Consider the following 143,836-nt stretch of genomic DNA (forward strand, 5'->3'; position numbering starts at 1 on the left):
TCTGTTTTGCTGTGATCCTTCCAGAGTGCAAGAGCAAACCTTTGTTTAGTTGTTCAATCCCAAAGGATAGGACAAAAGTCAGCTTTAAGTCTTTGTGTAGAAGGAAAACTCAATGCTTGTTTCTTCTTGCAGATGCTGAAGTCAATACCAGGAAGAAGACATTCACTGAGGTTCAGACAGAACGATTGGAGCAGGCGGATCGGAGTGTTTTAATTAAGTGCCCATCAAAACTTAATGAAAAAAAATTACTGCAGTATTTATCCAGCCATGGAAAAATTGACAATTACTTCTTCTTTGAAAATCGCGTAAGTAGCTGACAAGACAAACAGAAATCTAGGCTTAGATGAAAAGAAACGCCGTCATTTGGTCAAGGCTTCATACATCCAAGTTATGCGTATTATACCCAATATGTTCAACTAATTTTTGTCTTTATTATTGTTTACAAGATGTTGCACAACAAATCTGTGTATTTAAGTTACCTGAGCGATGCCTGTTTTTAAGTGACTCTCACAACCTGTTTCATGCCAAATCTTTGAAATTTTAATGTCACACTGTTAACTGTCTGAAAAATAGAGCTAACCCTTTGCTATGCTTCTTTTTGAAAGTAGATGTTTAGTGCTTACTGCCAAGAATAACATAGACAAAATATTTTTGACCTTTTGAATAAAGCTGTCTTAAAAGTATTAATGTACAGAAGCTGTCATTTAGCTTTGGGACACTTACTAAGGTGCCATAGTATTCTCAGGCATCTGAATAACGTGAGTGCAATCAGTTCAGTGCTTGTATGCATTTATCTAACACTGTTTCCATTTGTAATATTTCAGGGTATTCATGCTTTAATAGAATTTTCTGAGAAGAGCAGTGTAGCCTCACTACAGGCTGTTACTGGAATTCCAAAGGCTGCTGAGCATCATGTCGTCCCATATAAATCCAGACTCTTTACTTTCACACTGAAAAACCCCGGGAGTCAAGCTGCTGAAGAAAGGCCAGTAAACATCTCTCCTCAGTCTCACATTCCAGTGAACGAGCTTATTCCAAAGCTCTGTTGCGCAGACAGTGTAAGTATAAGTTCTCTCTAATGAAACGAACCTTGTCCATGTAACATTTGCAATTATTAATTAATTATGTCTATTTGTTTTGGTGCAAGTATCAGTCATTTTTTCTTCTACAGAAAGTAAACCTGTTTGAGACTAAATTAAAATTTTCTAGTTGCGGTGGTAGTAAGTGGATGAAAATGTATATTGATGGGCAGAAGATGGTCGTTATGTTTTTGCAATGTTTATTTTCTTAAATAGATAAGCAGTCAAATGTACATTCTGCTGAATGAGTATCAACTTACAGAAGAAAACATCAAGCTCCGATACTTGGCCTGTTCTCTGGTTCGGGATTTTGCACGCGCGTATTTTCCAGACAGCACTGTAAAGCCATTTGGCTCTTCAGTGAACACCTTTGGCAAACTGGGATGTGATGTGGACATGTTTCTGGACTTCCGTGATATACAGAAGCATGCTACAAAAATGGTAAGGTGATGCTGTGTGGCTCCGGTCTTCATTCTCTGTAATAGAAAGAAAACAATTTGCTGGTTGTGCAGACTGTGTGTGTACTGTCAGGCTGAAGAAAACCCTCATCCTCCAAGGCTGATTCAGCAATACCAGACCTTCCAGTCCTGCTGTATTTTTCTTTTCTGGAGCTGCTGGGTTCACCCATGCTTATCTGTGATTTTTAGGGTCCTCTCTATCCTGATACATAATAATCATATGCATCTGTGTGCATGTGCATTTTGAGAGTGCTGTCAGATTGTTTTTCCTCAGATTAAAAAATTACTGTAATAATGCTACAAAACATTTCTGTACGTGTGTATGGAAGTATTGAGACCTGCTGGGATAATATTGGTGGATAATTCTAGTTAGCACTATTCATGTTTGCAGTGTCTGTCCAGAGACAATTTATCGTGTTAACATTGTGTGGTTTCATTGAGAAGGGAATTGGTTTGGCTTACTATTGGAAGGAACCTGAGATGTGCTTGGGACTAGGAGCTAGGAGTGAAACAGGAACTGAGCCAATTAATAATGCAGATATTTTTAGTTGTTTAGTTGTTGTCACACTTTCCATAATGTACTTTGTAATTATTTGATTATCTCACTGATAACGCTGCAGTAAAGCACCAAGACAAGTGATGCTTACTAAGCAAGTGTGAAGGCTTGAAACTGAAATATGTTCACTTGAATTTGCTGACCAAAGTGCAGAATTTCCATGTGTGTCTTGAGAAGTTGGGTGGTTACACAGGACTGCCAATAAGCAATACTCTGGGAACAGTGTTGCCTTTATCAGCACACATATTAAATTTTATCTTAGCTGTGTCTTCACCCATACAAGGATGTAGAAATTTGTACTGTGTTTCCAAGTGTCAAATACTTCATGTTGGGATTTGGGCAGCTTTAAATTATAAGGGTTATTTATAGTAGGTTGTACGCGGGCATAAAGAGTGGGAAATGATCAGGCAAGGCATTTTTGAAAGGGTCTTGTCTCTTCTGCTGTTTTTTGACTATGGATAGTGTAATTGTCCTTTTAAATTGGAGAAGGAAGTATGAAAGAAGGAGGTGAGAATTGGGACAGGAGGAAGGGGGATTTGGATCGAAAGTATCTTGTGAAGAATCTGGGATTCTTAATGGATTCTGAATTGGTAATAAAGTGATTCTGGCATTTTGAAATCTGTTCTCTTTGTTTATATAGTAATAGCTTGGGGAAAACTAGTTTTGTTTTCCTCTTAGAAAATGACAGTGGCCTAAAGCTTTTGAAGATTGAGATTTGCTCAGCTTTTCTGTGCTACTTCTGTTTTGCCCTGTATTTCACTTTTAAAGAAATATGCCTTCAAACATTCTTAGCTTTCATTTTGATTGTGGTGATCAAATGCAATGCAAGATATGTCAGCTGATGGACAGGATCACTGAGAGTTTGTTGGGAGGGTTATAATCCAATAACCCTTTACATTTAGTTGCCTCTTGAGTTTTGGGGAAAAAAACTTTGAAGTATGAAATGCCTCTTTTCAAAGCACGTATTGTAACTAGCTGTTGTTTGGTACTGATGCTCTGCAGCAATAGAATCCTTCTTCCATGTCATACTTTCTAAGGAAAACACATACTCTGAAGGCAGTCCTGCAGTAGAAGACGATTTCAGAATCACACACCAGACCTAAGGAAAAAAGGCAGTGGGTCATGGTTAATGTTAGGTGTGAAAACATCTTTCCCATTAAAACACTTGTTTTAATCCTTTTTATATGCATATGTCAGTTGTTCAGTCAGACTGGTATTAGCAACTGCCTTGGATTGGCAAGCATATGATTTCTCTGAGCATGTGCACTTCAGCAAGGCATTAATCCCAGTTCTGAGAAAAATGTCTGTACCTAAAATGTGTTACTTAATGCGTGAAAGCTGGAAAAGAGGACATGAAATCAGTCACCATTCTGCAGAAGTCCTGTATGAATGCCATGGAAAAGAGCGTTTGCCTGTTAATGTCTTTTATCCAGAGAGATCAACTTTTTATTTGTAGTTTTGAGAAACTTCTGCAAATCAAGTGTGGAGGTGAATGTAATCACAGCCGCCCATTTCTTAATAACGAAGAGGTGACATGCCTGGATATCAAGGGATGTTAAAGAATGATTAATAAATTCAGCCTAAGTTGAATGATTCATGTCACTGCAGTCCTATTTTGTAAGATCAGCGGAACGGAAATTCTCACTTTAACATCCCTGTGCTTGAGATCGACTTGTAAAGTAGTTTTGAAATCAAGGTGTAGGAGAAGGAGATTTTCTTTTAATTGACGTAATGAATGAGGTCATTCTAATGAGAGATTTTGTAGACCATAGAACTTCCCTCTTTTTTTTATTTTTTATTAGCATTTCTTTACATGTTCTAAGATGATGCAAAGCCTCAGATGATGAGGAAGACTAATTCAATGTTGTTCTCCTAGTGTTTGGCCTTTCTGGAGATATTTCAGTCCACATCATCAGTAGTTTGGTAAATAGTTCCTTTGCCAAGAGCAGATTAGCAGTGCAGTGTTTGTTTTCAACTTGCTGGCGGTTTGGGAGATCAGTGAATGGCTTAAAGCAGAGTTCTGTGGTAATTTTAGAGTAGCAGGAGGTGTGGAGCGTAACATTTAAGCTCCTGAGGGTAATGAATTTACCCCCAAACTAGTAGTTAGTCCAGACCTGTTTTGAGCTACGTGGTAAGAAGTAATGGAGAATCACAGGGATGGAGTAGGTGGTGTCAGTACTTCATTCTCCCACAAGAGGAACCAAAACTCCATCTGTAAGTTCAACTGACTGAGAGCGTCTGTTTCATCATGAAAAAAGTCCATCCACCTTTTAAGATATTGAGCTGCCCAGGAAGGCACATGGTGATATTTTTCTGCCATGTAGAGGTACAAACACCAGCATGCCTATGTATCAGCCAAGTCCCTGCCTTTTTTTTCCTGTTACCTCCTTCAGAGTTCCTAGTTGTGGGCTCCTTTTGCTTTGAGCCAGTGCTGCCATAGCGTGCAGCTGCACAGCCCAATGGGGTTGGAGAGCACTCTCCTGGTATGCCCACACATACTCTAGCATGAGAACTGTTGGCAGCAAGGAAAACTTACCATTGTTATTATCATGGAGACGCAGATTTCAGTTCCTGAAATGAATGTGTGGGAAGGGTTGTGAGGTCTGTGACTTTTGAAGTGTTCTGCTTCTCTGCAAGGTGTTCTTTGCAATGGCGTGGTGACAACAGAAGTGATCGCCTTTATTTGTCACCTGGAGGACTAATTAGGTCACTGTAATTCTCTTTGTATTGTGTGCATTCATGTTACATTCATCATACGTTTCAGAGGGGAGGATAAGTCACTGTCAAGTATCAGATCAGCAAGCAAAATTAGCTGAGGCTTAAAAACTGGGAGAGTATAAAGGGAACAAATTTTCTAGGTTGTTTTACTGGGATGTAAACTGTACATGTGACAATCCAAAGGTCTACAGGGAAATTTGTGTCTGATGGCAGAAGGCAGCTGCTCTGGTGCGATTAGTTGAAATCTTAAGGAAACTTACCTTCATTTTGAAGCAATAAGCAACCTGCATGCTGATTATTTTTAATTTTTTAAATAAAAAGTATTTTCCTTTATACCTGTACTAACAGTACGTTGTGCTTTGAGGTTATGAAATGGAATTATTGATGGTTTGAAATTGACAATGGTTTGACTGTTTTGTCCTTCTTACTTTCTAATGCCTTCTTCAGTAATACCTTCCATTCTCAGTCTATGTATGTGCTGTGTTGTGAATTCCAGAACGAGCTGTTCTAGGTAATGTAGTAGCATTATACCCTCATCAGAACAACTAACTTCACAGTAAGTAACTCACTATTAATGTGGGAAAAATTGAATAACTGAGAAAAGAATAGTACAAGAAAAAGCAGTATGGTTTAGCTTTCTACAAGTTCTGCTGGCTGCTCTGGAAAATTCACTGTACAAACCACTTTGCAATTTCTCGTAGTCTTGCAGAAGTATTCTTAAATTATTCTTAAATTTCTCCTCAGTTCCAGAACTAACAGTTTGCTTCTTAAAATCTTTTCTTAGAAAAAAGGTCCCTTTGAAATGGAGTATCAGATGAAAAGATTACCATCAGAAAGATTAGCAACTCAGAAGATTCTTTCTATAATTGGTGATTGTCTTGACAATTTTGGTCCTGGGTATTCAAGCGTACAGAAGATACTCAACGCTCGCTGCCCCCTGGTGAAGTTTTCCCACCAACCGACAGGATTCCAGTGTGATCTGTCAGTGAGCAACAGGTAAGGCCTGGTTTTAATTACTTTAGGATGAATACTAAGTTCTGGAAACTAGTCATGAGAACTGTTCAATCTATTCAGTTCTGTGTTTATATTAAATACAAATGTTGGGTCTGAAAGGGATATTTTTGCCTATTAGAACTTAGTTTCCCAGTGTACTTAATATCTGTTTCTCCAATATAGTAAATAATTGCTTGCAGAAACTGAAGACCTGAAAAACACCCTACCCAATAAGGTTGGCTTGTCAGGAACTGAAAGCAGACACCAAGTCGTCTCTTTGTGTATGTGTATATGCAAAGCCTTGTTTGGATTGCTTTCCAAACTAAGCAGCTGCATCATGATAATTGTAATTATCATGATAATTACAATTACAATTATTGTAATTGCTGATCTGCAGTCATTGGATTTCTAGTTATTTTGGCATCTGCATCCTTTTTACTGGCAAAATATCTGGAATGCTGTGTTAACTTTCTGCATTAGAAAGCAGCCTGAAGTTTCACTGTCATTTGTACCATTCATAACAGCACCCAATAGAGGGAGCAGGCTTCTCACAAATTATTCTCTGCGTATTTTCCCTTTCTCAGCTTGCTCCCATGTTTTTAGGTGACCAGTGGTTGACAGTCGCGCATTTGATTTGTTTTGCTGTCACTTACTTTATTAAGAAATAACCACCTGGATCCAGTATCCATCTGTAGCACTAACATATGTGCATATAATTAAAAGCAACTATATAATTATTTTTATTTGTTGGGGAATGGTGATTCAGTGGTTCCCTTCCAAAGTTCTTTTTGACTCACCTATTACACATTTTGTGATTCGCACACATCAGATGCAGTCAGATCATAGACTGTATTTTCTGAATTACCCTGTGTTCTGTTTCAGAACATACAGGAGTTCTGTGATATTTGCTCAGTACTGTCATAACATTTAAACCTATTTTTATATGCTTAGCCATGGTGAGAGTCAGCACAGGTTTCCATGCAGATTTTATTTGTAATTCTCTGCAAAGGTTGCTTTGTTGCGACAGTGAGAGTATTGTTACCTGGAGAAATAACACATCCTTATGGACACAAGAACTTTGCAGTTGAGACTTCAGAAGTGCAGCTATTAGAAGGTTTTGTTGCAGCAGCTGACCCCAAATGCCTTGGTGAATTTTTAGAGGAATTTGGTGCAAGACTGGAAATAAAAGGTTATCAGATATGTTATCCTGGACAATTTCAGACACTTTCATCTGTTTTATTTCATGAATAAAAGTTGTGTGGATTTTTGTTTGCTTGTTTCTTTGTTTTTATATGAATACCCTTGTAACTGATAATCTAGTGCTGAGCAGCCAACCCTGGCATAACAATAATAACTGCGTTATTATTTACATCTTATGCTTTTTCTTCCCCAGCATTGCTATAAAATGCTCAGAACTCCTGTATATCTACGGCTGTCTTGATCCCCGTGTAAGAGCTCTGGTGTTCAGTTTACGATGCTGGGCCCGTGTTCATGGGCTTACAAACAGCGTGCCTGGTACCTGGATTACAAACTTTTCTTTAACCATGATGATCATGTTTTTCCTGCAAAAGAGATCGCCACCTATCATTCCAACACTAGACCAACTTAAAGAGCTGGCAGGTAAGAGCAGCTGTTTGAAAAATGCCTCAGTGTCTTTCATACAATTATTTTAACTTTGCAAGGTTAGGAATAAACCCAAGGCATTTCCCTGTGCTCTCCAGTAGCAATATGCATTGTCTGCCGTATGTTTTAGGGAATGCATAAGTTTCACATGCACTTTTTGTAAAAATACTTTATCCTAAAATGCAAACAAATCAGCTTTCAGTACAGTGTTTAATTCTGCTCAGAGGCTTGTTCAGAGTTCTGTTCTGTGCCTTGGGCAACTTCAAATCATTTATTTGCCCAGTGCTCCTGCGCTGTTTCTTTTTGTTGTTTACTTTATTTTGCTGCAGACTTGTAAGATTTTAAATGTCTCTGCAGTTTTTAAGGATTTTGTGCTGATCGATGTATGTATTGTTTTATACACTCCAAATGTGCCTATATTTTCTTCCCATTTATTTGTTAATGTCCTTGAGACTATTCAGGGCAATTGCAAATAATTTGTTACCTTAACAAGCAAGTTGTTCTGACTGTTTCAGTATCTCCGTTTCAGGGCGTGTTATCTTCAGCTAATTGAACAAAGCATGGCGAATGAAGTCCCAAATTCTTGATTCCTCACTTTTTTCCACAGCTTTGGGAAGATGATCTGCTTTCTGTTGCTTTAAAATCATTTGAAATGTTTCCATTAGCAGTTACTAACAGGCTCTCCAAATAAATCAAGCACTTGTATGCACAGAATAATAGAACAGCCATTTATGAGATTTTTACAAGACATTCCTAATAGCTTTTCTGAAAAGGAGGCTGGATGCTTGAGTGTAATTGTTCATGCCTTTGTGTAGTTATTAACCTCAGAACATTGTACTGTATTATAAAGCTCTGCATGCAGAGATACTGTGTTTGTTGCTACGACTTCAGAGATACAGATGTCACACACCTTATTCCTGTAGTTTTTTGAAAACACACCATTTCCTCATGCTTCTTTCCCTTAGTTTGCCCAAAGATTCATTTCTCCTTGTAAATCTTTAACCATTTAAGTTGAATCTTAACCTTGAAGTTTGCTTATGAATTTGTAACTTGCTTTACTTAATACGACATCACTCATTGAATTCTATCATGTCTTATATCTGGATTCTATTATGTACAATGCCATTTTATTTTTTATCTCTTCAAAATATGCTTTTAACTTCTGTTTCAGGTGAAAAAGACAAACACGTAATTGGAGGCTATGATTGCTCATTTGTTAGTGATTTAAGCAAGATTAAGCCTACAAAAAATACGGAAACTCTCGGTAGGTAAATCTTCATTAACTTTGCTTTCTCTGAGCATGTTGAAAATAAGCATTTCCTTATTGCTGGTTGGTTTTCTCCCCCTTAGACGAGTTGCTGTGTGACTTCTTTCAGTACTTTGGAAACTTTGACTTCAGAAAGAATTCCTTAAATCTTCGAAAGGTAAATGAATTTTACTCTCAGCATTATCCATTAAATTTCTATTGTCTACAGTTTGAGAAGCTGCCTGTGTTAAACAACTACTTTCATTTTCAAGTATCTTGCAAAGTGCATTCAAATTGGTTGTTTCCAGAAACTGAGTCCTCTGTTTGAAGGAAGAGTTTTCTTCTCAAGCCCTGATCATCAACTGTAGCATTCTTAACGGTGCTGTGTCAGTAGTTGTATATGTTGGAAAGCAGAAACTATAATGCAAAGTCTTTATGATTCTTTTGTGACCACCCTGTATAAAAAGTGACTGTTTTCAAAGGCAGGAACTTTTGCAGTGTCACAATGTCTGTCATAGCAAAAGTCGGTGACAAACCCAGCATGCTGAAAAACTTTGCATTTAAGGTTGCAAGTACGAATCCAAACAGTGTCCACATAAAAATTTAAACTGAGTTTTGAAACTTGCTTTTCACACTTCTGTTTCTTACTGTGGTTACCGTCAGTCTTCAGTAAGCATAGTTACAGCTCAGTGAGCATGACAGATAATGTGATTGTGTGCTTACCAAGAGATCTGCGCTGTAATATTGTTTTCTTTACATTAATTAAGTCATGCTCCTTGGAGATTTGTGTGTATATGTTTATGAAAGTATAATAGTCAAGTATACGTAAATGCAATAACTACTAGTACCTGTTTCTGCTGGGCTTCTTGCAGAGTAAGGGGTTTCAGTGCAGTGTTGCTGTGTAGTCAGTCTTGTTTGTGTTTCATTTCCTACTTGAGTGCTCCAAATTTCCGGCATAAAAGTTTTTTGTTTGTTTTTCTGATTGATCTAGAAACAAATTAATGAAGCTGGGTAACTATTGTTTGCCACTACGCCTTAAAAGATGAGTTAAAGACAAAACAAAACAAAAGAGCCTCCTTGTGCAGATCCTGAATTGGATAGGGGAAATGCCTGTGTTGCAGATGTTCTTCTGTTTAACTGGCTGTCCTACCCCTGGAGCAAGGGTGCGCAGCATGCATGTGAACACTTCTGGACTAGCATTAGCTGCTAGGTTCCTGCTAGGGTATGCAGTGGAAGGCTTGTAAAGGTGGTACAGAGCAATGTAGTAATGCAGAGAAAGTCACGTGAGGAGTGCTGATAAGTAATGTGATGGAAGCATGTATAAATAGCAACTACATAGTTGACAACAACTTGTATTCTACTATACTAAGTGCACAAAAGTGGACCATGGTCTAAATAGCTCTGTATTAAATGACAAACTGAACTGGGGACAATTTCAGTCAAGGCAGTAATCTTGCTTTGCTATACCAGCTCTTAGTGAGTGCTGTGGGAGAAATGATTTCAACAGGTTAAGCTCATGAAGTCGTTTGTCAGACTAGGCTGTGCACATTAATTTGATACTCATGCTGCCCATACACAGATGGGGGTAGGAGTAGACTGCAGTGAGTGAAGTTTGAGGTTTGTGGAAAAGCAAGTGGGAGAGTGGCCAAAAAGACAGGGTGAGTTGTTGTTGTAGTATGTTATTACCTTGAAGGAAATCTAAGTTCACTGTGGCAAGGAAAGCAACTACTAAGGATTTAGAGAACAGGAGTCATACGCTCAGATTGACAGGAAAATTAACTTGATTAATAGTTCCTTTTTTTTCCTCAGAAAGTGGTCTTCTGGGTCAGAAAAACTCTTAATGTAATCACTCAAGTGATTTGTTACTTGCTCAGCATATAATGCATATGTGCAACTTAGTATTTTTCTTTACGCTATCTGCAGGGAAAGGAAGTAAATAAACCTGAGTCGTCTCCTCTTTATATCTGGAATCCCTTTGAACAAGACCTTAATATCAGCAAGAATGTTAATCAGCCACAGCTGGAGAAATTTGTAGCTGTGGCCAGAGAAAGTGCCTGGATTTTACAGAAGGAAGATAAAACTCAGCAAATGGACAATAAGGAGCCCTGGGGACTGGCAGCCGTACTGATACCATTTGGAAAAAGTAATCCAAACACGGTGAAGAATAGGACAAAGGGAATAGGAAGTGAAACAATCAAAAGCCTCTTGGACTCTTTAAAGTTAAGTGATACAAACAGCCTCCAGAAAGCAGTGGGGAAGTGACTTTCAGCACAGAAACACAGTAGCTGCTATTCTGTTTTAGGAATTGAATGTGACACGGTCTGGAGAATATTGCTTTTAATATTTCTATTGTGGTGAATTGGAGAGTCGGGTGACCTCTGGTTGTCATTGTGATGCTTTTGTAGAGGTCTGCATTCTTTCTGTACATTATCTCCTCCTTTACTCTTCGTTTTTCCATCTGTTTTGCGAATGAAGAGCATTAAAATGCAAATTTTACAGATACATTTTGGAAGTAGACTTTGATTGGGCACTCTTCAAAAAAGAAAACAAAGCGGATGAAAAGAGAACAGGAAAAAGCCACTGGGAATTGTTTCAGTTCATTCTTTTTGGTTAAGTAAAAGCTCAAGAAGCAGCCACCTTCCAGTGAAAGCGCATCTTAAAAGAAGACAAATGTTTGTACCATTGCTTCCACTGCAGTCACATGCAGGAATCCAGTAAAACTGAAGAGCATGTATCTATTTTTGTAATTGTTCGTGGGGATAGAGCTAAGACAAAAATAAAGAGGATGGAATTAGATAACAGGGTTTATGTTTTCATAGGTTATTGCTCTCCAAGGATAGAGCGCCTGTTTTGTGTTGGAAGTGTGGGTGTGCTCTCGTGTTTACCACCTATTCTCAAACTTCTTCAACCAAATCTTTATTTGTTGTTATACGCACAGGGCTTGCTCCCACTCATACTTTGTTAAAGTTTCTCATTTTGTCTTCAGCTTGTATTTCAGGTTGCAGCAGGGAACTTTTGGTGCCCTTCTGGCCTTACCAATAATCCTGAAAGTTGCAGCCCACTGGACAGCACCAAAACCTTCCTCTCTGTTTCTCTCTTTGTCCTTTGTGAGATTCCACAAGGAATCCAATACCAATGCTTGAGTTCACAGTCTTGTCTTTCTTTTCAGATATTCAGGGGGTTGCTGACTGTCCATGTTTCAGATCAGGTAGGCCAGCAAGAGTCAACTTTTCTCATTGTCTTGAAGAAAGCATTGAGTTGGCTGTGCTTATTACCACAAGAGTGTTTTTGGAGGAGTATTGAGAGGGCTGGAAGGAATGAAGACAGAAAGAGAAGTGGAAAGAGGGCAGACAAATTACAGATTTTAAGGTAGATTTGTGATTATTCTGCCTTCCCAGTTTGTGCCACTGATGCATTAAAACTAAATGGCAAGCATGGTAAGAACGATTACACAGACTGTTGTTTTGACTCTTAAAGAAGTGCTGTACAAGAATTACCGCAAATCAGAGATTGTCATACAGATGCAATATTCGTGTCTATGATAACTGTTTCATTTTCAGTATTTTTGGATTCTTTAATGCTGTGCTGCTATATGCTTTGTTGTGGGCTTGCTTTTTGTTTGCCAGAACTGCTGTTATCATTTGAAAAGTGTGTCTCTTTACCCTGAGGTATGTTTATTAGAGATCATATGGGCAGTAGTGTGTAATTTGAGAGTATTTGTGAAAACACTGCTGGGCAGGGAGAAGTATTGTTCAGCAGTTAACAGTCTAAGCAGAAATTGAGGGACAGATCAGTGCTATATTAATTTATTTGAATTTTAAAATAATATTCGTATGTGTCCATTTCACACTTATAAATGTTTTATCAAAGAATGACTTAAGGATTTATTATCTCAGTCACGGGAATTAATTCTTGTATCAACTTCCTTGAGCCTTGAAGTTCAGACTTAGCTTAAATCTCTGTGCTAGTGTATGAACTTGTTTGGAGACTGGATGAAATTTACTGTAACTTATTATTGGTGCTAATACAAACCTTTTCATAGCATATAAACTTTATGGAACCTAGATATGTTTTCTTCTGTTTCCTATGCAGTAGACTTGGAAGCCTTTTGAAGATTAGGGTGACACTTGAGTACTTGAGTTGTGTAGAAGGGGTAACAGGGATCCCCACATAGAGATGATGTGGTAGACAGTCTCTAGCAAGAATTAAGGGGAAGGGTAGCAAACAGATTTTGTTGTGGGTTTCTGCTATCAGTCACCCATCCATGGTGACAGAGATGAGGTATTTCACAAGCAATTAAGAGATGTCTGGATCAGTAACTCTCATCCTTTGGGGAGATTTAAACTTCACAGATACAAACTGGGAATATTTCAGTACTGCAACAAGCAAGTCTGCAAAATTCCTAATGCACGCTGAAGGTAACTTCTTGTCACAAGTGCTTAGCCAGATAGGAAAGGTGCCCTCCTAGAACTGCCTTTTGAGCTTAAGGCAAGTCTTGTGGGAGGTGCGATGGTAGGTGGCTGTCTTGGCCACAGTGATCATTAAATAGCGGAGTTCAAAAGAGGTCAGCAGCGTTACCACCCTGGATCTTAAGAAAGCCAACTTTAAGCTTCTCAGAGAGCTAGTTAGCAGCGACCCCTGGCTTTAAATCTGCTTTAGACAGTTCGGGAGCTCTGTGAGAGCTGCTCTCTTCTTCAGAACCACCTTTTAAAAACACAGGAGCAAACAAATCTCATTGTGTCAAGCAAGTAGAAGAAAATATCAACTTTGCTGAGCAGGGAGATCCTATTGGAACATGGGCAAAAAAATAACCTGTGATCTCTGGATGCAAGGTCAGGCTTCACAGGGAGATTAAAGAGCTACAGCTCACAGCTGTAGGGAGAAAATAGGAGAAGAACCCAAGGCTCAGCTCAAGTTGTCAGTGGCCACTGTGGTGTCAGACAGCCAAAAACCATTTTTTAATCAGCATCGAGAGAAGGTCTAAGGGAAACACATATCTGATACTTGATGAAGATAGTTACCTGACACATTGGAATGAGGAAAAAGGAGAGACCTCTGATCCACTTTTTGCCCTGGCTTTTAATATTAATGATAGTTCTTGGGTTGCTGGTCCTGTGAGTTGGAGGGACGTGACTCATGATGAAGGGAGCATGACTTGTGTTCACCAAAAGTGTAAGAGAACAGTTGCATCAGCACAGTTTGCAGGACCAGAGTGAAGGAGCCCTCAAGCATTTACTGAAGGTCTTTACATATCTGGGGAGTAGGTGTGTATCAACAGCAAACTTTGTGAGGGTGCTAAACGGGAAGGTGCTGCTGGCTCTCTGAAGGGATGAGAAGCCTGAAGCAGACACGCTGGAACCGAGCACTGGGCAGCCAACCATCAGCAGCATGATGTTGTACGAAGGAAAATGCTGAATTCTGCAGCTGGTACAGAGCAATGCTGGACTCCGGTACGCGTGGAGATGAGTGGCTGGGAGCTGCTCAGCGGATGAGGGCAGGCTCAGCGTGAGCCGGCAGCGCCCCCTGGCAGTTAAGGGAGTAAATGTGTTGTTGGGATTCATTGTGCTCAGCGTAGCCAGCCAGGCAAGAGAAAGAATCCTCTCACTATATTTAGGGTTGGTGAAGCCTCACCTGAAATACTGTGTGCAGTTCTGGGCTCTGTGATATTCAAACCACGTTAAGGTGCTTTGAGAGGAAGGCAGCAGAGGTGGTGACAGGGCTGGAAGGGGCCTCCTGTGAGGAGGGGCTGAGGCCATGTTTCTCAGTTTGGCAGAGGAGGCCAAGAGGTGACCTCAGTGTTCTCTGCAGCTCTCTAAGGAGGGGAAGAAGAGGGAGGTGCTGGGCTCTGCTGCTGGGAACTGATGGCACTGTGGGGAAATTCCATTACCCTGAGCATGGTCAAACTCTGGAACAGCCTTCCTTTCCTAGCAAGGTGGTTGATGCCCTGTCTTGTCTCTGTTGAAGAGACATGTGGGTAATACCCTTAACATGCTTTAACATTTGGTTAGTCCTGATGTGGTCAGATGGCTGAGCGCTATGGTCTTTGTAGGGCTCTTCCAACTGAATTCCATTGCAGTGCAATACTAAGAGAATGGCATAACAGAGACAGGAGCATACAGCCCATCTGTGATAGTGGATACCTACTTGCATTATATTCACGCTGGTTTGTGTCACCATAGAAAGGCAATAACAATTTTGACACTTAAACATAAGACGCTTGTAGTCAAATACCAATAAACTTTGTATTCTGTTTATACAGTTGAATGACTCTGAAATAAGACTTTGGGTCAAAATGGTTTGTTAGTAAATGTACACAGGCATTCAAGCTGCTTATAATTCCTTAAAAGGCAGAGCAAAATGTGGTTGCTATATATGCAGAGCCCTTCAGCATCACGTTTCTGTTTAGACTGTCTGTCCCTTCTGGGAATAGTTCTGAACAATTGTCCTGGCTACAGGCCGACTTCTGAATAGAAAAGCTAGAAGTCAGAAGCGTTGCTGCAGCAATGGAAGTGCACAGGTGCTTGTTTCGGGTACCTGCAGGTTCAGGGCGCTGGAGGCCAGCTGCTGAACAAAGCCTGCAGGAGCAGTTCTCACTGGCAATGCGAATCAGCCTGCCAGCTTCCTTGGAAGAAGCTGAGAGCAGCAGCTCAGCTCCTGCCAGACACAGCTTGTGGTCAAGGGAAGAGCCGTGAAACCACCTGCGGGAGGAGGATGATGGTTTGAGGGGTGTATGTGGCAAATCAAGAGGGACGATGTGATTACAGTTTCCTGAGGGCAGCAGCCTTATTGCACTGATGATGGTTAGCAGCCATCAATATGGTTCTGTCAGTAAAAACAAGGCTTGGATGTCTGTCAAAAAAAAAAGAGAGCGGAGACGGTCTGTACTTGAAAGCTCACAGGCTCTGAATGATGTCTCAGCAAGAGTGAGGCAGTAAGTTTGAGTTCTCAGACTTGTTGCTGATACATGTGTCCTCCCCAGCAACACAGTAAGGAACATCAGTAAATTAAACACATTTTTGACCCCCTGCCCCTTCCCCTCACTGAGAATACTCTTTAGTGCAGTCTTACATTCCCTGACTCCTAATTGTTGAGAGAAACTGGAAACATTTCAAAGTTCCTTGCCCCGACTAAATGCTCTCTGGGACATTAACTTCAAGTTCACACTTGTTGCCAGGTTTGCTTTTTTTGTTGTTGTTTTTTTTCCTTTTCCATAGATTTTGACACAAGTTTCAGGAGTGGGTTCTGCTGCAATTGCTACTATTCCACTATTTCTCTGGGGTGTTGTGGGACTCTGAAGATGTGATCTTCAGCCATTGGCTGTGTGAGGACCTGCGCATAATGCTCTTGGCTAATATACAGCCACAGTGTTGGGTCTTCTTAGGTGGTGCTCTTTGCCTCATTTTGAAACAGCAGTACCTGCTTGTGGTTCTGTCCTTTGGACTTCAGATCCCAGGATAACTCAGGTTGGAAAGAACCTTTGGACCTACTCAGCTTCCTGCTCTGGTAGGATTAGCTGTGAGCTGCAACCGAGTTGCTCAGGCCCATTTCTAGCCAGGTCTTGAAAATTTCTATGGGTGAGGATTGTACAGCCTTCCCAGACAACCTGCTCCAGTGCTGGACTCCCTTTAGCACGTTGCTCAGCAGAACCACCATCCTGTCGCTCCTACCATCATCTTTTCTCGTCCTGAGCCGTGCTGGCAGGCAGACTGCTGTGCAACCCAAATGTCCAAGCTGCTTCTTCACAAAGAGGACAATCGTCTTCGTCTTCAGATCTTCCCCTCTTTCCTCCTTGTTTTTCCTGAGGAGTGTGTCCATCCATCACCATCGTCTTGCTGTTCCAATGTTGATGTACCAACAGCATGAATTCCTCCCACTTGTTCCCCAGGCTGCACACATTTGCATGCATACATTTGAGGCAGCTTTCATCTTTTTGGTATTCTTGAAATCTCTCTTGTTCCCATCGCTCTGCATCCTTACTTTCAATCACTGCCTCACTTAACTGGGGGTTGTAGTAGCCCTCTCTTCACTGTTCACAGCTGAAAGCTGCTCTCACCAGCTTGGCCGACTTACAGCCACTCATGAGCCCAATTACGATGTTCAAATGCAGCCTAAAAATTAATTTCTGAAAGGATCTGGAGGAAAACCAAAGGCTGTAAATACAAGGTTGCCATGACAGAAAAGCGGCACATTGCACATTTCTGAGCTGGCTTCGACTGTGTGGTAGCATCTGCAGGGCTGCACAGCACTGTGTGTAGACACTGGTTCAGGTATGTGCCTTTAGAGCAGGAAAGGTAGACAGAAAGTCTTGAATATTTCAATAATTTGGCCAACAAACTAATCTCAGGTCTGTGCCGAGTTCAGCTGAAGCAAGTTCAGGATTTCTAGCCAGGGCTGCTTTTGAGATCTGATGAATCAACCAAGTTTTTAAAGTGAAATCAGCCTGTTCACTGGAAAGCTCTGTTCAAAAGACTATCTTGCTTATCACTGAATTGCCTCCAAGGCCTCACTTCTAGTACAAAAGTCTTCCAGACACCATGGATAACTTGAGGCTGCTTGAGAACAAGGATTCAGGTTCAAACAAGGATTCAGATTCACACAAGGCTAACCTGGGCATGGACATAAACTCCTGAAGTTGCCTTCTTTGCCCCCATGAATTTGGGGCTGGGCGAGATGATCTCCAGAGCTCCCTTCCAACCCCTACAATTCAGTGGTTCTGTGTGATTCTGTGGTCAGGTGGTGCCTACTTCTCCACACCTAACAGGCAGCTTGTTTGAAATGAAATGAAATCCTCTATGAAATCCTCAATGACAAGTGGGTGTCTAACCATTTCAAATCTGAAATCATTCATCACTGTGGGAGCACAGTACTCTGCCAAGTTTGCCCTGCAGGAGGAGGTTGCAGCAGGTACATGATTGCCTTTCTTCTCACTAGTTCCTTGTAGAATCTCTCCAGTACTATTGATCATGAATATTTCCCTTCCTTCCTACTTCTTTTTCTCCCGACCCTTTTCACTGTTCCAGTGCTCCGTCATCCTGAAAATTCTTCTGTATGTTTGTATGGAACTTCCTATGTTCAAGTTTTAGGTCATTACTCCTTGTCCTATTCCTTCACACCATCATGGAGAACCTGGCCTCATCTATTTGCTTCCCGCCTCCCTTTAGATCTTTATAAACATTTATCAGATCCCCTCTCAGTCTTTTCCCTAAGCTGAACAGACCTGGTTTACTCAGCTTTTCCTCATATGAGAAATGCTCCAGGCCATTTATCATCCTTGTGGCCTTCTGCTGGACTCCTAGGAGATCCCTGTCTTTTTTAAACTGGGGAGCCTAGAACTGGACAAAGTCGTCCAAATGTGGCCTCACCAGAGCAGAGCAGGGAGGGAGGATCAGCTCCCTTGACCTACTGGCCATGCTCTTTTTAATGCACCCCAGGATCCCACAAGGGCAAACTGCTGGCTCATGGCTCACCTGTTGTCCACAAGAACATCCAGATTCTTCTCCACAGAACTCCTCTCCAGCAGGTCGTCCCATTTCATTGTGTATGATCTGATCTGATCAATAAATAGTAGTTTTTCATTTGGCCCATAATGTTTTGGGGACCAGCAGTGAATACAGCTGTGTTCAAGGGAAGTGGGGTAGCATTTAGAGCGCTGCACTCCCATTGCACTACAGCTTCCTGAAGCGTGGCCTCCTGCATGGACTGACTTTCCATACTGCCTTTTCCATGGCCTGCAGTGCCTTTTCTGTGGCCTGCAGAGAGAGCAGTCAGCCAGGTGTGGTGGGCCTCACCACTACTTACACATATTTTCAAGGATTTTGTTCATCTAAGACATTTGTCTAACACCATCTGTAGCATTAGAAAACAGGAATTCGGTGCAAACTCTGAGGCACTCTACCCTTTGAAAAAGATTTGTTTTCCACTGTTACTATAGGGAACATCATGTTCAATTTGTTTTACAGGAAGCCTTCCGAGATGGGTTTTTGTTCCCATGCTGAGCTCTCTTGTGCATACAAATCTGTAGTAAATGTAAACAGTGCAGCCCTGTATTGGAATCTCGCATGGATCAACTCCCAGAATGCGTCCTGTAGGTATTATCAGCACAGCCCAAATGGGGGGAGGTCAGTGCACAACCAATTACAAAGACATTGGCTCCCATTTATGTTGCTCACCCTGTAGGGTGGGATAATTCCTGCAATTCTGTATCTCTTTTTCTTATGTTGGACAGAAGTAAAACCACGGGAACTGCTGTTCCTGCAGAGAGGACTTCACGTTAGACACTGGATTGTTAGAAAAGCCGTATTAGTTCAATACTTTCCATATACTTACATCTAAACTTTGATTGTCTAAAGTCCTTTTCTAGGAGCTATCGCTGGTGATTTTCAGGATGAGAGGAAGAACTGGAAGAATTCATACAGGTCTCATAGATAAATGGTAATTACCATCAGATTATTCATCAAAAACAATCATGTGGTGGAAAGAAACACATATAACAGTCAGTAAAAAGTAAAATGCTTTGTCTCGTTTAAAAAATTCCTCCATTCATTTTCTGTCGTTCTCCCAGTGATGCTTTTATAGAAGGATGGGATTTGAGAGAGCATGCTGAAAGGGAAGTCACCAATTCAGTATATGCAACTATCAGTATTTAGCCACTGCAGTGAGCAAAAAAGAAGCATCAGTGACTCCAAGCTGAAATGGCACTCGGGGATGTAGTGACTCCAGAAATACAGTATAGAGAGTGGCTTTGTACATCTTTAGGTGATCTGTGCCTCTTTATTATGAAAATTATCTTTAGACACCCAACAGAAGCGTGTTTGCTTTAATTGCTTGATACAGGAGCTTGGAAAGGAAGATCTCATTTGAAACGACCATAATCTCTTTTGTGGAGACTCTAAAGACCTTAGCTACTCTAGCTCTGCAATGAAATCCATCTTTAAGAGGCTTTGCCTTGCAGTTGGCTTAGGAACGTGGAATATTGCCATTCTGAGTTACCCTAAAAATCCCAGTGTGTACCGATAGGACCAGGCTCTCACTCCTCTCCCACACAAAGTATATGCTTTTAGGTCCCCTCTTTAGCGTAGGCAATATTCTCAGTCTCTAAAGTGTTTTGCAGCAATTATTATTTTTTTTTTTTAATTTCCTTTAGGAGATAAATAACAAAGTAAAAAGATCTGAAATATCTGTTTGTTCAGTAAGTTGCTGTTCTCTTGTGCTGTTGGAGTCTTTGGTGCGACAAATTAAACTATCTGGTGCTTTCCTTCCTCAGATGCGGGCAGTTTTTGTTGCATACTGAAATGAGAATGCATTTCCCTAAGCAATGGCTTTAAGTATTGATCTCAGAACCCCTCAGAGTCTAGAGAAATACATCTAAAGAGCTTGCAAAAACAAAAAGCAAGTAAACAATGCTAAGAAAGCTGAGCTACGTGTTGGCTAGCTTATATTCCCACAACAAAGGTGTTTATCTTTCAGGATCTTCCAAACAAACAAAGGTCAAAGTGAGCGCTATTGAGTTGCAAATAGAGATGGAGCATTTCTTGCATTCCAGCATGGCTTTATGATTAATATTTTGTCCAAGTAAATGGTGGTAAACGGAGAAAGCAGAAATATTTTTGGGGATGTCTGACAAACTGAATGAAATCTTTTAATGGTGAGAGAATTATTATTTTCAAATAGACTACCTAAAGTTCCTGACCTTCGCCCTGGCAAAAAAAACTTGCCTTTATCATTATGAATTATAAAGGGAGAATACAGACATCTCTGTCTTGATTTAGTTCTATCCCACATGGATAGGGTTACAAGTATGTGGCAGTTAGGCATAAGTGATATGATTTTATGCTCCAAATGCTGATAAGAGAGAAGCTTCAAATCGCATAGGTTAATGCAGACTTCATTCAGAGACACCTAGTCTGAATCTCCTAGACTTTTCCAGACCCACCCACCATTGCTGCAGGAGTCTATAAATACTCAGGGCTGCCAGCTGCTTGTTCCCAGTAGGAATGGATGGATGCCTTCCTCTGAAGTTAATCTTTCTGATTCAGTGGGGACCTCTCATTGCCAAGCTGACCCAGGGGCTTCTGAAGTCATCTGTTTGTTTTACCTGATCCTTAAGCCTGAGAAGGCGAACTGTTTGTCATCCCTGTTCTCCATTCCCAGCCAGTTTTTGCCTCCCGACTCCAATAAGAGCAGGACACAACCCTGACATTTTTCTCAGATGCAGAGACAGCAGATGATGATGTTACAGTGTGGCCGCTGCCACTCCTCATATTTGCACAAATGATGTGAATGTCTGGGGTGCAGCGAATGTTCTTCTCTGAATCTTCATTCTGTTTTTCTAAAGAGATTGATGAACTTTTTTTCCCCCTTTCTTCTGCAGCTTGGTAAGCTGGAGCTTTCAAAGTTGTGCTTCGCTTGCTCCCATGTTTGTACTGGCAAAAAGCAGAATTTAAAGCTGAGCCTTTTCCTGCTGGGTGTTTTTCTTCTCTGTGATAAACAGAAAATATGCAGTTGGTGTCATGATAGCAGTAGGTGCGGAATTCATCTGACACTTCCCAGCAGAAAATTCCCTGTCTTGCCAGGACATTGAGGAGACGCGACAATGATTCATTTCTCTGATAACACAGCAGGAACACAGGTCCAATTGTTTGCTATGTAGGTCAGAATGGGGTATGCTGGCATCTCTGTTTGCAGACTTTACAAAGAAGTCTGGGAATGGGAAGCATTGCAGAAAAAAACTGTGCTGTTAGTACTTAAATTGTTCCCCTGGCAGAGGTAGGCTATAAACAATTTGCTGTGAAATGCTTGCTGTCTAGCTGATATAGCTGGACACTGTCCGTACACGAGCAGGTTTAGTTCTTCAGGTTAAACAGCTCATTTACTCTTTACTCAAGCTCTCTGCTTAAAATCTGGGTCTGTGTCAAGGAGAAGGCCCCTAGAAATACTCAATTACACTCTTCCACTGTGATTACTTGACAGCAGTTTATGTTCGTGGAGATACTTCATGTACTTAAGAGTCAGGGGAAATTAGCAGGTAACTTGGCTCTGGTTTTTATTGCATCTCTGTGCCTTTTAGAGTCTACAGTAGTGCATCAGAAACCTGTTCACCTGTCAGTTTTGTTTTAACCTATCCAATCAGCACTAGCTTTACATATTGGCAGGAAGCGATGTTGGGGATAATCGTGTTGTCTAATGCATTGTAATGCTTTATTGGACGCCTCACTGCACATTGTCACAACCTGCCTTCTTGTGGGAGTCTGCTGGCTCTCCCCTGCTGGCTCTTCCTTCCAGGAAAGCCTTGAGCATTTGAAGAACAAGAGGTAAGCTTTTATCTTTGTCCCTGTGTAAGGGCACCATGGGAGGGAGCTGGGACTGCTTCCATTTGGTGTCTTTGGATGACACCATCCACTCCTAAAAGCATGGCGAGCTTCTGCATGTTTCCCTTCAATCACCTCCAGCACCAGTTTCCAGGCTTGTTCATCATGGTTCTTTGTGACCATCAGCTACATAAACAGAAGCACCATAAATAAAACTGCTCTACACCCAGGAGAAACAGAAGCGTGCATTATGCCTTCCTGGTTTGGGCACGGAACTCTTTCCTAAACGATGTGTCTCCTTGATGCTGACAGTCAGATTCTTTTTGTAACACTGAGAGAAATGCACAGTACCTTACCGCGTTGGGTGAGTGTGTTATGGCAAGGATTGCAGCCAGAGCCATGTTTGATCAGGCCCTGCATTGTACGCAATTAAGGAAACGTTTACTTTGCCCCCATACCTTGAGATCTGAATAGATTTTGAAGCAGTTGGAGGCAGCGTTCCAAGATCAGATCATGCACTCGTTTATTTTTCTCTGGAAAGGAGGAAATAAATCCTGATAGCTGGACACCATGTTGTCTGATGATCCTACTTTTTCTTGGCATGTTTATTAGCACAATCTGGACTTTTTGGAGACTGTTCTCCCTCCATTTAGATCTAACCATTTATAGCAATTCTTTTCTCAGAGGCACAGTTAATTATTGTATGAAAATCTGTCTCGTAGAGGAAAAATAGCAAGCAAGGCAATAATAAATTTAAATTTAAAGATGTTAAGTTGCAACACAATTCAGAAGGAAAGTGGGTGGTAACTCTGACATTTTTATTTCAGCCTCAACACGAGAATTTGATTTAATCTACTTTTTTCTTACTGGTGGGGCTTAATTTAAACAAAGCCAAGGAAATTCTGTCTACCTGCCTACAGGCCAGTGTTCTCTTCCAGAGAAAAGCAGACTGAAGCCCTGGGCAGTGTGGTTGTGGAAGCACCTGTAGCTTGAGAGCTTTCGGCAGAAGTCACCAGCTGAAGATCTTGATCATTACTCGTTATGAATAAGGGCATAAATATGTATAACATATAATATATATTCTATATTACATATATATATATATATATTCTAATATTGGAAGAGTTTTTGGTTTCTGCTACAGTGCTCTTGCACAAAATGCACACAAATACAGTCCAAACAGAACACCAAGATCAGGCACAGAGAAGCATCTGTATGTAAATGCAAACCTGAATTTTCAATGGGCTTCAATGTTCAATCCCAACCCTTTTAGGCATCCTTGAGAAACTACTGTCAGTATCAATGACACAGCGGTTTACGCTGGGAAGAAGAAACAGGGCATGTCTTCTGTGGAAGCATCACGCTGTGATGAATGGCCGGTAGGTCTGGTGAGTCAGTCATCATCCATCCGGGCTGCTCTTTGTTTCTGTAAATGAGCTAGTGTGTATCTGGGAGAATGGGAACTCATCTGGAACCTGAAAACTGATCCAAGAAATAGCTCAGCTGGTGCTGTGACGAACATGTAATCATTTCAGATGTTCAGATAATGGTGATGCTTTTCATAAAACAAGATCCTATAACCTTGTTTAACACTGCCACTACTGTTGGTTGTTGAAGTGGAGAAAAAAAGAAAAGCGAGAAAAGAATGTAGATCATGAGAAACACTTCAACCTTCCTGACTTGATATCTGTAACATCAGAATAAGGAGTAGGAGATGAGAGGATGGAAAAAGACCTTTTGGTAACACTTTACCACTCGAACTTTAATTGTCAGGCTTAAAGATTGTGTTTAAATATGAATGGTGTAATAATTAAGCTCTATTGAGCTATTTTGTATGCATCTATTTAAAACAGAAATTGAAATAAAGCTATATTTTAAAGTAGCTTATTAGATTAACTCTGTTTTATTAAGATAAATGCAGTCCACCTTATTTTTCTCCATTGACACTCAAGAGTGTTGCTGACGAGATGGTAAAAATCCCATAAAGCTCAAGACTGGGTTTCTGGCCTGCTCATAAAGATCTTATTCCTCCCTCACTGATCCGGGGCAGTGTATGTGTGTATGTGTGTATGCAAAAGCTTGTTGCCGTGACATAACAGCATATCGCAGAATCAGGGAATCGTTAAGGTAGGAAAACTCCTCTAAGATCATCTCGTCCAACTCCAACCTATCACCCACACTGCTAAGGCTGATCAGTGCCACTGATATCCCACCTGTACAGTCTTCAGAAACAAGCTCCTCTATATAAAGGGCAAAAGGTATTGAAATTTGCAAAACACTGTTCACATGGGGAATGCAGAGCTCTGGGGTTAGTATGATTTTTGCACCCCGTTGAGCTTGGGTGTTGAATCAGGGGCAAGCTGTCATGGATTTATGATTTTTGATCTGTTTTCCAGCACTTCCAGCTCTTCTACAAAAGGCCTGACTTTGCACAGCAGCAAGCAAAGCAGCAGCTTCCTTTTGATGGAAAATGTGGGAGAAAAGCTGTGAACTGAAAGAAACTCTGCAGATGGTCTATTATAATCCCTCTGTCATTAAATATTTGGAGAATTGGAATTGGTGGCCTGGTTCGGCCTAAAACTGTGGCATCTGTGGTGTGTTTGTCACAGAACTAGGCTGAACTAGGCCAAACCCTGACCCAAGCTCAAGGCTGTTCTGCTGCTAATGCGGACTCCCTGCACATCAGCTGAAAGCCTTTTTTCAGTGCCTGGCAAGTACAACATCTCCACTCTTTTTTGTAGATAATCAGTGAAGATGGAGCAGGGGAACTTAACTGAGAGGGGACTGGGGAAGCCCGCAGCTCCCCTGCTCCTGCTCAGGCCCTGGTCAATTGCTGGGTTCACTTCCAGTTCTGAGATGCCTGGCTGGAGTGCTCTGTTTGTACCAGGAAACAGAAATGCTGGCTCAGAGAAGTGAATAAATCCATTAACATGAAAAGAGACTAATTCACACGTTTACATCTCCCCCACAAACACTGTAGGAGTGTTTCTGTGCTGCTGGAGCCCTGCTGGGGATATAACACACAGCACGTTTTCTCCTGGTATGGTACTGGAGGGAAAAAGTTCATCTGCAAACCAACAGTGCAAAAACTGCTAATTCTGTTTTCTTCCTTTTAAGGCACTTACACAGCTTGAAGTGATTTCTTTGTTGTTTTTTTTCCAACACCAGAGAGCATGGGCAGACAATGTGAGAGTGACTGTATCACACATCACATCACAGAGCCCTATGCCTGAAAGCAGGGATGTCCGATGGACACGGGCTATGATCTGCCTGCTACAAGCACCTGGATTTTAGAACTACCCTCTATCTACTTTCTCCTGTATCTCCCAGTTTATTCAGTACTGGATCGCTGCATCACTGACACCTTTGAGGCATTAAGTCCATGCCCTGGACAGATCTTGTCCTTCTGAACGTTCATCAGCTGGGAGAAGGACAGATCATGAAAGCCAGATGATGGCAAAGAGCCACCTCCTGTTGTGCATGTACTGCTTGCTGCCTTCCTCATGCTTAGCATCTTGCCAGCACAATTCTGCTTCAGAAATGTTGAGTTTACCTCCAGCAATAATAAAAGAAGGCTATTTGCATGGGCATTAACTATAACCAGTCTCTGACAATGGCAAAGGTGGCAGGCTGGAAAGTTCTCTGCTCTGTAGCACTTTGGGACAGCACATCACAGGCGTCTGTGTTACACTGAGAAAGAAGCATTGGGTGGTCTGCTCCCAGGAGTAGCAAGTTGGTGGGTGGGGAGATGCTGTAGATCATAATTTTGGATGACTTCAGCGCAGCACAGAAGACTGAACTTCACTCTGCTGTTCCCTGTCAAAAAACATTTACTGCTTAGCTGCACCCTGGCTGAGAATCGTTGCTGTTGGGTGAAGGTGCCCGTGGTGCCACAAGGCTCAGGCTGCCACGAATGAGCCTATGGCCCATGAAGCTGAGCACGTCCACCCTCCTGTGTGCTCCCAGCCAAGCAAAGTGTGTTGGTGGGCTTTGCTGGAGTGTGTTTAGAAATGTTCCATCACAGAGCTTGGAAAACCTCGAAGAGCAAAGAGTATATTTGGCCCTTCCAGTAAAAACATCTCCTAAAAGAAGATGATAAATCACTTTCTTTATGCAGTGGGCTCACTTTCCAGAAAGGCAGTCTGCCACCAATATTTGGTGGGAGGGATATCAGAGGCTGCTCATACAGGGAGGTGATCTCTCAGAATGAAATTATGCATCTGTTCTGCCTGCTACTGACCTCCGGACATCGGCCCTCACTCCCTCAGCTCAGCTTCTTTCTCTCAGTGCGAGTCTGTGTTACTGTGCAAAAAAAATGACATAATTTCTGACACAGAATAGATGCTTCTGTGGAAGCACATATCAAAGGTACCAAAGTGATCCCTGCAAAGCTCTGCATGACCTTTCCTCCTGAACCGGGAGCGTGAGGCTGCTGGTTAGAGGGCACTGCTGAAGTCCCAAACAAGCTGTGAAACCCTACTCATCACTTCACAGCCTTCTCTAAGGTGGAATTTGAAAAAGATTTTTTGTGGGAGGCTTGTTCATTTTCTTGCAAACATCCACCAGAAAATGGTACAGTTCGTTTTGCTGAATTCCCTTTATTTCTGGCTAATTCTTCAAGCCCTCTTAAGTACACCTGGTAGCAGAACTGTTTAGTCCTTGTGAAGATCTATAGACTTTTTCCTTTGGTCTGAGAGTTGATGAAGTCCAAGATATGAGATTAGCCCTCCTTGCCAGCAAAAAGCTGTTCCATCATCCATTAAAAAGTCTTTGTATCAAAAATTGAATGGAGAAATAAAAATCATGTCACTTTTAAGCTGGGTGGTACAGAATTGCAGAAAGGTTGAGGTTGGCAGTCATCTCATTGTCCAGGCCACTAATGAAGCCGATAAATAATATTGTCCCCAGTATTAACCCCTGGGGTACACCTCTGGCATAATGCTGCACTCTTGCCACAGATCACATCACTTTGAACCCAGCAGTTCAGCCAGTTTTCAGTCCATCTGACTGTCTATCTAGCCCATACTTGTTCAGCTTATCCATGAGGTTGGTAAGAGAGAGGGTGTCAGAAACCATACTAAAGTCTGCATAAATAACATCTGCCTCATCTGCCAAGCCAGCCATCTCATTGTGGAAGACTATCAGGTTGATCAGGTGTAATTTTCCTTTCATAAATCCATGCTGACTACTCGCAGTACCTTCTTGTTCTTCATGTATTTTCAGGATCAGTTGCTCCAGTACCTCCCCAGGACTGAAATCAAGCTAATTGGTCTGTAGCTGCCCAAATCTTTGATCTCGTACTTTTTGGAGGAGTGTTTTCTTTCTTCCAGTCTTCAGCAGCCTCTTCCTGGTTACCCTGACCTTTCAAAAACCATCAAGACTGGCCTTGCACTGACATAGGCCACTTTCCTCAGCATTTGTGGTTGCATCCCATGACATCCCAAGGACCTGTGTATGTCCAGCTTGTTCAATTCAATGGTCTCCAGAGGACCATTCCAACCCCTATGATTCTATGCTTCTGTGATTCAATGAAATGTTCCCTAACCTGACCTCCCTCCATTGACTGCAAGTCTTCTTTCCTCATATAACCCTCTGATGTAGCTTTGAAAACTTCAGCTGTATTTTCCAAAGAAGGGGAGCTCTGCTGAAGGTTTTCCATTAACCTCACCCCAGTACCAGCACTCAAACTGCTGCTGATGTTATCAGAGTCCCAGGAAGGACCGCCACGTCATTGCAGTGAGAAGGTGAAATGGTGCTGCTTAAACACACAGATTTCACCTGCTGCCCGGCGTGTGCCTTGCAGCATGGCAGGATTTCCCTGAAAGATTAATGATGTTAAAACGTGCTAATGGAAGATGCGAGCTGATTTTAGCTGCATGACCTGCCACCGGCGCTGTAAAAATCAAAGTGGTGCTTGGGGGGAGATGCCAGGTGGGTTTTGGGACTGTTTTTTTCCAGTGGGTTTTGGGACTGTTTTTTTCCAAACTGCTCATCTGCCTTTCATGTTTGCCCCCTCAAGCAGAAGGTGGCTCTCCACATTAGAAACAACAGCAGGTTTTTCAGACATGCAGTTTTGGCCTCCGCCTGCCCATCTGCAATAGCCCCCAGCTGATGATGAGAAGCACAAGCTCACTCCCTGTGCCTCTCTGCCTGTACCCACATCCTCCTGGCAACCAGACTGCTCCCCAGCTTCCAGCGGGGTGCCAAAATCTGTCCATACTCCTTGCTGGCACTTCTCTCCTCCCCAGCCTTTTCAGGGAGACTTTGTTCTTGTAGTTTCAGCCACTATGGGATGATTGGATTTGGAGCGCTGTTAGCTGGGAATATTTTCTCCCTGAGGAGACATTATTCACTGCTCTGGGACATGAATAGGGAACAAAAAGTTGGCAACCTACACCCCACTGCTAGTGACAATGAGCGTGGGCCACAGGGCTGCTCCAGGGGGCACAAAGCAAACGCCTAAGGCACAGGACACAGAAAACAGGATGGGCACATGAGATTCTCCAGCAGGTAGAAGAGAAGATCTCTGGCTTCAAGTCCATGCCCTGACCAATTTGCAACTCTTGTTGAAAGAATCAAGTTAAATGCCATGCTCTGGAGCACACCATCTTAACTTGGAGAGGAAGAGGGTCCTACCTGTAGACCTGAACAGAAGATGGGAGGAATCCCATACATAATGCTTTTTCTCCTTTAACAGAAAATGAATTAGATGGTGTCAATCTCTGTTAATCTGCAAGTGACCAAAGAGTGACTTCAACAGAACCCAGCTGTCAGGGTTACATTATATAGAGTAATATCAATAAGGTTAATCCCTATTAATTCTGCAAGCTTTTCCAGGTGGAAGAGAGGAAAGTGAAATAGTAAATATGGGCTATTAAAATACATGATTCAGGCTGAATTCTTTCTTGGGGGGTGCCACATTTCATAGAGTCTGGATAGGGAGCTAGGAGATCTGGTTTAGTGGTTTCCTGTAGGTATGGTAAGGGGAGGACAGTTGGACTAGATGATCTTGTAGGTCCTTTCCAACCTTGTGATTCTATGATTCTATAAGCTGCTAGTCCCCCAAACCATCTAACACCATAAATAAAGAAAGAAGGTGCAGCAAAGACCAGTGCAGAGGGAACTGGTGGGGTGGGAAACAGACAGGAGATGTGAGTGGCCATGTTCCTCAGCAGGAATGCTGCTCTGCAGCACCGCATCTCAGATATGAAAGGCCCAGATTCACACAGGCCATCGCCCTGCCCTGCCTGCAGAGCAGCACAGCAGCAGCTACCTGGGCTCTGAGGTTGATCATGTCTGACTTTCTGTGGCCACATGCAGTGGAGAGAGATGATTAAAGCAAACTCCAGTGCTTTCTGGCTCTCCGTGGTACAGGGATGCTGATAAGCGCTGACAGGAGCACTGCTGCTCTCCTTTTCCATGGTGGCTATGGAGATGGGAGTACAGAGCACGGCAGTGTGTGCGGCTTCTTGCAGCGTGATCGCAGAATCATAGAACCTCCTGAGTTGAGGGGACACACATGGATCACTGGGTCCCACTCCTGGCTCCGCACAGGACCACCCAACCTTCAAACCATGAATGTCACACCTGCCATATAACATAAACAACTGTGGTGATGGGGGGACATTTGTGACACAGACACCACTGGTTTCACCTGCTTTTCTCTGAGATGCAACACATGAGGTGCTTTGCTCTGGGCAGGTGAAAGAATGGACCATGTGGGGCTGCATCAGGAGGTGCTGGGTTTGCACCTCACTCTTCAGACCCATGTCACCTTACAAGTGTACGTGGTGATTCATATTGCCCTCTTGGTTTTTCTGTCCATGCAGTCCCTTCACTTACCTAATGCATCAGCCATGGGAACCACACGCTGCTCCTGGAGGGATTTTCCTGGTGGGAAATCCCCCCACGGCACACAGAAATGCAGTAAGAACCCAGAATCTTGTAGGCAGTTTTGAAATCAAAGGGCCTGTGGGGCTCCTGAACTGTTTCTTCAGGGATCACAGAAATGGGGAGGTTGGAAGGGACCTCTGAGAATCATGGAGTCCAACCTCCTGCTAAAGCAGGCTCCCTGCTGTAGGTTGTCATGGGCACATCTGTGTGTCAGCTGTGGGTGAGCTGGAGGGCATTGGGCATGTGCTCAATATGCCTTCTGGCAGGGCGAGGTGGGCCCAGGGATGCTGGCAGCACTGTGTTGGGATGGAGTAGAGGCATGGGTGCCTTCAGGGCTGGCAGCAGAAAACTGGTTCAGTATTTGGCTCACAAAACCACCGTCTCAGCTGGTGGCTGCAGTGCTGACACGGCCAGCGGGAAGGTGGTTGTACTCCAGGTTTAAAAAATACATGTGACATTTTCCTGCCTTCAAAGACATTGATCTGCAAAGGCGCTGTGTTTGCAGGAGGACACTCTCTCCCTTTAGCAGGGGAGGGCTTTTAGCAAAGCTTCTCATCTAACATCAGTGCCACATGGAACACCGAGCAGCAGAAGGACACGGGAAAACCGCAGCGAAGGGCGGCACGTTTTGCTTTGAAACTTCAGTAGCTGGTAACGGAGAGAAAACTGTGTTAATATGAGGTCCAGCACATCCAGATTTGGCAGCAGGAACTGCCCAGTGGAGTTTTAAATGTTTTATATGTTTAAGAACAGATGTGAAACTGAAGTTTTGTTATTGCTGGGCATTTCTCAGCTATTCTTTGCCATGAGATGTTTCATATGTTTTATACTCCAACGCACTTCCCCTCCCATTGCTACAGTCCTGAAACATTTACATTATAACTTAGCTTTGTAGAAGTGGAAAAAGAGGTGTATTACTTCTCTCCCGTCATCCTCTATGCTCTCTTCTTTCTGTCTCACGCACATATGCAATGATGTGATCCAAAAGGCCATTCTGGGCTCTCCCTCAGTCTTTGTCACTTATTTCTACAGTACATTTCTACAATGTTATTACAGAATGTGATCATAGTCTGATTGGTACTGATGCCTTTCTTCAATTAGGACAAAAAAAAAAGTGGCTGTTTCGAAGCTGATTTATATTATTAGCTGAAGCCCAGAATCTTAATCTCTCTTACTGTTTCTTCATCTGAGCTATGCTTGGCTGCGTGCAGAGCAAGGAATTAGGGTCAGAGGTGGCAGTCAGAAGGAAGAAGGATCAGTTGTTCCCATTGCAAAAGTAAACAGCAGTGAGTGCTTAATTAGTACTGTAGCTTGCTATCAAATGGATGCTCAGACTGCTCCAAAGAAACCTCCTGATGGGACTGTGTTCTGTGCTTGCCGTGAGCTCCTGAGCTAAGCATTCCAAAGAAGATGGACTTTGCCAAAAGGACAGGAGACCGCGCATCACCTGGCAGACCTGCTGTATCCACAGGAGCCAGCCCTTTCCCTCAGTCCTTCCCAGGGATGCAGAAAGGCTCAGGTCCCCTCAGAGATGAGGATGTACTGCTCTGCAGCCAAACAGGGCTGCTGTGGTGATGAATGACGTTCCCGTGCTTGCAATGGCTCCATGGGTGGGGAGACTAGGACGATTGCCCTGTGATGTATGGCTGTCTCATATATCCCACAGATGGTGGGTTTTTTCCTTTCATGTTTTTTTTTCCAAGTTTTCTTAGTTTTGATGACCAAATGTAACTGGGCCACCGAGTGATTAACCAGAACTGGGAGAACTTCTGTGGCCACTGGTGAACTTGGCTGTGACATTCCTTATGCACTTCCCAGAGGCTGCAGTGTCCCTGTAGGGGTGGTAAGGACATTGTGTAAACCCAGGCTGCTAAGCTGCAGGTTAGCTGTGAGTGGAGCCGAGAAGAAAAGAGCTGAACTCGGGCAAGAGGCACACCCTCTGTTTTGGCAAGAATCAGTTCAAATTCTTACTCTGATTTATGCTAGTTTATAGAAAAGGCTGTATCCAGCTCTGGAAGCATGTGGTAGTATTTAACTGTATAAAACTTGGAATCAGCTTCAAGTGCTGCATGTGGGCAGATCAAAGCGAATAAACTATATATTTTATATAGGGAATATCTGCGATGAAGAAACAAATCCACTTCAGCAATAGCCAAAGGGGAGACTCTTGTTCTCAAACAAAGGCTGACAAGGAAACTTTGCTCCGTCTGCTTGTTCTTAAAGGAGATTGTTTACTGGAGCCACTGCATTCGTACAGACTGCAAAATCCCATGCAGGTTGCAGGGGTGGCCGATACAAGGCGGGCGGATGGGTGCTGTCCCTGGCTGTGCTGGATAGCAGCTCCCCACTGGGGACACTTGCTGCCAAGTCCTTTCCTTCTCAGGCAAGCACTGTAGAAAACACCTCCCCCCTGGTGCCGTCAGGCTGACAGAACAAGCTGTGGTCATGCTTTTCCAAAAGGAAAAGAGTGTGGGCCTCTGCTCACCCCATAGCTGTGCCAGTTGTTTGTTCCCCAGCTCCACATGAAGGGCAAGACCCCACATCCCATGCTGGCCACAGCGAACTCCCAACCAGGGCAGGCTGAGGCTCACCACGAGCCAGCAGCTGTGCCCTCTGCTGTCCCCTTCTGTCCCCCTGCCCTGCTCGCTCCCCCTCACCTGGCACAGATCAGCTGTCCCTTGGTCCTTTATTCGAGTCCAGCTCTGCGGGCTGCCCCGCAAAGCTATTCTGGTCTCTTCCTCTCCAAGTTCCTCTGATTGTTGGGCTGGCATTGTGTGAGACACCCGCCACGCTTCCTCCCTTGCTCTCTCACAGCTGGGAACAGCCTCCTCTGGCTCATTTTCCTTTGTTCACAGAAGCATCCTGAAGTCATCCAACCTTTAACACCACCGTGGCCGAGCTTGGTGATGGCAGTCCTGTGCTTTGCAGGTGAGCCGGGCAGAGGAAGGCAGTGAACCACTGGGGAACAGCTTAGTGAGGGGCCTGGTGTCAGCAGGGGGAGGGAGGGGATCCTTCCCTCTGCTCAGCGCTGCAGAGACCACACCAGGAGAACTGTGCCCAGTTCTGGGCTCCTCGGTGCAAGAGACACAGAGCTAACAGAGACAGTCCAACAGAGGGCCACAGCAATGACAAAGGGACAGGAACGTCTTATATGAGGGAAGGCTGAGAGAGCTGGCACTATTCAGCCTGAAGAACCCAGAGAGGCTGTGGGGTCTCCATTTTGGACACCTTCAGAACCTGCTTGGGTGTGGACCACCTGCTCAGGGCATCCCTGCTGCAGCTGGAGCTGGGCCGGTTGGGCCCAGAGGTCCCTTCTAACCTCATCTGCCCTGAGGCTTTATGAGTGAAGGCGTCCTGGAGCAGGGCCCTGTTGGTAAGGGGGTGCAGGTGCTGCAGGTCACTGCTCTGTGACACAGCACAGGGCTGAGCTGCAGCAGAACCACAGCAGCCTGCTGGGCACAGAGGGCTGTGCACACAGCTGGGCACCACACGGCCACACACACCTGGCCTGGCGTGCTGGCTTGGCTCTGTATGAGAGAGCTGCTGGCAGACAAGCATTAGAAGTATCTATAATATACACAGGGAAGGTATTTCAATATTTTTGATGGACAAGTTTTAAAAACCTTGAAGAAAGAATGCAGCTTGTATTCCTTTCCATCACATTTCACTTATTTATCTTACATTAAGCTCTTTTGTAACAAAAAATAAAAATGCATTTTACCGTCCTGAGCACCAGACTTGAATGGGACTGACATCTTTGACCCTATAGGAGTGGGAAACATCAGCAAACTCCAGTCCTTCTGTTGTGCGGAGACCTCAGGACTGCGGCCAGCAGAAGCACCTGCTCTCGTGTGGTCGGGTGATCAGCCCGGGCATCGCTGCTCCGAGGTCCTCCAGCAGATGGAGACATGGGAAGAAAGGAGGGAGAAAGGAGGGAGCTCAGGAGGAAAAGCTCTAAAACAGCCTGCCAGCAAGGGTCTGCTGTGTGTGCCCCATCTCACGGCCCGGCTCCGGGTGTGCTGATCCAGTAGTGCTGCAGGGAGAGGTCTGCAGTGATGTCAGCTGGAGGGACACAGGTCAGGCTCAGCTTCAGCATCTCCCAGGCCAGGGCCATGGCTAAGAATGATCTTAGGGCTGCGGGGCGGAGGACCACATGGTAAATAGGAAAAGGCAAAGAATAGATTCGTTATTCCCCATAGACATCCATTCCTCCTCTAGCAGACGGTTGCAAGGAAGCTGGAAAGCAGAGTAGCAGCACTGTGATGCTGTACACAGGCCTTTCCTTTCCTTGTCATTTCTCAGAGCAGCTGAGACCTCATTTCCTACAAACCAAGACAAAGTCTGGAAATGGGGTCTCATCCTGGCTGCAGCCCAGCAGGCAGGAGGTTGGGGGCTGGCAGCTCCCGCTTGCAGCTGCTTGGGTTGTGCTGCACCTGGGGCTGTTGGTGCCTTTGGGATGCCTTTGCTGGAGGGGCCACTCAGGCACCTTACAACCTCTGTGCTCTTTGAAATGTGCATGCCTGCTTTACAAGCAGCCCTTTAAGGTTTTCTGGCAGTGGTACAGGGATGCTCCAACTGACCTAATTTCACTGATCTTTCTTATCTCTGACCTCTGTGGTTCATTGACTACGGGGATTGCTGGGTTTCTCATTAGTGGTTAGAAAGTATTTTTATGCTCCTGTTCACTTGACACACAGCAAAATCTTCCAGAAAGTAATTCTGCTGTGCAGCTCAGGGCTGTGTTCTACAGAAGAGCAGGCTCCTGCCTCCATCAACCCTTCTCCATCACAAGAGAACAGCCTAGGATGAGCTTCAGGTGCTGAGTGCTGTGCCTCAGGGTGCCTCTCCCAGAGGGTCCCTCTGCAGAGAAGACTGTCTCAAAAGGTTAAAGTCAGAAGGGTCCACGTTTCCTTTCAGGCTGGTTTACTCCCAATTTTCTGAAAACATTCATAGAATGACTTGAGATGAAAGGGACCTCAAAGACTGTCTCGTTCCAACCCCTTGCTGTGAGCAGGGTTGCCAACTGCTAGATCAGGCACCCAGCTCAGGCTGCCCGGGGCCCCATCCAGCCTGGACTCGAGTGCCCCCAGAGATTGGGCACCCACAGCTTCTCTGGGCAGCAGTGCCAGTGCCTCACTGCCTTCTCAGTGAAAAACCTCCACCTGATATCATCCCTATGCTGATATTTTTTATATATATATTATTCTATTTAAACTTCTCAAGCTCAATATCTCTTTAGCTGGGCCACTTTTCTAACCATGTGGATGCTGACTGCTCTTTCTTCTCCGGTTGCAGGCTGTTGGAGCTGCCTCCCACAGGATGGTGATGGGGCTCATCACAGTGCATGGGATAGCTCAGGGATGTCTTTCTGCCACCCCGCCCTCCCCATCTGCCCTGTGAGGCTTTCCAGCCTCCTTCATGTCAGTGCAAATGAGGCTGTGCAGCTCTGCGTGGTCCCTACAGACTTGGAAGGGAGAGGGAGGAGCAGCACCAGGACTGCTATCGCTGCGAGGGAGTGAACGCCCAGCATCAGCCAGATAAGGACCCGGGCTGAGGTTAGCGTTAAGTTCATTTTCTCAGCAGATAGAAGACAGGGGAGGTCGTATCCCATCACTGAGAAGTGCCATTCCCAGCAGGTCTAAATCTGTCCTCTCCTTTCCAGGCTGAGTCCTGATGCTAAGTTTCTAAGTTTTGAGTTTGCTCTGATGTCCAATGACCATGACAGCTGTGGCCCAGCTGAGGACCTCACCCTGCCAATTGCTGCTGTAGTGCCAGGTGCTGCTGTTATACCAGGTGCTGGTGTTGTTCCAGGTGCTGGTGTAGTATCAGGTGTTGGTGTTTTGCCAGGTGCTGGTATTGTGCCAGGTGTTGTTTTTGTTCCAGGTGTTGGTATTGTACCAGATGCTGGTGTTGTACCAGATGGTCTCGTGCCAGGTGATCATGTTCTACCAGACGTTGGTGCATTGCCAGGTGATGGTGTTGTGCCAGATATTGGTGTTGTGCCAGATATTGGTGTTGTGCCAGATACTGGTGTTGTGCCAGATACTGGTGTTGTGCCAGGTGCTGGTGTTGTGCCAGGCACTGTGACACAGAGCCCGCAGGGAGATGGCCAACAGCAACACTTCACATGTGCTGGAGATGCCCTGCAAGTTATTTTCCAGTCATACACCGCAGTGCTTCCCTTGACGCATTTTCCCCTCATACTGACTTGCTGTTTCTTAAGGAGGAAAAAAATAAAAAAGACAGCTATTATCTAATCCTACGATTTTCCAAATACCTTCTTTGAGACTTCTGGTGAAGATCAAGTGTAGCATAGCATTAAATATTTAGTATGTCCTCTCAAAAAGGATTCGTTCTTTACACATGAAAAAGGGAAGAGACTTAAAGATTAAGTAGTTCCTATTAACATCCAGCTTTGGTGTCTCAAAATGACAAAGCCAGCAGCAGTGAGTAAAAAACTGGTGTGAGGAGGTTGGTCCATGGCAAGGGCTGTGTGGTGAGTATCAGATGGACCACTGAGAGGGGCAGGAGTAATGAGACAGTGCATGGGAAGAAGGTGTGTGTAGCACTCAGACTTGAGGCTTGGGGTGTTCTTAGCTGGCCCCTTTGTGAACAACCTGTTGTATCACACTCCTGGAAGAGCTGTGTGTCTGTGAGGGAGCCCCAGAGTCTTCCCAAAGGGCTCTGAGCAGCCCCTCCTGTTGGACACTGGAAGAAAACCAACCCTCCTGCCCCAGAGCTTGTTCACGTAGGAGACTTTATGCCAGAGGAAGGTGTGCTCATACATACACGAGGTGAAAAAGGATCTGTGAAATGTCTCCCAGTTAAACAACAACAAAAATCAAAAGGGAAGAACCCAATCTATAGTGTTTGGCCTGGAAAAAAATCCTGGATGACCTTCTGCATAGCTGATTCCAGCCTTTCTTCCAGTCCAGTTCTGTGCCATTCCCACATACCTACATGAGAAGGAAAAGGTGCTGAGTCAAACTGGAAGATATCCATTCCCCAGGATTGCCACAACATCCCAGGTTCAACTGTATCCTGCTTTGTTCTGTGGAGCAAAACCCTGACTGATCTGTCGCACCCCTTTTAAAATGATTGCTTTCCTGGTGCAGCCTGGAGCACCCAATCAAAGTGACATTTCTCTCTTGCTGCCAGCCCTGGCGAAGGAGTGTTGGGGAATACAGAGCCCTGCTATGCTCAGCATGACTAATGCCTATCACATCCATTTCCCATCGCTGCCGTGTAGCAACTGGCAGACCTGACAAAAGACAGTGAAGCTGGTGAAACCTGTCTTCAGTTTGCCATTCAGATTCACGGAATACTGAAGTTGGAAGAGGATGTTATAAACATTTACTCTCACTCCACATGCATCCCCAGCCAGACGTTCCCTGAATTAGTTTGCTTTTGAACTGGAGTATTTCTGTTTAAAGATGAAATATAGGTAAATTTCTGGGGTTTGGAAATCTACCCCAGCCTACGCTAAACAGTTCTAGTGTTTAGTTCACATTGCTCCTAAAATATCCTCCTTTTCATCTAAAATCCCTCTGCTTCAGTGTCCAGCTCCAGATTTTGCTGTTCTCCAGGACGATGAACTACTTGGTCATTGTTAATGGTGGGCTCCACTCTGCTTTCCCTCCACTACCTGCAGTGGACATCTCAGCAGGGCAGCTCATTGCAGGCTCTGATTATGCTCAGCTGAGGGATCAGGTGCTTTGAGGGCACAAACTTTGTGACCTGGTTTAGATCTCTGTTTCAGCAGAAGGAGAATTGCATCCCAAAGCATTTATTGCTCCGCATTGACTTTGGAGGGAGTCTAAGGAAACCTAAATGTGTCTACATTTGGTCAGATGAGACTCACCCCAGCACTCAGCAGTTCCAGCCATCTTCACTCATCTCTGACAAACTACAAAAACAACAGAATAACCAAAATCTGTTGCACCGAGCGGAGTCTTCTTCTCACCATCCTCAGACCTTAATAGCTTCCCAAACCCTTCCCTTGTTTTTCTTCCAACCTTACAGAAAGTCCCAACAAAAATATCTTGCCCTTTCCAGCTGCAGATTAGACTTACCTAAATGTTAAAACAATGGTCAGGACACGGTCCATTCTTTCAGGGGTTATTTTTGCTGCCTTGCCTTTGTCCATGGGAAACTCCACGCTCTGCACTTAAATGTGGGTGCAGCTGCAGGGACGCCAGCATGAGCCCCAGCCACATTGCTCCCTGACACCAGGGACAGCTACACAAACATCTGGTTCTGCTGGTGCCTCCTTCCCTCCCTGCTTCCCCAGGCCCCCAGCCACTTCCCTTTTCTGTTCTATTCCAGGTTTTCCTTTTGGAGAGACTTTTTCCTGGATGCCTTTTGTGCATGCTTACAGCTCACCAGAAAGCATCTGTTCTCTCCCAGGCTTTTCCCTGGGGCCCAGTGGACAAGGAGCCACCAAGCACACCAAAGAATGGAAGTGTTGCTGTTCTCTCTATTGGTTCATATCATAGTATCATAGTATCATAGTATCATAGTATCGTGCGAGTTGGAAGGGACCTTAGAGATCATCGAGTCCAACTCCCGGGTTTCGAGCCCTCTGTGTAGCGAAGTGGCACTTCTACCCCTGCGCCACAGGGGGGATTCAAGCCCGGGCCCTCCAGTGCCGCAGGCAGCAGCTTAAACCACTGCGCCACTGGTTTTTCAAGAACAGGGTAGATGCGGCATAGATTAGTGGGCATGATGGTGATGGGTTGATGGTTGGACTGATGATCTGAGAGGTCTTTTCTAACCTTAATTAAACTTTTTTTTATGATTCCCTTATCAACTCTTGGGACATTTTGCTGCTTCTGCACATTTGGAGCCATCCTTGCTAGCTGTAGAGCCACGAAAGTGCCTCTGCTCAGTCTCAGGAGTGCCCTTCTTTCCCTGGCAGCCTCTGTGCATACAGGAGAGTCTGTCCTCGCCGGCTGCTGACCTTTGAACCTGGGGAAGGGGGTTTAGTTGAGCTTGCTCCCCACCCAGGTGATGCTCTGCAGCCAGCAGAAGAATGCCTCAGAGACTGACACAGGCTTCTCCTGTTGCAGGGATGACAGGAGCCAGCCCCAGCACTGAGCTGTGAACAGCCGTGTTCCAGTCACTGTGTCTGTCCCAAAAAAAACAGAGTAGGAAGTTCAGCCAAGCACGTTTATACAGCCTGGAAATTCCACGTGTCTAGAAAAATAAAGGTGTTAAGGAAAAAAAAAGGAAGAAACTTGGATTTGCCTGCAAATGTGTATTGCTTCAAAAGTAGTAGCGGATTATATTCACCAGTATTACAGAAAGTTACTCCCACACAACTTCTGATTATTATATTTTTTATCCTTCTTTGTCTGGTTTTGACAGACATCTGTGCTTCTGTTCAGCTTTTCCCCATTAGTTTTACTACCTGTACCATCCCAGACTGACTTTTCCTCAGTTGTATCTCAGCTCTTGCTGTTATATAGATCATCAGCAGTGGTGAATTCCTCAGAGAGGAAAACAAAACATAATTGTCTGCAAATATTTGTTGCTAAATTTTTCTACATATTATTCATCACTGATCCCTGTGGAGGTGAGTTGTTCTGTTTTAAAAATATCTCTATTGAGCTAAAGCTAGAAGGAAACTGAAGAAACTAATGAGCAAAACTCTTGAAGGCAATGAATACTTCCAAGCCTTCAGTGCTCCTTCCCTTGCTATAAAATGCCCCACCGGCACAACAGAGGTCTGGGGGAATAGTCATTTGGTTGTCTTCTTATAGTGAAAGTTGCAGTGCTGCGTCAATTATGCATGTCTTTCTGAAAGTTCGCTGTTAAAGCTTCACATACATCTATATAAAGGCTTCATTCCTTGAATAACTGGGGCTAATACCAACAGTGAAGCTGTTAGTACCAGACCATCTATTTAAAATACTCACCTTTGCCCTGCTAGATGGAGCAGAGCATGCTCGTGGTTAGTGCAGGCACTGAGGCAGCCCTACAAGGCAGAAGGCTTTGGTGGGGGCTGTGTGGAGTGGTACGGACACCAACCAGTGGGGCAGTGAGCCAGGAGCAAACCTGACATACCAGTGGGGTAACGTTCCTTTGCAAAAAGTATAAAGCTGAGTACACAGAGGTGAAGGGAAGTTTCATTTTTTGCAGCGAACTGAATGGAATGAATGACTGTTCAAGTGCACTCCAGTTTTTCTGTCACCCGACCCAAGCTAAGAGCTGCCGGGTCAGTGACATTACTGTTTGTGAACATTCTCAAGAGTCCAGCAAGCATTAAAATGACTATAATTAAGGTAGCCCACGTGTGGCAGTCACACTGCCTGGTGAGAAGTTTTCATGTCCTGCTAAGTGGATTGTCTACAAATACCAACAGCAGTGAGACTATGAGAATACACTGCTGCTTTGTCCCTGCAACCAGTGCTACGGGTAGAGCTCCTTATTGCTGCTTTTTGGTTAGGGCTCATGGCTGTTCCCTGCATGGTGGTCCCAGCTCACAGGCAGTGGGCAAAGCAAGTCAGTATCTTGGAGTTAAGACTCTTAAGAATTGAGCTGTTTTCATAGAATTATAGAGTCATAGAATGGTTTGGGTTGGAAGGGACCTTTAAGATCATCTAGTTCCAACCCCCTGCTATAGGCAGGGACACCTCCCTCTAGACCAGGTTTCTCAAAGCCCCATCCAGCCTGGCCTTGAACCCCTCCAAGGTGGGGCATCCACAACCTCACTGGGCAGCCAATTCCAGTGTCTCACTGCCTTAACAGTAAAGAATTTCTTCTTAATATCTAGTCTAAGTCTACCCTCTTTCTGTTTAAAGCCATTTCCCCTTGTCCTGTAGCTACATGCCCTTTTAAGAAGTCCCTCCCCAGCTTTCCTCTAGGCCTTTTTCAGGTATAGAAAGGCTGCTGTATGGTCTCCATGGAGCCTTATCTTCTCCAGGCTGAAGAGTTCTCTCACCCTGTCCCCACAGGGAAGATGCTCCAGCCTTCTGATCATCTTTGTATCCCTCCTCTGGACCCACTCTAACAGCTCTATGTCCTTCTTTTGTTGAGTGCCCCAGAACTGGACGCAGTACTCCAGGTGGGGTCCTCGTGAGAACAGAGTAGATTAGCAGAACCACCTCCATTGACATGTCGGTCACATTTCTCTTGATGCAGCCCAGGATACAGTTGTTCTTCTGGGCTGAATGCACCCATTGCTGGCTCATATCGAATCTTTCATCAGTCAACACTCCCAAAGCCTTCTCCTCGGGGCTGTTCTTGAGCCATTCTTCACCCAACCTGTATCTGTGCTTGGGATTGCCCTGATCTGAATGCAGGGCCTTGCACTTGGCCTCATTGAACCAATTAGTTGCCAATTAGTTGACTATTTCATAATTATAATAATAATTAATAGTGAACTTATACCTGTTCTTTTAATTAGTACAGTTGAAAGCACAATACAGAGATTATTCCCATTTCACATAAGGTAAAGCATGGGCGGGTTGCATCGCCTTCCTCAAGATCATGCATCAGTTTAATGGGAATAAAACCTCACATTTCCAAGCCTTGGTCCAAGATTGGAGCTGCCAGGTCCCCTGGTGGGGTTTCCTGAGTGTGACAGCTTCACAGCCTTTCCCATTGCAGCACTTCCAGTATAGGAAGAAACCTCTTGCAGGCCAAGGTTCACAGACTTCAGTTCAAGGTCACATTGAAAACCACCTCCCAGACTAAGAATTCCTCCAGGGGAGCTGCTGAACTCTCGAGTCCTCAGGTGTGTCTTGCAGCACCTCTCTGGTTTGTGCTTCTGTTCATCTTGAGCCAACAGCTGAGCATGAGAGCCGCTCTGCTCCATCCAGTCATGCAGGGCATGACATTTGGTGAAGGCCTGTCACCTGGCCCTGCTCTGAAAGCATTCTATCACCCTCTCTATTGTGGGCATGATAGCTTTTGTTGAGTTTGTGTGATAGCCTCAAAACCACTAGGAAACTTGCTACCCTGGAGGGATTCAATTAAATCTGAGGGTTTATTTGGATTTCTTCCCAACCGAGATTTCCTGTATTTCTCAGATCTGATTAGCTGAATTCTTATTTTATAGAGGGGGGGGAAAAAAAGTGCACCAACTTTAAACTCACTCTCCAGTGAAGGAACATTTGCATCCTCTCGATCAATGAGGATTCTCTCATATTCTGTCTTTGCCAGAACCTAAATTTTTGCACATTCTCCTTCAGGCAAGGGTGTAGCGTATTGAAATACAACAGGTTTAAGCAATTATTCTGTAGCAGGATATTCCTCATTTTCCCCTGCATATCTGACTAAAAAGGAGAGATGGAGGATAGCTTTTAAAAGCTGGGAGAAAGTGGAGTGTTTCTGTATTAGCCATTAGGAGGTCAAAGGCTTCTCTTAAGGAAACCTGCCCATTTAAACAGCAAACTGAGAGCACACAGAGTATTTTCTCCATCCTCCCTGCAGAGAGCAAAGTGAGATCTAGGAATTAGGGCTAAAGTGTCTTCAATTTCTGTAATGGCTTTACACAAATAGCTTTCTCTCCTCTGTGACAGCACACTTGACAGCTTTTGTCAAAACAGGCCCTGTGCCTTCAGTCCTCACCCCAGTGGAATCCCCAGTTCCAGCTGGCACTGCAGCCCTGTGCTGTGGGCAAACCACTGCTCTGGTCCCTTCAGACCCCAACCCATAGCACCCCAAGTGCCTCCCACATGTCCCTGTCTTGCTCTTGTGTCCCTGAAAGAGGCTGTTACAAAGAAAAGGTATTTCAGGCTCTTCCAGTGCCTGAAGAAAATTACCAGAACGACTCTTCCAGCATTCACTGCTCCAACAAAGCAGAGCTCTGAAGAAAGCACCTCTGAATCGATAGATCTGGGAAGACACATTGGAAGTAGTAAATGTAAATAAAGAGGATTTTTCTGGTGTCTTCTGAGTGCTTTACAAATGATCCCTTCATTCACCTCTTGAACACATGAGGACTTTGCACATCAGGGCACGAATGGTCCCAAGTACACGCTAGGGGAGCCCTCACTGCCACTCTCCAGCAGTCCATGAGTTGACCCCCAAACCTTAGGGTTAAATCCAGGTTCATCTATCCCAAGAACATGGGCACTGCCTTCATTTAATGTAAAGAAAGAGACAGGACTGTGTGCTTGCTTGCCTCCCATGGGGACATAAACCCCATGGGGACACAGACCCCATGGGAGCTGGAGCATCTCCAGATGGAAGAGCACAATGGGCACCTGCAGGCCTCAGCTGTCCTTCAGCTGGTGGGGAGGAGCAGGAGCACCGTGGACATATCCTTTGGTCCTCCTTCCACAGACACCTCTCCAGGGAGCCAGGGGACTTGTCCATCTGACAGAGATTTCTATTCCCAAAAGCCCTACCAACACCATATATGTGTCATTTGGCCATTACAACACTAACATAAAGAAAATACTGTTTTCTCCTCAGCTTGCCTCCTGCACCATTTTCTTCCAGGATTCTTTCTCTGTTATTTTGTTCTTTTCCCTCACTGCAGTCATTTAAACAATTTCCAGACTCACACTGAAGTGAAAGTCATTTTAAGATGGTTTCCTCCTCTTTGAATTAGGAGGAGAAAGAAATAGGAAGGAAAACCTTTCTTATTTTGCTGTCAGCCCTCCTGCATGAGCACATAAAGTCTATGTTCAGCAGTTATACATCTCTTCACCCTCCCAGCGTGGGTACCTTGCCGATGAAGGCAGTGTCATGCTGTGAATCATAGGTGCAGATTTGCAGGGCAATTCAGTGACTCTTAACAGCCAGGCCCAAAGCATTTGCACATCTCTTCTACAGCAAAACTACCATGGAGGTTACAAGCTTTCAAACACAGTATTTTCATTATATGGATGCTTTACAATATTGCTGAAGTACGTGGGTAGTTTAAAAAGCTGACCCTGGTAAGAGGAACCTTATGGAAAAAAGTTTTAGTGCATGAAGTGATTTAGGGTTTTCCTCTCATTGCTGGCTGATGACACCCTGCCATGCCCACCCGCTGCCTCCACTAGTGAGGGCAGGCTGAGGGTGTGAGCTAAAAGAAGTTACCAGGTAGCTTTTTAATTTGTTGGTTTTTTTTCCCTTCAGCATCATGTTTTCAAGCTTTCCTCCCCAAACTGAAGAGCTACTAATGCTTTTCTTAAATGATCATGGGTGTTTTCACATAGTTACGTTATTCCAGGAACTGGAGCCTTACGGAGAAGCCAGAACCCTATGAGGAGAGGTGTGAACACAGAGTTCCCTGAGCATCACAGTGCTGCCACTTGGCACATTTTTGCAGGGGGTGGGAGTTATCCTTCATTTATAGAATTTTCACTTTGATCCAGTTCACTTCTTGAAAATGTAACAGCCTTATAGCAGTTTTCTCAGAGCCTTTGGGGGATGGCTGGATGGAACTGGGCAGCACTGAGCTGTGGGAGGTGGAGGAGAAAGCTTGTGAAAGGAGTGAGGTCACTGCAAGCACAGTGCTGAGCCCACCAGCACCAGGAAATGGCCTCAATTATCTTGCTGCACCAGGATAAACTCAGGCCTTTCTTTGGTACATGGGGTTAGATGAATAGAGCTGCGCTCTGAGTCATCAGTCCAACAGTCACCCACAGCATGTATGAAGGTGAGAGATTCACCCTGCTGAGTGTCTGGTTCTTCATCTGTAAAACAGAGAAAATGAAGTATTCCACTCAAAAAGCCCGAAAGCCAAGTTTGTGTAACACAATGGGAAAGCGGCGTCTGCAGGTACGCAGAAAACGAAGATGATAAACAAAATGCTGTCTGCTCCTTGGTTTCAGAAATCCAGCATTCATTTCTGCCTTAAGGCTTATGTGGACAACTCTGCGCTGCCTTTCCAAAAGGGCACTGAAGTAGATAAAAATGGGCCATAATTGCGGCCTCCAGTGGCCTTCTGCCCTTCTGTGGACTGAAGAACAGGGCGGACCATGAGATAGGGCTTCCTGGTGGCCCAGCCCTAAGGAGCCCCTGGTTTCAGAGAAGTCTGCTGGCACCTGCCATGTCCCATAAGATGCTCAGCATTCCCCAGATATTGCCCCTTCAGCTGGTTGTGTCCAGGAAGGATAAAGCTCAGATCTCACCTGCGCTGTTTTTCTTACTTTTATCATCATTTTTTGTGATTTTTGGTGGGGAAGATTTCTGTGAGCAATTTGGTCTGAGCATAGATCTGAGTTTGCTTATCAGATCTTGCCATAAAGAGCCCCATTTTTCTCTACCAGAAGAGAAACCTGTTTTTCAAGCCAGGTGTGGGCTTTGGTTTTCCTGGTACAGCAGCAGATGGCTTTGAATGAATTTGGATCTCCTAGGGACAATGTATAATCTGAATGCATCTCCCTTTACAGCTTTGCTTGTGAGTGAGTTTCCATAGCTCTAAGGAGCAGTTCCAGCCTCTGAGATATCGTGTGGTAAATGCAGTTTCAGAACAAAAATTCAGCAGAATTAATGTGGCCATAAAAATGAGGAAAGTTCAGATTACTTTGACCTTAAGGTCTTTCTCATTATACTTCCTGGTGTTTTGCTCCTACTGATGTTCACTCCAGACAGAGCATTCTCATCCTTATTCATCTTCATCATTAAAAACCTGAAGAGGATTTACGGGGCCTTTCCCAGAAAAGTGCCCTCTAATCCTCCAAGTGTACAAAGCAGAAATAGGCCTCAAACACCCACCACCTTACAAAAGAAAACAGACTGAAATGGGCCAAAGAGGAATTTAACAGGATGTTTTGTTTCCATTTTCAGTGTCCTTTCTCTGTGCTGTGCTGGTTCCTTTTAGTGGTGGTGTATGTTTGTGAACAGAGGTGCTGAGGGAGTGTGCCTTACCATGCCAGAGGGGCTGGGACACCTACATGGGAGAGAGGTCTCACCAAAGGGAATTAACAGTTGGAACTGAAAAGCCAAGGACATCTTGGGAAGATGGTTTCCTTCAACACACGAAGAGGGATGAAGGCAGAGGTGTAGGGATAGTGTCTCTCCAGAAACTGGTCTTGCCAAGTGAAGGCAGGCACTCAGAAGAGCTGAGCTCCCCTTTCACAAGCAAAATAATGAGAAGATTCTTCCAAAAAACAAGGGGGGAATGAGGTCTTCCGGAGATTTTGCATCATAAAGTTATTGTAGCAACTTGGCTTTGGTGCCAAGGGTATGAAAATCCATCACAAAGCAGAATCCAGTTGGGTTAACCTGCAGCTGCTGTGAGTTGGTTCAACTTGACACGTTACTTGGGGTTTTGTGTTCACCAATGGTTGTGATTGGCATCGTTTTAGAATTAAACAAAACAGAAAAAAAAAGCACCATAATCCCAAAAGAAAATAATTCAAGAGGTACCGGCTTAAATTCACTTCTCTTGTTATTATTTATTTCTTTTTTTGACAACGATCGCAATTGTGCGCCTTATGGCACTTGATACCAGGAAGGGCTGGTTCAGGGCCTCAGCTCCTTGGTTCTTTGATTAAAGAAAACTTTTGCTTTATTTTTCAACAGAAGCAAGTACCAGCTGTCAAAACTACAGAGCAGAAGTGTGAAAATATGGCCCGCTACCATTCCCAGTGGGCTTTTTTCCCAAAAGCTTGTGTTTCCTAGATCAGCCTTACACAGGTTTGTTTGGATCCTATCTGAAGGCATTTTAACAGCATGGATTGGCAATATCACTTCTAGGAATGGCTTCCTAATTCAAAAGGAGCAGAAACTGTTTATCCCTAAACCTCAGTTCACTTTATAAAGCAGGAAGAAAATGTGCAAAATAGACAGGCAATGAGGGGGGATGGCTTTAAACTAGAGAAGGGGAAATGTAGCTTAGTTGTTATGAAAAAAAGTCTTTACTCAGAAGGCAGTGAGGTCCTGGCAGTGCTGCCCAGAGAAGCTGAGGGTGCCCCATCCCTTGAGGTTCTCCAGGCCAGGCTGGATGGGGCCCTGGGCAGCTTCATCTTCTGGGTGAGAACCAGCACATGTCAGGGGGTTGATCTACATGGTCTCTAAGGTCCCTTCCAACCCAAACCACTCTGTGATTCTATAATTCTAGGATTCTACGTTTCTATAACTCTATTCAGGCTTTGTTAACATGCTGTTTTCTACCAAGAATGCCTGTTATGAATTCCTCACCCCATTATCTCAGAAGGGGAGGCTACTGCAGGCACTGTTACAAAATTGGACTTATTTGTAGTGTTCACTTTCATTTCCTTTCATTTGTGGCTTGATTCATCCTAACAATGCTTGAGATGCAAAATGGAATCTCTACATAAATCTGGCACAGGATGTGCATTTTTTACAGGCTTTGGCAGAAGGTGGGTGAGCACCACCACCCATAGACCTCAGCCTGGTGAGGTCATGGTGAAGAAATACCAACATGGTGCAGAGGGTGCTGAAAGGGAAGGCTCCTCTCACTGGTTGGCAATCGTTTGTTGCCATTTACACTTGTGAAACAGCCATTCCAACTAAGTTCCACGCTGTTGGGCAAGCTTCATCCCTGGGCAGATGTTTGGCCTCCAGACGCTGGCTGCTGTGTCAGGGTATAAAGCTGGCAAAGGTTTCAGACAGAACTATTTTACTTATTTGTTTTTCAAAAACACACAGACTTTAACAAAACAGTTTGTGAATTTGGGTCCAACCGATTCACTGACTTGTTTGGGAGAAGGGAAACAGACGCCGAACCCACCCCACCACCAGGACACAGCAGCAGTGCGGAAGGTGGAACGCCTTGCCTTGCCATTTGAGAAACGAAAATCTTCATTTCCTTTTTGTTTGTTTTTAAAGTGCTGTTTGTTTTTAAAGTGCAGATTCAAAAGTGAAACCATACGTTAGGATCAAATGTTTTCCCTTGATTCAAAATGACTTTTGCTTTCTCTAACCCCCCCCACTGCTTTTGAGTGTTCTTTGAGTTTCTGTGGAAAAAATGGGCTCTTTTCAGGTCAAACTGCAGAGGAACTTCTGTTGTCCTCTCTTCCTCCCCCTGTTTCCTACCTAGCCAGCTAAGCAAAAACTGAAAACTCTGCAGCACAGAAACCTTTGTGCAAGCAAAACGCCTCGTTCCAAGTGGAGCACAAAAGCACAGGAAAAGAAGTGTCATTTTCTTCTGGCAGGACTGTCCAGCAGCTTGCAGTGTTGGTGCACAGGTCTGGTGCCTGACACACAGTTATCTCTGCCAACTGGGACGTTCCAGCTTGGTGCCCAGCCCTGCCCATTGCTAGCACAGGTGCTGGGATCCCAGTCCAGTCCCTGCTCCAAAGGCCAAAACCAAGCTCAGCTGAGTCAGACTGGGCATGTGGAGAGCTCAGAGTCTCCAGAGCCCGTTCCATGGCAGGAGAACCAGCCTGACAAGGCAAAATGGTTACAGACAAGAGGGAATGATTTCAAACTAAAAGAGAGAGATTTTGATTGCACATAGGAAGATGTTTTTTACAGTGAGGGTGGTGAGGCACTGGCACAGGGTGCCCAGAGAGGTAGTGGATGCACCATCCCTGGAGACACTCAAGATCAGGCTTGACAGGGCTCTGATCCAGTGTGGGTGTCCCTGTTCACTGCAGGGGGGTTGGTCCAAATGGCCTTTGGGGGTCCCTTACAAAGCAAACATTTCTATCATTCCATGAACCAGAGGCCTCTATCCTTTCTGAGGACCCACTGGGTGATGGATCAGAACTCTCCTGCCTGCACTGGTGGCTCAAGGCACTGGACCAGACCTCAAGCTGAGCTCTCCCAGAGCCCACAGGGATGGCAGGACACAGCAGCCAGGAGCAGGACTCTGTGGCGGCAGCCGGAGTGCTTCCAGCTCCACAGACGGAGATGCCTGCTGGCGGTTTTCTGATGGGCTGATTACATCTGCAAAGCACTTGGGAATGCTTTGGGATGAAAAGCGTTATGTAAGGGCAAGATAATGTTATTTATAGAGCCAGGTTTTATTCAAAATGGAATTAAAATTGTGCTTGTGAAGCCTCTGTTGTCAGAGACAAATGGGAACTCATCCTTATTTCCTCCAGTGTTTTGCATTCATTCTTCCCTTCGGCTCGGCTCAGACATTAAGGAGTGCTTTGTTTACACAACACTCCTCCCCAGCACTCACCAGATCTGTGCTCCTGAGCCAGCAGCTGGAGGTGGACCTGGGAGCCAGGGCTGTGTGGTGACAGCTGAGGCACAGAGGTGTCACAGAGCAGGAAACGATGAGAATTTGGAGTTGGACTGAACAAAAAGCACAGCTGCCACAGCAGCTCCCTGGGCACACCGTGCCGCCCGCATCTGGAGATCTCCATAGCAATCTGTGAGCCACAGGAGGTGGTCAGGCCAGCAGCCCTGCTGGAGGTGGCACTTACTCAGGGTGCTAATACCTGTGCTCCCTTATTCTACAGCCCCGATAGCCTTCTCAGTTGTTGTTTTTTTTTCCCTTGAGGAGCTTTATTTGTGATGTTTTTTGAAATGCTATATACAAATCCCTCATAGCCGTACTTTTTACAAGCCATGAAAAAGCAATTTGCACTGATGTCTGATGAAATCCATGCCAACAGGTGCTGCGAATATCACTTTCAGAGGCACGGCACCTTGCAGGGCCTGCTTTGCACAGCTCATCTGCTATCTCTCACTTGTCTCAGTATCTAGCACGGAATTCCACACATGCCTTTTATTTAGGAAAGAACACAAAAGTATGTTATCTTATTCCTCTGGAATTTTCCGCAGTTATTTAGCGTGTTAGTTTAGGCATAATTGGTGAGCGGGCTCTTGAAATTTATATCTTCACAGTGCTTATTTACATCGGGCTTAGAGTAGTTCATTGCAACCGAGGTAGATGTGAAGCATTAGGCTGCAACGTACCTAATCCATCTCTCCTCCCCCAGCACCAGAAATCCTGTGGTTAAAATAACACAGCCTCTATTCAGAGCGCAAACTTAGAGCTGCGAGCGGGAGTCACACAACTCCACTGATGGATGTGCCCAGCGGGCTCTCATGGTGCTGCTTCCCATCCCACCGCTGATCCAGGAGAGCGTGGTGGGGGCTCTCCTGCCTGCACACAAGGTAAAGATTTGCTGCATTCTGTGTGTGTTTGCATGGATACTAGAGAAGCCTACCAATGTGACTGTGAAAATACATTGCAAATGTGACTGTGAAAACGTTGCTGCTTATGTAGCGAGAAGCGTTTGGCAAATGGCTTCACAATCTTTAACTGTTAATCTGCTCCCGAGGCTGTTCCCATACAGCTGAGAAATGGTGAAATGGTAATCTGGCAGCGACAGCAGCTCCTGCCACGCGTGTAGGAGATGGAGCTCTGACAGCACCAGGCACTGCTGTGATCCAGGTGGGCTGCAGCCCTGCAGGCATCGGGGGGTCTGGGTTGGGGGCTGTGTGCAGGCTGTGTGCTATATGTGAGGGCTGGGGGCTGTGTGAAGGCTGTGTGCTATATGTGAGGGCTGGGGGCTGTGTGAAGGCTGTGTGCTATATGTGAGGCTATGTGCAGGCTGTGTGCTGTGTGAGGGCTGTGTGCGGGACGTGGCGGTGCGACCCTCACACTAACACAGCGCAGTGTGTTCAGGAATGTTGGGATGTGGCGTGCCAGATAATTATCTGCCTTTATTTGCTCTTAGGACTTTCCAAGTCCCAGAGGATGCAGGAAAACATCATCTTTATCTTGAAATCTGTTTTTAGCTGAAATCCAGGCAGGCAGAAGGATGTCTGTGCAGTGCTGTGGTGCTGTGCTCCCCGTGCTGACTCTGTTAACTCTCCGTGTCCCACCAGGAGTCATGGGGCATCCTGAGCACAGCACACCTCAGGCACTGAGGGATAATATGGGAATTATTCCTACACATTCCTTCCCTCCAGCAAGGCAGCAGTGCTCCAGGGGATGCTTTCCAGATTTGAGGAGCCTTATCTCCCACCCTCTCTTCTTTCTTCTCCCCTCCTTTCCTTCCTTGAGTGAGCTGGGATGGTTTCTCACAGTGTCCATGCCTGCAACAGCTGTTTCCCCCAGCATCACTGTCCCATTTCTGTGGGACCCTCCAGAGGAAGGAGGAGGAAGATGCTGTGCCAGGTCCCTTGTAGCACTGAGCTGCTGTGCTGCAGGGAGCTCTTGGCTGGCACAAGTAACCTCTTCCCCTAAGCCAGTACCACTACTTAAGTCCCAGAGGAAATGATGTGGCTTCATCATCTGTGTGACTGGCATGGGGCTTTTTCACGGTAGTTGTGTACCACAAGCCATGGCAGGGAGGCAGCTCGGAGGAGAGAGAATATGCGCAGAACAAAGAAATGTGGTCAGGCAGCAACTATAAAATTTCAATATAGAAAGTTGAGCTGATGTCATTTCAACTTCCCAGAGCGGTGCCAAGAATTCTAAGCTCCATATCAAGATTCAGTGAAAATCCCCCACATACTCACAATTTGTTCATGTGGAAAAATGAACTTTCATGGAAAATATGCATGGGAAACTGCCAGAGGAGTGTGTTGCTTTACTTCTTCTATTAATTTTGAATACGTTAGTTCAGAGAGCAATCCCATTTTAGCATCAGCTGCCTCATCCAAGAAGCAGAAGCTGAAATGCAAATACTGGAGGCGAGGGAAGTGTGTTTTCTGTATGACCAGTTGTTCGATGGAAAGAGCTGTTCAAGTGGGAAGGGTGTGGGAAGGCTCAGTGGGATGACTGCATTAACGCTTTTTTCCTGGTGACAAATCAGAATCATGATATGACACACCTGAATGGAACTGCATCATCCGCCTTTATAGCCTTGATAGCTTTGACAAAGTTGGGACCATGTGTTTAACTCCCACAGTTAAGATTACCCGAACATGCACTGCTATAAGACTACATTCACAGTTGCTTATAACTTTGCCAGACTAGAATCATTCAGGCTGAATTTTTCCTACTTGATTGTCTGCCTCAGGCTAAGTTCTTTTCTGGAAGATTTCAGCCAAAACTGTCCAGCTATTTCCAAGAATGAACATAGGGGAAAAAGGCATTGTTGTCCAACTGGGGGAAAAAAAAGAAAGGGAAAAACAGGAGGAGAACCTGGTGCTCCTTTTGGATAGCTCTTATTTCTCTGCACTTTGGAGTAGAGATCTGAAATTTGGCAGGGTCTGAGCTTTGCTTCAGGACTGTGGCTTGTTTTATGATTGTTTTTTTCTTACTTTGTAAATCTCCTCCAATTTGGCCTCGTGATAGACTTTGAAGGGAAAAAATAGCAAGTTATTAAGGACACGCTAGGGCTCAGTAGTCAAAATCTGCTGAGATTTCTTCCAATGAGTGAGCCTAGCCCACTGCCTCGGCAGATCCCAGAGCTGACCCCAAAGTTCCTGTGCACCCAGGGGTGCTGCCAAGCTTCTGCTACTCACACAGGGACTGGGCAGCCCTGTTCCCCTGCCAGACTCTGGCAAAATGGGGCTTAACGTGATCGAGCAGCCTGCCTGCATGCCTTTCCATTGCCTCTGGTTCAGGCAGCTGAAGCACAATTACATCCTGGATGGTTGTGTAGCTTGGGAAACTGCAGGCCTGCCAGCCTGATCTCAGTGCCAGGGAAGGTTATGGAACAGATAGTCTTGAGGGCAGTCACACAGCACATGCAGGATAAATGGGGGATTGGGCACAGTCAGTATGTGTTCATGAAAGACAGGTCCTGTTTGACCAACCTCATCTCCTATGTCTGGGTGGCCCGTCAGCACAGTCTACCTGGACTTCAGCAAAGCCTTTGACAATTTCCCATAGTATTCTCCTAGAGAGGCTGGCAGCCGATGGCTTGGACAGGCCCAGAGAGTGGCAGTGAATGGAGTTAAAACCAGCTGGCAACCTGTCACGACTGGTAATATTTTTACTGGTGACCTGCATGAAGGAACTGAGTGTACCCTCAGTAAATCTGTGGGTGAAATCAAGTTGCGGGGAAGTGCTCAAGAGCCTGGGGATAGGAACGTCCTACAGAAGGACCTGGACCAGGCTGGAATACTGGGCTGAGGCCAATGGTATGGAGTTCAACAAGACCAAATGCTGAGTCCTGCACTTTGGCCACAGCAACCCCAGGCAATGCTACAAGCTTGGTGGAGAGAGACTGGTAGGCTGTGTGGAAGAAATAGACCCGGAGGTGATGGTCAACACTCAGCTAAACATGAGCCAGCAGTTTGCTCCATTGGCCAGGAAAGCCAATGGCATCCTGGCTTGTAACAGAAATAGTGTTGCCAGCAGGAGCAGGGAGGTGATCATCTCTCTGTGCTCAGCCCTGGTGAGGCCACATGTCAAGTACTGAGTTCAGTTTTGGGCCCTTCTCTACAAGAAAGACATTGAGGCCCTGGTATGTGTCCAGAGAAGGGCAATGAAGCTGTGAGGGGTCTGAAGCTCAAGGCTTATGGAGAGCAGCTGAGGGAACTGGGATTGTTCTGTCTGGAGGAGACTCATGAGAGACTTTATCACTCTATAACTCCCTGAAAGGAGGTTGTGATGAGACGGGGATTGGCCTCTTCTCCCATGTAGGAGTGATAGGAGAAGAGGGAATGACCCTAAGTTGTTCCAGGAGAGGTTTAGATTGGATATTAGGAAGAATTTCTTCTCAGAAATGGTAAGGAGGCATTGGCACAGGCTGCCCAGGGAAGTGTTGGAGTCACCATCCCTGGAAGTGGTCAAGAAACATGTAGATGTAGTACTTAAGGACATGATTTAGTGGGCAGTATTGGTGGGAGGTGGATGGTTGGATGATCTTGGAGGTCTTTTCCAACCTTAATGATTCTATGATTCAATTCTACAATAAATACTGTGAAGCACTCAGGGACTATATGGAGATTGTCACTGATGTGAAAAATAGGTCTTCTTTATACAGAGGGAGACTGGAGGTAAAGCCTAGGACCACCCTGAGCACTAAGGCGAACACACAATCCTGTATAACATCTTACTCAGTGAAGACTTTCCATTCCTTACAGTAGATTAAAGCTTAGATCTCTGGTTAAATCATGGGTGGTCTTCTAAAATGTATCATAACACATAGCACAAGGGAGTCCTAGTTCTAGCATCTCTTATCTCATGGGTTTTTCAGTCTTAACAGTACTCTCACAGCCTATTTCTGTATGCAGTACTTATGCAGTATATGCAGGCAGATGGTGAAATGTCAGGGTTTCCATTTTGCCACTTGATGTGAGTCCCACATTGGAAGGTAGGGAGCTGCAGTCTGCTCGCTTCCCTTCCCACCGGAGTTGCAGGAAGCAGTGGTTCCTTTCACTTCTTGCAGAGCTACCAGCCGTGGAGCATCTTACATAGCCTGTCCTTTCACAGAAGCAGGTGGCACCTTGAGTACCATGTTCAGTTTTGGGCACCTCAGTACAGAAATGACATTGAGGCGATGGAGCAGGTCCAAAGAAGGGCAACAAGGTCCTTGCAGAGGCCCTGTAGAATATGCCCTGTGAGGAGCTACTGAAGGAACTGGTCTGTTTAGTCTGAGGAAAAGGAGGCTGAGGGGAGACCTTATTGCACTGTACAAATACCTGAAAGGTGATTGCAGTGGGAGTGGGGTTGGTCTCTTCTAACTGGTGACAGGTGACAGGACGAGGGGAAATGGCCTCAAGTTACACCAGGGTAAGTTTAGGTTTGATATCAGGAAAAACCTCTTTACAGAAAGGGTTGTTAAGCACTGGAATAGGCTCCCCAGGGTGGTGGTTGAGTCACCATCCCTGGATGTGTTTAAAAACCATTTGGATGTGGTACTCAGGGACATGATTTAGCAGAGGGTTGTTAGGGTAGTATGATTATGTTGTAGTTGGACTTGATGATCTTTGTCTTTTGCAATCTGACCAATTCTATGATTCTATGATTCTATGAGCTATGCCTGACCATCCACAGCCACCTTTGTCCCGTTGCACAAAGCCCCACCATGCTAAAACTCTGCTCTTACCCATACCCCCAGCCAATCCATCAGGCAAAGCACCAGAAGGGCTCACACAGCATGCCCACTGCTGTGACCGCTTTGTACTCCTGCTGCCTTTTGGCACAAAGCAGAAATGGGGTTGCTGATAACCTGCCATGGGGAAACAGAACCAAAAGAAATTGCTTTCTCCACCACTGCCTTTGTTCACAGTGGCTTGCTTTTGGACTCTTGCATGTCTGCAATCGAATGTTGCTGCATTCCACATGCTACAGCTCTCTGTTTAATTTGGGAGGAATCTCCCTTAAATATTTATTTAAACAATAACATCCCTTGAGCTCTTCACAACTTGTTGTAGAGAACTGTCTTTTATAAAACACCACAGATTTTATTTATTTTCTTGATCTGCTTCCCCATCCCATGGCCACACTGGGAACCAGCACCTCCTTTTGCTGAGGCTGCTGCACATGAAGATCAGGCACTGGTGCCTGCTCCATGGAGATCTCAGGCCCCATCTCCAGCACCTACCTAGGACTGCCAGAGCTGCAGGGCAGAGCTTTGGCACACTCGTTGTTTCTGTCCCAGGAACTCAACAATCCTATAACTTCCAGGAACAGGCTCCTTTCAGAAGCAGGAAAGCTGCTCTGATAGCCCTCTCTTCCTACTGTCACACACACACGACAACCGAGCCTGGAAGAACAAGCACATGCAGTCACTCGTTTGTTTCACACACAGTGTGGATTCAAATTTCAGGCAGTCAATAGCAGCTGTGGATTAAATGCCTGATGTCCCCAGGTGGGTTCAGAGAATGGCGCTGGTGGATGGTGTCCTCAGGAGTGCCACCCCACCTGCATTTGGCGACACCAGGCAGTGTGTCTCTGGTCCAAAGCTGGGAGCTGAGGTGAGTGGGGCTCTGTGTTTCAGGTGGAATTCTGCAGAAGAGTGTTGTGTAATTTTATTTCTTTAAATTTCTGATTCCCTACTCATGGAAAATGAACTTTTCAACAACACGTAAATTATAACTTCCAAACCTGCAGTTCTGTGCATTTTCTGAGCAACAGGCTTTTGAGACGTGTGAAATGTTCTGTACTACTCAGATGAAGTCCTCAAATCAGATAAGGGCTCACCATAAAAAATAATACAAAATTGATAGTATACATTAAAGAGGAGGATTCACCAACCAGAGCATTTGCTCATATTTAATTTTAGCTGAAGGTGCACTTTCAGCAAAGTACTTGGTAACTTCCATGTTATCTGTCAAGAAGTTTGCCTGACATAATCAGTATTTAAGACTAAGTGGTGGAGACCTACAGTCCTTCTGTGTTTCTAATTCCATGTTATGCCAGCATCCTGATGAATCAGATATTGGCAAAATCTCCATAGCCAGTGTAGGCTTGAGTAAGAATTGGATTACTCACCCACATAAGCAAGTGTAAAGGAGGTAATTCATTATGCTGTTTCTAAGGTGTAATTGAAGCCCACCTTCCCATTATAGGCTCTATGTGGGTTTAATTGGGGGAGCTAAACAGGGGAGAAGTACCACAGCTTCTATGAATCATTTTTATTCTTGTCCTGGTTCTTTATCACTAATTACATCACGACATATTTCCATGGAGACTGAGAGCAGTGCCATCAGCCTGCAGTCCCTCCAGTCCCCCTTGGTACCTTCACTTGTTTTTTTAAGTGCAGTGTTGCTCTGGAAGGTCCCTTGGGAGGAAGAAACAAGTTCTGTTTTGATCAAGGTCCTATTTGTTCTGAGTGGAAATTTCAACAGGTTAAATAAAAAGATATATCCTTTAGAGAGTGAATGTTATTGGTGAAGCTGGGGGATCAATTAGTCTTTTTCTGTGGCTGTGGATGATTGCAGAAACAGATTTGAACATGACCATGGCGCTGAGCATTACTTTTCTCCCATGGTGAGTGCAATATGCCTAAAGGCTGTCTCAGGGATCCTTTTTTTCAGTCTGAACTGGCAAGTCCTCCTTGTACTTTCCATCACACAAGGCATCTTCAGCAACATGGATGTAGTATCACAGTTTAATACATTTAAGTCAATACCACTATCAAGAGCAAATTTCCCGAGGTGGGTATGTGGAGACTTTATGCAGCCATTGTCCACATCCACCAAGTCATCTTGTGTCAGTGCCAGGGTCAGTTATCTCCTTTAATTCAGAAACACCCAAGTTATTTAAGTTCCAGAAACAAAGAATATTGATGGTTCAGAAAGGGAGCAACTTGTTTCCAGCCAGAACTGAAACAAACTCTCTTATTTCCTCTTGGAATGACATTAGACCATGCCCTGTTTTGTGCTCTGATGTCTCATGGAGCTGTATCTGTCTCACTAGCTGGGCTGTGTGCACCTGTGAGCCAAAGCAATTGTGCTCCTGTGTTGCCCTGGTGGAGATGGAAACACCTCTGACATAGAGAATACAAGTGTTGGATGGTTGAACTAGATGATTTGGTGGTTGGACTAGATCTTAGTGGTCTTTTCCAACTTTAATGGCTCTATTATTCTATGATTTTCAATCCTCTTTAATCCCACACATCTGTAATGTACCCAGAAAGAGGTCTTTGCTGAGGTGACCCAAAGCATTGGAGTAGAAGTCCCATCCCCTTAGGATGTCTCAGAGATCTGAAGTAGGGCACAGAAAAATACAGCGCTGGAAGAAGATTGGTCAAAGCGCTGATGGTGGAGATGCAGGCACCCAGGCCAGGACCAACCCAAGATCAGGACCAACTCAAGACCAGGTTGTCCATACCAAGAGTGGAGGCAACCATGAGACCTGCAGCCCTGCTGGTGGAGCCAGCAGTGTGGGACCACCATGCTGGACACCTCAGAGGGGTCCCTGACTCTCATATGGCTGAGGTCTGCACAATAAGCACTGGGTTAGTTCAGTCATGTTTGTATGGCTTTATGAGCATCGAAAGCAGAGTGAGTCCAAATGATTAACTTGCTATTTATTAGACTTAATGCTTCCCAGTCCTGGTGCTGAACTTCCCAAACCAAAGCCTAGTATATACAGTTGGGTTTGCTGCTCTCTAGCCAGCACCCAGCATCGATCACGGCACTGTAAATTGTTTACACAAAACTGCAGACATCATAACTTACAAAATAACTCTCTTGTCAGTCAGATAAGTAAATATTTCAAAAGACTGTGAACACCATTGCAAGCTCCAACTGCTCAGACCAGCTCCAAGTGGATATGAGTTAGCAGGGGACTAGATTTGCTTTGCCTTTGATATCCCTGCTCCAAATTGTGTTGAGAAGAGATGTGAAAACAAGCCTCCCTCGGGCAGGCTAATGCAGTTTTAAAGATGCTGAACTTTCCCTGGAGCTAAAAAGAGGAGGAAAACCACGGTGAGTTCTTACCAGCTATCTTCCTGAAGCTGCAAATCGGTATTTTTGAGACTCAGAGGGTACTCCTTCTCCACATCCTCCTTGCTTATCCCAGACAAATGGTGTTGCCTGCCTGCAGGTAAATCACCATGCTTTCGAGCACATACCATTGCACAGCCAAACACTTCTGAAGCACGCAGCCTTTTGTTTGGTTTAGGATGTTGTTTCACTGAGTATTTCTTTCCAGTTGCTTCCAACAATTACTGGAGATCTTTTTCCTTTAGAGTTCACCGAATTGTACCAGCTCACCTCCATACACAAATAGGCATCGTGTTACAAGGAGGAATGCAAAGTTAAGCAGGCCTGAGCCTTTGTAGCAGGAATTTGTTTTGGAAGCAAACGAGTTGGAAGGAGAGGAAATGGGCAGCCCACCAAAGGCTTTGGCAGGATTATCCCACACTTAACAGCAAGCCACAGCAGGGGCAAGCCATGTACTGGGGATTCCAGGGAGGCAGGAACAGAGCCTATATCTGAGAACGGTTCTGGCACAGAACAGGGTCTGGTTCCAACCCTGGAGCCCCATCCCTGGTGGTGTTCAAGGCCAGGTTACATGAGACCCTGGACAGCCTGATCTGGTGGGTGGGAACTGAATGATCTTTAAGGTCCCTTCCAACTGAAGCCATTCTATGACTGTTGTCTGAAGCCTCATGAAGCTTCCCTCCAGCACAGATCTCACTGTTAGGTCTACTAATCTAAGCAACTGTGAGCTTTGGTGGAAACCAAAGCATGCAGCTCCCTGTGTTGTGCAGTGGCTGAGGAGAACAGTCCTCCATGCAGAACCCCATGGAGGTCATGCACAAAGATCCTTTTGAGCTGAAAACTTGCGGACTCAACACGAACCTGATATTGAGCTATTGGCTGAGCTGCCTGTTTGGTGCTTGCTCCTCTAGGACTTGACTGGATGTTACTTCCATCCAACCCCTTTAAAAAATATTCTGATCCTATCTCTTGAGTTACTTCCATACCTCTTGACTATGCTGGTGCAGCAGCTGGGAAGTTTTCCTTCAAGTATAAGTTTCCATGTTTGGTGTGTATTATTTATTTAGTGTCAGAGGTGTGTAGGAGGCCGCCCAAGATTCCAAGAAGGCAGGTTTTAGTCCCAGGACTAGACCAAATGCTGCCAAGACAGCACAATATGGACATAAATAAAAGATGGTTTGCAGAGATAAACTGTCAGCAGTTTTCATCCCCTTAAATGCCTTCTCGTGGTTGTGCACAATCACATGTACTGGCATTCCAAGCTCAGTATCCTCAGAATAGACTGATCAGTATAGGAAAGCAAGTAAAGTAAGAGTAATTTCTTACTGTGTTAGCACAAGTGGGTAGATGCAGAGGGCAAATGGGAAAAGGATGCAGAAGCAACACTGACCAATGTGTGCAACATTTGTGCTTTCTTCAGTGTGAAGCACACTCAATACAGGGGGCCTACAGGGAAGCTGGAGAGGGGCTTTTTAGAAGAGCAGGTAGCGAGAGGATAAGGGGAAATGTTTTTAAACTGGAAGAGGGTGGATTTAGACTAGATATCAGGAAGAAACTTTTACTGTGAGGGTGGTGAGACACTGGGACAGGCTTCCCAGTGAGGTTCTGAATGCTCCCTCCCTGAAAGCATTCAAGGCCGTGCTGGATGAGGCTGTGAGCAACCTGGTCTAGAGGGAGGTCCCTGCCTATGGCAGGGGGTTGGAACCAGATGGTCTTAAATGTCCTTTCCAACCCAAACCATTCTATGATGCTATGAATATGTTCATGTCCAGCATGACAGGTGCAGAGTGCTTTCACTTCCTGCAGTAAATGTTTCCTAATTCCTAGATACACCTGACAGTAAAGGACAATACAGACTGAAATGCATTCAGAACCTGCCGGTAATAAAGGTGCTACTTTTAAATAGACACCTGGAAACGCTTCAGTTATGCATCCAGCTCCCATACTGTGTGGGATCCCTGTCTGCCATAGCCCACTGCAGTTATGTCCCCTCTGCACTGTGGGTTGGGAAGGCAAGGCAAGGGAAAAGCAATGATCTATACCTCCTTTCCATCAACCACTGCCCGCCCCTGGATGCACACCATACTGGCTTATGAGTAGTTTGTATGTAAATAACTACATTACCTGGGACTGTTTTTTAAGCTAAAAGTGCTCCGTAGCTTTCTCCCTGTTCCTCTTGAGTAGCCTCTAAAATAGGAACGTAAAGAATGCAAATGGGGGTAGATTTGCCCTTAACTAAGTGCATTTCTCCTCTTATCTTCAGTGCAACATGTCACTGGTTCTTCATCCATTAGTGATTTTTTTCCCTGAACAACGTCTCTGATTTCTGTGTCATGAGGGGGAGTATTGTCAGATCTCATTCGCGTGACGGGAGAGGCATAAAATCCCTTCTGTATATCATGCACCCTTGGCTCCCAACACCACAAAGGATTTCTTCAAGCCCCGCTCATTATCTCCTTTTATACTTTAAAAGAAAAGCTAAAATGCTGGTGACAAACGGTCTCGTTTATCACATTTAATTGACTGACTGTTCTTTTAAGCCTCTGAAATACACACTTCGGGCCAAAGCGCTGGAAAAAGAACATGCCATTTATCCTGGTCTGCTGCCAGGTCACATTAAAGAATGTTCAGGAGGTGTTTGCTAGACCAGTACACTGAGTGAGCCTGCTCCAGCAGCGTGTCTCCAGCTGCATGATGTGTTGCTCCCTGGAAAGGAGGTTCAGCAACTACACCAGAAGTAATTTTTATCCTTTGCTAACAGCACCAACAATGTTACTGGAAATCTGTGGGAGTGCAACACAAGGTCTGGATTAAAAAGAAGGAAAATGCAGGTCAGGGCCCACCTCTGCCCAGGGAAACAGTACACGGGTGGGCTTAGGGACCTGACCATGCAGTGGGGTCACAATGTGTTCCCATAACGTCATCCTGGTGTAAAAAAAGCCCAAATCCTCCATGGGCATAGCGGTGAAGGGTTGATGGTCGGATTAGATGACCTTGGTGGTCTTTTGTAACCTTAATGACTGTATGATTCAATGATACTATGTAAACAGAAATGCAGAGTGCAAGGCATCTCCCTTCCCTCTGTTCAGCAGCTTCACACAGATGTAGGCAGGCAAGCAGGTAGGCTGAATAAACCAGAGTGGATTAGAGGAGAGATGGATGGAGAGTGAAATAACATCTTTCACATTAGAGGCTGAGCCAAAGGAAAGCAAATAACTGTTCTCTGTCTCTGCTGTAGATAAGAGCCACGTGCTGGAATTTCAGTGAGGGGTGTGTACTGGGTCTGGCTGGGAGTTAAGACAGATTTAAGATGGATTTGAGAGTTGTTCCTAATAGTAAGAGCAGTACCACTGAAATGCTTTGCCTCAGGAGGCTGTGGAGGTTCTGCCATCAGAGGTTCTGCAGTACAGGTTATCCAGGTGTCTGCAAACACATACTCAGGCAGCCAGTAGGGTCCTTCTTCATGGTGCTTTCAGTGTATTAATCCAAACACACAAGGCTCCTCTTACAAAGAACATGACTCTGGTCTACAAACTTGCACAAAAGGCATCAGATTTGTCCGAGCCTTTCCAGCTGGAAGATAGAAACCTGCTGTCCCCTTTCCCCTACCTCACCCCCTCCCTACTGCAAAGGGGAACTTTGGGTCTCCCCTGAGTTTCTGACACTGGGGGACTCAGCATCGTATCCCAAGTCATCAGCTGACACAAATCCCGCTGCCCTGATTAGCAGCTCTCCTAATCCCTGTGATGTCAGTGGGGCTTTGCACAGCAGGATTTGGCCCACTGCCCTCCTGTGGAAAGCACAAGAGCTTTGATTTTGTTCCCCCTCCTTCTGGACATGGGCAGGGAGCAGGCTGCAGGCAGGAGCCTATGGTAGGAGACATCAGCATTCACTGCCAAGGTGTGGTTGTTCTGTGGAAAACGCAGCAGAAAGGCTTTGCTGGAGGAATGCAGAGAGATCCCACTGGGCGGCTCGTCTTTAACTCTACAGCGTATATATATGGGTTTGATTACATGTGAGTGCATAAACATGGATCTACTGCTGTTGCACTGCTTGCACGCTCCCCACCTGCTCAAGCTCTGGGCTGGCAGAAGGCAGACATGCAGCAGAAGGAGGAAGAGGAGGAGGCCGAAGGAGGGGAGGCTGCTGTCAGACACGGTGGCTCTCTGCTAACCCCCATTTCTTACACTGCTGGAATGCAACCGGCAACTGTTTCTACTATTTAAGGAAAAAGGTTCCTATACAAAATCCTGTGGTTTTCAAGTGATCCTTTTATAGGCATAAAGAGATTTTTCCACATCCCTCTATTTGATTTCTTTTTTCACTCAGACCTGGCTGCTCCAAGAGATGTTTGCAGAATGTCATGCACTGGAATCGTTCCTATTCTTGGTGCTGGAGATCAAATGCCCCATCAGCTTACCACATAAAGCCACAGGATGCAAACTGCCAGTGAACTGAAGTCACTTCAGCAGCAGGAGCAAGATCTGGTCCCATACCCATCCCAAGGGGTTTTGAGCTGGAACTGCCTCATCACAGAGCTGAACATGCTGAGTGTTCTGCAGCGGGCTCGCCCTAATCACAGCACTCTCTAATGAATTGTTTACGCTTGTGTTTCTCAACAGCAGCGCACGTTAATGGCATTTGTAATTTCCTTGATTTGGAATAAGATTAGCTGTGTGCTAGCCTTGAGATAATAACAGGGGCGTTTGGGTGTTTATCCTAAACAGTAATTGGATGCAGCGTGCAGTGTGCGCCTGCAGCAGGGAACTCAACACCCATCTCTCCTTGCCTGGGGGCGTTCCATGCTCCTAAAGTGGGAAATATGGCACCCATGTCTGTTCCAGCCTAGACCAGGAGGACACCACGTCCTGCACCCTAGGCACTGGTAGGGCTGGGATTGCAGGGCCTCCTGAGTGAGAAGTCACTCAGGTGTGGGCTCTCAGGTGGGATGCATCCAGCCCCAGGACTGCTGCTGAGCTGCTTGACCCAGACAAAATGATGGGATGCAGGAAATGAAGCAAACATCAGTGCCTTATACACAAAGCCCAGGGACACCTGATTGCTCCCTGAGCCTCTCTGCAGTCACCAGAATCCTTGGGGCTGTCCAGGCACACATGCTCAGCTGGGATCTAAAAAGAACATCACATGGCTCAGTGCTGTGGAAGAACCAACATGATCTTTAATTCATTTCTCCAGACTGTACAATCATATACTGTGCTGGAGGTAGATCTTCTGAAAAAAAAAAAACCACTACAAAACAAGGGGTGTACAGAATCCCAGTAGCCGCTCAGTGCCAGATGTCTATTATCTCATCACATACATATGCTATGCAAAAATGCCATTGCTAACGCTTCCCTCCTTTACCACCGAGACATGCCTGGTACCGCCAGTTTGTGCTGACGTAAATGACAACCTGTCCTAGCATCCCCCCGACCAGTGCTGGGGAAGGGGAAAGGACACACGTTCCAGATGGAAACACAGCCAGGGTTTGTTCCCACAGTGGCTTCAATTTATCTAATTTTACCTCAGATAAGATCTGAGTGGGAGGGATTCTTTCACAAACTGCATCCCATTTGACTGCTTACACATTTGCTTTCTTAATGAAATTATGGGAGTAATAACAGGAGCAATGACAAAACTACTGCAAGGCAGGAGAGACTCTCACAATATGGTAGAAAAGTCATAGAATCATTGGAGTTGGAAGGGACCTTTAAAGGTCATCCAGTCCAACTCCACATGCAACCAGACCCTGGTTCCCCATTGACAGATGAGGCACATTCACTCGTTCCTGATTTAAAGTGATGTAAATCTCTGAGCTCAGGAGGATAAGTCCTGATTTGTTCCCATGAATGGATGGAAAGTGCTGAAGCTGGATTTGGGGCCTTACAGGCCTTACCCTTCCGGGCTTTGGGATCCATCACCTTGAAACCATCATTTAACTGTGTACAGAGCTCCCGTGGAAAACTATGATCCAGATTCACTTGGAGCTTATCTAGCATGAATGGCTAAGGCCAGGCTGAAGATGCACTGACAGAATGGGGATGAACAACCAAGTGATGCCCGCACACAGAGGGACAAATTCATAGTGCTCTTCCAAATTGTGGGTGGTCTATTGTGCATCGCTGTAGTCAATGAGAACATTAAACTCCATACACGCAGATCTAATTTGAAAAACCATTATTTAGGCTTAACAATGCAAGTATTGTAACCTCATCATTTCCACATATTGAGCCCCAGCTCTGCTCCTCTCAAGCACAGAGAACTCTCTTCAAAATCCTGCACTTTTATTTGAAAAAAAATGCTGTGGGCGTAAAGTTAGCGTGGATGTACACAGAGCCCTGATGACTGTTTTCATCCACACGGAACACGAGGCCAGTAGATGATTTATTTTTATTGGCACAGCAGTCAGATAAGCTTCCCTTGTGATGAATGAGAGAGGCAGGGGTTGGCCCGTGCTGTCAGTCAGGGAGCGCCGGCAGAAGGACTACAAGAGCAGCTTAGTGATGACATGTTGCTCCAGCATGTATGTTCCCAGAGCAGCGCCAGGATCCCACGCTGCTGCTCCTCTCGCTACTTGGAAATCATAGCAGTGCTCCCAGCCAGTGAAGTCACAGTTTGCCCGCTGTTGATTCTGTGGCATGTCATGGGACAGCCACGCCACAGCTGGGTAAGAACAAAGCATTGGGGTGAGTGTTGGGTGTGCTCCACCTCCTGCCCTCCCTGTGAGCATGTCTCGTTTGTCATCTGCAGGCACTTCAGAAGGGCTTCCAGAATACGAACCTCACCATAACAAATCGTTTTCCTTTTGTTGTTGTTCCCCTAGTTTCTACAGAAACAAATTTTTTAGGATCACCTGGACTTTGGAACTAAGCAAACAAACTTTTGATGGACATTCTCATTCTTTCTGGGTCATGGCTGGTTTATCCAGACCACCTGTTTTCCTTGAAGGAAACCTTGATCTGAGATCTCCAGTGGGAAATGAGTTTTGGAGGGGATTGAAGGTTGCCAGAATCACAGAATCATAGAATCACAGAATCATTAAGGTTGGAAAGACCAAGATCTTGTCCAACCATCAGTTCATGCTTGTGACATGCTTGTGACCAGGTTACTCAGTGTGACATCTCCCTTTTCTTGAACACCTCCAGGAACGGCAACTCCACCGCCTCCCTGGGCAGCCTGTTCCAATTCCTCGCCACTCTTTCTGAGACAGATTTTCTCCTATTTTGTCCTAAAATCCAACCTGAACGTCCCCTGAAGAAACTTAAAGGCATTACCTCTTGTCCTGCCAAAACTCCAGCAAGTAAAAGACTGTGAATACAGATGGGTGACCTGAGATGAGTATCGTAGGATATTAACAACACTGCAGAACTGCTCTGGAACTTTAGTTTTCAGTGTTATGGGTCTGTGTGCCTTCACAGGCCTAGGGCTGCATCAAGCATGCTCCAGTGCTCCTTTTCCTCTCCTTGTGCAGCCAGAGCTTAGCAAGGATTTGAATCTTCTCTTGCCAGTAGCTGTGCACGCTCTGTGCTTGCTGCTAGTGGTACTGAACATCAGGCACTGAAGGTTAATTTGCTTTTCATGATGAAATCAGGTTGGGAGTGGTAAAGATCTGAGGGCTCCCTCAGTCAGAAAATTGGATCCGGCTCACTTGAATGCAGAGTCATGTGGGTGGAGTTAATAAACAGCTCAGGATGGAGGTGGACAAACACTGAAGGAACTGCTCCATGCAGGTAAAGGCCTGGCTTGCTGCTGGGCCCGGCCCTTCATGCTGCCCTATGGCTCCTCCTGTCCTCCCCATGGCCAGATCTCAGTTGGATGAGCAGTTCCTGGTGCTAAGGACGTTCTTTGATTCATGTCCCAAACCTGAGGGCGCCTGATGGCCTCCTCTAGCAGGACTAGATGAAATTGGTTGCCCCAGGAAGGTAGAAAAGCAGCATGGGCTTTCTTGGCGCAAAATGCACCTGCCATGGCCGCCACATCTTGTTGCAGTTGAGGGTGGCTGGTGTCCCCAGGGTGCGCTGCCTGCACCGCTGCCCATGCAGAAACCTTACACACAGCCTGAAGTACGTATTTGTCCTTCTAGAAATGTCTGTGGAAGAGGAAAAAGGTAGATTCTGCAAGGAAACTTTGGTGTATGATAGCTCTGCATGCACAAATCTGCTGCAAGAGAGAAGTCCCTGCTCTGGCTGTGTGTCTCCAGCAGTGTCCCATGAGTTCTCTTTGGCACTCAGCCATGCCACTTTAAGGTCGGCACATATGTACAGCAATCTCAAAGCTTCCTTCCAATGCCTTGGGTTGCTTCTTGGGCAGCCTGCACAGGTGCAGTTGTGTCTATGCATGTAGAATCTCATTTTGGAAAAGGGGTTAGGAATGAGACAAAAAATGCAGACAGCACACCAAAAATGCAATTTGTGATTGCCATGGCTGTAATCCTGCCTGGTAACCCTTCACTGCTACAGCTGAACAAAAAGAGAACAGGTTAAGACAGAAAAGTGCCAGCACGCTGCCACACAACCCACCACCCTGCCCTTCTACCCTCTTCCTTTGGGTACAGCCAGACACAGAAATACAGCGTCACAAAGGAACTCTGGAGGTCATCTTGGGACTCTGGTCACCAGTCACTACCCTGTTTGTCCATCTCCTTCTACTCCAAGATGAGAATATTCCCTTCAGCTGCCAGAGGCTGAAAAATATGGCTTAGCTCTGATTCTGTACTACCGCAGTTAGATTTTCTGTTCTGTGCAGTGGAAACAATGAAAGGTGAAATCCCTGTAGGGAAGGATTTGTGAAATTCTGCAGGAAATTGATATTGCAGATAATTGTTTCCTGCTGAGGAGGATCTGACAGAACTTTGCAGAAAAGTTGCCCTTTTCAGCAAAATCCACCGCAGTGTACCCAGGCACAGAAGTCTATCTCTAGAATAAATGTGCTTCGCTGTACATTTTCCTGCTGCACCTGAAATCTAATATTGGTTGTTTTCACTGGGAATTCCCTGAAAAGAGACAGCATTGTGCAAATGATAAACCTGTGCTATTGCAAAGGAGGTGAAATGTGGGGTGCTTTGGCCTCTGGAGCACAAAGACTTTGATTCTTAATGGCAGCTATTACAACTTTCTGAAAATGTGCGGGGGAACCAATTTTGATTCACTTACTTTTGGCTGAGGGCAAAAGAGATGCTTATAAGCAGCTTTGTTTTGTATCTAGTTCACAGCGTTTCTAGAATGGGTCCTGTGTTTGTCCCTGTTGATGGCACCTCATCAAAGTAAGCCTGTAATAAGAGAACAACAGATGTGACGGTTGATGTGATAGTCACTTTTGCCATTATATACAGTTATGGATATGCTTGTACATGTCCAGTGGAACTGAGTTTTATCTGTAAGCCAGGACACCTTTGATAATGTACTCTGAGCTTCATTGTGTGAACAGTGATGAGGAAATGAGCCTTCAGACAATCTCCCCTCCTCACACTTCCACTACACTTGCCAAAGTAGACTGCTGGTACTTCCTGGATCAAATACTCTTTTGATTGTAGCACTCTTATTCAGCTGCCTCCAACAGCCCCAAGCTCGAAGCAACAGAGACTATGAACCAGATAAAAGAAAACTTCTGCTTACAATCATTGCAATCAGAACAATTGCAAGAGCACTGTGACTGTTTTATTAATATGCGTGCTTTGCCGTTCCCAACCGTTGCAAAACCTGTGTATCTGGCTCTCCAAGAATATTACTACTTGGACCCAATTCATATGGATTGCGAAGGATCAAGACATTCCTGAAAGCTCACTTGCCAGCTCTACCACTCCGCCAGCACCAGTAATTTGAGTAGGAATGATGGTCCCTTTGAAATATGGATTGCAGTGTGACTGGAGCATGGGGCCAAGCTAGATGCATACACATGGATAGACCTACAGATGACCCATTTCCTTCCCAAAGTAGCCCTCATCTTCACCCTGCCAACGTCACTGCAGGCTGAGAAGATACAAAATCTGATCTTCAAAATCACTTCAGAAACATGCCACCACACCGGGCTGTCCAGGTACAAGCACGAGGAGCAAGCAACAGAGTGGAGCAGGAGAAGCTCAGAGCTCACATTTTCTTGATATATTTCAGTAATAGCTACATGAAGAATTAGAGCATTTTTGCAGGACTGAAGGGTGCTGACAGCGTCTGGTTTAACATTATAAACCACGCCTGTCATCTCATTTATTACCTATCAGTTCAGCTCATCTGCCGGATTGTTACAGCCACTCCCTGACATCATCAGGAGTGTATGTGTTAGATCAATTATGCCTTTTACAGTCCAACATGGATTTAGGTAAACTGCTTTAACTGAAGGGCTAAATGAGAAAAACAGCCTGTGCATGTAGAGCCCTACCTGAGACGTACATCTGAAATGTGCAAGTGTCTGTTACATGGGCCCTAACTGCTTTATCAGATGAGAGGAGAAACCTGGCAAAGCTTAATGATCTCGCAGCAAAGGACACGAACAAGGCTGAGTGGTGCCTGCCAGATCATCTAAACAGATACTTGGGCTGCAGGCTGGGGTGCTGCTGTCCCAGATAATGAGTTCTCAGCATAAGCACCTCAGCTTTTCCCTTCTCCAAAGAGCTTCCTGAAAGGTAATTGACTTTTTCAGGAGCAGAATGAATAAGCTGTGGCAGAATTGCAGCTACACTCCTCTCTCTTGCGCCTTGTCAGTCACTAAGGTTCAGTTACTGGTTTTCTGTTCCAACTGGAGCTCTGTCTTGAGGAAAGAGACACATGGACAGACATATCCTATAATGTTGTAGAAGAGTTTCTTAATGGAAGCACTTTATGCTGTTAGAAAAGACTTTACGCTATATCTATCCAGTATCTTTGACAAGACATGGTACAAGTAGCTCTTAGCCAGGCACCCCACATCCTATCCAGCTTCCATGCACATGGCAAACATACCCAAACCAGGCAAGCAGCAGACTCATCCCTGCTGCTTGCTTTGGAAGCATGAAGCCAAACCTTGTTCCATATGCACCATGGCTCTCCAGCTGGAGACAGCCCGCAGCATCAGCAAGGAGCATCACCCTCATGGTGGCTGTATCAGCGGGGAATTATAGCATTGCCCATAGTTTGAGCAAATGCAACCTGAACCCAGAGCCTAGGGCACATTCCCGGGGCACCTGAGGGACTCTGGGCATGGCCATCCCACCTGGGGTCCTGGCAGAAGGGCAGGAGGTAGGCTCTGGTGGCTGGACCCACCTAAGGTACAGAAGTCCAGGTTTCTGAAGGAGCTCTGTGAAGGGGTATAACAAAGGGGGAACCCAAGTCCTTAGGCAGCTGTGAATTGCCGTCTTGGATTTAGGCACCTAAGTGCTTTTTTGGACCTCATCCCAAACACTTCATTTAGTGAGCATTGCATTAGTTTTAACAACAGCCCAGACAGAGGATAAGCAGCAACACAAATGCTCCAAGCTGCTCTTTACTGCATCCTAGGATGCAAACAGATGATCACTGCAGAAACAGCTGTACTGGGTTATGGTGTCATTGCCCCAGGCTGTTTCCTTCATCACTCCTATGTGGAAACACCCTTCAGCAGAGATTTCCTCACTGGCCGTACTGCAACACCATCAGCCCAGGGCATCCCAGAGAACTGCCACTGCCTTATGTTGAAGAGGATGAGCAGCTCCCACCACCACCTCTAGGCTGGTCAAGTAGGAAGATGGTTCCTGGCAGGCAGAGGACAGCATTGTAGTGTTGTTTCTGCAGTGATGGCTTGTCTCTTTCCGTAGAGTCACTGCTTGTAAGGAACTGATCGTGGCAACTCATTCTTGAACCTCCCTTCTGCGGTGTGTCAAGTGGTTACGTTGTTTGTGATGCTACTCACGAGCACGGAGTTCATGTTGAATAGAAGGAGAGGCTCGTCTGGTAAAGACTGGAAATAAACAACAAAGCCTGACTTTTTCTCTCCAGGCAAGTGTACACTGACTTTGGAGGACACATGGTCACAGGTGCATGCTGCCTGCAGGGCACAACAAACGAAAGAGATGAAGGAAGAAGACTCATTTCTATTTCAATTTTCTTCTTGGAGTGGATGCAATTCAGCTCCCTGATGTTGTCTGCCCAACTCCAAGTTGCATGTGCATGGGAGTGCTTAATCTCATTTCAGGCAGGAGTTCACTCAGAGGCTGACTGGCTGCTTTTGTCTCTGATCTTCCTAAGGACAAACAGTCTAAATCAGCCTGAACAAAGGATCTCCTAGGTTTGGGTCTCTGCAATACTTCTGGGTGAAGTGAGATATCATGAGGTCCCCCTTGTCTGGGCAGGGGGACATGGGATCCCCAGAGTGAGGACTTGTCTGGGGTTTGGGCAGACTGGTGATGGGATTAAAGAGCGCGTGGTACAAACACATCACAGCACACAGCCTGCCTCCTGATGAGAGTGTGCCACTGGGCTGCACTGCAGTGCCCCCAAACATGGGGAATGAATCTTCAGTCAGGGAAAGAAAGGATGTGATAAATTAGGGTTCTGTGGTGATTGTTTCTGATCCAAAGCAGAGAAAGTACAGCATAAGTATAGGTGTAATTTTCACTGATGAGCCTGCAAGCCCTCTGGTGATTCAAGTGGGCTGTGTGTGTAGAGGAGGCTGCCTTGGACTTAAATAACCTAGTAAAATGCATATGGATGCCTTCTGATTAAGATGAACAAGATCTTGCCTAATAAAAGCTTTTTTATTATTTTGGTCCTTGGTTCCATTTTCCCTCCGGTGTTGGAGAGAAGGAGGGAAATGGAAGAATTCAGCTTAACCAGAGAAGCGTTTTGGTGTGAGATCTGGGAGTTCTTCACCTTCCAAGCAAGGCTTATTTGTAATATCAGTATCAGCTGCCACAGATTTACTTAAGAAATGTGAAGACTTTCGTACTAAATTAGACTTCCTACACACCTGAAGACCTTACGTTCTGTTGTTGGTGCTGTGGCCCTTTGCACAGTTTCAGTAATTTAACACGTTACTGAGCAAGACTGTGTTTTTATGTTTCTCAGATATCTTTTGGCACATGCACTTCCTTGAAGAAGTGTCTCCTCTCCAGTCCCTCCAGAAGCACTGGAAGCGATGACTAGTTAGGAAAGGGGATGACAGCATATTGTGTAAGTACAACTGCTGCTGCAAAATAATATAAGAGGGAATAAGAGTTAAATTCAGGACCAAAATATACATGTGCAAGTTTATTGCTGTGGGTCTAAAGCTCCCACTCGCTTCTCTGAACCTGTTCACCAGTGGGTGTGAGGGGGAAGGAAAGCAGCTTGGCGAGCACGTTGTTGTGCCACAGGGATGCTTTTTGCAGCCTGGTTTTCTTTTTTGGACCCACACTTGAGGCAGAGGTGCATCCATGCTGCCCCCACAGATAACAGCATGCTCCTGGGCTGACTTCACAACTTGAAGCCAGGCGCTTTGAAAAGATTTTTCTGTTAAGAATGGATTTAAGCTATAATCCTTTGACCCCTCTCAGCACATCAGAGCGACACGTCCTTGCCCTGATAACAGATCTCTGCCATACCTCCCCTATTCCATCAGCTGTGAGGGGTGGGAGTGCTGCCCTGGCCTCCCTCCAGAGCCCAGGGATCTGCACAATCTCCAGTGTCAAGATGTGTTTGGATATGGAAAGCAGCTCCATCCTGGTGTATATCAGCCAGATAACCGGAGCGTCCCCCCCAGGAGACACCCCCTGTGCGCCGTGTCCCACCGTCCGTCCCTCCACCGGCTGTCTGTGCACCTTTCAACCCCGGGTGACGCTCCCACCTTCAAGGGGCTGTTCTGTGGGAGATAAACATAGCTCTTCTGGTTCAAAACCTGCATGCCATTCTCGCATTTTTCTCTGTAACAGAACTGTAATTTCAGCTTTTTGGGTGAGGTTTTGTGTGGAAATGTCCTGGCATGAAGGGGTCTCGCAAACTCTTGTTGAACTCTTTGAGTACTCCCATTGCAGACAGCCCTGCCTCCTGCTCCTGCCCCTGCCACAGCACTCGGCATCTACAGAAAAGCAAAAGAGAAAGCAGCTCATTATAGATAGTTTTCTGCCCTCAACATCTCCTAAAACAAGCTCATGTCGATCTGTGGCAAGAAGGCAGTATTTCAGCAAGAAAAGCATTGCCTTTGAAATAAATGATTTTAAAATTGATTACTGCCACAGCTACAGGCTGAAATTGGTCAGCAAAACTTAAATAGCTGTTATTTAAATCCTTATGGAACTAACAGGAACCGTGCTGCAAAACATCATAAAAAGAGCCTTTTTACTGCAGGCCGTATGTGGATTTGTAGTAAAATGCGCCATTCCAGTGCTACTCCTCTATTTCCCAGTGTGAACCCACGGTTCCTGGGGAAGGGCAGGCTGCAGAGTGCAACCCCTCCAGACTCATTTCTTGATATTTACTGCTGCGGCTTCAGGTTCTGTTGCTGCCTGTACGCATTTTTTATTTGTTCCTTACGAATCTCAGGCCTTTGGTTGAATCTTACAGCAGTGATTGTCACAGCCCGACTACATGCAGCAGAAATAAGTAAGAATTCCTCTGCTGCCTTTCCTGTTCTATATTACTTTGCATGCTTTCTCTGTGCATCTCTTCCATCAGGTACCCCACTACTTTAGCCTCTGTTCTCCCAGATAAAGAGCTGCTCAGCAAACACATGACGTGTTTGCAAATTAAATTATTTATGCTGCTAAGAATATGTCTGCAGCTGTTCTGAAGTTGCTTTTTTCAAAGCAGCTTTGTGACTATCTTCATGAGAAGCAAAGGATCCTCAGCTGATGCCTGTGGGCAACCTGAATTTCCACTCAGCCTTCACTGTAATGGCAACAGGTCACTGTCTGACCTCCCCACTGTAAATCTGGGGTCATCCTGGATATCAGGCAGGACCTCACAGGCTGCTGAGTGTTGGCTGTGAGCTGCCAGCACCTCACATAACAGTGAAGTGGGCAAATAACAATGACCATCGAGATCCTGTGGTGATACAAGAGATCCAGCCAGAGTCCACTCTTCTTTTACCTTCTTTGAAGCCTGCTTTCATCAGACTTTTCCACAGTGATGTGAGTGGGATCACAGCCCTTGCAAACCACTGCTTATTGACTACAGAAATAAAGCCCAAACCTCAGCTATGCTCAGAAAAAGACTGCTGTACAGCTGCATACATCTCAAATGCCCATTCTCAGCTATGACTTCACCTGACAGTGTCTGAGAGACTTTGCTCCCTAATGACTGACTGTCAAGTCACTGGCAGAAATGATGATGTGGCCATCGTAGTCCTTTGCCTTCATACCTGTGGACGTCAGCCAAGCTGCTGTAATGTCTCTATGATGACATTTATGTACCCTTGTACTTAATGCATGAAATCCATCTTCTTTCCATTGAGCTAAAGCAAGCATCAGCCTTCCTTAGGTAGTAAGCACGCACATTTTAAACTAGGAAATACAGGACAGATCCAGCACCAATATACTTCACTACTTCACAACAATTTCTCTTCTATCTTCCCTTGTTTTTAGGGGTGACCTCTCCAGCCCCACATCCAGACCTTGCTGCGAGGCCTGTTGGAGCTCCCAGCCCTTTCTATGAGATTTTCAGCTGAATGATTGTACAAATACTTTGGTCAGGAAACTCTGCTGAACAATTAGGCCTGGCTGTTCTGTTCGTCATCTGGGTGACGTGCTCAATTGCTGCTGGAGCTTCCCACCTCGCCTGCATATTATGATGAGAAATTCATTAATATTTGCTGAGCACCCCCAGCCAAGTCCTTGAATGATCAAGAGCTGCAAGGATTATTTTAACAACACTTTGCACTTCAAACGTTTTAGAAACACAACCCAATTTTCCAAAATGTAAAACAGCTAAAACTTGAAGGGTGATTTGTGTGCCACACCTCCTAACCTCTTGGTCAGCCTTCACAACGTTCAGGCGTTTTCATACACAGTATGTGTGTACGATACCTCCACATTAATTACTGTTTTTAGCTTTTTTATCCATTTTTCCTCCCTCCATCACATGTTCAGGTGTCCCACTTCAAGACTTGAGGTATTTCTGTGGTCAGTGAATCCATACACCTACAGGAAAATAAGTTCCATCAGTGCACAGAGCCACTGTTCTGTGGCAGCATTCATAGAAGTGCAGCACCAGTGACTCCTCATACCTATCTCCAAAGCACTGAGTGTCAAAGGCCAGCAATTACCTGAGTTCCACAGCTGCAGCAGACACCAAAGACTGACTGAGGCAAAGACGCCTCTCTCCCTTCACCACCCCTCTGGATCAGAGCTGATTGTGAGACCTCAGTGCTGTCTCCAGGCTCTTATTTGCTTGGCAACGAATTACTTCAGCGCCTGGTCCAACACCCCCTGCAGACACCAACAATTGTGCATTAAATAATCCTTGCAGAGAGGTCATCACCCCATATTGCGAACTATTTCCCTCTATTCCATGCAAACTCACGCCTATTACATCCACTCCTTTGGGATGTGTAGGAAGTGGGAAAGTAGTTAAGGAACAGAATCCCCAAATACCAGGTCAAAATACAGGTAAAGCAGCAGAAGATAAATAAATAAATAAATAAATAAGACATCTCCTCTCCATGGTAACATTCAATGTTTCCCTTGATGAAGCTATAAAACATCCGCAGCCCCTGTTCCAAACTGAAAAGAGGTGCCAATTCTGTCAACAGGTGACTGTTGGCATGAGGGGTATTGTGACATTTTCTTTCTTCATGTGTAAATAGCTGCTTTGTTTATGAATATCATCTGTTCTAAGAAAGTTAAACACACTGTGGTTGTAACATGCCACATAGGACAGGCAAGAGGAATAAGAAGAGTTTCAATAGCACATCTGTGGCTAGTTATATTAAACTTCAGGTATGTGATGATTTCAGTGTACGTTCCTAAATACATCCCCAGCAACTGGGTCTAAGACAAAGCTGTTACAGTATTTCAGGGAATAAGTATTCCTATGCCATTAAAATCACATCAAAATTTGCACTGAGCAAATATATATACTTCCTATACTGCCATACCACCAGACTGCTGGGCCCTTGGATCCGTCATCCAGCTCCTTGCCCTTGCTTTTCTACTATGTACCGGAGCACATGCTGAATAGACTCCAATTATGAACACATGTAAGCACTGTGATGGCCTAGGGTAAAAGTCAATTAAGAGATGTCAAGCAGTTGGCAGGCCCAAGGACCTGCTGAAGTAAATGATTCACAAACGTACCCTTCTAAAAGGGTCATTAGGCTAAAATCTGCTTCCAAATCAGTCACCTGCTTCTTGAGGTCGAATCAATGATGGGAGCCAGTGATACAGGGGATGTTTCAAAATGCCTGTTAATGTCAATGTGAACCCTGGCAAGGATGAGCTCTGGGCTCACACCAGTCTGTGCCAACAGAGGCAGTGGCTGTGCAGGACGTGTTCCGGTTCCTCTCCCTCCTCACTGTGCTCTTCCTGCACGTTTTCCTTGTGAGAGGAAAGTTTATATTGCTCTTATCAGCTGGGCCGTGCGCCGGCGTTGCCGGTGGAGGGTCCTGGCCGGGTTTCTGGGTCAGGCCCTAAGGTGTCACCCTCCTGGACGGACACACGGCCATGGGACGCACCTCTGACGGCTCACGGCTCAGGACAAGGCCTGTGCTGGTGGGTGGTGATGCCCGAAGCTGCCCCGTTCTGCCGGCCCCGCTCTGTTCAGCTGGCAGCACTTCGTGCTCGTCTCCCTGCCCGAGCTGGATGTCAAACCCAGCGATGTGGTGTTTACAGAGCCGGATTAAACGCGGGTCGGCGGATCCCGCGATGAGCCCACAGCGGGGACGGCGCCCGGGGCTGGCTCTGGGCACAGCAACGCTCCTCCCGACCTGGGGAAACGGGACTCGGGAGAAGCGCGGATGTGCCCCGAGGCAGACAGAGGGGGCCCAACGTGTGGCAGCTCCACGGCGTGCGCCGAGCGGGATGCGGCGGGCACAGCGGGGAAACAAGGAAACAAACCAGAATAATAGCAAAGAAAACGAAAAGAGACGAGCCCGCGCCGCTCGGTTCTACCGCCTCCCGCAGACCCGGCCCCAGCGGCACAGCGCCAGCGGCCGGGAGAGCCCCGGGAACCGCCCGCGGCCGCCCCGCCTCGGCCCGCCCCGCTCCGCCCCGCGCGGGTCGCGGGCGCCACAGGCTGGGCGCCTCCCGGCTGCCGCGGCCGCTGAGCGCGGCGGCCCCGCCGCCCTGAGGGTCCCGCGGCGGCCGGCGGAGCGGTGAGTGGCGGCGGGCGGACGAGGGGGCTCGGGGCGGGTGGGCTCGGGGCTGGGAAGCGCGTCGGGGAAAGCGTCCCACCGGTGCCGGGCGTCCCCCTCCCTTCGCTCTCTTCTGGACGCTCCCGCCGCCCTGCACCTGCCCCCGCTGCCCCCGTCTCCCGCCGCGGGACGGGGCGGCCTGCGGAGGGCCCCGCGTCCCCGCCCTCAGCGGGAGCCCCGGTCCGCGGAGTGCCGGGGTCGGTGGGTGCCCGTGGCTCAGCGGGGCCGTGGGTGGCCTCGGGGTCCCCTGCTCTGCCGCTCGGCACCGGCGGGCGTCAGGCGGCGGGATGCGGCGTGGGGTCGGAGGCGTCGCCTGTTCCTGGGGGCTGCGCTCGTTGTGATGCCTGCTCGGCAGTCAGAGCTCGTGGGGGTTTGTTTCCCTTCCCGTCGCCGTTTCGTGCCGCTGACTGTTGCAAAGGAGGGGGGGGGGGGGGGGGGGGGTGGAAAAAGCGGCCGTGTCGGGAGGAGATCTGTACCGTTATGTCATTCCAGAATTGGCCCAGAATTACAAACTATGACCTCTCTGTGCCCCTGGCTCCGTGCCAGCGGTCTCTCGCATCTATCAAAGTTTTGTGGTGGTTATTTATTTATTTTGTCGAGAAACGAGAATAAAAGCTTTTTGTGGCACGGCCCCTCCATGCCGAGATGTCTGACAGCGGAGATGTGATGTAACTGTGCCGAGCGGTCGGTCTGATCCGCAAAGCCGGGACGTCACATCTCGGCCGGTGACCATGGGAGCGGTGCGGGGCCGGGCAGCATCCCGCTGTGCTGCTCCGCTGGAGCTGCAGCCTCTTGGTTTTGTTGCTTTAAAAGTTCTGATCCTACCCGGCAAAGCTGCTGCTGTCTGTGGGTAACAGACACGTGGAAAATAGCAGCCTTCAAGCTGCGGATGGATCGTCAGATGGATGACAGGGAAGGGCTGTGCTGTTTGGAGATGCAGCCACCGCGAGAGCCTCAGTTTGTGCTTGCAGCTCCTAATCACAGAGGCTGGACCTGCTCTACCCTGTTATGTTCTTACAGTTGTACCACACACCGAGATAACACTTGGAGGAAATCCTGCTGTCCTGCCAGCTGTGCACGGGTGGCAGCAGGAGTCAGGAGGGAGCGGGGCAGGCAGTGCCTGAGGTGCAGAATTGGGCAGATCCATTCCCCACAGCAGGATGCTCACTCTCACCACTGGGCACAATGTGTTTCCAAATGCCACGGCTCTGTTGTTTCAGAGGGTGGGCGCTGCTGCTAAATCCTCCCATTCTATGGTGATGTTCGGGATCTCTTCTTGCTCCTGTGACATGTGTTCCTCAATTCTTGGCAAACACTGATCTGTCAGAGCCTGCCCGGCCGCGTGTGTCAAGCAGCGTATTACAGTGGTATATTGTTCTTTGGATGCATCGTTTCACTGGCCTCCTATGACCTAAAAAGCACACAGAAATAAACAAGGGCATATTGTTCAGTGAGAAGGATGCAGAAAATTCTTCTGCCTTAGCCGTCTGGTTACAGAAGGTTACTTTTAAGTGTTCCTCCTGATTGCCAGAGAAATGACACGGTGCACGTGGACTTGGGCTTTGCCAAGCAGACTTTGTTTGGAAAATGATGCATTTCTGAACTTCTCGGACACCTTGGAACTAGTTACGAGTGCAGCAAAGGCCTGCCCAAATCTTCTAATTAATTTGGCTGCAGGCCATCCTAATTAACCTTGAGGGAGTTCAGGGGTGGAAGAACTTGCTCTGAAACAATTGTTCTCCTGTAATTTGCTTTTCACAATGTGTTGACCCAACCGAGAGCTGCATCCATGAAATCCTTTGGGTCTCTTGCAGAAGCCATTACACCAGTTTATTTGTTTTTTAGCAGATGTTGTTTTCCAGCGCCTGAGTGGAAAGGGTTATCTCACTTTCTGCAACCTTGCTATTGTGCTTTGTTCCAAGAGCCAGGGGACTGGGGCTGGCTGGGGAAGCTTACTCACCGGTTCCAGCTGCAGAGGAAGGAGCTGGTCAGCCCTCCAGCAGTCTTGATGCCATTGTTAAGGTCTCCATGTGAACTGACGGCATCTTTTCACATCTATGTAGTGATAACCAGCTGTTCCTTTGGCATTGTGGTGCTGCAGAGAACAAACATTAGCAGCAGCCTCTTTGTTGGCTGAGTGTATTGCAGACTTGGGCCATCCCAAATGGTGGGGGCAAGAGAAGGGTGTTTGGAATTTGAGCTAGTCTAGCAAGGCTGGGGATGGAGTTCTGCTTTTTGAAAGTGCCCAGGTACTGGGGGAAGGGGGAAAACTTAGCAGCCATTTCTGAATGTTTAGGATAATTCTTCTTCATGCTGTTTGTTGGTCCTTGGGGCTCATCCGTCTGTGCCTTTCCCCCACTTGTGCATACCCTGCACAAGGGGAGGTGAATGTGAGCTTCTTCACTGTCTGTTTTTCTTCTGCACTAATGCTGGCAAACACCACTTCGGCATTTGTTTTCTAGTGGTGCAAGGAGGGGAAATCCTGCTGAGACTCCAAGGCAGGACACACAGATGCAGGAGGGGAAGATCAAAGACATATATAATACAGGAAGAAGCAGAGGGTCAATCCAGAGGAGAGGGCACTCAATTACACATACAAGGGTAATATAAAAGGGATAACAACACAAGGGGGGGTGGTAACGTCTGAAAATGGATAAACAAACAGATGCATTTATTTATCCCACAGACATAGCCCTTATCTCTTTGAAAGAGGAGAATGCCATTCCTGTCTTGAAGCGTTCTGCTCCCAGCCACGTCTGGAGTGGGAGAAAGTGTTTGTTTGGAGATCTCCTCCATGAGCCCTGGCTGATGGGCTGGTCCATCCTGCTGTGATGAATGGGATGTGATGTGTGCGATCCTTTTGATCACAGATCCCAGGCTCTGTAAGTCACGTCACTGTCACCTCAAAGAAATTAGGCTGTGTGATGGATCCCTTTCTACAAATGTATTCTTTAAAATATTGAATATTGTTAACGGAGACCCTTCTTTTTGTGGTTTGTACAAGAGCTTTCCTTCAAAAAAAAAAAAACCAACACAAAATAAGTAGTAAAACAAAAAACAAACAGAAAACTCCTGCTGTCCTAGCGTGAGAGCAGCCCATTAGCACTTTGCCCATCGGTGTTTGAGGTGAGATGATTAGTCCTTAGCATCGTGATTCTTAGATATGTGGACAACAAATGGGACTTCATTTGCTTTGTTCAGCCAGTGCTCTGATGGATCACTCCATACCGAAGTGTCATAACAGCAGGGAAACATTCGTCCAAGTTCTGAAAAACACCATCTTCTATAGTTCTTTTTGGGGATGGAGAGAGTTGGCTAATTATGTTTTGTTTAATAAATGTACTTTTTCGTTCTCCTCTTGTGACAAACAAAAGCTGTCATTTGAGGAAATGCACCATATGCTGCCAATTGGTCTAAGAACTCGTTATATCTGCGGGACGGAGTATCTGCGAGTGCTCTTTAACCATTGCTCCTTTGCCAAGAAGAACCTGGACGGATGACAGAGCAGCACATTACTGCGCTGACAGCGGTGGAAGCAAGCTGTTGGCATTTCGAGAAGCCGCCTGGATAAGCAGCGGTGTCTGTGCCTGTATGGATGTTTCCCCTCTGTGTTGATGTGCTTATTTCTCTTTGGAGGCTTATGAGCCTCAGCCAATGAATGCTCGGTCAGTGCTGGGTTGGGCTACAGCAAACTTAAAAATCAACACTATTTCAGATACAAACTCCTGCCTGTGCATCACTGTGAGAACTGAATACTCAAACACACACATTACTTCAGATAAAAAGAAATCTTGCTCGCTACCATTTTTCCTTGGCAGATCTGGGAAGGTGAGCCCTGAACTCTGCCAGTCACACAGCAGGGGGGCCCTCTGCTCTCTCCCTGCCCTCCTGCATCTGAACAGACTCCTGCTGCTCTCCCTGTTGCCCCCATGGGTTTGCTGATACATCCATGCCAGCAAGATAAAAGACAGGAGCAAGTACCTGCTCACTGTTAGATAAACCTTCTGTAGTGCTCACTCCTCCTCCCTGATTCCTAATTTTATCGGAGAGACGTTGGGTCATTCATTTGTTCATTCATGGGTTCATCTGGCACAGTTCCTCGGTGATTTCAGTCAGGACCTCTTGCTGAAGGAATGCAGAGAGGATGTGAGCTGTAATTTTCCCTGCCTGAATCTCTGCATCTAGAGGAAAAAAATGTGAACCCTGCTGCCCACAAGTAATGAGGGTGAAACACGAAATTCACCAATTTCTTTTTCATTTCTATGAGATGAATGAAACATGCCGCCCTGAGAAGAGATGTGAAGCCAACATAACATTGAATTATCTGCCAGCAATACTTTGGCACATCTTCGTGCGTAGCCTGCAGGGATGATGATGCATTTAGCACCAGTGGACTGGAAGCCCTCAGTATGGTGTTGGCTGTGGTGGGAACTGTCTTGGAGCTTTGTCTGGGGCAGCGTAGGCATTGGTGGCATGTTATGATGGAGTGCTTGTTTAACTTGTCACAGTTGTATTGAAGGAGAAAGCTGCATTGTAGTTCAAGTGAGTTGATTATTAATAGGACTGGAAATTTACAGAAGGCTTTTGGTTTTCTTTGAAATGTATTATTTCCAATGAGAAAACCAAACTGCTGTACAATACCTTGTGCTGGGAAGTTGTTTCTGACCCCACTTCTTGTGCAGCCGGGCATTGTGCAGAGGACTTGGCCTCCCAAAGAGCAGCTGGTGGTCCTCAGCTGCACGCAGCTCTTTGTGAGGTACCATAGTACTGGTCCTACAGGTGAACAAAGCCAGGGAGCCAGGCCCATAGGAGAGAATGGAGGCCAACAAACTGAAGCTGTGGAATCAGCTGGGAGCTATTCCAGACAAATGTTCAGAAATTACAGATGTGGGGCATTTTAACAAAGAGGTACCTTTGGGGCCAAGGGGAGGTGCAGTAATGTCAAACTGTTGAGTTTCCGTCCAAAATCTCTTCTTTCAATGTTAGGATCTGCTTTATTTGTGCTGTTCCTGATAGATGTCCATTTAGCTCTTTCTTGAAAAGCTGTGTCAGTGGAGATTTGTAGCTTCCCAGGGTAAGCAGAGTTTACCAATCATCATGGTTAGGTAGCTGCTCCTAATGTCTAACTTAAATCTCCCCTGCTGCTTGCTAAGCCAGTCACTTCAGATTTCCACATCTGGAAGGAGCAGAACAAGATTATCACTGCTTTCAAACAGCCTGATATATTTGAAATTCGTTATCGAGTCTCATTCTCTCACCTCCTCCCTCTTCCTTCAGCTAAACAACCCCACCTCTTGTAGCCTTTTCTCATGGGATCACACTCCACTGACCTTTTATCATTCCTGCATGCAACTGGCAGGGAGCAGCATCTGGCTGGAATCAGGTTCAACGCTGGTCACAGGGCTGCAACACAAGGTATAGAGCAGCCTGACAAGAGCTGCTCCTCTTGGTCTGTCTCCAAATACACTCATCTCTCAGTGCCAAGTCCTGTGCTGCTCCTGATGCCTTACCTCTCTGTGGCTCTTCTCCTGAGACACTGTTGGTCTCTTACTGTTCCATTTTGGACTTTTCTGTCTTCCCTCATCAGCGTGGTGCTTTGCACCTGCCTATATGGAATCTCAGTCATTCACTTCACATTGCTTCCTAATTCATTGTGATTTTATTCTAATTATAGTCCGTGAAAATGCTCGCAGCACTCCCCGCAGATTTGTAATTGTAATCTTTATTCTAATTTACAAGTCATTAATGGAAATACTGAATAGAGCAAGACTCCAGGCAGAGCCGGTATCTGTCTTTTCAGGTTGATGTGGAATTTACTAACAATTCCTTGCGTACCAATCTGGAACATTTGTATACCCACCTACAGTTAATTATACCTAAATAACATTCACCTTGTTTGCATATAAGAGTGTCACATGCATCCATCAAAAGCTTTCCTCGTTCCACTGTGCGACTTCTACTGCTTTTTTCCCCATCGTCACTACGATGCCAACTCCATCAAAGGAGAAAATTAAATTGCTTAGACCTTGTTTGTTCTTGACAAGTCTACATTTTCTGTTTTCTCGTGGCTTTATCGCGTGGGAGTGGGCACAGCTGCAGTTCAGGAGTTGGAAGTGACACTGCCCCTCCTGGGTCGCATGCTCACTCCCTCTCCCATGTGCTCCACGATAATCAACACCTGCAAGAAGGATTTACAAGTAGAGATGCTGATGTGTCTGAATTGATATCAAAAGGCGGGCTGTTTGGTCTATGATTCCTCCGTTCTGTCGCCTTCCCCCTTTTGTTTGAAGTTAGATAGTATGTTTGGCCTTTGCCCATCCTCTGAGCATTTCTCAGAGGTGTTTGCTAATGGCTCGGAGGCTGCTCTGATGAGTTCCCTGCTCCCTCCTCTCTACTGGTATATGCTTAATTGGGCCCTGCTTTGCAGAATGCATCCAACCTACATTAATTTTCTGTAACCTCTTTTGTCTGTGTCCTGGCCTAGCTTTGCATTAACTGTCTAATATTTGATTGTAGTGAATGCTTCTGTTGTAAACTCTTCAGATACATGAATTTCATCTTTACCACATGAATGGGTTTATCAGTAACCAGACGTGGAGGCGGCTGTTTGGGCAGCGTCTGTGGGTCTGAGGAGAGGGCAGGGGCATATCTGCACTGCTCTGCTCTGCTCCATACACCCCTCTGACTTCAGTGTCTCCAAAAGGACGAAATGATCGAGGCGAAAGCCTTGCTGGGTGCTTGCTTTTGATAAGCTGTCTTGTATGCACGCATGCAAAACCAGTGAGAAAACAGGAGGGATTACCATGGCCAAAGACTTGAATGTTCTCCTGGGATGTTGCTCAGGGTTATATTTAGACTGAGCTAGCAGTCCCATCTAGTAATATAACTTCTGCTCCAGGAACCTGTTCTTTGTTGCTGTAGTCTGTCAAGCTTTTATCACTCAATCTGAGACTTTCAGGTTGTGTCTCTCTCCGGCTAAATTTATTCTAATATAATCGGCCAAACTAATTCAACCATTTCCAAGAAAAACTAGGGGGAGGAGGAAGGCCAGAAGGAATGTTGTTTCGCCCACATTAAAAAGGGGAAAGAAAAAAAAACCTTCCAGCTGTTTGATTGAGAGCTGCAGTGCCATCACATTCAGGAACAGGATCTTTGGTTATGAGACTCAGGGACATCTGTGTGTGTTCTTAGCAGGTGCATCTCTGATTCTAGTCCCTCTGTTTTCCCAAGATTTTGTCTTCACATTCATCAGCATCTCACAGCCCTGAGTGCAGGGACAGTGCTGGTGGCCCTATGGATGTGTAAGCAGAGCATGCCTGCGTAGCTCCTTCTTTCCCCAGGCATGTTGCTCCTTAGTTTCTCAAGGAACTGGGAAATGAAGGCACCAGAGTGCAGAGGTGTGAAGTTAATGGCACAAGGAAGGTGGGGGCAGCCTGGACAGAAGGGTTGCAGCTGGGTTAGGTGGGCAGTGGAACAGAGGTGAGTAAGAGAGAAATGATTGCAGCCAACCTCTTAGGTCACCTCATTTGTGGAACTGTTTAGTCCGGAGGAGGTCTCAGGGAGACCTTGTCACTCTCCTTATGACTGCTTGAATGGAGGTTGTAGTGAGTTGGAGGTCAGCCCCTGTGCCAGGAGAGGTTCAGGTTGGATATTTGGAAAAATTTCTTCTCGGAAGGAGTGGTAAGACATTAGAACAGCTGTCCAGTGAGATGGTAGATCATTGATCCTGGAGGTGTTCAAGAAACATGTGGATGTGGCACTGAGGGACATGGGTTAGAGGATATGGTGGGGATGGGTCGACAGCTGAATGACTGGACTACATGATCTCGGAGGTCTTTTCTGCATAAATACTTCTGTGTGGCACTCGTCTGGCATAAAACAAGAATAATGGCACCACACTGCAGAAATGAGGGAAGATAAGCTAGTTTAATTGTGACCCATCTAGATAACACAGTTTATAATTCAAATGCCTGTTAGTAACTCCATCTTCAGAGTAGCATCTGGGTAATTGCTGTAGATAAGCCTATGAAGATAACATCTCTGCTGTGCATCAGGCAAGGAAGGAGTCCTGCAGGCTGTGTGTAATCACTATCTGCAGCACCTTGTGTGTCCATGCAGAGTGCCCTCATTTGGGCAGCTCGTGATGTCTGCACGATTCATTCTGCAGTGTGAATAACTCTCCCTCATTGTTTCTGTTTCTGTAAAGTTGTACAGAATTGCGTGCAAAATGTTATAGTTAAGCAAAGGTGAATGGGGAGAATTGTGCAATCCAAGTTACTTCAAATGACAGAGGGAGGGGAGATGTAAGAGAGAGCAGCCAGCCTGTGGCCAGCTCTGAGTTCATGCTGCTTCCTACTGAGATTCATGGTGCTGTGCCAGGGAACTCTGCCATCCGCTGAGTAAAGGGGCACAGCTGTATGGGGTGTCAGTAGCACACGAGCCTTTCCAAAGTACTGACAGAGCTGCTACTGCAGCAAATGTTGGCATTCATTGTCACTGCCAGCCCTGGTGGCACTCCCAAAAAATAAGGCTGGAGGGCAGCTGTGCAAACGTGCAGATAAAGGTGGAACAGAGCAGAAATGAGCGTGTTTTCCTCACAGACAGTGGGCTCTGGAAGCAGTGTGGCAAAGGCTCCAGCACCGTGTTTCTCAGAGGCTTTTGGGAGTGCCTGGGGCTTTTCCCTGGGGCAGTAATACTATCCCCAAGCTGGGAGAAGCATCCCTGCCGCTTGGTGGCCTTCCCACCCAGCGTTCCCTCCTTGACCTGCTTGCCGGGGTCCCATCACGTCTGTGTGCAGGTACCACAGTCAGCCTCCATGCATCTGAGAGTTGCTGAGAAGTTTCTGTAGAACAGCTTGGCTCTATTTGTGGGTTAATGCAGAGCTGTACCGGCTGACGGGGACAAGTCGGAAACCCTGGCAAGATAGCAGGCATCCTCAGGAAGCAAACCCTATCAGAGAGCACTGATGTCATTGGCAAACAAAACAAATGAGCGCTGGAAAAACAAACTGTTTTCCAGCGTTGTTGATCTTACCTCAAATTAGAAGCCCTGTGCAGCCTTTGCTCTTTGGCCCAGACTCACGGATTATTTACAGGGACGTGCTGCAGCCACAGTTTTGCTACTCCTGCCAGTGCAACTCCTTTGATATTCATTTTGTATGTTTATTTATCTAAGGGAGGCTGGGAAGAGCATCACAGCACCATGACTGATTTGGGGAAGCCAGCTTGTGTCCCTGTTCCAGCTCTGTGGGCATCCCACTGTTCCTCACCCAGGGCTGGATCAGAGCTGAGCCCATGGCTGTGTGTTCTCACTGCTCCCCTCTGCCTCCCCAGTGACCCTGCAGTGGCAGCGAGAGGGTTAAGCCATGCTCTGCGCCAGCCAGGCAATAATAGGAGGAAAAGCGCAGCTCTTCCTTGCACCTGTGAGCGATCCGATGGGCTTTCTGCTCTCCCTGGTCGTCACATCAGATCTTTCTCCTGTTGGAGGCAGAACAGCTCTAGCAGCCAGCTGTTCCCCTTGCTCAGCTCCTACCTGGCTTCTCACACAGTCCGGGGCAGGGGGTGGATGGAAAATCAGCCTTTTAGGTGTGCCTTCAAAAATAACCCACAGAGCCTTCCAAGAGGGAACGGCCCGCTCCTCCCTGCTGGAGTTTGGAGCCCTGTCCAAGCAAGGGATGCTCCTAATGTATCTTCATCGCGGCTTTATTTTTATATTTTGAAGGGTGTGTAGTGTTATTTATGTATGTGAAGAGGGAAGAGATTCATTAAACTCCAGAGACAAACCGGTTTAAATGCTAAGCAGGCTACCAGGCTGCAAAGCCACTTTTGCAGCCTTTCAAGTTACTGGCCACATCTTGGCTCTGAATTACAAATGTTTGTGTAATTTCTGCTCTACGTGTGTTCATGTATTTCATAAATAACAGTGACAAGAGTTCTCGCCTTCCTCTTGCCCAAGAAGAGCAGTAGAATCCTGTGAATAACACACACTTACTTTTCATGGTTGGACTAGATGATCTTAGTGGCCTTTTCCAACTGTAATGTTTCTCTGATTCTATGATTCATGATCTTTGCAGAGACATTCTCCTTCCGAGCAGCTGCCAGTGAGAGCTCTTGTCCCTCAGGTAGGGCTGCTGCTATTCAGGATGCTCAGCACTCGCCCTGCATGTCGGATGAAGTGCTTATGCAGGGGAAATCATCTCCAGTGTTCTGTTTTACATAACAAATCTATTTTGGAGTGTTTCACTTCTCATTTATGCACCTTTTTCTTTTCTTGTAGCGCAGTTTGAGCAAGGAGGAATGACCCAGAATTGGTTCCTCGCTGTGCACAACCTACAGAGTAGATCATTTCCTTCCAGTCGTTTTATAACGATGGAGGAATGGGTATCCCATAATTGCTGTAACAAGATGTGAGAGAGGTGCAGGCAGTAGAGCTTGTTTCCAGTCAAATAATTCATTTTGCTGAATCTTTGCTGTAGTTGGTGAAGAGTCGAGGGCTGTCACTGGAGAGAAAAATCCTGACCTGTCCTGTGTGTCGGAATCGTTGAGACACAATAAACACAGGCACCTCAGGTTGTTTTCAGTCCGTTTTTTCACAGGGAAAGCGTGCTGTAAAAATAGAGCATGCTTGAAATCTTAGGCCTTGTGTTGTTCTGGGTGAGGATTGTTGGATTCCAGCAGGTCAATGTAGGCCGAGAAGAAAATCATCTGTAAAAAAAGGGCTGCTTCACTGGGGTGTTGCATGGCATTACCTGGGTTTCTCATGTGGTTGCATCGTGAATTTTGGTTCTCATGCAAATACTGTCCTTATTCATGTGAACATTTTTTCTTAATTGGAATATGCAGAGCTGTAGGGAGTGGCACCTTGTCTTGTAGGCCATCCCCTCCTCCCACAGTGACTTGAAACATAATGCAGAGCACATCTCTCCGGGACAGGAGTGAAGTTGTGTTCTAGGCAAAGGCTTGACTTGAATGGTGGGCTCACCTCTGGCACAGGGTTTTTTGGAGATCCTGTAGTAAAATCTGAAAGCTGCATTGACCAATGAAACCCTTGTCTTTTGCAGCACTACCTGAGGATCAGGGATGTCCCTCCTTGTTTAAGGCTGTCTTCTCTTTGATTTTTTTCCAGTGATGGGTCTTGCTGGAAAGAGCTTTCTGATGGCACGGCTGTGAGTGAAACCAACACAATATGTTCAGTGTGGAGGATCTCCTGATTTCTCATGGATACAAATTGTCTAAAAATCCCCCTGCTTCTTATGAGAACAGATACGATGGATACCGGCATGAAGCTGCAGGGAACAGATCTGCTCAGAGGACGCTGAATGGCTTTGAAGCAGACCCTAGAGCTGCTTACTGCAAGAGGCCTCTGACGAAAACCAACTCGAGCAGCACTGAAAGCAGCCATGGGAGCCAAGGGAGACAAGCAGGTCCTGGTTACCACCATGACCATCAGGGTTTGTCCACTTTTCATTCTTCAGAAGGGGGGTAAGTTTCAGCACCATGCCATGGCTTTGCTTTCTCTTTCTTTTGGTTCTGGCAGATAACTGAGCATGCCCTTAACCCCTGACACCATCTTCCTGTGATCCTTTCCTGCTTCCATACCAGTGTGATTATTTCCATGCACTGCAAGTTGAGATGAGAGGTAATAGCCTTGAGTTGTGCCAAGGGAGGTTCATGTTGGACATTAGGAGAGAATTATTCTCAGAAGGTGTGGTGAGATATTGGAACGGGCTGCCCAGGGAGCTGATGGAGTCACAGTCCCTGAAGGTGTTCAGTATAAGTAGATGTGGTACTTATGGACATGGATTAGTGGGCATAGTGGTGATGGGTTGGTGGTTGGACTGGATGATCGTAGCACTCTTTTCCAACCTTATAATTCTATGAGATGTCCACCCAAAGCGGTGGCACTTCCACTTGGCTGCTGCTTTGAGAATACTGGGGTGAGGGAAAATACCACTGACTCATACTGTCTGTCTCAGAAATGCCTTGCTGATGGGTTTGGGAAAGTTCAAGTGTGGTAAAACATGAAGGGGCAAATGCTCTTCCTTTTGTAAAGGAGCAGTTTTAAAACCCAAACCCAGCTTCTTCTGCCACATGCATGCCCTGGTTGTGGTGGCAGATTCAGCTGTGTGCAGCTCTTGGAGGGTGTTCCTCTATGCACAGAGGACTCTCTTGTTTTCCTGAGGCTGTTCTTAGGAAGCAAACATGAGGAGGTGCCTGTGTGTTTCTTTTTAAAGCAACTCAAAGCCTGTGGAAGCACTTGTCATCACTCCATAGGACATGCGCTAGCACCAGCATGGCTCTCTCACTGCAGAGTACGTGCACACCGGGCTGGGCAGGCTGGGCAGGAAGAGCTGTGTGTATACAGCGGCCCAGCATTGTTCTGCAGCTATTTGAGAGCTCCCCATGAACAAAGGAAAGGGGCGAGAGTAGGACTGGAATCCAGCCCTGCTGTGACGGCAGTTCATGAAGAAAAGCCCCTTCCTCCTGCAGAACAGGCTTGAAACTGAAAGCAGGACACAATGCTACGGCCTTGGGACCTTGTCCTCTTTCAAAGACCTTCAGTGACACTTGGCAAAGGAGTGTGTCCCCTGCTTGCTGGGCCTGTCTGTTCTTCCCTTCATCTCCCATCCCCTTCATCTCCCTTCCCTTTGCGAGGCCAGTTGCCTGGAGCAGGAGTGGCTTCTGACTGCCAGCTGGAATAGCGGGCAGGGTTGGATGGATGCACTGGGAGGCGGTGCTAAGGTGGCATGTTCCACTGCGGGGAAGGGCCCAGGTGGAAGCAGTGCTTCAGGAGGAGGCAGGAGAGGATGTGGCCTTACCTGGTGGTAAGGAGGATCCTTCATGATGTGCCTGGAATGAGCTGAACTGGACAGCAGTGAAGTGAAGAAAGCCATGGCAGAGACTTACTTGTCTGCCCTGTGTCTGGGACGTGACAGAGGCACCTGCAGGGGCAAGGGGAGGCTAAGTGTAGAACTCCTGGCAGATTGCGTGTCCCTTTCTAACCTCTCAGAATGCAAGGGGAGGAATCTGTCAGCCTACAGCATGGTAAATATGGTATCCTGGCTTTAAAAAGCTGCTTTTTCACATGAAATAGGGATCACAGCCTTGTAAATGACTTTGTCACATTTCAACAAAAATAGAAATCTTTTCTTATTGTTAAGCAAACTTCAACTCCCAGTGAACCCGTTGGGGGCTCTTACGTGTCACTCACAGCTAGGAATGAGGGAGACCCTCTTTAGCAGCTGCCCCTTCCTTGTTGCATGCACAGCACAGTGCTGGCTCTGCCCAGGAGCAGTCAGTGGGCCAGATTCAGTAATGCTCACTGCAGTGTTGGTGCTGCAGCACCTCTGCTTCAACTGCCAGGCTTCAGGATGAGAACCCTCCAGCCCTTCTCCCTTGGTTAGACCCTGGCTTTCCCTGTTTTTAAAACTCAGAGGAGAAGAAGAGACACGGCCATGCAGACACAACTCTTTAGAGATGAGCCACTTTGGGGCTGTTTCACTGTTCTGCCAGTGTGATGATTTATTACATCCTGTTCTCCACATAGGGGAGCAGGTGCTGGTAGGGCCGTCCCAGTCATCCTTGCTTTGCTGAGCATTCGAAAGACCACACAGCAAAACAGGAGATGAGGCAAAGAAAGGAGAGAAGCTGCCCCTGTGGTAGAGAAGAGAGGCTCCACAGAAGGAGAACGGCTGCTTCTTTTCCGAGTGAGGAGATGCGCATTGCTTCGTTATTTGTGTGGGAGGAACTATGTTAGTAGCTAGCAAATTTAGAGCTAAGCAGATAGTATCATTAGTGAGGTCACCTGCTGCAAAAATTAGAAGACGGTACTGGTGTTTCGGAGTGGATGAGTGTATGTGAGGATAGGATCCCAAAATAGAACAGAAGTTGCCAGTGTCCATAAAAGCTCTCTGAAATTTCCCCCCTTGCTGCCAAATCTTGTAAATTAGTTCCTTACGGTACCTCCCTGCTGGGCACAAAGAACTGCCTCGGTGCCCACATCTCATGGACCCTGAATGCCTGCTGCTTACACACTGGGACAGGAACTCCTGTGCTGTTTCTGTACAGCCTGCAGTTTTTTGCTGTCAGCCCCTGCCATGCTGCTTTGCTTCTCGTGAGTCACATGAGGTCCACTTGTCCAGCATCGCCCTGTGGCAGCCGTGACCCATTGCTCAGAGGGCATCTGCTCAGTGCCACGTGGTTGGGCAGCCAGTGCAGGGCGGGCTGATGGCCTCCTGTATTGAGAAGAGCTAGCAATAGTTTGTTTTTAAAATGTTTTCTCATTAACCTAACTTTGTACAGAATTAATTCCAAGCACTTTCTGACAGCACACATGGTATCTGCTTGGAGGAGGACTTTCAGAAAAGAATTCATAATATACTGATTTTCTTACTTGGTCTCATGGAACTCTTCTCTGTCCTTGGGTGGCTGCACATAACACATAACACCACTAGCACCTAACGTGGGAGCTGGAGAGAATGCATTCTTTGCCCAGTGAAAAGATCATGAAAAAGATCAGGTTTAAATGCTCTAAATCCCTCTTTCTGAACATCTTTCCTACACTTGCATGGCCATGAGATAGACTGTATCATGGTTGGAAGTTTATGATCAGAGTCCAGATATTAATCATTTAATCTTAAAAAATGAATTTAATATTTTTAACAGTTTTAATACATTTAATCAGTTTTAATAAATGGAGGAACACCCTTTCTGTAACTGGCACTGTCCTCACTTAGGGCCAATTTACTTTAATGAAAATCTGAGCTTGAGCTTTGTTTGTCTTTAAAAAAGCAAACTAACCCAAACTACTTTTATTGGTTTCCTAGGAAAGAGTTGAGTAATGCTTCCTTCCCCGTTCCCAGCTTCCTATTAAAGCCTTTAAACAGTCAGCCCATTTCATTTCTGTACTGTTAGCTGTGGCCATTGCGAATCTCAATATTAGCACTGACCATATCACCTTCCCTGTGTTTTAATACTTGATAAGTATTTGTTTTCACTTTATATATATATATATATATATATATTCAGTGTTTTTGTTCCTTTTTTTTTGTTTGTTTTTAAATGGTAAATGAACCTTTGCAGCAACCGTGATTCACCACTTCTAGAAATGTAAAGGTTAAGATTTTGAGATGCTTTTCTAGACCTGGTAGCGCTGTAGCAGGAACCATTTCAGGGAAGTCTGCTGGCCTGCACCGAGCAGGATGTCAAACTAAATAACTGTAAGGTCTCTTCTGATCTTGGCATGGGTGACTCTGTACTTTCTAGGATTTTCCATAGACCCTTGCATGATGGTTGATTAAATCGCATCAGGTATTTCATGTTGCTAGCAAATCTGACAGAACACAAAGAGTAATCTGTCTGTTCCCACCTCATTATTGCTAGAGCCTGCTTCCCTCCTGGTGTTGTTAGCAGAGATACAAACAGTGCCGGATCATCTGGGATCAGATGGAAGCATAGATGTGATAATCTCAGAAGAAGACCACTTTCATTCAGTTGTTTCCATATGCTGAAAGGCATCGAAAAGTTTGTTGTTATTGCAAACAACTTTCTAATATAGGAGGTGTCCTGTTGTATCTCACTGATTAATTCAGACCTTTATTAATTCCTGCGGTTCTCCAGCTGAATGGTATTCTGTGTGTTAGAATCAGAACATTTTGTTCATATGCTGAGTCTTAATCTAAGCGAATTAATGTGAACAAGATATCCCAGCTTAGTTTATAGCTCTTATGGGATAAAGTTAATATATGTAAAAGAAAACCACTGTGGATCTAGACTGAATAATTTTCACTTGAATTATATGAAGTTTTCACAAACTGCTGTTCCAATAGATTGTTTATAGTGAAAAAAAAGGAAAAAAGGAGCCCAATGTCACTGTTTATGTAGCTTGGGGTTGAGGGAAGGGGGAGACATTCTTGAGTTCTATCTACATACTTGTCCTATTTATGTCAAAATTGATTTTTCATTCTAGTTGTATGCTGGTGGCAGCTAATAGTGTAATAGCAGTTATACTGTTGGACACCACAGGTACAAGAATAGCAGAACGCAGTTGAAGTAGAAGATTAATTATTTATAAGAAAAGGTACCAGTTTTGTTCAGCAGTAATATACAAAATAGTTTGGTCTGTTCAGAACACACAGAGAAACTGTTCTGTTTGTTTAAGTCTGTGTTCTGAATTTCTAATCTGCGATGAGATGTGTGATGCCTTTCATATTTCAGTAATGGGCAGCTGGAGATGATCCCTCTTTTATTTCTAAGCAAAAGTTAAATTTCTTTTGGGGGTGTTTTAGATTTAAATGTTGGTTCTGTCATAGTAAGAGCTGTGCTGGTCCTTTGCCATTGTTGTGTCTTGTATCGTTTCATCCAAAGCCCATCAAAGGGATTTGTCCCCTCAGAAAGATGAACAAGAATCAACGCAGGAAATGACATGTTTAATTTCAGCTTACCATGCTTCTTACAGGATATACTTTAGGAAGTAACCCTCTACCTGTTCTTACCCACTGCATTTTAGCTTTAGAGTCCTGTTAAACTTGCTTATAACAGCAATCCCCTTGAAGTTTATAGATTTTGATGTAACGGAGTGCAGGAACAAGTTCAGCATAATCATTTCTGGCTTTCTGGTGCCCATTGAGGGAGCTATACGTGTTTGCAGAGCACATAACTGTGTGCATTTGTTTCTCTTTCTAACAGCTTTGCATTGCTAACAACATGCCAGAAGAGCATGGGTACCTTCACTGTTCCTTTGCTCGTGCTAATGACTGACCTAAATGCTCTCATTAAAATCATAAAGCCTTTTGGTTGCAAATAGATTACAGAAACCCCATTGGCATAACTCAACATTTGACCTCTTAATGGAATTACCCATTAGGGAAAGAAAGTGCATCTGTGGAAACTGCCTATGACACTGTGTTTCTTTTTCAGGGTTTATGACAGGCCTCAACTAGCATGGTCTTCCCAGCCCAAGAGTGATAAAGATCTGGCCTACTGGAGAAGGAGAGGGCAGGACTTCAGCGTGCTGCTGGGCTACTCCCAGAAAGGAGGTACAGAAATGCAAGGTCTGGCCACGGCCCATGGGGCACCCAGGCACCCCAAGGATGCCCAGCTGAAAGTGGGGCTGAGCACAGAGTACGTCAGGAGAAGTGGCTTACCTGAGGGCTGTGAGGGGCCTGGGGACTGCAAATGGCAGAACATGAGAACAGAAAGCTGGAACCAGCCAAAAAAGGTAGGACGGCAAATGTCAGATGGTGACAGAGAGAAACTGCTCCAAGAGCTGTATTCGCTGACTCTGGGAGATGATGTCCTAGGCTCCCACAACAAAGGGAAGTCACAGTCCTTGCCAAGAGTCCTCATGCAGGAGAGCATGAGGTGTGTGGAAATGCCCTCTCTGACCAACAGCAACAACTCTCTCAGTGTAAGCAAAGCCCCCTCCTATCCCTCACACAGGCCGACTGTGGAATCGGCCAAGCACCATGAAACAGGAGGCTATTTCCTTCCCCTGGTGAAGCCCAAGTATGGGAGACCTCTAAAGCTGCCTCCATCCTATGAACTGCAGCGACAGGGCAGGGCACCTGCCGAAACTGTTGGTTTTCAGGACCATTACCAGAAGGATGAACCCATTTCCTATTTAGCCAAAGCAAGTGAGCCGAGGCAAGATGCTTGTGTTCAAGACCCTGGTTTGGAGCCCCCAGTCTATGTACCTCCTCCTTCATACAGATCCCCACCTCACCACGCCGCAAGCCCACATCCCCTCAGTGAAGTGCCTAACAATGCCACGTATGCCAGCAGTGATCAGCAGGACACTGCAGAGCGGGCTGTTGCCTGCCAACGACCAGCTGCGAATAGTGTTGAAATGGGGGCTGCACCTTGCAAAGACAACCATCTTCCTTCAGGGAAACAAAGCCATTCGAGGCGCCCCGCTGACTACCTGCGTTCTGTTCAGTATATTCCCTTTGATGATCCTCGGATACGACATATGAAAATTGCACCACCTGAAGGTCTGCAGGACAACATTAAATACATTGAAAATGCACATAGTCCCAGTTCTGGTACTTCGCAAGAGAAAGATCTTGAAGTACAGTACAACAGTGCCTTTCTGGATGCATCACACTTATCCGGTTCTGTCAAGGGAGAAAGAACTTCTGACAGCTCCGCCCCCAGCAGCAGATGGTTGGCACCATCCGTCCGAGATCAGGAAAATTGTGCCTTGCTGGACCAAAGAGACAGTTGTAGCACAGCTAATCACAGCCCCTGTAGTGAAGCCAGCACAGAGTACACAAAAGGCAAACTTCTTGTGAGAAACTCACATATGGACAGCACCTGTGAGACCATTACAAAAGTGAAAAAGTTTGAACCTGGAACTGGGATGCAGAGCAAAAAGAGTTCAAAGAAAAAAATGAATGAAACTATATTTTGTTTGGTCTCTATCCCAGTTAAATCAGAATCAAATCTGCCAGATACAGATAGGAACAACAACATAACCCAGAGCCCCGATAAGAACGGGTTTGATAACAATGGGGCTTTGCAAGAACAAAGTCTCTTAAGTATGTCTTCAACTGACTTGGAGTTACAAGCTCTTACAGGAAGCATGACCAATAAAAATGAGTTACAAAAACAAGAGCTGTGGAGACCAGAAGAGTTCAAACAAATGAATGACCTCAGATTTATTCAGTCTGCAAAACACAGAGAGCTCAAATACTCTGGCTCCTGGCCAGGTGATCAGTACAAAGACCAGCAAACACAGACCAGTTTCTCTGAGGAACATAAAACCCCACAGATTTTCCATGGTACAAAGCCTGGGCAACCCAGCAGTAACAATTCACTGTCTCCAAAGCAACTAGGATGTACGGCATCCACAGCTGGGTCGAAACAGACAGGGTCACCTTCTGACGACAGAGGCTGCAGACAGGGTGCTTACGGCATGAAGGGGCAGATGTACCTCAGCCAGTCCAGCAACAGCGCATTTTCAAGAACTGCCACCTCCGTCCTGCAGGCCTCCTCGCCAAAGGGCCACCAGAGCCAGCCCCTGCCTGCACAGGAGCAGGAGGCTGGCCTTCTTCCCAGGGCTGATGTAGTTAAGGGAGAAGCAGGAGCTCCTTGCAACAGTAAAGAGCTGTTTGGGCAGTTCCTTCTAAAACCTGTCAGTCGCCGACCCTGGGATGCAATAAGTGAGCTAGAAAGTTTTAACAAGGAGCTGCAAGAGAGGGAAGAGAGCACGAGCAGTGAGGAAGACTTGGAAAGTGCAGGAGCTTCTCCACAGCCACGTGCCCTTCCACAGAGAAGGTCACCTAGAAATGGGTACCAAGAACCAAAACGTGGTGGGAAGCTGGAAACGGTTGTGCCAGAGGTGCCTGTATTTAAGTCAGGAAGAGTTAAAAGTAAGTCTGAAAGTTGGAGCACAGGGACAGAGCATGGCGCTGAGGTGGGCTGCGTTGGCTCTCAATGCTCTTCGCAGTCAGGAGGGAGCAATGAAGGAGTCAGACCAGCAGATGGAAGTCTGATAACAGAAATGAGGATGGGGGAAGCCAAGAATAGAGCAAGCAGCCAGCCAGTTCGTGCAGGACCTATCAAGAGATTCTTGTCCAGTAGCCCAAGCAGCTCCTACCATGGTAATCCTTTCAATAATCCTGTCTTACAGGAGATGAGCGAAGACCAAAATTACCTAGACTTTGTTAAACTGAGCAAAGGTGCAGCTCCCCAAAGTGATACAAAATTTGAGAGAGGCTCAGTAGCATGCTTGTCCTTAACTAAGAGGAACCAAGGGTGCTCTGAGCCGGATTTGAGGGCAGTAGGACTTGATACAGCCCCAGGACCTGGTGCTAGCAATTCTGATCACTCTTCAAATGCAAATTCAGTGGAAATCCCTGTGAATGAGTCCTTGCAGGCAAGAGCTGCAAGAATTTTAGGCATAGAAATAGCAGTGGAATCTCTCCTTCCAGATGACCACGTTGAGCCCCAGCCAGGCACAAAACCAGCAAGCGATGGCCATGACTTTGGGTCATCAGCAGAGAGTGCTGTAAGTAGCAAAGAAGGAAAAAAAGACAGTTCTTACGAAGGCAGGCGTAAGTGTGGCTGGACAGAGAGTGCTCTCTTTGTTGGAGAGAGGGACCGATCATTATATCCCGATGAATTCCAGACCACTCACCAGGAAGGCAGCACTAAAGTGTTGGTGAAGGAGCAAGCATTTGAACAACCTGTGAGTCCCAGCCAAGGTGGAGACCAGAACTTGGTGTCCAAACCAACTGTGTGTCAGCACTCAGAAAAGAGAGTGAGGAGCACCTCAAAAGTGATAGAGACACTACAAGGCAAGCTCACGTCTCCACCAAGCCGGACTGCCATGGATCGCTTAGTGAGAATGAAAGAAGTCGACTCGGTGTCCCGGATGAGACGTCTGAGCATTAAAAGTGCAGACTCGGGAGAGGAGGTGGATGAAGAGAAACTGTCGAAGGTACACGAGGAGAGAGGAAGCAAACTGGCAACTTCAGGGGCTGTCTCCAAGCGCGTTATCTCTCTCCGTGAAAATGGATGTTTAGGTGGAATGGACAAGAAGAAAATTGACAGAGATTTTTCCTTAGGTAAGACCCTACTTTGGAAGATCCAAGCGGGTACTGTTTTCTTATGTAACAAACACAATCACTTTGCTTATGCCCACGTAATGCTGCTCAAATAGTAACAGGCTGTAGGTGGTACTGCCCCCATCTGGTTGCCACCCCCTTTACTCTCCTTGTGGAAGAGGTAACACCAGTGATCCTATTTTAGGAAAACTTACTGTAAAACTAACTTGTGATACTGAAACTCATTCACAGACTGGAGCAGTCCCCGAGGTCTGCTGTCAGTCTGATTGTTTCGGGGAACTGCCAGCTTCAAATAGCTCAGTTCAAAGATAGTCACTCCTGTGCCAGCGTTTGGGAACACGTGGTGATTTAATCACAGCCTCTCCTTGAATCCCTGATTTTCCATCTCCGATACTTAAGTAGACACATACTGTATCAGAGTTCAGAAAGAACTAAAAATAAAAAGCTGATGTTCCTCTGTGAAGCCTCTGGGAAATGGCTCCATTAAGGGGCCTGGAAAATTCTCTCTCTCATGAATATTTTCCAAATCACATGTTGAGCACAACTGTTATCCCCAGGTCAAATGGAAAGTTGACTTTTTCAGTGAACACCTTTTTTTTTCTGGTGTGTGTGTTCCTCATCTCTTGAAAGCACATAAACTTGGATAGACCGCGTGCATCCCCGAAGTAACGTGAGCTGCTCCCTCTCCACACCAGTTTTCATATGGCACTGTATTGAGCAAGTGAAAATCAGTCGTTGCCATAGATCTGCATAAAGAGATGAATATCCCAGGCCACTTGCTTAGTTCATTAAATTAATTGGAGCAGCCAGTGCATAGTGTGAAAGTTGTTACATTAATATTAATCTTCTCCCTTTTTCTGTCCTCCTTGCAACAGCCACCACTCTATCTTGAAACTCACACAGGTTATTCATTAAACTCCATCAATGTGAATCTGTTTACAGTTTTTCAGTACGGAGGGACTGAAACTAAATTGAGCATACTTTAAAGGGAATGTATGTATGTATTTCTGAAGATAAATGCTTATGCGAGTTCTAAGCATTGACTCTTCCAGTCTTACAGACTTTGCACCTTTTTTATATCCCACAGCTCTGCATCTCTTCCTGCTCTGAACCGTATTTCTCTAGAGCAGGTTTTCCAAACAGGCTAATTCAGTTTCCATGTATCCATCAGATCTAGTGTGCCCCGCATGTATCTCATATGCTTTCCTCCCTTGGGGCTTCTGCTGGAGTGAAAACAATAATTGTTTTGGTGACATGACTTCATGGATCTATGAAGACAGATTGTGTGTTTTATTGGAGCCTTGTACTCAGAAATATTCTGCGGCAAATTAGGTCTAGTTTTGTTCTTCTTACTGACAGTACCAAGCTTGTATTCTGAAGTGTGTGCCCACCGCAGTAGTTACTTTTAACAGCTTCCCCCATGCCTGCATCATGGCCATCCCTTCCTGCTGCACACATGCAGCATTGCAGGGTAACACACATGGTAGAAACAGTCCCCTCCACTGGCTTCCTCCCATCCAAAGAGACTGACTTGCTGGCAGCCGCAAGATCTTCACCTTGCCTTAGTGAGGCAGGACTGAAGATTTATGCTTATAGAAGGGCCTGATGTTTGTCGACTTCATTAACTCTCACTCCATCTTCCAGACTGTCTCACTGATAACAGTGAAAGCCAAAGTGAGAACTTGTCTTGAAAAAGCACCGGTATGTGTTCCTTTCAGGGAGTAAATATTTCTGAAGTCCATTCTATTTGGGCTGAACTAGGGTGATGTTAGTCTTATAATTGCAGACTGGGCCTCCCTTAGAGACTCAGAGGCCTTAGAAGAAACAGGCTTTCACATGCATAATGTAGCTTGGCAGATGAACAGTCATCTCAGAGTAAGAGCTGATCTTACTATGCAAATAGTGCCATTTGAAGAACATCTCCAAATGTTCCCAAATGCGCTGGCTGTTTTTTTCTTCCTTGCTGTTTGAAGACTGCTTCCGTGAGGCTACTGATCTGGCCTTGTTTCTGTAGAGAGCATTGCAAATTAGCTTAACCAAATGCTGAAGAAATGTTTGTGCATCAATGCAGGAACTCCAGTATTTGCCCTTCTAGAATTCTGACGTTGCCAGGAGTCTTCCTAGCAGCCTGGATCTTTGGGGTCCTTGGTTTAGATGCTGAAGATCTGAGTAAGTTTTTAAGGAATAATCTGGGCTGTGCAGAAGTCTTGAGGCCTTAGTTTCTCACCCCACTGGTGGAGAGCTCTCACAACGTGAATGAGTCCAAAAACCGGGCCTGGGAGGCCTTGGGAGAACTTAGTTTCTGAAATGTTAATCTGTTTTTATTCTTAGGTCAGCCTCGTGCAGAGCAGTTCGAAACTGTTGTGTGTTTTTATATTTTAGATGGAGAAAACATTTGTAATTGCAACTGAAATAGTATCTTCTCACGTGTCCAATGCACTAAGCTTAGATGCAGTGCTGCCCTGGAGTGCACCAGCCCTCAAACACTATGTTCCTTTTGAGTGTTTGCATTAAAGTGGTGTCTGTCCTTGAGGTTTGGAAATGCCAGCAGAGGCTGAATGGTGATAAGCAGTTCTGAAAACATAGGAGCTGCTGGCACAGAGTCTTGGCTGGCCTATCAATGTGAGCAGAGTGGAATTACAGATCCCACCCCAGCACCCACTAGGGCCAAAGTTCTTTCTTAGCCAGTCTCTTGATATCCATCTGGATGCTGCAGAGGGACACACATAGAAGTAAAACATTTCCCTTTGAGGATTTTTATGCTTGTTTGAATGAAGACGTTCACTCATATCAATGTAAAACTCCTCAGGGAGAACATTTTACTCTCAAGTGTGATATTTATGGGTCCAACTATTTTCATGCTTAACTGTATAAAAGCAAGTGCTATGGGAGTAAAGCCTGCGGGAGGGACTTTTAAGGTTAGCACAGATACCCAAGTTACACAGGCACAGCAGGTAGCATGTGCTGCAGTGCTGGGTTGTCCAGGTCCCTGTGGGGATACAGACTCCTCGGCAGCTGTGCATCCCAAGGTGTCTGTGGTAAGGCAGGCATGTGCAGGGCAGGCAGATCTCAGAAGGCAAAGCCCTTTCGTTGCAATCCTCTTCCAGAGTCACAAGAATGTGGGATGATAGAGAAGGCTTGTGTCTGTTCACTGCATGGCCAATGCCAGAAATGCAAAGTGAGGTCTATCCTGTGACCTAGCGAGGTAGGCTTAAAATAAAGAGCAATGTTAGTAAGACAGTCCAGTGCTGTTGTGAATGGCGTTTGGAGCACGAGCTGCAGTTTTGCGGGCTGACGTGAGGCAGTTTGACTGCTGTGATGTGATACAGTGACGCTTTCATGAATTCATGGCACTTCATGAATCTCAAGCTGAAAAAGCACAATCAAACAAAAGGATGCTGAAAGCTGAACTGTATCGCTGAACCAGCCTTAATCACCCCCCTAGGAAGTGTGCAGCATTTACCTAGTGTTCAGCATAAGGGGGGGCAAATCTGGTGTCTTTCCATCTCAAAGCATCTGAACACTAGAAGCAATCCCTGGTCAGTCTGTGAGCTTTCTTCTGCCCACACAGGGTTTCCCAGTTATATCTCCATGCATTTGATCTGAGTTGCTCCTGAGTTATACTGGTACAAATACAGAATTTGGGTCAGGAATGTATTATGGATCTTTAGGGCCATCAGTCCAGAGTTAGTTTCCATTTTTCTTTATATAAAAGCTAGGGGGAAAAAAAGTTATTTCCATGGCTCACTGCATGTACTGGTGTTGGAAAAGTTCCACCATACATTATTCATTGTGTTTTCTTGTCTTTTCCAGACACGTATGACCCCACCAAAGTTGAAAAGGTGTGAGATGAACAGAGAAGAGATGCCTGCTCTACCAAGAATGTTTCACTGATTTTATTATTATTATTATTATTATTATTACTATTATTATTTTGCTGGGTGCTTTTTGTTTGTTTTTGTTCTTTGATGCTTGGAAATTGCCTCCATTTGTGGTGTTCATGGTGTACTGGTAATGCCTTTACCACTGACACTAGGAATTAGCTGTTCATATCTGAGACTGTTGCGGAGACCGCAGAAAAATCCGACTTCTCCATTGGAACCATCTGGCTTTGTAGCATTAAGACTTAATGCCTACAGTTGGCAAAGAGTTTTTATCTGAACGGTATTTTAGTCTTCTGCTGGGATGATGAAATGCATGAAGCAAAGCTTTGGAGCTTTCTCTTTGGTGTAGAAGTAAACGTGGGAGATGAGTGAAATGATTTTTAAAAGAATGTGAATTTATAAGCTAAACTTCTAAGTCTCTACAGTCTAAACATTGTTTAACTTACGGGATTTTTGGCCATAAGCGGAAAGTGCTGCTGCACTAAGTGGGGGAAGGAATGCGAGACAATGGTAGCGAAGACTGATTGTGAAATTATTTCTGACTTCCAGAGTCTGAATCTACTTGGATTAAATACTTACTTGCCACCTAGAGAGAAGAAAAGCAAAAAGCCCAAAGCTTCTAAAAAATGAAGACTTTTGTAGTGCATTGTACAGAATGTGTAATTATAGTAGCTGGCAACTAGTGTTCCTGACCAATGCAAAGTATACCACTGGCTGTTTTGCACTCAGTATTACCTATTTTTGTTTTGCTGTTTAGAAATTCTTTATATGAAAGAATAGTAGCTGGTTTAAAATAGCCCATTTTAACAAAATAACTATATTTCTTGTTACAGAATACTATCTATTTTTCTACGATGTAAACAATTGCTAACAAGTGGCAAGTATAAAGAAGTATTATTATTATTATTATTATATTTTAAGAAGACTTATCCCTCTGAGCGAAGGTGACCCAAGAAGATTTCACTTGTGTATCTTAATGCACGCTCCACGTTGCCCCGTATTCAGTAGCGCTCCCTTATTTTCTGAGAAGAGCCGCCTGTGTACGTCTGTATGTACAACGGGGTCAACTTCTATTTTTCGGCACTCAAGCCTCAGACGGTTCTTGGAGCAGCTTTGTGAAACACAGCTGAGAGCTGTCTGGGCTGGTGTTGTTGCCATAACATTCCAGTGACTGTGCTTACCAAAAAGTGGGTTTGGATCTCTGTCCCGGTATCGTTGAGCGGCTCGGATGATATACTTGTTTCTTTCTTTCACTTAACCTTCCTTTTACACATCGTGGTTTTGGATTAGGCCAGTGTATTAAAAGAAATAAACCTGGGTTAAATTCTTCCCTGCAGCTAACTGATGGTGCTGGGGAGGAGTTCAGATGTCTTCTTCAAGGCATTTAAATACATGTCTTTAAGTGTATGTTATCTGCACACACAAATGCATGAACTACAAAGTATATAATAAAGCCTATGCATTCTGCTCTTTGATACTGAATTAGCCTGCTTAGAATCTGTGATTTTAAAGCCTTTATGTTCATTTCTGTGCATTGTCTTGGGGTTTTTTGTTTGTTCTTTTTTGTAAGTACCTGTTTGCTAACATTCTTCAGATAACGTGTTCATGTGCATCACTGGTCTATTTTACCATCTTCTTTTTTCTTGCTGTTGTTTTGTAGCATAATTTCATTTTCCAAAATTTAATGTCTTTAACTATTTTTTCCTAACAAGTCTGTAATCTGGAAAGAACAGCGGGGAGAAACACTCATCCTGTGTTTTGACAGAATGAATTTCTTGTCTGTAACACATGATTCTGTTACATATGGACTATTTAAAGCTTGTTTGAAAAGCAAATGTGGTGTATCATTTATTTTATTAACTCTTGAGCGTGCCACCTAGCAGCACTTGCTGACAAAGTTTTCTACCGTTCTCACTGTATTCACCTTCCTTTTAAAGCAATTGCCGGTTACCCATCTAGGATGTCTGGGAGCCATTACCTGCATTTCTTTTTCCTTCTGATGGGGAGGGGTCGATCAATTCTGCAACACATCTGTTTCATCGCTCACGTCAAGTAATTACTTTTCCAACACATGTAAGCATCGAAGGCGTTAAAAAAAGAATGCGAGATCGGAAAAGATGGGAAGAAGCAATATTGCAACATTGCTCTTAGCGGACAAGACCGGGAGAAATCAAAACCTAGGAAGTTAGTAAGCTTTATTCTGCAGAAATGACCAATGGTTGAAAGGCAGTTAGTTCTGCCTTAAAAATGGGGCTTTAGTCGAACTGCCCTGGCTGTTTCATACTATTATGCCTACCAGTAAGAAGAACACGGAGTACAGCTTTATGAAGTGTTGTGGCTTACTGTGTTTACAGTACCTGTGCCATAATTAAAATAACAGCTATTTGAATGTGCTGGGAAATACTATAAATTAACATTTTCCCACCACTTACAAATAGTCAGCAGAAAGCGCCTTCTACACCAGATGTAGTTAAAAGATAGGAAACGATCACTTTCAGTGCTCAATAGGAGCATAAACTGTCATGGCAACAGCTATCAGCGGTAATGGCAGCAGCAGGAGCTCAGGGCTGAGTAGATGCAGAAGAAGAGGTTGTGGGGCCTGTTTATAGCGCCTCCTGCAGTGCAGCAGTGTGACTGCAGGACTCCGCGTTTAGGTTTGTACTCGAGACGAAGAGCAAAGCTAGTTCGTCAAAAAGCACTGGATTGCATGCAGCTTGTCTTGCTGCTCTACTACTGGAGCCAGGGATGCCGGGGCTGGACGGCAGGCTGTCAGAGCGGTTGGTTGGGATAATACTGCTTTCACAAGTGTTCCCAGAAACTGATGCAAAATCCCTGCAAACAAACCCAACAAACCAGAGGCTTATATGTTTTTAAAGCATTTAATGGGGAGCCTCCCCTGGAGATGGATAGCTCAGCAGCCATCTCCTTCCATTTTCTCTGCTGAAATCCACACTGGATGGTCAACTTTTGGGGTTAGCGACAGTAACAGCACTTAGTGACAGTGCTAAGGTACCAGCTCTGCTGCCTGAAAGATACACTGTGAATCCAGAGGTTGGGGCTCTTCTGCTGAGAAAGAAGAGTCACCTGTGAGCTCTGAGTACTACCCGCCAGCTTTGCTCACCTGTGCTAAGCAAGAAAATCATGTCACTGGCTTTGCAGTGGGGAGAAGTGAGAAGGTGCTCGGGGATTCACTCCCTGAGGTAGTGGCATTTTTTGAAGGTGGACGTGCTCCCTCGTGTGGTTCCCCTGAGCACGGATTAGAACTGCAGGAAGAAGCGATACTCTGCACCCACTCCAGTCCTTTCTAGAGGTATCCTGAACTGGGCAGAGGTGTGCTCCGAAGTGCGTGTTTCAAATCCCACTGCCGTCACAGCTAAATAGGGTGGGGTGAGTTGTGCAAAGAAGAGAAATCCCTTTGCATGACTCAAAATCATTGGTAATTGAAAGGCCCCAGTAAGCATCACTCGTCAGCTAACAAAAACAGCAGCAACAAGAACAAAACAACAAAAAAAGCTTTCCTTAAGCATAAGAAAGACTGTTGTATTTCATACCACCGTTTCTACAGCAAACAACTGCACACTGTTTCGAAGCCGTTGTTTCCTTCACTCAGCTCCTGATGGAACATGTAAAAATGAAAGGATGTTGGGAGCAAAGATTCTATATGCTGAAACAGCCAAAACCTTTGGAAAAAAGAAAGGATAGTATGTGCTTGAAGGGGTCGAGTAAGAACATTAATCTGTCAAGTGTGCACCCTTTGAAAATAACCAGTCCTGTCAAGCTTACTCACATATCAACATTTGAGTTTAGTAAAATATTTCTGTTTAATATCATAAATCAATATTAGTCAATATTCTGTTGCCTTTGGCACATGGACAGCCAGCTGAGTGTTAGTTTTGCAGTACTGGACCTCTTCCTCACATTTAAAATGACATTTTCTTCACTGCCTCTTTTCAAAGGAAAACGAGTGATTGGGAGACTAGTAAAAGTGAGAGCCTTGCATTTCAAATGGCACAAGGTTTTGCAAAGTGGGCATTTTGTCCAAGCTCAAGACCTGACTGAGGTGAACATACCTGAGAATAAACCTCTACTTGACAGGAGCCAACAGCTGAAGTAAGTGAGACAAAACTGCAGGGTCCTGTGTTAAAAGGACTGGAAAGGATTGGGGATGTATTGGCTTTTTGAATGATTTTTGTGAATCTGTCCTTTTGCAGGACAATGTTACTTCGGGGAAGGATGAAACACTGTCCTAATTTCACCCCACTGGCAGTAAACCATAATACTGTGGTCCTCATCTACTGGAGTGAGATTCACTTACACAGGTAGACCACAGCATTTAAACTTCTATTCTTCTGCATCGCCTCAATAAAGGATCAAACTGGAGATTTCATTAGATGATGATTCTATCACTGAATCCATTAGAGAAGTTGGGAAATTGTGATTTAGTGCTGCTATTCAGACTTGCATGAAAATCTACAATGCACAACGCCACCCCCTCCCATCCCCTCTCTTCCCCCCCTCCCGAACTAAACAAAAGCTGTTTACCATCAACTCTATCTTTAAAGGAAAAAATGTTTCCAAGAAAGAAAAAGGGAAATCCTGATATCAAGAGCAGAGCCCCAAACCACAGTGCTATCTCCCACCCATGCGGAAAAATATGTTTGCAATATGGCTTGCAGAACTGCACAGCAGGGAGAGGGTGAAAGGAACTTAAGAACTGACCAACACATGGCTGAGATTAGAAATAAAAATGAAATCTCCCAGCCAAGAGAAACCGCAACAACATACAGAGTATAAATGAAAGAGGAACTTTCCACCCTCAACGGCAGCAATCTCAGCCTTCTTTCTAGATCTGGACTCGCAGAGAAAGCATCAGAACCATTCCAAAAGCTGCTCCTAACCTAAGGAACATGAGGAGATGTATGTGCTAGACAGAGTATCGGCATCTGCCTTTGTATTCACACATTGCAGGTAATTCTCTTCTAAGATACCTTGGCCTTACTCCAGAACTAATACCAGCTAATTTCCATGGACTTCTGGTCCAGGTAGCCCAAGGGAACAGTCGGAGGGAGGAAGGAAGGAAGGAAGGAAGGAAGGAAGGAAGGAAGGAAGGAAGGAAGGAAGGAAGGAAGGAAGGAAGGAAGGAAGGAAGGAAGGAAGGAAGGAAGGAAGGAAGGAAGGAAGGAAGGAAGGAAGGAAGGAAGGAAGGAAGGAAGGAAGGAAGGAAGGAAGGAAGGAAGGAAGGAAGGAAGGAAGGAAGGAAGGAAGGAAGGAAGGAAGGAAGGAAGGAAGGAAGGAAGGAAGGAAGGAAGGAAGGAAGGAAGGAAGGAAGGAAGGAAGGAAGGAAGGAAGGAATTACAATAGTATTTATATCAGAAGATGAACGTGTTTTAAGAGTTTTCTTTGTATGTTTCCCCACGCAATGCAGATACTGTGTGTCTGTGCTTACTTGTCAACTGGAGGGGGGCTGTTGTCCAGCAGGAGACATTCTCCCAGTAAAGATTTTGCACAGATATGCTCTTCTCTGATGCTGATATTGTTATCATGGAGCCAAAATGGAGCATGCACTCTGATGTTTGCACTGCCTTGATGAAGATAAGTGTATTGATGAAGCTTTAAAAGGCTGCAGTATTCTCTAGGGGACTGCTACTTCACTGTAGCAAAACCTGACCTTGTGGCAGGCTTGTTACACCACAGGGTATAGACACTGCCTTTATCTCTCATATGTTTACCTGCAAAAAATTACCTTCCACATCCATCCCAAGATCCTCACAGTCACTAGGTCACATGTTTCCAAGCTGAGTTCTATGCTTGCTACCTTTAAGGTATGTTCTGCTTCCATGCATGAGCAGGTTCTTCCTTTACAGCCTGGCAACCGGTCATTTGCTCTGGGTAAACCCACAGAGTCAGAACATTTTCCACTCCCTTTGCACAACTTGATATGAAACTGGGATAGTTTACTTTGGCTATGTTGCAGTAAAGAATGGCATGCTCCGTATCTGTGCTGATAAGACTTCAAGAGAGCTAAACTATTATTTTATTATTAAAAAACCAACAAAATACCAACAACTCCCTGACAATAGTGTAAGCTACTCACAGTATGTGCAAGTCTGTTCTTTGTCACTGGCTCACAAACAGATTAGAGCTCACTGTTGGGCCCACACATGCTGTAGAGAAACAACGAATTCATCTTCGTACTCTTCTCCTGTCCCAGATCTACCTGCTGAACATGAGACCAGCCAGGTTCAGTTGAGGCTGCACACGGAAACCACTGTTGAAGTTTTGCTCTCATTTCCATCAAGCAACCACTCTGATCTCATCCCATCTTCTTCCCCGGCTTCTTTAAGTATTAAACCTCTAGTCTGGCATAATCCCAACTACAATCCAATTTGAATCTACAAATATTCTTGTTTTTTTTTTCTTCTGGAGGTAGTAGAGGGCAGACATCCAGTTTTACCCAGTTGAAGTTATTTCTCTGTTTTGGCTATGCACAAAGCATTGGGCTGGACATGTCATGGGGACCAGCACACAGAGCCCAGTACTCCTTCCAAGCAAGTCTGTAGGCCGACATGACAATCCTGCAAAACAAGTGAGCAAAAAAGGGAGGTGGCTAAGAATGAGTGGATGCTGCTCAGCCCTCACTCAGGTTTCTTGCAAGGGCAACCAGAAACCAGCTGCAAGGCTCTGCACCCCCTCCAGCATCAGCTCTGGAGCCAGCGGGTCACTCACCCCTGGTCACATTATCCCACACAGCTCTGACTCTTTGCTAATCATGTAAGTCCCTTGCTCTTATCTTATTCAACGAACATCTCATCTTCTTTATCTCTCTCACTGGCCTCTTACAGCTCTAGAGCATGTTTGACCTTTGCTGGGTAGTGGTGGTATGCATGCCCAGTTTCAGTTAAAGCTGTGTTATCTCTCTCTCTGTTCTTCTCAGAATCTTCTCAGGGGGAAAACAAACAGCTGCTGGGAATCCCCTACTATGATTCATGCAGAGGTGCTAACACCAGCCCAAAGCAGCATCACACCTTGGGGGTGATGCAGAACGGAAGGGAGATGATCAGGAAGCCAACTCCTTCATTTTATGCCTGAAGTAAAAACATTTATTGTACAGATAATGAAAATCAAGGCAAATGTTTGCAAAAAATAATAGGAATGAAAACCTCAGATCCCTGTGAAAGGCTATATTTCACCTGCGCCCTCCAGCAATGCACAGTTGTCTGTATCTTGCTTTGCCACTGATTTAACAGCCAGACATTGGGACAGACCAGCTGGTCACATGTTGCTCTAACTGGGGAGCTTTAGCTTCTCCTCTTATCCCTTTGCTTCTCCACTCAGACTACAGAGCATTTACACTCACTCTGTGCTGCCCCAAGTACAGCCCTTCGCCTCAGTTTGACTGCAGCTGCAAGAGCAACTAGTCATGTGAAATCCACTGAACAAACAGTGCAGTGACCTAGCCAGCTGGTGTCATATGAAGTGGTGGGGTTATGACATCTTGTGGGCAGGAAGGCCTGTCATTTGTCCCACTTTCTCATTATTATCATAGCACAGTGTTTAGAGTATAAAGGAAGTCCCCTGCTCTCCCAGCAGTGGGTCACACTATTAATATCCAGATGGCACAGGACAACGAGGGCTGTAAAACTCAGGATGTAGGTCACAGGATGGCTGTCTGCTTTCTGTCTGGGAGAACACGATAATAAACCCTTGCAACGAGCTCTGATAACACCACATGAAAGGACTGCAAACACCGTGAAAGAGATCTTTGGCTGCAGTAAAATGTTACTGCTCTCCTCACTTTGTGACACGCTGCTTTTCTTATTTCCTTCCCTTTACAGCCCCTTCTTGTGTGCACAGGGCTGAAAAGCATCCACAACACTTTCTTCTTTTCGTTTTACCTTTCAGGTACTTCTCCTTCTCAATGCAGATGCACGTCTATGCTCCTGCAGCACCCTCCTTATTCTAAGCATCTCTCATACAAACCAGTTACTGCATTTATAGGCGTCCTGAGGGATATCCGTACCATGACAAAAGATGCAGAGGGTCCTTCCCCAAAGAAGCACAGTGACGTCAGGGAGGTGAGTCAGGACAGAGACCAACTAAGTCCTGCATCATATTCATATTTTTAACACAAAGATTCCTCATGTAAAAATCATCATTTGTTCCCCCAAAGAGGTGTAAAAATGCATGAGTGTTGTCAGCTCTTGTAATGAGAGGATGTTCATGGTGAACACTTGCCTTTTAGTCCTGTGTACTTTGCATTTTTCTTACCAAACACTTATTGCTGTGGTGCCGGTGTTTTAATAACCCCTGGACGATGTTTATAGCAAAAGATTTAAGATGAAAACTCAGGGGAAGAGGGAATAACGACACAATTAGAGGTACATAAAAACCTTCACAAATACCCTTTGAAAATATTCTCTTTTTTTTCCTTTCCACAGAAACCATATTTTATTCTTTGATCTACTTACATCCATGCCCAGGTTCCACCCACCCCATCCTTCACACCGCAGCCACCACAGCTCTGTGTACAAACAGCTCTGCGGAGCAATGGAGCTCTTCAAATCGAAGTTGCAATTCAGTGTTTGGTGACTGCATTTCTATCCACACCATTTTGTTGGCTGTTGAGAAATTATACTGCTTTAACTGCACCAGTGAAACCTCTGAATTCCATCCTACAGGCTGACATTTCACACAGGCAGCGGCACAAGGTGTAACTCATGTCTTCGAAGGTAAAGGAGGAGATTTATTTCCCATTTTTAGTCTCCTTCTTGAGACAGGAACTGCCCTCTCGTGCTGAATCAGCAGGATGTGCCCTGTGACACAGCCTTTAGCCGGCCGAAGAGCTGTTAATGGCTTTAAAAATCGCATCCCGCTTGAGCCCCCCTCCCATCCACATGCACAGGGCAGGGAGGGAGCTGAGCCCCTGCTGCACACAGCTGTGATCAGAGATAAGTGCCCCAGGGTCACCTCCACCTCCCTGCTGCAGGGAAGACATTTGAACTCCTGGACCCTTCCTCAGTTCAGTCCCTGGCTGACAAACACACAGCAGGCAACGGGAAGAAAAAAGAAGAACAAAAAAACCCAAAGTTCGACCCATCCCCATGACTCAGTTTCTCGGACATCTGACCAGTTTCCTACAGCTTTGCCTCAGGAATTCTTTTAGGCACTGTCTGCGCTTTTCAACCACATGAATAGTTTAAAGAGTTCAACATAGCAGTGGGGCAGTGAAGCAAAGAGACTGAGCTGAGAAAGGAAAAACTCGATGACATGAAGATAGTAATAAGTAATAGTAATACAAGTAATACAAGTCCTACTCAAGGAAGTCACTTGTTCAGCCCACAAACCAACCTGGAGTGGTGCTTTGCCTGCCTCTCCCTTTGCAGGTGGTCAGTGATAGCCCTTCTCTGGCAGGATCTGTCCATGTTGTGTAGCTCAAACCCACGGCAGGTCCTCTTGGTGTCCTATTAGAAGACTCTTCATCGTTGCCTGAGGGTGACAACAACGGGAGAGATAAAATCACAGCTGTGAATTCACCTTAATTTCTGACTTGGAAGCACCTGCTCCCCCAGTGGCCTGCAGCCTTTGCAACAGCGCCACCTGCTGGCAGGCGCGGGCGCTACGCGGGCCTTGGCGCGGCGGGAGCAGCACACGGGGATGGGGTTGTGAGGCAGCCAAATCCTAGCAGCCAGAGCTCCACGTCTCCTTTCCTACCAGGCATCGTACACCCCATGCCCAACTATGTGAGCCATGATTCCATTTGCCTTTGGGCAAATTCACAGCTGAATTGTCCGATCTCTGTCCTGCAGCTTTAGATCCAGCACAGGCAAATCTGACATTTCGCACTTGTGTGGAAAATCGCTTGGGGCAGGGAGTAAAGGGAGAGGCTGTGAGGGATGGCTTTATTTTTCATTAGCGATTGCATTGAGATGGCTGCAGAATAGCTGGGAAGGGATTAGGGAAGGTATCCTGATGCTGGAGGAGGAAAGCTGTGTCCTCCCACTGAACAGAAGCACCCGTCATCCACTGCTCCGTAACCTCACCCGTCACCTTCACATTTTTTCTCAAACTTTGAAAGAGTTGTTGCTGAAATAACCCACTTTTGCCTTGAAATTCATCTAAATCCCCATCTTAATAAAGATTTTCTCCAGTCTTTGAACTGAGCGAACCCTCTGCTGAAGGGAGATGGACATCTGAATTCAGACGTGTCAGTAGGTGAGCTGAGAAGGGGGATGAAGGATATTTCGGGAGTGCATGAAGATAATCTTCTACCCTTCATTCTCATGGAAAAATAGGTGGTGAACTTGGCAATAGGTTCTGTGTGCTTTTCACAGTATAAAATGGATGCAGTTCACCCACTTTCTTTTGAGAAGCATTTTGAGGTCTGAAAGTAAGAAAAGACTGTCCTAGCACTGTATTTCTGTAAGAGTTTTCTATTTTTTCTCATGTATATTTCTTAAAGAAGAGTGTCTTTCCAGCTCCCTACACGTTGTCTCTTTCCTGTCCTCACAGGGAGAAGGGAAGACGTCTTGGTTCCTTTTCTGGTGTCACAAAAGCCAAGCTGGGCCTTCTCATTACCTGTGCTGTGCCCGCTGTGGCTCTTTAGACCATCCTTGGAATTGCTGGCCTCTTTCAAGTCATACAACAAATCCTTTTTTAATCTATACAAATCCCTTCAGCATCACAGGCTGTAGGGGAGAGATTAATGCCAAGCACTTCAAATCAGCCTGGATACAAAGAAGCCAAATAGCTACTGCTCTCCTTTTGTGTCTCCTTCTCCCTTCACCTTGATAAAGCAATGTGCACACACCTATGATAAAGCAGAGTGTTCATTTAAAGGACTCCGAAGATGGTGAAGATACAGTTTTAACCGCAGAACCCAAACTGGAGAAATAAACAGATAAAAACTTCAAGTCCCACAAATAGAAACGTCTCTATTTTCAAACGAGCATTAGATCAGACTCTCCTTTACAGCGTTCCAGAAGCATTTATCTGACTTTCTTCTGAGCTGACCAGAGCCAGAGCACAGGCTGCCCTCCTGGGAAATGCCTGCCAGCCACCTCTTTGGAACAGGCATTTCTCAAATCGAGTCCCATTTGACAAGAAAAAGAACAAAAGAAACAGAACGCCCAGGCTATTCACTACATGCAAACAACGAGGCTGCACGCTTCGAGCACTTGAAGGCAGGAAGGAGCAAACATCTCTCCTAAGGAAGTTGCCACAGGAGTCCCCCTTCTTCAAACACATCTTCATGCAGCCCCATGGCAAAGGCCAGGTTTAAGGGCAACAGCTGTGAATCCCACCACTGGCAGGCTGCTTCCTATACAAGCCAAGCCAGCTGCTTTCCCTCTTCTATAAAGGGCACAGATTGGTCTTACTAAGGTTTTTTGTGGGGCAGATTTATTTTCATAAAATTAAAGTTCTTTAAAAGCACAAATTCTTTTTCTTTTTCTTTTTAAGGCCAAAAGCCTATTGCCTTTCACTCCAGCAGTATCTGTCTTTTAATGTGTTAGCCAGTATTATCTTAAAGATCTGCACAAACATTTTCAGCGAGTTCATCTCTCCTGCAGCGCGAGAGACTATAGGGAAAATGTGCACCAGTGAAAAGCAAATCTGAAAGGACTAACATAGATCAGAGACTTTGAAACAGCATCTAGGCTGATAAATATGAAAATATATCTATGTACAATTAGGTATCTTAATCAGAACCTTATTGGAGTTGCTGTTTAGAGTTCCTGCGTTTTAACCCTTTGAAAGGGAAAAGCAGGCAAAGAGAGGCACTGCTCACACAAAAGGAGTTGGAGTTGAGATAATGCTTTTCCTTTCTCCTCCAAATGGGGCTTCCTGCAAGTAAACACCAACATTCTTGGAGTGAGCATCCACGGGTAGAAAGAAGCTGATTTTGGGGAATATTTGTTATCTCTTTGGTTTAATCTGTCAACAGCTATAGTCCATGGATTAATCCCATGCATTTTTTAGTGCAGAACAGAACTCTAGTGACTCAGTCTGAGCATACTGGATATTCACTATCACTTTCTGGTTGTGGATTTAGTTCAGTGCAACTCTTGGTGTCAGTCTAATCTCAGTGAATGTCTTCAAGAAAACTTAGGTCTTCATAAAACATCAGTCCAAGGCTGAATAGCTTTGAACCCTGTGTGGAGAAACTTTCGTATAGACTCTCTATCATGTGCTACTTTGAAGAGGTCTAGTAGTGCTTGGCTGCTTGCTATAAATGCTGGTCTTCTCTGTTTATAATCTCGCTAAACTTTTAAATATGTTTTGGGTGGTGGATTTTCCACGTCACTCATCTGTCTTGGGCTTTAATTTCAACAAATGGAGCTACTTCCAAAATTCAAGTTCAAGATGAAAAATGCTTTTTTTCCCCCTTGTGTCCTGAAATATTTGAGAGTCCCTTGGTGGGTCATGGCAGCTGGGGGCAGTTCTTTCACCCTCAGGAAAAGACTCACAGTGTGGCAGAAGAAGTGACCATAGTGCAGAGTGTAGGCCTGAAGAACAGCCTTTGAAACACCAAAGCAGTCATAGAGACACATTTACAGGCTGTGACTTTAGCATCTCCCAGAGCACATCCTCTCAGAGCACGTACAGGAAGGGTGTGCACATTGCTGCAAGGAAGCACGTGGATAGGAAAGAGTACCATCCCCCAAAAAGTGAATTCTCCCCGTGCCTCTGCCCCCACACCACGCAGGGAACATCATTCAAATAGTTTTTGGAGACTATGGTAGCCCCACTAATAGCCAGCAGGAGCTTTGCTTTGGGCAAATGAAGGGTCATGCTTGAAAATCCTGAAAAATCAAGCCTGACACATTTCAAACTAAACACTCAATTTTCTAGCGGGCTTTAACTGTCATGATGGATGTGGCTGAGTGTAGGATGGGATGTTCACTCACAGATTTGCTAATCTCACAGACTGGCTTGAAAATAATGATTGTTTTCTGTGGAGCACAGGCACTGCAGTGATGACTGCAACAGAAGGATAACATGACTCCGTCATTCAAAAAGCTAAAACAGGATAATGACCTTATTTCTGGTATTGCCTAACTTTTGAATACTTGACTTGGCACTCTTCATATTGTTCTTTAAATAGGGTTTTTATGTGAGATAATACGACTCTGACAGGCTGAAAAGCCAGTTATTAGGCAAGCTTCTTAATCTCTTTCTAACTTCACAGTTCCAGTGCCCAGCCCTGAAATTGAGTTGTCAAATATGATTGATCAAAAACTATGGTTCTCAGCCATCATCTGTGGATCTCTGGAACAGCTCCCAAGGGAACTGTCCACATTAACTAGCTGCTTGTTGTCAGCCAGCTTACATTTGAGAAGCAGGGCCTTCCACAACACTATGTGCTCTTTAGAGGTTTGCAAATGAAAATCATGGATTTTATCATGGAATCATAGAAGAACAGAATATCCCCATTTGGAAGGTTCACTAAGTACAAGCCCTGGCTCCACACAGGACCACCCAAATCTAATGCCTGAGTGCACTGTCCAGTACTCAGGGCCGTGCCCACAGCGCTGTGCAGCCCGTTCCATCCCACCGCCCTCTGGTGCAGAGCCATCCCCTGACCCCCAGCTGCCCCTCCCCTGGCACAGCTCCATGCCGTTCCCTCGGGCCCTGTCGCTGTCACACAGAGCAGAGCTCAGCGCTGCCCCTCCGCTCCCAGAGATGTAGGCTGCCATGAGGCCCCCCCTCAGCGTTAACCTCTTTTTGTGAATTGGCCACAAACAAGTTACAGTCATTTAATACATTTTGCTTCATCAGAATTACTCAGTGGATAACTTCCATAACTTCTTGATCAAAAGAAAGTTTGGAAGTCTATGACTAGTATCCAGTATTTGGACGCTGACTGAATTCATGAGTCACGAGGATGTTGTTGCTCCTCGTTTTCCCACTGGGCAAGTGAAACCTAGCTGCAAGTTTTCTGCCTGATCACTCCCATTTGTGCAAGTCTAAAATTGCCCTTTTCTGTGAACATTTCCTATTGTTCCTTAAAAATTTACTGCTTGGCTCAAACAATAGACCCTGTCAAATATAATGTGCATTTGAACACCTGCATGGCCTCTGGAAACTGACTGCTGGAGACACATGAGCAGCTTAAATAAAAGGCAGTAAATGCTTCACCTCGCACTTTCTTTTTATTAAAGTATCTACAAACTCTTTGGCCATTATGATATTCCTGGAGTAAGTAAGTGAATCAATTGTAAAGATGTGAATTAATATTTCCAGAAAGTGTTTTTATGTTCAAGATCTGGAGAAGGAAATCGCTCTGGTTGTGCAAAGGACAACTCTGGAAGAGACGTGTGGCACTTGTGGGTCACTACAGCATATCAAACTTTGAAAGAGCAAAATAGCGATGATAAAGTATTGTAAATCAAAGCATACAGCAGTTTCCCTTATCGACTGCTTTAACTCCGTTAGCTCCTGAGTGTAGTGGATTTTCAGCTGCTCTGAAGGGATAGTTACTAAACTGTGCATTGCTCACTAGGTTTGTCAAGTACAAGATTGCCAAAGGGCAATAGATTTAAGAAACAAAACCCATACAAATTAGAAACCTCCATAAATGTTGTTGTTTTTTTTTTAATAAAATAATTTGGCTGCTCTTTTCACAACAGAAACATTAAAAGGTTCGATAAAGAAACTGCATATTTTACACATTTTTGTCACACTAAACTTACAGGCTAATAGGCATAAGCTGTTTTAAATACAGGAAAGGGAACTGGAAGGGTTTTGATCTGTCTTCTGGATTTCCCTGTCTGGATCCAGCCGTTGCGTTGCTTCTGCCTGACAGACAGCACTCTAGATATCAACACTGTTCACATTCTTCCACGTGGGCCAAAGGGATTAGAACACTGCAATTAGACTTAAAGCAGAAGGATTTTCTCTCTGTCAAGTCTAGCTGCCCTGGCTTCATTGCAGTCAATGGAAAGAGGCAGGGAACAGTTTGGGGTCATGCTTCTTAGACATCTGTTTTGGGATGAGACATGACACACTCAAGACTCCATGATATCAGCCAAATATTATTTATTATTCCATACTCAGATGTCTGCCATGTCTCCCCATGGTCACTGTAGATTTTACTGTACTTTCCAAGTGTGAATGGAAAGTCACTCTACGTATAGAACGACACGGGTTTCAGCACTTAGCTTAACTGTTCTCCCATACAGGAGAGGTTCCATTCAGGAAGCAGTGAGCTCTGGAAGCTGGGGACCTTCTGCTCTCTGCCACCTTCCCCTGAAGGTGCTGATGTACACAGGGAGGTATCAGGAGCAGAGTGGTGGACAGAGCATCTAAGCAGCCCGAGCATGTTTAGGTCTTGCTGCCATGTCTCCTGGGACACCAGAATATAGAAGGACATGGTTTTTTTTCCCCCAGATCTGTATCTTGTTTCCATACTAAGCTAATCACACTCCATGAACCTTGCTTGAATGCTCTTCCCATAACTCTTTTTTTCCTGTTGTAAATCACACGCACAGTGCACTGTAGAGCCCCATTTATGAAAACAAGATCTGTAACAAAACCCTCTTAACACCAGTAAATCTTCTTTTAATGAATTGGACCTGTAGCTTCAATTACGAAGCTGGGCTATGACAGCTGCAGAATGAGCCATGCCAACAACAACAGTGAGGCAGATCACTGTCATGAGGGTGCTAGGAGAGTTTCAGGAAAGGCTTGGATGCTCCCTCCTTCCCTTCAAGCACTTTCACATCTGCAGTGCATTACAGCCCCATCCAGATGACTTCACTGGGATCTCCAGTGTTCTCAGGAGCATTTACATTATCAGAAAAGAAACCACTAATTTATTTGTTCAGTGTTCCACATAAATATATACATATCCCAGTGTGAAACAGCTCACATTTATTTGTTTTTTCTTTGTTTTCACATGGACCTACCCTGGATTTTCAGTTTTACAGTGTGTATAAAGAATTAAACTCTTTAATTAGATTGTAAATCCTCTGAATCATATCTCTGCCCTGTGTTTGTGCACTGGATGCCATCAGAGGCTGCTCTCCTTCAGCATTATGAAAAATAGACAGAGCGCCTTCAGAAGCTGGGCAGGCCACTTAGGGATAGGGAAAGATCTAGTGACTCTCAAATGGCCAACCAGCAGGGAAAGGCTGCAGATGATATTTCTATCCTCTGCCTTGAGTCTTGGGCACAGAGAGAGAGGCAGAGCACAAAGCAATTGCTTCTCCTCATGTTCTGGGCTGGAAGGACCCAGTGGGTAGTTCTGAGTCAGGCTTTGAGGGCTGGGCCAGTGGCAACCAAGATGGTCTTCACCCATCTTGTCATATTGACACAAACTGTGAGATTTTCCTGCTACCTGCCCCACTTGTAGCTCTTAGAGTAGCTCTCTCAAGTCATCTTGATGCCGTCAAACTCAGAATAGCACAGGACCTCTTTGTTTCCATTCAGTCTTTAGAAGGTCTATGCTTATCTGTTTTCTTGTCTGCTCCTGCTGCAGGCTGAGTCATGTTGATTTAGTAAGGGATGATCCCTTTAGTGACAGAGAAATGGAGGAAAGCAACATTAAAAGAATGCATTTCTCTTGCTGGAGCATTTGGCCATTGCAAATGGCCTGGAGACACGTGGTCCTGTGGACTTCCTCACTGAGCTGCTTGTGTACGTGGAGCTGGTGCAGTCTTGTGTACTGCAGAGTACATGATGTCAGGGTTGGTGACAAAAACAGAGACCTAGCTTGCTAAAGAGAGATCACTGAGGAAAAGTGCAAAGGACTTTGTGCATCACTGCATCTCCTTCCTCTAATTATGTGATCTATTAGAGATGGTAAAAAAGATACTGAAAGGATTGAAAGTTCCCCCACATTCGGCTGGGTTGGCTGGAGCAAAGCCACAGCATCACCAACATAAATACCCAGGAGCAGTAGAAAGGCTGCAGATGTTCAAGCTCCTGAATGGCTGCAGTGCTCTGCAGTAAGGCAAAAGAGAGGTGTGTGGGTGTGCGTGCTACACGGCCTTCTGGTGCTTGGGAATTTGAGGATGAATATTTCTCTCAATTGCTTAGTTTCCAAAAACCATCTGGGAGCATATCAATAATGTTTGGCATTGCTTGTGAGCCCAAACATGACAGTATGTATGCTCACTGTCCATATATCCAACCCTAGATGATCTGGGCTCAAAAATGATTTTGCTGGTTTGGACTTGGATCTAACTGCATGTCCCAGGAGAAGGTTTAAGGGTAGGGTGCGGCTGAGAAAGCAAGAGAAAAGCCCCTAGGACTGCAGCCAACTTTAGTCAGAAGAACCACATGGTTACTGTAGTACAGCTGCATGGTGTTCTCAGCTATAAGCCACACTTCAGACTCTGGCTGAAGTGGATTCGGGTACTGTAGAGACACACAGAGCAAAACAATTGACAAAGCCCACATGAGACAGTGTTTGGAAAGTATTGTTTGGCCAGCAGCAGGGTTCTTTTCAAGTTCTGCTCTGGCTGCTACTCTTATTTCTGAAGGTACAGCTACACAAACAAGTGACTGTGGGGTTGTGCATTTACATCACATTGTGTTTTGCACAGCAAGGTGCCGTACGCAGCCTGTGGTGGGTGAAAAGTTGCCTAACCCTAAAGGCAAGATTGCTATTACCAGCTAAACCAGCACTGTAAATCCACACCTGCTCTCCATTTAGAGTAATGTTTTCACTGCCATATGCCATGTTACTAATGCACTTGCTAGAGGTATGGTTTCATGGATGTCCAAACATGCAGTGTGAGCTGGGTGTTAGAGATGGAGGCAGAATATGAGCATCCAGCTGGGGGAGGGGAGAGGAGTCCAGGGTTAGCACCACTTCACGATCACATACATTATCTTTCTCCTCTATTCATTACTTGGATAATTCTGGCCGCAAGAAGTTTTCCAAATGGTTCATCATCTGGTAATCCATTGATCAAAAGGAGATGGACCAAATTTTCTGTCTACATTATCGTGCACTGTGCAGTTACTCAGATGTCGGCCATTTCATCAGCATGTGGAAGGAGCAGGGACTTGCTGGAGAAACTTGCATCCTGTCAGGAGAATGGCTCCTGCACATCTGCTGGGCTCCTAGGGGCACTGCTCAGCCTCCTCATGTGGGGAGGCCACAGTTTTACTGTGGACTGTTTTATAGACCTCAGTCACAGACTTTATCTATTAACCTCTTTTACAGGAAGAAGGGAGAAATAGTGTGTTAATGGGAAGAGGATAACCCAGTCAGTCTATCCATATTCCCTCACAGCTAGATTTCTAGTGCCTATAATTCCCCAAGTTAGTGATGAGGTGAAATAGTGCCAAAGAAATATGGGCTAAAGCTGGAACTCCAGCCAGCCAATATCTGGGTAATAATTTAAAGTGTATTATTCATGAACACTACATTAGTACTCGTGTTAAGTCATTATTTACTTTCAGTACCAATGTCTCTGCCTCAAATTAGAGGTGTTTAATAGTAACTGCTGTTCATCCCTTTCCAGCCAAATAAAATCAGTCTTAGTTCATTCTGTCTTGCTTAGATCAACAAACAGGGAACATAATGAACTCACCGTGCTCTCTGACTTATCTTTCCAGGATGGGAAAGGCAACACATGGAAGCAAAACATTCCCCAGCATTTCCTTTTGACAGCACACTCTCCGGCTGGGATGAGAACTGTCACAGCACTGCGGGGTGCTGCATCCTCCAGACTCCTCCACCCACTGTGCCTTCTCTTTCCACCGCCAGCTGCTTTGGATACACGATATGGTGTTGCTGTGGATAGACAGCTTTCCAGAACGACTTTAGGAAAGCAGCAGCTGCTGCCTCTTTCCTGCCCTGTTGTCCCATTGCATGGGTGTCTACTGGCTCTGAGACTGGGGTGCTGCTGGGTTTCACCTGTGCAAGCAGCCCTCCCTGGTTCCAGTCCTATGCCCAGCAATGGGAAACTCACTCATAATGATGGGAACAGGAGATTTGGGTATACCCTCCCTCCTCTCTATTAAGAGGTTTAAAACGGAGCTCTGGGAATGTTTTTGAATCACGGAGTCAATACCAAGAACAAAACCATAAAATAATGGCAAGTTCTACTGATTAAATCTAATTTTTTTCCTTACTATTACTAGGAAATTAGAAGCAGGCAAAATTGTCCATCGTGTTATAGATAACTTGGCTGCAGAAATATGGCATCAGCATATGCTGAAAAGCAACAGCTTACGTGATTAGTAGAGTAGTAATTCTAGCAACAGGCTTGCCTGTATAGGATCCATCTGTTTAAAATGTGAATCTGTAAAGCAGGTGGCATAGATCTGAGCATTAGCCTCGAAATCTGGTATTGCAAAAGCAGCAGTGATCTTTGAAGATGGTGGCCTCTCTGAAGAGTGGCCAGGAATTGATGCTTCTATTGATGCGCAAGGCAATGATATCTGCGTTTCATTGCACTGAACTGGACAGGTTGATTTGGATCCAGCATCCAGATACGTCCATCCCAAAAGTAGATGTTCAAAGTATAACACAGCTCCTGGAGTTGATAAAAGCTTTGATTATAGAACTGGTAGTCAGTGCAGTGTGTGCTGTAGTTTGAATAGTGCATTGGGCACTGGCTCCCTGTGTGTTGAAAGACTGGGCCTGTTTTTTGCCCTCGGTGCTTCCCAAGTGCTTTAACCTGCTTTAGAACTGTGGAAGAAAAAAAAGGATATACCTTTGACAAGTTGCAATGCAGCTCCTTTGGCTGGGCAAAATAACTGATTAAACACCATTAAAGACTTGATAGTCAGTGGTGTGATTATCCCCACTACCTCACAGTGCTTTTCTTTATTTCCCAGGGAAGAATAGAGAAGAAATTGCACCCCACTGAGTTTGGGTGGCTGTTTGGCAGAGGAAGGTCTATAAAGAAAACATTGTCAGCAAAGGTCCTGTGAAAACCCAACCTCAGCATCACTTCATCCAAATGGGCTCATTTAATCATGTTAAATGTTTTTGATGCATCCATAATGGTATGACAGCTGGTGTCCCCATGTCACATCAGCCTGGGTTAGGTTACACATTATATACATACTGTCCCCCGTTAACCTCCTTCACATGAATCCAGCTCAGCCCTTCCAAATCAATTTGGCAACAATGTTTCCTGGCCCTATCTCAGTACTTCAACAAAAATAACGTTAGCTGCAGCTCATCTGTCACAAGATTCTCCTTTCCTGGTGGGATCCCTTCCTTCTCCCGGGAAAGGCAGTGCTTTCCTGGTGGCTGCTGGCTGGGGCAGTGTCCCATGCCCAGGGCCATGTGTGTGTCTGTGCTCTGGCCTGACTTCCTGCAGTCACCCAAACACATCTCCACTGTGTAATGGTGTCAGTCCCCAGTGAACCACAGGAGGACACTGGACCTTCCCATCCACAGCCTCTCTGCCATTTTAATGCCATCACGTTTCATTATTTCAGGCTTTTTTTTCCCCCCTCAAGTCCTCCATTGGGAGGAATGTGATGTTCATGTTGATGTTTCTCTAGAAGTCATAAATATTTCTTTCTGCATAGAATAACTGCTTGTTTCTGCCATCTGCATAAAGCTCAGGTTGTACAGTGCAAAGAGCACAGAAGTAAAAACAAAAGAGCTTTGTCAGTGTGGTCATTTAGAGAGATTGCTGCCACTGCCAAATGAAGCAAAACAAAGTGAAACAAAGCTGCGAGCAGGTCAAGAAAAGTTCATGGTGAGCACTCCAAGAAACTCAGCCCTGAGCCCTTGCAAATTCAGTGCACAGCTTCTGTGTCCCTGGGAAGGGCCATGTTGCACAGCAGGGCTGTACCTGGTGCTCAGCCCCCTTTAGCTGGATGTGCTCCAGCTTTTCCAGAGCCTTATCCAAACATCAAGCTGCTGGCTGGGGCTGGAATGGGTGAGGATGGGTGACAGTGACACACAAAGGCACCAGCACTTTTCAGCTTTGTACAAGTCCGTGCTTGCTTTTGTGATCAGCTTCTTGAAAGCTGATAGTGCAGCATACCACTGTGAGTGATGGAACACGTACCTCCTGCTTTTCATCTCCTGAGCTCTGAAGGAGCTCCAGGACTGTTCTAAGAGGGTCAAGGGCTGTCTTTGGTGCTCCAGATGCATCCCTGTAGGCTCAGTGGAGTGCAGAGCACCTCACATTTGGCATGGCAGCTGATCAAGATTCTTTTCTTTTCCATTTCAGACACATCACTTCCCCAGTAAATAACATTAGAGGACTTCTGGCACCCCTGCATCAGGCCAGACTTCACTGGGTTGAGGTTCAGAGTATGGGGCACTTCTAAGCCAAGCTGTCGGTGCATCTCTTGCCATAGTCACCCTGAGTAAGAGAGGCAAATGCCACATCTGTTTGCAAAATGAACTCATCTAAATGGGCAATACATGAAGCAAGCTGCACTCTGTAGGGGATGGCAGTTATCTTCTGCTCCTCCTTGATTTACTGCATCCACAAGCAGCTTAACACATCGATACCGCAAACTAAATACCGAATGGACACAACTTTCAAGCTGAGGTTTCATCTCTCTTCTGTTCAAACCACAGCATGCAGCTGATGAGGTGGTGTGTGGTGAATACCTGTCTGCAAAGTCACAGAAGCATGGAAGTCCACACAGAGCTTTTTCTTTGCTCTGTCAACAGTTTAATTTTACTTCCAGGACTGCTTGAGTCTTTAAGTCCACTATTACACCATTTGCTGGGTGAATGGAAGCTGCTTCAAATCCTGCGTAGTTACACTTCCTACCACTGTGTCTCTTAGAAGCATTGGGTCCAGGCACAATTTCACCAATGAAAAGGCCATTTAGAATGGAAAATTATATTGTATGTATGTCCTACGTGTTTAGCTCTAAATAATGTGAAAAATGCTCGGTCTCAACACTGAAGACGTCAGATACATCTCTCAGATGGTGCCTTGGGAGCCCTGGCAAGCCGCAGCAAAAGAAGCTTATTTTGTTAATGCTCCCCTGACAATTGGATCCATGTGTGCACATACGACACGCCGTGAGCTGTCTTGCTTTCAGCTTCAGGCTTGTGACAGTGGTTTGTGCTAAAATTCAGGATGTGTTTCAAAATATAAAATAACACAAGAATACATCTTACTAAAGATTCATACTGCCAAATGATGGTGCTGAGCTGGGAAAAGCCAGTGTCCATGACTGTCCTACTTTGCTGTGTCTCCTTGTACATCCTGCACAGTGACAGAGCCGCTGGTTTTACAGACACTACACTTCCTGTAGGACCTCCATCTCACCCAGGAGACAGCAGACTATCATTAATTAACCAACAGCTAATCAGGGGACGAGTTTCATCCTGTTCCTTGGAGGTGTCCCAGCAGACTCTGCTGTGGCAGGGTCAGAGCTCATCCCTGCAGCTGGAGCTCAGAGCGAGCTGCCATCACCTCAGGGAGCTGGAGAGGATGGCCTTTCCTCCTGCCTCCTGCAGGCCTCATGCCCCAACAAACACAGGTCTTCCTCCATGTCTTCCTACCATCCTTCCTCTCCCTTTCTTCTCTGTTTCACCTTTGGCTGCAGGCAGGATGCTGCTTCCCAGCCCTTGCCTCTCTGCTGGCACAGGTGAATCTGCAGTGGCAGAGCTAAATGGCAGCTGCAGCACATGGTAGCTGGAGGAGCCTTCCCAGAAAGGCTAAGAGAGAGGTTGCTGAAGTTCACAGGGAGCTGAACTGTGTTTGATTTCTTTTAGCCTTTGTCTTGGAAATGGATGAATTATTTTATACTGCAGTCTCTGGGTGGCAAAGCCTATTGCAGTGCCAATGCTCAACTACAGCCCATTTCTGAATGGTGATGGAGGTTAGGCCACATAGCTGTCCCTTCCTCCTCCCACTTGCCTCCTTGCTGTCCCCCCAAGGCCAGGTCCGTGCCCGGTTTCCTGCCCATGACTCTGGTGTGGGATTGACAGTGATGAGGCACATAGGATGCTTCCATTGTGGGGATGGTTTCTATCACAGACATACCAGGGTTCACCTTCCTTTCCCTGTGCTGCCAAGGAGGCACAGAACTTATGTCTTAGTGCAAGAGGAGAGGATCCCAACCTATATAACTGCATAAAATGAGAATGATGTTAAGAAAACACACCCAAAGGTTTAACCACTGAAGTGGAAAAAAAACCCAAACATTTCACCATCACAGTCTTCCTAATACCCTATAACACGGCTCTCCATGTCACAGAGCACAATAATTTCCTGTTCTGTTTCACTTTGTGAGCACACCCAGGGACAGAAGGCTGCAGCTGGAGGTCTGGGCTCTCCCCTCACCCCAGCCCCCAGTGCAGCTCCGGTGTCTGCTGCTCTGCTCCCAGCAGCAGCACGCTCAGCCACCGGGTGATCCTCTTGAATCACTTTTTAACCAGCTCAAGACGACTCCTATGGCAACAGCTGTGTTTGTGTTTGAGTAATGCAGGGGATTTCTAGCAAAGCAGTGAAGGGAGAGGGAATAGAAGACATTTAGCTAAGGCTGCTTGCACAAGTAAAAACCAGATTTCCTCCACATTTTGCTTCAGAGTGATTTTTTTTATCTACAAACATGAAATTACCATTTGCTTTCTGTGCAGATAACTCTTTTTTGCCACTGGGGTGTTGTGTTTTACTCTGATGGAAGCCAGCCGGCCCTGCAGACCAAAGCCCCCCTCCTGTATACGCTGCAATGTCTGCAGGCCCCCCCTCTGCCACAGCATCCTGCTGCTTGTCCCACACATAGAATCATAGAATCACAAGGTTGAAAAGGACCTACAAGATCATCCAGTCCAACCGTCCTCACATTACCATTGCTACCACAAGCCACTAAACCATCTCTTGTAGCTCCTCATCCAGACACCTCTTGAACACTGCCAGGGACGGCAACTCCACCACCTCCCTGGGCAGCCATTCCAGTGCCTGACCACTCTCTGAGAGAAAAAGGTTTTCCTTATGTCTAATCTAAACCTTCTCTGGTACAACTTGTGACCATTTCCTCAAGTAATGCTTTGGCACCTGAGGTGTGAAGAGCTCTGCTTGTTGCGCACAGCAGAATCCACATCGCTGCTCCGCTATGACTGAGCTATCTTTAGGCTCTCCAAGAGCTGAAATTGGGTTTCCTGAACTAAATCAGTTTGCAGACCTGGTGTGCCCCAGGCTGCAGGGGTCCGACAGCAGGGCCGAGTATGGCACATCCCTTCCCCTGCCCTTCTGTGCCCTCTCCACTCCCTGCTGACCCATGCTAAGGTTCTCAGTGCTGAGACGAGTTTGGCTGAAGCAGAGATTTGCACCTATGCAGAAGGAATGCAGCTCCTGAGGGGCTCTCCTATTTTAACCATCACTTGATACCCACTTGGATTTGTGAAAAAATAACTGCCCTTCATTGACCTCTGTAGGAACCATGTCAAACAAAACAATCTCTTCTACTGCAAGAAGCAGAGCTTGGTCTTAAATCCGTATTTTTATCCCAAGTTTAAATCCCATTTTTATCTCTTCTCTCCGAGCCTTTTCTTCCATATCTGTAAGGCCCACTAACATTCATTTTATGGAAAGAGGGATGCTCTTGGCTTTCAGATACCAGCCCTGGGCTGGTACTCAGAGCGTCATCCAGGGCTGTATGCAGAACTGAGTTCCCACAGGTTGGCAGCATATTCAGAGTGCTCACTGCCAAGCAGAGCGAAGGGCTTCCAGTACGAGACCGCGTTTCATAGCCCTGAAGATAGCTGCATACTCCTTTATTTACAAGTCACTGGCATTAATGATAATAATTAATTAGCTGCTCTGATGTCATGGTTCAGGTAGGATTTTTCAGCCATATAGCACTGAAACTGAAAAATGCAAAACATCTTCATCCCCCTCTTTAGTCTCTTCTCATGCTCAAGTCTAACTGCATTCTCCATCTACCAGACCTTGTGCAGCCAGACTAAGTGTGGGTGACATTTGTAGGCCAAAGGTATTCTTGTTATGGTCATGTGAATTTTGAGCAGCACATTTCTATTCACCAGAGTGCGAACTCACCAAAATCAGAGTTCAGCATCCAAAGGAATGGTCAAGCTCCACCAAACTGTAACATTTCCCATACATAAAAATGCTGTAGTGCATCAGCTGGCAGGAATCCAGTGCCTAATCTGTCCCATCAGCGTCCGGAGTGATAGGGACACTGCAGCTGGAAAGATGCCGTTCTGGGAAACAATCTCAACTAGTCTGTACATTAATTCTTGGAGATTTTCTTTGGAGTTTTGTTTAATCAGCCTTTTTTTTTTTTATTGTTGTTTTTAAAAAATCTTGTGACTCCTGCTCCAGTGATCTGGACGACACCAAGAGTGAGGGGCTGAGAGACTCCAAATAAATCAGACGTGAGAGCCAATTGAAAGGGGGTGTTCTTGGCAGGGCTCCTCCAAAACACAGAAACAGATGTAAAGAGGCACAGAGGAGCAGCAGTGCCTCACTGCTGCTAACAGAGCCCAGCAGGGAGCTGGTTAAGCCCCCACTGGGGCTTGCAGGCTCCAGCCTGGCTGGACTGGGACCCAGAAAGGCAACGTCAGCACATGCAGGAGTTAAATTGGCTCTGGTCGGAGCACACGGCCATCACTGTCACACATGACATGAAATTCGGGGTATACCAAGGATTCAGTAACAGTCACTTTCCAATGGCACCAAATCTGGGGTCTCACTTGCTGCACAGCCTATGCCAGCAAACTGTCCTGTAAGGAAAAAAATAGGAAACAAGTCACAAGACCCTGTGCTGCAAAAAGGTTGCTGCTGCCCTCTGACTACTGCCTGGAAGAATTCCCATGCACTCGAAGAGCTTGTGGTTATGTTAGTCATGTGGTGATGAGAAAAGAGCCTGCTGGCAGGGTGAGGCTGGCGGGGCAGCACTGCATGACTGTGCCCCCTTTTCTTTCAGCACCAATGTGGAATGGGGCAGAAACCTGCAGCACAAAGGCATGGCAGCTCAGGTGTGCCAGGACAGCAGGGCAAACAGATGTTGGCACCCTGCAGCAGTGGGCACAGGAGCAGCTTGGGCACCGTGCACTTTGGAGCAGAGAAACAGCATTTTATCTGCTGTATGGGAATGCAAACAAAGGGAAGTTTGCTGTGTAACGCTTCCTGCTTTAGAGGCAACCCTTGTTAGAAGAACAAGTTGTCACCTGTGGGTTTTGCTTCACTGCTGTCTCACCAAACGTCAGATCCTGCACGTCTGAAATACTCCAGCTTTGTGAATCTGTTGCTATCAGAAAAATAAAAACTCTTGACTGACACGAAAGATGTGTTCTTGCCTGTTAGGATAGAGCGTCCTGCTGCAGTAATTCTGCCCAGACAAAAACAAAGGGCACTTTCTAAATGCTTAAGCAGGAAAGCAGAACAAAAAAAGCATAAAATATTCAGTGGGGTAAGCCATGCATTACGGATAGCATTTCTGAGCACAGTGTCATGTTCTTGTACTAACGCTCTGCAGCCACTGTGGTGGTGAGTTTTGAAATGCTGATATCTGCTTAGAAAACTGAATCAGAAATCAGAATATTTTTCAAATGGGGGAAGTTTATCCCTATTTTTGCTGAAAACTGGATGTTTGGGTAAGGATTTCCCACTACATTGGCTTGCCTATGCCATGTACCTGTGGCTCTGTAGCACTCAGCTGGGAGCCATGGGAACAGCAGCACCAGGCTCTATTCAAGAGGGACAAAACACGAAAGATTTTGCTTTCTTGTAGTTCCTGGGAGGCCATCATTCCACATTAAACCAATACTGTGAAAACATTTGCTTTGAATTTCCATGATTCCCTGGTTGAATCAGACTACCTGGGAAAGTGCAGGCTACCTGTAGTAACCAAAGCATCATGTTGCTGTTCTCCTGGGGAAGAGTCTATGCATCCAGACTGGAGAGCATCACTGCCTCTGTGTTCCTGAGAAGAAGGAAGGGCTGAGCATGGACACAAAGGACACAGCAGTGTGCAAGGCAAGGCATGGGCTGCAGCACTGAGCAGCTCTGGTCAGAGGTAGGTGTTTGGCATTTCTGTCTCGTGGTTGTACAGAGCGAGTTTAAAGTATCTATATAAGGAGCAGCTGATGTGCTCATAATCCATAAAGTCTGACAGGGAACATCGGTGGAAATAATGCTTTCTCATAGTGGTCTTCCCAAGGTTAAAACCAGGGCTGGAAATGTCTACATGGAATAAATGGAATAACAGGTACCCCTCCTTCTCTTGGTGTACTTGTTGATCTCTCTGTTTCCTCCACCCCGTACCTCTCCTAGTCAGTAACTGCAGCTTCCTGTGCTATTGAGGAGGAACTCTGGACATGATGTTTTGCAGAAGAGGCAGGTCACTGCGGCAGTGAAAAGTGGCAAGAAAGGACACACAACACACAGATTATGTCTTTCTCCCTGGCTGCACTGGTGTCTCTCCTGCTGGGCGACAAAAGCCAGAGGGAAGCATGCTGGATACCAAGGGATTTAGCTAATAGGAATCAAAGTATGTTTGTATTAACTGCTCAGTGCTCAAAAGTGTTATAAATATCCACATAACAATAACAATCTATTTCATAGCTTATGTATGACTTGATATTTCCAAAGATGCTGTTAAACAGCAGTTCTTGCTGGAGTCCATGACAACAGAGGAGAGCTCGTACATGCATAAAATAGACAGCTTGAATGCAAAAAGACATTAGATTTGCTGGCAGAAGTCTCAAACCTAAGTAGAAATCTTGGGGAACTGATGAATTTATGTATCCTAGCAGAAAGTTTGGGAAAGTTGTTGATCATGGAAGGCTGTGTTTGCTTAGTTGTGGTAGCATAACATACGGTACTGCAGCCAGGGGGAGCATCTACAGGTATAAAGTGAAAAACTGCAGCACAAAGAATTCACAGGATAGCTGCAGATCTTTCATTGTCAGCATGAATGTCATAAGCCATGTTTCATGAGTGTCTAGAATCGCTCCAGATCTTCTCTTTTCAACATGATGTCTCAGTGCTGTTGAAAACAGTCCCTGTTGAAAAGTCACTGGTCATCCAGTTTGGCCTTAAAAGTGAGAATCAGAGAGAAGTATGACAGTACATGAACATGCCCAGGGTTCTCAACGTAGACATCAGTCCAGCTGACCCTAAAGCCAAATCAAACTTCTGGTTCAAAGCACTGAAAAGCAGCACAGGGCTACTGGCTGTCAAGCTCATACTGCAGAGCAACCAACTCAAGCTAAGTTAAAGCCTTTCACAGCCTGCTTAACGATACAGCACCCAGCAGTTCTGCTGGTTTAACTAAAGCAAAATCTCATGCCGTAAAAGAGTTGCTCATCTGAGTCCATCAGTAGGGTGGCAAAGATTACCACTCTCAACATCATTTCACCTTCTTGTGCTACACATTGCTTGTTTAGCTGCTGATGTATCCGAGTGCTCCCAGAATGACCCGCAAGCAGCAGGTGACTTGTTCAAGCCATCCCCACCTGGTGGTGCCTCCTGCCTCTCCCAGGCTGTCCCTGCCCAGGAAACTGAGGATTTAAGCAACTGACAAGAGGCACTTTTCCTTTGAAACACATACGTATGAGACCTTGAGAAATGCGTCTGAAAAACTACATAATAAATGTAGGCCTTCTCAGAATCTAATTGCCTTCTCTTTTGTGACCCTTTAAAATGACTAACACTCTGGCAAACCACTTCTGTAAAGTTTGTGGAGCTTTACGGCCCTCAGTATTAAAGTCACTGGAGCCATTTTTATTAGGGAGAAGTGGGGCTCTGTCTCTTTACCACTCCACACTGAACACACATCAACTCTATTTGATTTTCCGTTATTTCTTGCAAACATGACCCAAGTCCACCCCAGCTTCAAACGAGAGAGAAAAGGTCAGAATCATAAATTTCTGGCTCTGCTGGGTAAAGGTAGATATTGCACTCAAATCCCTGTTACTAATGGCAGCTGTGCTTCAGTGCTGCACGGGCAGCGCAAAAGGGCACCAGCAATGACATCTTTCATCACTCGCACCGAAATGCTCATCACTTACTGCCTCTTGCACAGACTGCCAGCAAAATGAGATGCAAATGGATCTGTTGACAAACAGAGTAAATGTCAGCACCCAGGGCGATGCGTTGTTATAGTAAGGGCACCAGATACTGCAGAATTGTTTAGAAGGGACAAGTGCTGAGAGGTGAGCAAAGTTGCCAGCATGTTTACTTACTGTGTAAGCACTGTGGTTTGCCTGCCTGGCTCTGGTTCCCTGCATCCCTCACCCTCATCTCCCATTTCTTTCAGGCAGACGCATTCCTATGGCTCTCTGTTGGTGTTGCAATGCAGCAGGAGGAGTTAGAGGACATACATGGAGGCACTTAACCCCATGGGGAGCTGTGATTTGGGGGGTGAAATGCTCTCTGCTTGCTGGAGGCTGCTCTGAGTGGGGCGGAGAGCTTCTGACAGCAGATGTTGAGTGTTGTGCAACTTGGGGCAGTTACTAGATACAACACTCCTTCTGTGTGCTCTGACTTGTTTGCTTTAGGGTTAGGCTTTTTAATCCCACAGGTATTTATATTGTTTTGCAAGGTTTTTATTATTACTCTGAATCACTATCCAGGGCTTGTGCTAAGCACAACTTAATCAATGTGTTCATTCCCGTTTGCTTTTCTCCCGTAATAAGCATCTTGAGGCTCCAAGAGTTGCTGCTGAGAGAAGCAAACTGCAAACTTCCCTTTCTTTGATGCTGAAATATGCAGCGTTGTCCATGGGGAAGGAGGTGGAGTAAGGGACTGCTGCTTGTTTCCTCTGTGCCTGGAGCAAAGGAGGAAAGATGTAACAGAACTATGAGCATATACATAAAAGGTTGTACTTGTGATTGACTTAGTACCTTCCAGGCAAAATAACATATAAGCAGGGTGGCAATTAGACAAATGAGCCATTCTTTTTGTAAAGTTGTTATTATTAGGTTATGTTTAACATATGCTCAAGTATTCACATCCCATTAAGGACTGCTGGTTTTTGTGCTCTGCAAACAAGGTAGTGTATACATAGTGGGCAAGATTAGGCTTATTCCAGTCAGTTTTTGATGAGTAAACATTCTGATAGTATATTTTAATGATGTGAAGGGAGAAACTATCCCAAGAAAGGATGTGAGCCAAGGGGAAAAGCAGCTCCTAATGAGATATGAGCAGCTCTGAAACCACAGGGTTTCCCATCTTAAGCTGATGGATTTGTCACTTCCTCCCTTGGCTCTTTCCCAAACGTAGATGCCAAGTGAAACAAAAACAATAAGTTCAGCTGCAAATCTTCATGGATAATGACATTAATCAAAAATCACAATGCGGAGCATCAGGGAAGTATTTCTATGGAAAAAAACAACAACCAGTTGCTATAAGACGTGAACATCTCGCTTTCTATTAAAGGAGAATGTGTTCAATAGCAAAAATAAAGTGTGGGATGTAAGGAACTTCTCTAGAAATAAACTGGGGTATTTCAATCAGATGTCATCCCAGATGCCCCTTACTGATACCCTGAAATAATGTCTTCATCTAAAATAATCCTGTTTTGAGATAGGAAAATGGTGGGAAAGTGAGAATCCCTGACACTGTAGAAATAACAAAACATATCCTTGATAGTTTCCATACGTTTATATGTTTTTCATACAGTAATTAGTAAAAATGTGGTATTTTTCTGAAGAGATTTTCAAAAATGAGGACAAACTGTGTTTTGAAAACCAGCAATAACCATTACCACTCTAGCACTAAACAAAGTAAAGCTGCAAGAGAAATGGGAAAGATTTAATCTTCCAAGCAGAGGGGCAGAAATCATTCCCTGATGCCTGCGGAAACTTCTCCTTGCAGTATCTTGTCCCCAAAGTCAGCTCCAGGCTCCGATCCTCTGCTGCTCTGGGATCTGAGGTCGGGGCAGTCAGAGTGACCCAGAGCAGCAGTTTCTCAGTTCACCACAGAAGAACCAAGCTCTGCGCTAACACCGCCCGTACCCCAGTGACCAACCACATGTGTCACACTCCATGGCAACTTCCCTGCCCTGCCAACGTGCACTACAACCTCCCTGCATCCAGGAGCAGATGCATTCTCTGGATCCTCCTGGCTGTCTGCTTCCTTTTGCATGTTTCCCATGGTGTTCTTAGGGCCTTTTTATTTTGCTTTCTAACCAGGCAGCTCCATCTGGCTCCTTCTATTGCTTACTCTGTCTCACTGTTTCCTGAGTGTCTATCAAAGACCGCCACATAGGAGTGCATATGCACTGAACAACTCTCATTATCTTCAGTAATAGGAAAGGGAGTATATAGCTCTTACGTAAGAGATATCAAGCAGAATACAAGTCTGCCTCTGCGATGATACTGAAACACTCTCACTCTAGCCCAGGCTGTATATACCCATGTATCTGTCCTTGCAAATGGCTTTGTCCTGTACTAAGGCAGTACCCGGAACCTGGCCATCTATAGGAAGATGCTTGAGTGCTCCCTATGCACTCCTGCTTCTATTTCTCTTTTCTCTGTGGGTTTGTTCATGCTTTAAGCCTGACCACTCATTCTCTGCCCATCGGTTTCCCTGTGCCTTCAGGTCCAGCCCTGCCTCTCCCATGACTGTACCAAACTCCCAACTAGGCCTTCTCCCCAGACCCCTGCTGAAGTCCAGCATCTCTCCCATCATTATTACCATCATTATCATTATTTTCTTCTTCCACATCTGAGATCTCTCTGCAGTTGTGGGACATCTTTTTCCAGCTATCCTCTGCTGCAGCCTTAGTGGTTGTCTGTCAAACCTGCTAGCAGCAGTGAACATTTGTACTTCATTAGCATCTCAGCTGATACTTAGACTGTATCAAAACGAGTACTGTACAAAATAGAAGGAAGACTGTCTTTGGCCTGATAGAAATGCTGCAGAAGGTGGGTGAGTACAAGCAGAGTGCCTCAGGGCAGCAAAAGTCAACAGACTGCTGTGCCATACTGCACAACAGTGGCTTCTCAAGTGGAAACTTCAGAAGCTTTTGTATACCATAAATTTACAGCCTGCCTTCCTCCCCTCTCTCACTGAGTTGCCGTAAGAATCTCAGCCAAGTAACTCAAACTGCATGCTAAACATTGGTTAGAGAACACCGCACATGGCATCAGCTTACATAAACTCCCAAGGTTACCAAAGATTCAACAGCTCTGAACGACAGTATTTCATAGTGTCAAGACCATTGCATGAACTCCCACAGGAAATACCTCATCATCTTCTGCCCTCACTGTGCTTCTTTAATGTCACCTTCTCTGAAATGTATAATAACATGCGTGTGTTGTTATGAAAATCAAATCATTGTATACTCTGGAAGAGTGAAAAAGAAAGCGAGCACAGAATAGTCCCAGCAGGGAACCCAGGGCTGAGATGTGCTAAGACATGGTGGTGATGTGCATAAGCTTCAGTGCAGGAAGAACAGAGCAGCTGAGTGACTTGCCAGGATGGACTGCTGACTCTGTGCTGATATGGGAGAAGACACCATTCCTGCAGCTCTTCTGTGGGGTCAGCTGTGGCTGAACACAAGGCTCTGTGGTGCTGGCAATGGTAACTCCAGGAGTCGATGAGTTTGTTGTTATCAGCAAAGTCAGAGCATGTTATTAGTAAATGCACATATGTGCTTGCCTATAGCACATGCCTGTGTAGCCATTTCTGACAGTTAAAGAAGAGCTAAGTTTCCTTGACAGAAAACAGAGGTTTTAATAAAACGGCTGCCATTGGACTAGAGGCTCCTGGACAGAGCTCTAGGGGAAGAACTTCCCATGACCTTCTTGGGGAAGAAATGTTAGTATTCTAATAGGGGTCCATGCTGTAAATAAAATCCTTATTCTCCAGCACACAGTTTTTTAACGTAACCCCTGTGACTCAAGTCCTGAGCAACTGCATATGCTGTTTGCTGAAATGTATAGCAAGTTACACTCATCTTTCCTTTCAGAAAAAGGAACTTTTAAATGCTATTTCAAAACAATGAATTTGGAACTGTACAAGACTGAATCAAGAACTCCTTTAATGCATCAAATTGCTTTACATCACAAATTTTAATCCTCACATGACAATCACTTACTGATTTATGCACCCCGTTTAAGCAGCTGACTGCTGGTCCTGTGTATCTGGGAATACTTACTTCTACTCTACATGGATTTTGTTTTGGATTATAGCTAAGTTCACATTTAATGTATTTACTTTAATTTAAAGCATGCTTTATGAAAGTAGCAAAACCCATAAACCACCTGTCTTTACTCATGCTACTCAGTTCATGCTTAAGGGCGAACTAGCTCCTTATTCAACACTGCTGGGCTATTTATAGGGTGCACAAGTCACTGAGCAAGGACTGAGTAAGGAAAGATTTACTCACAAGCTGCCCTACCTGGAAGTACTCCCTAGCAGCAAGACAAGTATGCAGTGGGAAGTCATCGTATCATAGAATCACAAGGTTGGAAAGGACCTACAAGATCATCCAGTACAACCGTCCTCACATTACCACTGTTACCACAAGCCACTAAACCATCTCTTGTAGCTCCTCATCCAGACACCTCTTGAACACTGCCAGGGACGGCGACTCCACCACCTCCCTGGGCAGCCATTCCAGTGCCTGACCACTCTCTGAGAGAAAAAGTTTTTCCTTATGGCTAATCTAAACCTCCTCTGGTACAACTTGTGACCATTTCATCGGGTCCTGTTTGTTGCCTGGGAGAAGAGGCCAAACCCCTCCTCATCACAACCTCCCTTCAGGAAGTTGTAGAGTGCAGTGATGTCTCCCCCTGAACCTCCTCTTCTCCAGACTAAACAATCCCAGCTCCCTCAGCCACTCCTCATAAGACTTGTACTCCAGACCCCTCACCAGTTTCGTTGCCCTTCTCTGGACAATTTCCAGGGACTCCATGTCCTTCTTGCAGCAAGGAGCCCAAAACTGAACACAGTACTTGAGGTGAGGCCTCATCAGTGCCGAGTACAGGGGGATGATTACCTCCCTGCTCCTGCTGGCCCCACTATTTCTAGTGCAAGCCAGGATGCCATTGGCCCTCTTGGCCACCAGGGCACACTGCTGGCTACTGTCCAGCCGAGCATCAACCAACACCCCCAGGTCCCTTTCCCCTTCACAGTCACCCAGCCACTCAACCCCAAGCTTATAGCATTGCATGGGTTTATTTTGGCCAAAGCGCAGGACTCGGCACTTGGCCTTGTTGAACCTCATCCCACTCACCTTAGCCCAGTGATCCAGCTTATCTAGATCCCTCTGATGGGCCTCCCTACTCTCAGACAGATTGAGCTGCCAGTGTTCCACACTGGGAAGTAGAGCATACTGCATGCTGTGAACTCAGGGTGGTTGACTTCATTGCACCAAAGGCCTTGTGTTGAAACTCCATTTCTCATTTGTGATTGGCAAATAAATGTGATATGTGTTTTGGGGCATGCAAAAAAGGGGGATGATCTCAGCAGAGTCCACCTAGAATGACCGCTCCTGAAATATGTGGGATGTTGGCTGGCTTCTGGATGGATGGGATGCCCACACCAGGCCTGCAAGCTGCCTGGATATGAAATGCAAACTGCTTTCATGACCCCTAGCATTTGTGGCAACTGTCCTTGTGTTTTTGAACAAGCAGCAACTTCTGCACAGTCTCTGTGATCAGGATGATTTTTCCCTGGGTATTGATGGGCTGCTGCACTCGGGGAGAGGCACTTTGCCTTTGCTCAAGCAGATTTGTGAACATTATTGCCATGATAGTGGCTGTTTTGGTAACATCCTTGACCTGTCACAATGAGTGCTTTAGGAGGCAGGCAAAAGGACTTGGCAGGGAAAGGTATTTTCATGGATAAGTAAGTGTAGTTGCAATTGTCATTGGGCTTATTGCAGGTATTAAGGAGACGTTATTGAGGAGATGGTTGTGGTCTGTGTTGTTTCACACAACATATGGAAGGAACATACACTAAAAATGATCAGCACGTTATTTGGTCATGTCTTTGTTTCTTATTTTAAAAGTATAATGGCAAAACAAAAAGATGAAAAGCAGTATCTTTCCAGGTATATAATAAATAGCTTTTGAATACCTGACTTTGCATTTTGATTTCAGCAAACTAAATTCCATTGATCAATTTAACCATTTTCATTGAAAAAAAAAATGTTGGCAGAAGGTTTGAAATGAATTACCAAACCAGCCGTGCATGATTAAGAATAATTGCACTAGGAAGGAGTCTAAGCTCTGCTTTCAGTCATACTCTTGAAATTGTTAAATTGCATTAAGTTTATCAGCTACTTTCCTTCTTCACATGCAAGAATAGAAGGAACATTTTCCTTACCTAAATAGACGGAGCTCTGCACACAGTGAGTTTTATTAATTGATCAGGAAAAAAGAAAAAAAGTACTAAAACCTGTCTATAACTACTATCTTAAACAAGAAGGCCTGAATTATTTATTGAAAGGTAGAAGAAATACATGCCTAAAAGCAAAATGCATTGTCTCTAAGGGAAATGCCATGCTTTTGACAGCCCCTGCAAGAATTGTTCCCCTTTTGTGCCTTGCATCCAACCAAACATAGAGGCCGTGGTACCAATTGCTTCAGGGCCAGATATGAGCAGCAATCACTGATGTGCAATTACCATGTAGCCAGAGATGATGCTTTCCAATGGCCATCTTAACCACAAACATCAGGAAATTGTGCAGGTTGCCTCCAGAAACTGCAGCAGTTCTGCATTGCCAGTCATCACTGTGCAGATGATGCAGTAGATTCTGAGCTCACATGGGACAGCAACACCTGAAAGACAAAGATGGTGCCAAATTGAAAGGAAGCCCTGTATAAGGCCTAGTCCTTTCAGTAGGGGTTGCTGTCTTCGTTCTGAAATTCACCCAGTAGCCTACCATGAACAGATATGGTTACTGTGGCTCACCGATACTACTGGCAGTGTACAGTACTGCTCTACAAAAGAAGTTTCAAAAACAGTACAGCAGTGTCTGAGTGACATTCATATGAGCTGTGACCTCTTTAAGCCTCTATGGTATGAAGGCTCATTATTCACACTCCATAGCTGCAGAACAGAATATTCCCCTCTTCCATTCTTTTCCTGTGACTCCATTATGTTCTTCTGAATAGCTTCATACAGTGAAAAGCTCAGCTAAAATGCTTTTCCTCTAGACACCTCCCAAAGATACAACCGCAGCTGCGGATGCAGGACAGAAGAAACCTAAGAAACTTTTATCTCATTATTGCTGTAATCTGAACCCTGCCTCTGGATAACAATTATCTCTCTAACATCTTTTTAACTCTCATTTGAAATCTTGCTTTAAGCCTATTTGTAAACTTAAAAGAGGACTTTTGAAAAGGGTAACAAATCTTTGATTACACTCTAAGGTGCCAACAGGCTGCACAGGAAGATGAGGCACCCAAAGACAAGAGGCCTAGGGCTTTTATTACATACCTTCACATCTCTTTAGGAATCTGTACTTGCTCAAATTTGTTCAGATAGTACAAACAAGGACTTTGGAAAAGATTTTGGCTCCTAGGGTTATGTTTCTACTCATATTCCTGGGTCTTCACAGTAGCATGTGTGTCCCAGCACCGAAATTAGAAGCACAAGACACAGAGAGCAGAGTTCCAGCCCAATTTGAGCCATTTGGTCAAACCTTGTTTGACAGAGCACTTTTTTTTTGTTTGTTTGTTTGTTTGTTTCAGCATGATTGTCCAGAGTCTGATCATGCTGTAAAATGCTTCCCTCCTAGAATCCAGCATGAGAATGTCTCATGTTGGAGATGTCACTGTTAGTGCTGTTCATAGCCCATTACATTCATATTTGATAACACATCCCAGGATTAAAGGCTTGTTTCACCCTTGCCAAAGCCCTGTGCATCACCTTAGGATGCAGCAAACTCAGTCTCTACCACTCTACCACCACTACAGCCAGAGAAGAATTGATATTATTATTATTATTATTATTATTATTATTATTATTATTATTATTATTATTAATTATTTCCAGAAGGCAGAACCCTGGAGCTGGTGCTGAAGAGCTGTCCCAAGAGCTGTCCAACCCACTTGGAGTGTATATATGTGTCCCTGTGTCTCCTCTCAGCAGCTCCAGAGCCCTAGGAGAAAGGTGATGAGGCAAGAACAGGAAAAATGAGGGCTCCTTTTTCAAAATCCAGCTTGATCTTCAGAGATATCAGTGAGAAAAAAATAACAGCAACTTCTAACTTGTTCATTAACTGAATATTATATAGATACTTCTGTGAAGAGCCAGTTTTTTGACTCAATTTGCTCTTCAATGAACAAGGAGAATCCTCAGAGGTCCAACCTGAGGACTTGTACTTGGATAATCTGCTCTGCTGTGCTCCCCCCATCTCCCCTTCCCTCTGTAATCAGACCATCGGTCACTACAAAGGATCAAAATTGCCACATTTAAATACTGTTCTCCTTGTGAGAAACTAACATATGATCAAAGCTTAACAGCATGAAATGCATTTCTTGTTTTTGCAGTAAACCTTCATGTCCCTTGTTGTCGATCCAAGTTCACGGAGGTTTATTTTCAAAGCAAATCTCTTGTTTTTGTTCCACCGGAGAGCTGTTACAAAGCCAAGTATTGTTACCGTAGAATATAACTATATTTTTTTTAGTCTAACTGTTCGAGGCAAATGGCTTTCATCAGGTAAAAAGTCATTGTATACATGCATTATACAGACAAGTCTTGGGCACAACAAACAGTTAATGGTTTTTAATTAAAAGGAGTGAGGCACTCATGGAGTGACCCAAGGATTACTTTTGGAAGAAGTTTCTCTCATGACTAATAGTGCGTCAAATAAGATGGGGTATTACAATAAAATTCTACTGCTGACAAAAATATTAACAGTAAACGATGACAGAGCTTTCATCTGGGACTAGGAGAACATCTGGAATGTATTAGGACTGTAAAATTTCCCTTTAAGTATGGATTGCTAAAGTTAAAACCAGCCACCCAGAAACTATGGCACTCAGAGTAACTCAATATTTTTTTTCATTAAAAATTACTTAAAGAGATTTACATCTTCCCTCGGTTGACATCGTGATGTTCTGCTTGTCCAGACTGTGAGCCATGAAAATATGTATGTGATGAGAAGGAATGAAGAAAAAAGTTCTCAGATCTGTCCTGTGTTCATCTGGGAAAGCAACTCCAGTTCCAGGCATCCTTCTGTAATGCAATCAGTCAGATGCTCTTTGCAACCATCCTGTGCAGATACCCACTGCTTATTAATACCACATGTGAAGCTGATGCATCATGTATCTAGAGATGCAATGTAAGCACCAGATACGGACAGAGATAAACTGGAGGGACGTGAGGTGTGCTGGGAGATCATTCCAGAAGACAAGAAAGTTTGCCTTAAACAAAAAGGCAGTGTGCTAAAAGAAGGATGAGATTGTAGCAAGCTTACTATTTCCCATCCTCCTTCTTCTCTGTTGCCAGTTCTCGTGACATCTCTCGCTGCAATCCTGTCTTAATTTAGACTGAGTTCCCGGAGACAGAAATTATCCTGTAACTTGTATATATTGCATGCAGTACAAGAAGTGCTCATCTCAACTGGATACTCAGATGGTGCTTAGGAGACAGCTACAGCATAAAAAGGGGAGCTGAATGTCTCTGTGGCTCAACTCCAGAGGTGCTATTGTTTTTGGCTACAGTGGGAGCTCCCAGAAGGCAAGCCAGGGTCTGTAGAACAAACTAAGGGAGGAGGGCTGGGTGCTGCCCTTCCTGCCTTTGGCAAACTGGACTGAAGCCTTCAAAGCCCCTCTGAGCCAGGTTCCTTCTGCCTCCCAGGAGGCTCCAGGTCATGAAGATCCAGCACTGATGGTCCAGGCTGCCTCTGCTGGGAAAAAGGTAGAGAGAGGATTCAAGGAATCATCCACCTCTCCTGAGAGAAGAGAGAGAGTGCGAATCACCTTCAGAAGTGCCCATTTTTCTGCACTTGCTCCAACAGGAATAAGAATAGTTGAGAAGGACCAATTACTAATCGGTTCCAACAACAAGCATTAGGCAAGATACAGCCCTTCACTGTGTTGAGAAATCAGCCCTGTCAAAGAGTTTTCCTCCCCTACACATCCCTCACTGAGAAGCTTCCTGGCAGTTCCTGGAGGAGACTCAGAGCTTTGCATGCAGCAGGCAGCCCCCTACTGCTGTTGGCACAGCAGTGGTAGGTCCTGGTCCCCCTTGGAGCTGTGCACCCTGTGGTGTAAGACATCCCAAAATGCAGAACAGAAAGACTGTCCAGAATAGTGAGCCAGCTCACTAGGTGGCCTTGGTAAGAGTCTGACGCCTCAGCTGGATATTTATGTATTTATTTCCACTTGCTCAGAATAGGGCAGGGGACTCGCACATCTCTGCCATCAGCAACAAAGCTGTGGTAACAGCCAACGTTTAGGAAGAAGAGATAAATCTTGCCCCTCCCTCTCTTCCTACCACCTCCCAGCTCTCTTTCTTCCAAACAGGTATTTGTGTGGCTGAAAAACTAAAAGTAGCTGCAGACAGAAGTTCTGCAAGTAGCGGGCAGTATATCCATTGAGATCCTCACAGACCTGCAGCACGCAGGATCCGAACTCTGATGAGATGGCGGATACTTCTGTGGCATTTCAGAGGGAATTTCAAAATGGCAGCCTGTAGTGTTAAGAAGACAATGTAATGTGGACACTCGAAGATCTGAACTTCTTGACCTGCCCCGCAACTCATCCTATCAAGGAGCTGCTGTACATTAACAAAAAAGTAATATAGAAAAGAGAGAAAATCTAATTCTGTGAAAATTCTGCAAGGCCAATATGGACATATTCTGTCTTGTGCACCAATAATCATCCATTTTTGGGCATGATAGTAATGAAGTGATATGTGTTATGCAGGAGGCAAAGTAGTGGCTGGAATAAGCTGCTTATGTCCTCAGATTTTTACCTCCTATCAGTAAGTTATTGCTCCTAAAGGCAATGAAGGAAACCTGCCAATTGCAACAGCTAAAACCAACACCCTGAAAAGCATAATATTTAGAGAACGATCTGCGTGGTGGAGCCAGCTAGTGCCAGCTGCCAAGTCTGCAGCCGCCAGAGGCCTGGGGCAGCGGGAGGTCTCCAGGAGAGCAGGCCTTGGTGGCTTGGCCTGGGCTGGCCCTCTGCTATGAGCTGGGCACTGAGCAGAACAGCTGCACACCAGGGGTCCAGACTGCCAGTCCCACATTGCATGGAGCTTAGCAAGGCCCCGGCCCACTGGACAGGCCTTCTTGCAGGGCAGCAACACCTTCGGGTGCCACAGCAGTGACACAGTTCACAGTACCTCAGAAAAACAGGACTTGCTTGTTTCTTTTCCAATCCAGAGAGTTGTAAAACAGCTTTAACTAGCCCCATAGCAAGTCATTCCTAGGAGGTCTCCTGAATTTCTCCGTATGGCCAATTCTCTCCACTGGCTCCTGGGAGCCATTGCAATTGCCATAGGCCCCTCTCCTCTCAGTTGCTGCTCTGCACACGCTCTGCCTGCTGTCCCTGCCGGCATTTTTATCTCCATGCCAGGACAGAGCTGCAGCTCATTGTAACAATATTGCCTCATAAGGCTATGCTTAAAAAGTATGGAGCTTCTATTTGTTGGTGCTGGGTGGTGGCATGTGAGACTGTGCAAAAGGAAACAAATGTTTGAGATGTTTGCAAAGGTGCTGTCATGAGACAAAGCAGGGCACTTGGGCCTGACATTAATACATTTCCTTCTGCTTGGATAGAGCAGAGCCTGTTCAGTCTCTGCAGCAATCCTGCCCTGGGAAGTTTCCATACCCTCCCTCTCCTGCTCTGCTGGCTTCCAGGGCTGTGCTCCTTGAGGAGACAGCTGGCAGCTCGCTCTCACCTTGCAAAGAGGCTGACTGCCCACTGGCACCTTGCAAAAACAACTCCTTCAGCGCTGTTTGTCATGCAGGTGACACAGCTGGGAATGCCCAAACTTACAGGGGAACCGGGAGGCAGAGGAAGGGGTGATGAATCAGCCCCTGCATTTAATTCAGCTTGATTGCTCCTTATCTGGCCTGCTTTGGAAGCAGAGCTTAAAATCTGTTTGTTTAGGAGGTTTGTTATAGTTTTGGAAGCTGACGCTAGAGTTACACAGAGCAGCAGGGCAGAGGGTAAAACAATATTTTATTCTGAAGTTAAAGCACTTTCACAAGGGTAAAACAAGAAGGTTGTGCTGGCTGGGGCTCATTCAAGTGCAGTGTCCTGGGCTGCAGGAGCTGAGACCTTCCCCACTCCTGCTCTAAATGTGGGCACACTGTATCCGTGGGTGGTGGAATCCCTGGGGCTCTCCTCACTCTGCTCATCATTTGGGATCCCTTGCTATTGCTTCTGGAAAGAAAGGGATTAATTTAATGGCCTGCCAAAGCTGGGCAAGGTGTCTGTATTAAAGTACTCAGAATACAAAACTTTCTTTCCCGACCTAAGAAATCTTACAACTATCCATCAGCGATCCCTGGAAAGATTATGCCTTCTGGTACCTTCAGGTGGCCAATCAGCCTATTGAATGTGGTGAAATACTGGCATTTGTGGGTATGAGATCTGTAACAGAGCAGCAGCCAGGTATTTAGGCAGAGGCATCTTTCAAAGTTGGAAATGTTTGCTAGTTTTGTGACCAACTGTGCTCTTCTTTGAAATAAGAAAAACTTCCCTCACAGTTTCAGTTTTGGTGTTGGCATTTCTTGTTTAGCCTTCTTTTTTTTTTTACCCCTTCTGAAACTTACATACTAATTCCCCGTGGAAATAAGACGTGCAAACGAAATCTATTTGGAGGAAATTCATGGGCAAGTGAGGTCCCAGGAGGTGCAGGGACATGCCCTAAGCCCTGCAGGAAGCTAGCTGCGCACTGCAGAACCACAGGGCCTTTAAAACCCCACTCCTTTGTCTTAGTTGCAGTATTCTTGCAAATATTTGGGAGTCACATTTCAAAGTTCAAGCTGGGTTAATCACAAAGAATGCAGCTCTTCCTGCTCCACATGAGGAGTATAAGGTAACAGAGGCTGTGGTGCCCTCCATATACCCCATGCATCTGCATGGGTTTCAAGTAACATCTGATCTCTAAACTCCACATCACACACAGAGATTAATGTTTACCTGTCTGCTATCCTGGCTCCCAGTGAATTCCACTTTATCAACTTAGCCCTGGCTCACTGGTTGTGTATTAATCTTGCCTCCTTTGTGTACACACAGCAGCCTTATTCTGATTATGTACTTCCCCTAATTCTATTAAACAGTGTTATTATCACAGCACACTAAGGACTTGGCTCCATGCTAGTGTGGGCTGCTGTTAACAGTCTACAGGATCCATGTGATAATTAGGAAAGCTGGATCTAGCTCCCCTGTATGGGAAGTGATTTGGTAACGAGACCCTGTCATGTCCTGAAAGGAAGGAAGGCATGCCCTGTCCCTGGAAGTGCTCAAAGCCAGGCTGGATGGGGCCCTGTGCAGCCCGATGCAGTGGGTGACAGCTCTGCCCACCACAGTGGGTTGGAGCTCAGTGATCATTAGGGCCCTTTCAAGAATTTCAGGCCCTTCATAGTGTCCCTTTCTGTGATTCTATGAATGGGCTCAGCAGGCTGTGGGCAGTGAGGGCAGGACACGGCGGAGGGTTTTGTCTGTGCTGCGGGGCTACCACTTGGCTCCAAGTAGATGACACTTTTGGTAAAGCCACTCCAAGGCTGAGTCCACACCACGTGCCATGCTGCTGGTGGAGCAGGGATGCTTCGGGCAGCGGGAGCTACATCCAGATGTACATCCCCCAAAGGTTTGGTTTTCTGGGAGGTGATCAGCCTCCAAGGAGAAATAAGAACCATTTACAAAAAGTGGGGGGATTCACATAGCGGCTGTAAAAATGAGAACCTCCAACAACACAACAAACAGAAAATTAGATTTCCCCTCATTGTGTTAAGGAAGCCGAACTTCCAGCCAGCTGTGGAGGAAATAAGGAGTTTATATTATTTGCAGTGTCAGTGAGGACCCATGCACAAATTTCCTGTCTGGCTCCCTCTACAGATTAGCAAAACTCCGGCAAAGAATATACTTTCATTATATTTCTTTTTCCTGTTTCTGTGGGAAGAGGAGGCTCCCTGAGCAGAATGGTTGCAAAAGCAGTGGCTGAGAGGATGTGCCATAGGACATCGAGCAGGCAATGACGCAAAGCCGCTGTGGTACTGGGACAGCTCTGATATCT

General features: G+C 45.5%; 2 protein-coding genes across 5 annotated transcripts in view; both read left to right on the forward strand.

Moving 5' to 3' along the window:
* Positions 1-12,736, forward strand: part of MTPAP (mitochondrial poly(A) polymerase) — a 15,031-nt gene extending 2,295 nt beyond the window's left edge. The window contains exons 2-9 of the mRNA XM_072328798.1: positions 133-305; positions 825-1,058; positions 1,296-1,520; positions 5,596-5,807; positions 7,198-7,424; positions 8,599-8,691; positions 8,778-8,851; positions 10,597-12,736. Coding sequence (XP_072184899.1) covers positions 133-305; positions 825-1,058; positions 1,296-1,520; positions 5,596-5,807; positions 7,198-7,424; positions 8,599-8,691; positions 8,778-8,851; positions 10,597-10,935 — 1,577 coding nt within the window. The 3' untranslated portion in view covers positions 10,936-12,736. The remainder of the gene's footprint in view (positions 1-132; positions 306-824; positions 1,059-1,295; positions 1,521-5,595; positions 5,808-7,197; positions 7,425-8,598; positions 8,692-8,777; positions 8,852-10,596) is intronic.
* Positions 12,737-49,714: 36,978 nt separating this feature from the next.
* JCAD (junctional cadherin 5 associated) lies at positions 49,715-102,589 on the forward strand. Of its 4 annotated transcripts, none has more exons than XM_072328800.1 (5): positions 49,715-49,856; positions 87,435-87,474; positions 87,572-87,790; positions 93,227-96,876; positions 100,690-102,589. In XM_072328800.1, the coding sequence occupies exons 1-5, from the start codon at positions 49,769-49,771 to the stop codon at positions 100,722-100,724; spliced, it is 4,032 nt and encodes a 1,343-aa protein (XP_072184901.1). In that variant the 5' UTR covers positions 49,715-49,768; the 3' UTR covers positions 100,725-102,589. The 4 variants fall into 4 exon arrangements, with proteins under 4 accessions (XP_072184901.1, XP_072184900.1, XP_072184902.1 ...); XM_072328801.1 differs by lacking the exon at positions 49,715-49,856 and adding an exon at positions 76,183-76,271; XM_072328799.1 differs by lacking the exon at positions 100,690-102,589 and having other exon boundaries at positions 49,750-49,856; positions 87,435-87,790; positions 93,227-96,971.
* Positions 102,590-143,836: the final 41,247 nt, after the last annotated feature.

This window comes from Excalfactoria chinensis, chromosome 2 (assembly GCF_039878825.1).
Source record: "Excalfactoria chinensis isolate bCotChi1 chromosome 2, bCotChi1.hap2, whole genome shotgun sequence".
NCBI lineage: Eukaryota > Metazoa > Chordata > Aves > Galliformes > Phasianidae > Excalfactoria > Excalfactoria chinensis.

Coding starts and splice junctions, on each gene's coding strand:
- JCAD (XM_072328799.1), top strand. CDS start 87,495: ATGTTCAGTGTGGAGGATCTCCTGATTTCTCATGGATACAAATTGTCT. Junction 87,791..93,226: donor TTTCATTCTTCAGAAGGGGG/GTAAGTTTCAGC, acceptor TTTCTTTTTCAG/GGTTTATGACAGGCCTCAAC.